Source organism: Pholcus phalangioides, unplaced genomic scaffold, assembly GCF_987345545.1.
Source record: "Pholcus phalangioides strain wild (caught in Gottingen) unplaced genomic scaffold, Ppha-v1.0 ptg000004l_1, whole genome shotgun sequence".
NCBI classification, from domain to species: Eukaryota; Metazoa; Arthropoda; class Arachnida; order Araneae; family Pholcidae; genus Pholcus; species Pholcus phalangioides.
Genome location: NW_028301597.1, coordinates 26,152,594 through 26,274,489, shown reverse-complemented (window position 1 = coordinate 26,274,489; position 121,896 = coordinate 26,152,594). Strand labels below are relative to the sequence as shown.

Genomic DNA, 121,896 nt, shown 5'->3' with positions numbered 1-121,896 from the left:
CAAAACAGAGCACTAGGTCAAAATGTGATATTTTATATATTTATTAATGCTTATAGATTTTTTTTTTTTTGGTGTGGAACGGCGTTTCTGAACCCGAAGATAGATAAATAGATAAACGCGAGAAATAGTTTGAGGGACGGCAGAAAATAGATAAACGCGAGAAATAGTTTGAGGGACGGCAGAAAATAGATAAATGCGAGAAATAATTTGGGAGACGGCAGAAAATAGATAAATGCGAGAAATAATTTGGGAGACGGCAGAAAATAGATAAATGCGAGAAATAGTTTGAGGGACGGCAGAAAATAGATAAATGCGAGAAATAATTTGGGAGACGGCAGAAAATAGATAAACGCGAGAAATAGTTTGAGGGACGGCAGAAAATAGATAAATGCGAGAAATAATTTGGGAGACGGCAGAAAATAGATAAACGCGAGAAATAGTTTGAGGGACGGCAGAAAATAGATAAATGCGAGAAATAATTTGGGAGACGGCAGAAAATAGATAAACGCGAGAAATAGTTTGAGGGACGGCAGAAAATAGATAAATGCGAGAAATAATTTGGGAGACGGCAGAAAATAGATAAACGCGAGAAATAGTTTGAGGGACGGCAGAAAATAGATAAATGCGAGAAATAATTTGGGAGACGGCAGAAAATAGATAAATGCGAGAAATAATTTGGGAGACGGCAGAAAATAGATAAACGCGAGAAATAATTTGGGAGACGGCAGAAAATAGATAAACGCGAGAAATAGTTTGAGGGACGGCAGAAAATAGATAAATGCGAGAAATAATTTGGGAGACGGCAGAAAATAGATAAATGCGAGAAATAATTTGGGAGACGGCAGAAAATAGATAAATGCGAGAAATAATTTGGGAGACGGCAGAAAATAGATAAACGCGAGAAATAGTTTGAGGGACGGCAGAAAATAGATAAATGCGAGAAATAATTTGGGAGACGGCAGAAAATAGATAAACGCGAGAAATAGTTTGAGGGACGGCAGAAAATAGATAAATGCGAGAAATAATTTGGGAGACGGCAGAAAATAGATAAATGCGAGAAATAATTTGGGAGACGGCAGAAAATAGATAAACGCGAGAAATAGTTTGAGGGACGGCAGAAAATAGATAAATGCGAGAAATAATTTGGGAGACGGCAGAAAATAGATAAATGCGAGAAATAATTTGGGAGACGGCAGAAAATAGATAAACGCGAGAAATAATTTGGGAGACGGCAGAAAATAGATAAACGCGAGAAATAATTTGGGAGACGGCAGAAAATAGATAAACGCGAGAAATAGTTTGAGGGACGGCAGAAAATAGATAAATGCGAGAAATAATTAGGGGGACGACAGAAAATAAATTAACGAAAGAAATAATTAAAGGACCGTCCTTAAGAAAATAAATGAATTAAAGAAAGGATTTAAGGACCGTCCTAAAGAAAATAAATGAATTAAAGCAGCAGTTCTCAACCTTCTTTGTATCGCGCGGAGCCCTTTTAAGTAAAAAAAATTCTATGGCGGAGCCCCGTAGGCCAATTTTTCTGATTCATCAAAGTTACTGATTTATTTTTACCATTTAAAAACATTTGTAATTATTATTTTTTAAATTTTACTGTTGTTTTATTTATTTTCCTCGAGCGGCCGCGGAGCCCCTGGAGAATGCACAAGGAGCCCCAAAAACTCCTAAGGGCTTCGCGGAGCACCGGTTTAGGACCGCTGAAATAAAGAAACGATTTAAAGATCTCAGAAAATCAATGAATGAAAGAAATAATTTGAGGGAGGCAGAAAATAAATTAACGAAAGAAATAATTGGCGGGAGGACAGAAAATAAGTAACTTAAAGAAACATTTATAAGGACCTCACAGGAAATCAATAAAGGAAATAATTTGAGGGACGGCAGAAAATTAATAAATGAAATAATTTGAGGGACGGCAGAAAATTAATAAATCAAAGGGAAATAATTTGAAGACACTGACAAACAAATGAATAAGTGGAGAAGGGACAATTTAGATACCTTTAGAAAATAAATAAATAGGAGAAATAATTTTCACATCTTTAGCGAAAATAAATAATTCGCAGGCATTCTAACGTTTACCGCCGCGCACATAGTGGAGCGAATAAGTACGAATTATAAGAATTTCGACTAGGAAGTCCGAATTACTTATTTTTAGACGGTATCATATACGGAGTGTCCAATAAGTTCGTAAGTATAGTATTTTTAGAGTTCATAAAAATAGAAGAAATTGATTCATTTGAATGCTATTTGCGAAAAAGTTTTGCTCAAGAGTTGGGATTTGTTTGTTTTTTTTTGGTACAGAAAAAAAGTTCAAATTTTTATCGCCAAAGGCACGAAAGAAAATTACTGGAAATATGCAAATCAGAGAGTCTTATAAAATGCAGGTTGGCGATTAGCAGCTCTTTCCTGTCACTGACACTAACACGAGGTTATCATGGGTGGTTGAAGCACTATTATTGGCTTAAGTTGTTTTACCTCAGGCACGAATCACCGGCTGAAGCTTTACGAATGTTTCAGAAACGGAAAATATTAAAGCAAAGGTTCAGAAACAATCAATCTTGCCAGACTGGTTTCCCTAGCCCCCTCTATCGACAAAAAATTTAATTAGTTGAATTAAATTTAGAAGTTAATCTCTTTCGTGAGAATAACTTTTCGCGAACCGCATTCAAATGTACCAATTCCTTCTATTTTTATGAATTTTTAAAATATTTACGAATTTAAGGCACATTCTGTATTTAATGCATCTAAAGTTATGTACTGACTATTAGGGGTCATTCAAGTATTACGTCAGCATCGAGGGGGGGAGGGGGTTTCGGATTTTCTGACTTTTGACGACAAGGGAGGGGGGGGGGGGTTTGAAGGTTGCTGAAGTCATCAACCACCCCATTTTGAAGATATGAAATATTCTAAGCTGCTGATGTCAGTGTTTTGCTGACAAGGGGGAGGAGGTCAAAAATGGCTGAAAATCTGCTTACGTAATACTTGAATGGCCCCTTATGAATTGATCGAAATGCTTCATGCACAGGCGCCAGCTTAGACTGAACACTGATCTATTGTACAACCAAGAACATGCGATATACCAGGGGTTCTTAATCCATTTCAGCCGCGACCCCAAATCAGCAACAAAACCAACTTCGCGACACATGAAAATGTTTGTTTTTCAAAATTAGTGAAACTAGTGACGCAATACGTGCATTTATAGTATGTATTTGTACGACCCATCTTGGAAGCTCCTGGGAATCAAGTTTGGGGTCTTCATCCATGGCTCAAGAATCGCTGGCTGTTAGTGGATTTGCACGAACAATCCCCCTGCAAATCGAGTTTGGGTCGTGATCCATAGCTCAAGAATCCGTAGCTGTAAATGACATTCGTACGACCCATCTCAGAAGACCCTGTGAATCAAGTTTCGGTCGTGACCTATAGAATCTCTGGCTGTGTGTGTGTGACTGAATTTGTACGACCAAGCCCCTGGGAATCAAGTTTCAGTAGTGACTCGAAGCTCAAGAGCCCCTGGCCGTTAGTGTATGGAAACGACTCATTTCGGAAGCCCCTGTGCCCAAGTTCAGGTCGCGACCCATAGGTTAAGAATCCTTGCGATATACTATGCCAAAAAATTGGAGAAATCCATTCATCTACGAACGAAAAATAAAGTTTCAATTGCATTGACTATAAAAATAATTTTGAACTCATCACGTTTAATGAATAATTAATTAGTCTCCGTTCGAAATTCCGTTCGTTGTATTTGTATTAATAACCTAGCTAAATTACACCGAAATGCACGTTAATAGGGAGAAACATTAATTACTCTTGTACGTTTGTTGAAAATGAATGGCCTCGTCGTTACTTGGGCACAACATTTCCGTTTTCCATATTCCGCTTCCTGTTTTTTTCCTCCCATATAAATACACACACACAAACGAATGTTAACTAATGGAACTATAAATACCTTGGTCTTTGTTGGTCACGGAACATTTCCTGAAAACTGTTGCTTGTCCTCGAAGAAAATAATACAAGCCTACATGAAAATTATCGAGTCCACAAACAATTTGAATGCACAAGTGCAATGAGGGCGTGTTTGTGAGTGGTATAAGTGATAATAATGGTGAAAGAGACATTTGTGACACGTCAAGTAGCGTGACAAAATCGTATCAAGTTGTAAAAGTTTCTGTGAAAAAAAAAAATCTATATTCTCCCCTTGTACAGTGCCTTTACGAGTGACCATGTGACCCGTAATTTACAGGACTTTTCGTTACTCGCCTTTTTTTTTAACAAAGCTTACTAGAATTCGTAATCCTGACTAAAATGGTGAATGAAGATAATTTGGATAACTAATTAGTTATATATGATGATAATTATAAAACTATAAGCTTCCATCGGAGATGCCTTTAGGGATGAGTGACAAGTGCGGCCGCACTGCGCCCCGCAATTGGAGAATCCTACTGCACTCTCAGTAATATAACTGAAGTGTGATAATATTTATGACATATGAACGAGCCGCTTTCCCACTTGAAAAAGTCCAGCAGGTATACCTTCAACGCGAAACTTGCAGAACATGAAAATTCATGCATCTGTCGTTTCCACTGCAAAAATCTGGAAGACAGATGGCCGAAGTTGTTCATCCTTTTTAAAGTCTTGCCACAGACCTACAACTGTACAACCATTCAATCAATGAACTTGACTCATAGTTAGAAAAATTAACTGCAGATGGCAGCACCACTATACACAACAAACTTCACGTCAGATTCACAACACCAACTCCGCATATTCCAGTTTGTTAGAAATTCCGCAGAGGAATGTGGCCGAGCTGCATGTGTGGTTTAGTAGTAGCTGTTCGCGAAACACGCGCAGCTCTATGACAACATAAATATGTTACATTATATATTATACATTCACTCACAACATATATTCCGGAACTCATCAATTCGTCAGAGAAATGTTTACGAAGTGCACGTACAGTTGTATAGTAGCAGAACACACACACACGCGCGCAGCTCTGTCTCATCCAATCCACAACTTTAGCGATAATTGATAATTTTATGGTGACAATCGGTGATGTCCTATATTTTCCCGTACTGATCAAACTCAATGGCCCGCATGTGTCTCGAAGAATTTATATAGTACTTTCACAGTCAACCTAATTCTATTTCTTTTTTAACTTTCTACACTTTGCATTTACTAGATGTAAAGTGAATTTTTACTTACATTTTCTACACTTTACATTTACTTTATCAATATAAGGGGTCCCTCTGAAATTTCTGGCCTAGGAGCAACGCTCAAAGATATGGAGTTGAAGCACGAATTATACCACGAGATATTTTTGGGGATCAATATTGTTGAAGGTTGCGATAGGTGTACCGATTACGGCCGTCTTAACAACATTATGAGCCCAGTTGTCTCGGGGGGTGAGCGATGTACTGGGACATCTATAGCTATAAGTGTCTACCTATTTACATTTTTATTCTAAATCAAAATTATGTATGAAGTTGATTTTCTGTGTTTCTCAACTTCGAGCCGATCTCCCCGTTAAAAAAAAGCGGCAACACAGTGAGCAATAGGCACAAATATTCACTTCACTTCTGAAATATAGATGGCAGAACTGAAAACTCAGACCCAACACTATACATGCTCTCAGACTGTAAGGTACACATATTCACACTTCTGGCACAACTCATTCGGTAGTAAATTGCCCGGAGTTGTGCTCGATTTGAAAGAAAGCACTAATTATATACTATCATAGTATATTAAATCTCGTTAGCCAACGCCCCCCCCCCCTTTTGTTCTCTTGAAACCCTGGACCGTGCCCGTCCGTTTCTCTGATATGAGCTGCCTGAAGTCTTAACTGTTCATCAAAAAAGCTATAAACATTCAGGAACATTTTTAACGGAGATGAAGAGAATTTTCGAAACCCCCCATCAAAGACAGATATTGCACACTGCTGCAGAAATCAGCACAGCGGCCCGTCCTTTCAATTTTTTCCGAGGAGGTGGGGCCCAAAGAATATATACTCAATATATATATTTCACCTTGTAACTTCCTTTCTTATTATTTAGAAATTCACAACTTTCATAGCCTTCGAGGTTAGTAGAAGTTGTAGGCAACTCACAACACGGAACTATAATTGAATCGTCAGGTTTAACAAAGGAATGAGTCCAACAATCAAGTTTTTGAGAAATTGAAAAAAAAAACTGCATAAATAGTAAGGATTTCATTCAATTAAACCACCAAATTTTTGGCTCCTATGTCTGCCTCCTGGGGGGGGGGGGGATAGGTCTTTGTTTCTCTTTCTTAACCACTCACGTGTAGAGCAAAGCTTGGAGATACTTCAGAGCAGTGTTTGTCAACCTGTGGATGCCTGCGACCCGGTTGATTGCTTCTTTGTGAGTGGAAAGCCCGGTAACACATGACCAATGGAAAATGAATAGGGGGGAGGGGAAATGAAACAGTGAATCACTCACGGCCCGGTGCTGGGTCGCGGCCAAGCAATTGAGAAGCACTGCTTCGAAGTACAAAAAGTAATTTTGTTATTTTCGGTCTTCATTCCCTCCTTAAACCTGCCGATTAAATTTCAGAACCTTCTACACATCGATATCTATCGTGGCACCATCTGTCCGCTGCAAATACATATAAAAATAAATCTTTCGTGGTGCCACTTAGCGGTCAGCAAATTTTTAGTCTCCATGTAACAACATCACCCGCGAAAAATGAAAATAGTTTTCTGTCATATTTTTTTTGCCAGATCCATATTTCGGCAACACTACAAAGTAGCGTCACCACTTTATTAAGACACTACATACAACTTATAAACAGACACGTGATAACAAAGAGAAATAATAATAATCAACTATTATGAAGTAGCATGCAAATACAATAATGAATGATGATTCCGTCAGAGAAAAAGGATGGTATGACGTCATGTAAAAGAGTTAGTTGTGATTGGACGGGAGAGATTTTTTTTTACATATTATTTTTCCCCTTTCGGTTATTTTCATAGGGCAGTGCCTTGTGCTGGAAATCAAATTAATTCTCTCTCGAACAAAAATAAGTTTGAATAATTAGGATCGAATTATCACAGGGTGAACACGTCACAATCAACAGCAACATCATATTACAAATACAATATTACAATGTTACTTCCATTAAGATTTTATCGATAATTAATGAGATGTTCAAGTCTTTAACAATAACGTCATAACAAAAAAAAAAAAACCTTATCGATTAACCAATCGATAAATCAATCAACCATCATTAATTGCACTTAAGGTTAGATGTGTTTTTTTTAGACGAACATCGACGACGACAACGACACTAAAAATAATAATAAAGACGAATGATAACGTTCATTTCAGTACTTCCAAAAAAAAAAAAAAAACATAACACTATATGTATATCGATGATGGATTTGTTCTAAGAAATATCGATCCTACAACAATAAGAATGAGAAGAAGAGTCAGAAAAAGATCCCGTGCCTTATTAAAGTATAAAATATAGAGTAAGAGTTAAGGCGCCATTTTGATCTCTGTCGTGGTATATAGTTTTTTTTCCTCATTCTTCTTTTTCCAAAAAATAAAAGAAAAAAAACAAAGATAAAAGTGTAAATATAAGGAAAGGGTTGAAAAGTGTGTGTGAAAAGAGTTCTGGCATTTTCTTTAGGGTTATTTCTTGTGATTTTTGTTTTCTTTTAGTAATAAGACTCTCTTTCAACCCATCCTCCGGGATTACGTCTTAAGATTAGCCGCCGGATCTCGTCGTAAACGAAGATCAGGATTGAGAAAGGAATAGCCGTGAACCACCAATTCACCCTGCAAAACACAAAAACATGGAATTAAGATAAGATAATTTTATTTAACCAGTTGAAACCCAGACACAAAATATTTCGGGGGCTAAGCTAGCTTGTGAACCCACAAAAGTAATAATTGATACATGTTTGGTTTGTCGGTATGAGAGGAAAAAAGAAAAAAGAAACCACATACATGTACAGTCGAATCCCGTTGTAACGAACGCCAAGAGACCGGAGGAATCACTTCGTTAAAATGAAATTTCGTTATAAAGGAATTCTAGGTTACCTAGTATTGTTTCTATGTAAACTTAATGGCATATATATCAAGTTTCGATGAGATACCTCCATCAGACCATTTTGGTGGGGGTATTCCATTGAAACTTGGTATATATACGATATAAGGAACCTGGGAAAAAGAAAATGCAATAAAAAAGAGCCAACTTTTCACCTGGTGGTCAGAAATTGAAATATTTTTATTGAGTAAATCTTTCTCCCATTGTCTCCTTAAGATATCTTGAAAATGTGGCTGTATTCGGATGAGTAGTTTCTGAGAAAAACTACTCAGAGTACGGGAACTTTAATTATAATCACCCTGTAGTTTAAACGTATTATTACTATTATTCTTTTCGATAAATAAATTTTGCAATTTCTTATAGGTGCGCACATGAAACACACGCACAGCACCTTTCTCTACAATACGGACCTGTCATCCCGATCTTCACTTTGTTTGCCCATTGCCGAACCTTCCCCCCCCCTCCTCCTCCTGCGTAAGCCTCTGATTGACTGAGATCGGTTTTCTACGGTTTTCCAATCTTTAAATAAGCAAATGACTGCCTTCTTATTATAAAAAAAAAAAAGCTCGTCTCAAAACATTAGGATAAATAAAGAACGGGATCTTGCGCACAACCGACAAAGATATCAATAAAATTTTTGCATCGAGGAATCCTTACTTGAGAGGATACATCCGGAGACCTTTATCCATACCAGGAGTGTAGGATAGGAAAGCTGCTAAAGCCGTCTCGAAGACCAGACCGAAGTTCAAGACGTGGTTCCTGTGTAAATAAATAATTAATATATATATAATGCGTATTTTTTAAAATTTTTATGCTACAATTTATAAAAAGATTTTTTTTCCCCGAAGAAAATACACTCGAACTGCTCTAAACGGATACTATTGTGGTTAAAAAGACTGAAGCGGATTTTCCCACTCATCCAGTCGTGCAAAAATCGGTGAGATAACTTCATTATCTCGTCCAAACCCCAATTATTCTGAAACTCTTTATAACGAGCATTGGGGTATATTCCGCACAAATTTACTTTTTAAACTGCCGCTGAAAATTTAAAAAATAGCGCATTAGAAAATTTTGATTTTATATATCCTGTTTTTTTCCCCTTGTCTTGTGCCATAAGCGATATGAAGAGGAGGTTATTCTATATATTTATTTACCCTATTAATAAAAATACACTACATCCTTTCGTCTAAGATTCACTCTGTACTGAATAATGCGAAGATTTCTAGAAAATCAACGAACATTTTCGTTTTCGATGTAAATTATAGCATCACAGCTCATTGCAAAATCGCGCAACAAACAAGCTTTTGTACATGGTATTCAAACACATGTAGAAGAAAGGAATGGAAACATTCTGTTAGTTCACTTTTTACAATTAGTCTACTTAATCGGAACAAGCCTAAGATCTGTTGTTACTTTGTTACTCCTCTGTCTTGGTATCGAAAGTGATGGAGGTGTGATGACTGTCCTGATCAAGCGTAACACATTGAACATTGAAGGACCGGACACACCCCGCTTCCCATCTCAAGGAGATATCGAAGCGTTCCCGAAAGATGGGTGCATCCGGAATTTTATTAAATACGTATATATATCTATATAAATTTGTATAACAGAATAACAAGTCCAATTACAGGAATTATTAAATCAACGGAATTATTATGATAAATCATGATCTAAGAATCGAAATCTAAATTGATATTATAGCGTCCTTGGCACGTCCGGACTCGACAATCAAATTCCGTTGGTGGCGGTCCGTCCGCGTTCGTTGGATGTCACAAGTTATAGTCGTGTAGGCTGTACAACGACGAATCGATGTCATGTTTGCGTCACATGTCTTGGTCCAAGTGTCCAAGTCAGCCCATGTTCGGACACCCAGGTGTTTCGGTAATACAACTAGTAACACAACTATTCCAACTAGCCAGATGCAGACTTTTTCACAACACATTCAGTGTACACCATACTCTACTTGGAAAAGGTTTTTTGCACTATACACTTACAGAGGTCCGTTGATATCCTTAATTTCGATTTCCCATAATATTAAATCCGTTTAAAGCATAAATATCTCAACGATATAAGTTGATGCCACTAATTAGAATAACGAATAATTTGATCATTCGGGTATTGTTATCACTTTTGTAAAGAACGGAACGGATCAATATCATAAAATGGGGAAAAAAATTCGTTAAAAGTTATCGACATCCAATAAGCAATCAAAGTTTTTTCCGTGGAAACTTTCTATGCGCATTCTGAAGCTGGGAAGTTTCAACAAACTTAATTTTTTTCCCCTGCAAGTTATAGTTATCAGGCAGCCAGCCTATGTACGAGGCTAAAAGGTGTTCTCTCTCTCTCCTCTCCCTTGTTGAAAAAACATTTCCGCATTTAGGTAATCAGTCCATTCCATGGTATTCGCTGTGTGTGGAACTGCTTTTACAATGGCCTTCCTGTAGTAAAGGCAAATGTATGACGGAAAAAAATGCGTTTTTCTTCAATTCTTTCAGTTGACCAGATTCAAAATTCTTTTCTCGAAAGACTTTCTCAAGGGATCTATAAAATGTATTGTGTACCTAAAAAAAAATATTGTAATTTGTGATATACGTTAGACCAGTGTTTCTCAATCTTTTTTTTTACCCGCGCCCCCCCCCCTTTGGACTATATTTTTTCTCGTGGCTCATCTATCTTACCCAGGGTCTTTGACCCTCATCCAGACGTGAGATCCTTTCTACGTAGTGAATTAATTTTTTTCAGTAAATTTACATTAAAAAAATTTTATAAATAAGATCGGTCTCCAGACCACTGGGCTAGAACTTATTAATCTCCCCTATAGTCCGAGTACAATTCAGGACAGTCTCAACATCATGGGCCCTTAAGCAAAGTGATGTTCTGGTAGTCCCTGATTAGTTGGAAATAACAGCCTAAATACTATTTTTCAAAATTTATTGTACTGTAAAAAATCTCATGAGGAGGGGGAACAGTTATGGATGTGAGACCCCCCCCCCCGGGCATGGACCCTCGCCAGAGTGGGACTGGCAAAGCTGAGGCTCCGATATGTGTACATCATTTTGTGTTTTTCACAGTATAAATATAGAGGGACTCATGAAAAGTCTAATCAAGTGGCCTACGAGAGACCTTGTCCTAGCGGTCCCTGCTGCAAAATGTAGAGCGTCAGGCCATGGATTATGAGTCCATGCCTTAAGATGGACCCTGGTTTTGTGGGTGGCTTTGTTGGATTCTGTAAGTAGTCACGCCCCCCCCCCCAATATTTCACTTAAAACATGCATGTTCAACCCATGGCTTGCGACCTCAAACGTAACTTTGTAAAAATGAACGAAGCAGCACATTTACAGATCATTTAAGTGGCCTGCGACACATTTACAAATCAATCAGTTGACCTGGAGCCTGTTCTAGATAATTTAATTGAGCCGCGATTCACATTCCCAAATCACTTGAGTGGCCCGTGGTACATTCACAGATCACTTATGTGGCCCACGACACGTTTTCAAACCAACGAAGTGTGGCCTGTACTCTTCAAAGGTTTGAGCACCCTTGACTTGAAAACTTTATTTCTTCACACCTAAATTTTTCTTCTCAGCCAAACGACCACCCAAACGACCTAACGTGGCCTCGCTTACCATTTCACCACTTCATTTTCTTCCGTGGTCTCCTTGAAATATCCCAGTTACACAAGGAAGCCATATGGCCCCCGGTTGAGAACCACTGCATTATAGTCAATTTCATTTTATCGCCTCACATGGCTAATTAACAAAAATGAAAAACATTTTGGTTGGGGGGGGGGGGTATTGTTTTAGAATGAAAAAAGAAAATTGACGACTGAAAATTTTGCAACCAATTATGTGGGACACAAAAACGGTTGTCCTGCTGTACCAATACCCATTTACCATACGTCCCGTTCAACGAAACTGGATGTATGCTTGCGAACGGGTATTTTCTCAGATATAGTTATCATTCGGTTATTGTTATCAGAAACTCCAAGGCCCGATGTGATCACATTACGCAGCGTGGTATGCACAATGCAATAAGTAACTATTTTGACAAAACATGTTATTATGGATAATATTTTCTAATGTAGTGCAACGTCGGAAGATTCGAGCAGCTCGTGATCGTTTCTGAGAGAATCTCCGTATATTCAGTTTTCGAGAACTCATCGGAAGTTTTCGGTGAGATATTCCTCGGTGATGATGCATCATAACATTTCCGTTAAGCTCATATCTTACCAACGTTTATATTGAACAGCGTCTAGAAGACGTTTGAGAAGAGTTTTGCATCTCGTGTGTACATCTTATATATTGTTTTGACTTGTTAATTACAACTTTGATCGATCGTCTCACCACCATGGATCCGGAGATTTTCGGAAGATTTATTCCAAGTCATTAATTCGTTGTCATGATTTATACAACATGCGTGTGAAGTCCCCGAATGTGCGTTAACTCGTCGGGCTTCGGACCCAAATGAATATAATGATTACACTCATGTGACTTTTTTTTTAGACGCTGGAATAGCTTTTTTGTTTGATGGATCTGCGTCTGGAAAACTCTGTGTCGATCATCAAAGAACAGCCTACGCATTAATAACGTTTTCTCTAATAATTTATGTGCAGTCGGGAATATTATCAATTCACGTAGAATTATCTAAAAAATGATTACATACATCAATTGATCGATAATAACACGCAGAGATATATACGTACTTCATTTTCTGATGTAAGATGGAATTCCTCCTTGTCTTGCAAATGATAAGATCGGCCCACTGCACAATCACGATCGAAACGAAGAACGCTGTGTGACAGGTGTATTCCAGTACCTTACGGTTGTGATACGTCTGTAATGATCATCAGTTCGAAATTAATGAATATTTCAGTATTTCAGCATGTTTAATATTCTGAAGAGATCACCCATTTCTCCCATAAAATATTGAAATTCAACTACAATTAGAAAGGTCCTTTTGTGAGAAAACATAATTAAAATTCATTGATATCACATTAGAAGGAGTCGATAATACACACCCATTCTTGGTTGTAAGAGTCTTGTAAGTCATTAACAGATTTCGAGTCCCATCTGGCTCGTAATCCGAACAGATCCTTCGGTAGGAATCCATTCTCGGCCATGATCACGAAATAAGTAAAGAAACCCGCAGCAGCTTGCATGAAGCCTATCTGACCATAGGCCATCGAAATCAACCTATTGAGTGGAGAGGGGAAAAAAAGAGTTCATACTCAATTAATTGTAAAATCGCACTAAGTACCAAAGACAAATACTATCTCATAAGTATCCTAATAGAAGAGGAAGAATAAGACTATAGATATGTTCTGTCGGGAGGGTGAAAATTTTGTAACGCCCGGCAGGTCCGGAACTACAGGGGGGGCAATTGCCCCGGGCGGTAAAATTTAGGGGGCGGTAATTTTAGGTGGGAGCAAAGAATACCGTTACAAAATGATCGAATTTTAAAGTTGGGGGGAGGCGGAAAAAATCCTTGTTACGTCCTGACGCCCAGCATATAGAAACAAAATTTTTTTCTACAATATGCCTCCCTCTCCCCACCTCAGTCAAGCGGACGAGAGTGAGTTTCAGGTGGGCAATGCTGGCTTGCGTCAGCATTCGCAAATTTTGCGATCAGTATCGGTACACGAAAAGCGTTACGACAGGATAAGTTTGCTAACTTGGCCAGCACTTGCTAAATCTCGAGAAGTGTCTTGCTTTTGCTTTTAGTAGAGGCAGTTCATTTAGTGCTTAGGCACAGGACATATTTTTCACCTTTTCTGGGAGGGGGGGGGGGCATGCTTCCTTAATATTTGACCGTTTTTATTTGATTCTTGAAACGTGAGTTGCGTTCCGGGCAGAACTGCTGTAGCAATTGCCGATCGGCCGAATTCTGCGGATAACCCCTAGGGGCAGGTCGAGATTTATTTTCATGCATCATAAGTAACCAATTCCAAATTGAAAACTGATATCATGTCCTGTATTAATCGTAATCTCAAGGAGAATACGCAAAATGAAACGGGCTAACGCCTTTCACTCACAGGAGGTTTAACGATGGGAAATATGTCAGTTCTTGTAATTACTAATCACGATGAATTAAGGTAATTAAGCTAATGAAAGACGGTTATGAGGATATTTACATATAAGCAGTTGACTAATATAAGTCAAGAAATAGTGGTTTACGATGAAGAAATGATAGGAAAAAAACTGCTGACACCAGCCGCATCGATTATTGTCATTCTATTTAGCCATGAAAAATTACTACTCGTCGTTACCCATGATACTGTTTGAAACCTAAGTCGTGACAGTTAATCTACAGGAAACCACCACGCGCAACGATAATCTCGATAATCTCGCTTGAATCGAGGAGTTGACAACTGCTGGTGTGTGAAAGATATACGTTTACGTTCCGTAGCGTAAGCAGGATTTCCTCTAGATACTAGGGGGGGGGGGGGAGGGGGAGGGTGGTGAGCCCCGAAATCCCCCTTTGCTTCCATACCCCCCCATTGTATACCTTGAAGAAAAATTTTTTTCAAAAGTTTACCATGTTTGGTATGAAAAGTTTATGGGAGTGGACATTTATCCCTCGAATTTAGTTGCTCAAACAAGACCACAACTGATTTCTGATGTAATTTGAAGCTTGAAAAAAAAGCCAGGGGAAGAAAGCATCGACTTATTTGTTTTTATGCAACTTTAAACTGACAACAATACTAATAACAAAATTATAATAACAAATAAATAAAATCAAAGTTCAATCCATCATCATTAACTTGTGTCAAAAGAAATCATAACCACCTTTCGTTGACGAGTTTGTCTGTCTTTGGATTTCTTGGCTGTCTCTTCATGATGTCACTTTCAGCTGCTTCGTAAGCCAATGAAATTGCGGGAACCTGAGAATTGATGCGGAAAATTAAAAATTGGAAATATTTTTTTTACTTTCTTAAAAACAAAAACAAAAAAAGTAAAAGAGAATTTAATAAAGAAAACTTGAGAAGTTTTCCTCTTTTAATTAGTTTTTTTTAATTATACATTGGAATAAAAAATAATGACCAAATACTATTATCTATATATATACCTGCCAAAGTAACCAAACTGAATAATGTAGATAGGAATTTATTCATGTAAAATTAAATGCCTGATTATTTTTCATCTTTAGTCTGTTACTTTGATAATAAATGATTGCATTAGAAATACAACATCCGTGATGTCACTTGGTATGTCAGGAACTATTGGTAAAAAATATTCTCGTCTCTTATAGTGCAGAGATAAATTTCAAATTCATTTGGTGAAAGTTTTTGTTGAATGCATAGGGGAAAATACAATTTTTTCAATGAATTTGTCAAGGAGATAACCAAATGTGAATGAAAGAGAAGAAAAGGGTGTAGCTGAAGAGTTCTCGTGAGAGAGAAATATAAAAATAAAATTTAAAAATATAAAATAGAAAAAAAAAGAATTTTTTAAAATATAAGAAAAAGAATTAAAAATTAGTAGTAATTTTCCAAGATAAACTATGACAATTAAAAGCTTTATGCTCCTCCAAGTCACACAATCTCTTTTATTTCAGGGTGTGTGATGTTCTGCCATTTATACATAATATTTTGCATTAATAACTTTATTCACATTGCTTTTTATCAATGAGCACATGTGAGATGTTCATTAGGAGACTGTATGAATTTTAATTACTATAAATAGTCCACTAAATTTGCAATGTTGCGAAGAAACACAGTGAAAACTAAAACATAATTTTGGAACTAAAATGTACCTACTTGAAAAAAACTCTGACAAGATCATAGACAAAGCACTGGAATTCAGCTGTATGGTAATGCATTTCTAATCCCTTGCACTCGAAAAACATCAGCTGTAATGCAATACTGCTAAGGGAATTCAAGTATTATGTCATCCTGGATGGGGGGGGGGGGAGATTCGGATTTGCTGACTTTTAATGACAGGGAATTGTTGGATAAATAATACAAAATATTCATTATGGAATCTTCACTAGGAATGCGAAAAGCTAGAAAAACCTTTCCCTTGTTTGTGGGACCTGAACTAACATTCCCCTCCCTATTGATAAGTCCTCAAAAGACTTCCTTCTCTAGTAGACCTCTCAGATTTCAACAGACGCCCCCATGTCGTGTCTCACTTATAGGAGGGGGAAGGGTCGGCTAAACGGTTTTGTGTACACTCAGTACATCACATGCGTTGTCCTTGAGTGATTTTTTGCACTTCCGTACATAAGCGGATACATGCTCTTTGAACGGAGGGGAGTATGGTTCACAGAGGGTGTGCATGGTGATCGAGGGAGAATGATCTACTTTCGCCCTGCCACCCCATGGCAAGTTCTTGAAGGGCGATCCCAATCAGAGGCGTACGCAGGATCGAAGGGGGACAAGAGACTTGGGGAGGGTCGCAATGCAATGAATTTCTTAAAGATAAATTTTAAGTTCTTAGACTTCAAACAACATTGAAATTAAAGAAATTGATTATAATAACATACAAAGGTATTTTCTTCAGATATTTTAAGTTTCACGCGTTTTTTTGCATCAAAACTAAATTTTTATCATCGCGGGGGGGGGGGGGGGGTCATAAAGGGCTCATGCATCCCCTCCCGTGAACGTCTCTGATCCCAATATGCGTTAGAAGGTGGGGGCAGAGCTGACGAAACTTTGCTGACAAGGGAGGAGGGAATCAGAGTTTTAGTGACTTTTGCTAAATTGGGGGGGGGGGGGGGAATCAAAAAAGTCTAAAAATCTGCTGACGTAATACTTGAATAGCCTCTAAAACTATGTAATACTGTTAAACTGTCAGTATTTCATGCTGGAGTCACAACAGTTTGCCCTACTTTATAAATGCATTATAAATTACTACAGTTATAAATGCATTATCCCCGCAAAATCTACTTGATCATCTTCCCTGACCAAAAACTTCGGAAGAAAGAAATACAATTCAAAATTTTAACCTTCCAAGTCTTCTTCCCTTAACAAAATTTCCCCCGTGTAACTTTTGTAGAATATTTCACATTTTCCCCGACCTTTCAGGTCGCTGGGAACAATGAAATGACAGAAAAAAACTCTCTGGAATAAACAATATTTCACGAATGAAGAGGTAATCTCACCATATCAGTTCCCAGATCGATGCACAAGATGGTGACGGTTCCAAGTGGCAAAGGCACATCGGCGAGAATAAAGAATAGGAAAGGCGTGATTTCTGGTATATTACTGGTCAATGTATAGGCGATAGATTTCTTCAAGTTATCAAAGATCAGTCGACCTACGAAAAGAATCGAATGAAAGTAAGTACAAGATTAATTATCAATCTTATTTCTGCTGTATCAAGTACAGAGTATTTTATTTACAGTTATATGCATATAATTTGCCAATCAAGGTACCTTCTTCAACACCCGTGACAATGGAAGCGAAATTGTCATCCAATAGGATCATATCAGCGGCTTGTTTGCTGACGTCACTACCAGCGATACCCATAGCGACACCTGTACGATATCAACAAATCAATAATGAGGAAAGAAATCAATTTTTATAAATACGAATATATATAATGACTAAACATCTAAACAAATATATTCTGAGACTAATTTTACGAAAAACGATTATCCAAAAAATACATTACATACCGATGTCAGCTTTCTTTAGAGCAGGGGAATCGTTGACACCGTCACCTGTGACGGCAACGATGGCTCCTTGCCTCTGGCAACCTTCCACGATGATGAGTTTCTGTTGAGGTGACGTCCTGGCGAATACGATTTCGGTGTGATAACGTAAGATTTCGTCAATTTCTTCAGAATCCATCTCTCGGAGTTGACCGCCGTGGATTACAGCTGCCTTGGCATCCCTGAAGTTAAAAAGCAAAAAAAAAATTAGTTAATAAAATTAAATTTATATTCACAAGTACAATCACAGCAATCAATCCAAGCCAATCAAGCAAAGAGACAATGGTTTGATGTCCTTGAACGTGAACGACCAAACCAATCATCGAATCAAATAAGAGTGAGCACCTTGGATCGACTTCTTCGAGTTCGCATCCTTTTCTCATTGCGATGTCCTCGACTGTCTCGTTGCCTTCGGAAATGATGCCGACAGATTTAGCGATGGCAGCTGCTGTGATTGGATGATCACCAGTCACCATTATAACCTTGGAAGAAAAAAAGGGTGGTTTAACACAATTATATAATCTATCCTTCTCCAATCAGATTTGACTCATTTGATCACTAATATTTAAAAAAAAGTTGGGAAAACCGTCATTACCTTGATTCCAGCACTCCTGCATTTGGCCACGGCATCCGGAACAGCTGCTCTTGGGGGATCAATCATAGCGATCAGCCCAACGAACCTAAGATTACTCAGTGGGAAATTCTGCTCCTCGGCGTCGAAAGGATAACCGTTAGGGAATTGGTCCTGCGGCAGACGCATGTCACAGAATCCTATAATTATCAATTTTAGAACAAAAATATAACATTAACACGACTCATCGATGTTGCAATCAAAACTAAACAATTTAAAACACGATCATGGCGAGAGAAAACATGAATTCGAATTAAACTCGCTTATTCTTTGATATTTGTTTTCATTGATAACTCATTAATGGGTTCAAACCTCAACTGGAGAGAACGTTGTCTTTCGAAACTGATTTAAATCTACTTCAAATTATACGCTTAAGTACAATACATAAAAAATTTAACATTTATTATGACATACCCGTGCACAAAGTTTTCATTTCACGCGCCACGTTTTGCCGAAGGTTATATCATTGAGACATAGATTGCCAAATACTATTCCAAAAAAAAAAGGAACTGATTACACTAATTTAAACACACTTGATATATCAAGGAATGAGACTTTCTACATTTTTATGCATAGATTAACTTTGGAAAGAAGGGTTTGTTGCCTCCGAGCCTGGTCCTGCGGACATGTGCACGAATACACGCTACTGCGCGTGTTATATGGAAGGAAAATTGTGTGTCTTTGTGCATTAACTAGTGCGCTTTACTAGTTGCCGTGCCCGGATCGGAAGAAACTCGATTCTCGGCAGAGACAACAAACCTTTCTTTCCGAAGTTCGTCTCGGCACCAATATCCAGAAAGTCTCTTTCCTTGATGTGTTGCGGGCTGAGAAAACCCACCTATCTATGCTTGATTGAACTGGTGTGGAGGTTTTCATGAACGTTAATCAAATATTTAGTTTGTGAATTTAATATCATATGTGAATGAAATTCAGACATTAACTCTCAAATACCTGACGGTTTGACAAAGTGGCAGCACTGTATCGTTCGGTATTTGTAGTAATGGCACATAACTTGATCCGTCTGTAACGCATGTCAGCTTGGTAGAAAATATTTTAGTAACGGTCGTCTGTGTGATGATCAAAATTACGTCTAGGAGAGAACGTGGGATGGATCAACTGCTATGAGAAGAAGGTGCTTCGACAAGGGGAATCTTCTGAAAAATACAAGCCCCGTGTACAGGCACGTGTTTAAAATGTCCAAGTCCGAAGCCTTATCTTCAGATAGACAGTTGTGATGACAGTATGAAAGTAGGTAGCATCCCGTCACGTTGTAACTCGCTTGGACGCATTTATCACACACCACTATATATTGCTTAAATTTTCTCTAGTTCTCTTCAGACGACACGTGTCTCAGACAGACTAACCACGTTCTACGCTGTTACTAGAATTTTTATGCCAAGCAGTAATTCCGCCTCTTTGTTAGCCCGACAGATATTTTTATTGCTAGCCTTGTTTATATTTCATTTAACTAAAAATTTAAAATGACACAGGGATATCTAGAAAAAAAGATAAGATAGAAGGAACCAAAAGCACAAAAAAATGGCATTCTTTACAATATAAATAATCAAACATTACATAAAAACAAAATGATAACAGTAATACGTCAGCTGGAAAATATGGCGATAAAAGTGTACCCCCGGAACAAAACAAAACTCAGTTCTTATCGATTTTTTTCCCTGCATGATATTAATTAAATCCCCCGATAGATTTTTATAGCAAGTATTTCATTATGTCTTCGAATCTGAACCTTACTCAAAACAATAATGGTATTATTAGTTTTTATTCCAAAGACTAACAAAAAAAAGCAGATGCTGAATCAATAAAGGAAAATCCGGGGTTTTAACAAGACGAAGTTAAAGCATGATTAATTTTATTAAAGAACTCAATGGGAAAAGAACATACACACACAATGGTGGAGGTTATAATCCGCGTTGAAATAAGAGGAAAATGTGGCGATAATCTGGTTAAGCAATGAGATTTCATTACCTTTCAGTGGATGAAACAAAAACAAAAATAATGAGAAAGAAAAGAGTAAAAACATTTAATCCTATCTCCGTAACATACGTTCATTAATTAAACGGGTAAATGCTGATTGAAGTTACTTGTAAAAAAAACCCCTGAAATAACGAGTTTAAGAAGGTTAAAAAATCCATCTTTAATGAACATTATTATTATTATTATTAATATTACCAATGACTCTTTCACCGAGTCCTCCAAGCTCGAGGTAAGCATTATTGAAGGCTTCTTTCATTTCGTCATCGAGGATCTTGTCTTTGCCATTGATAAATATAGTCGAGCACCTGTCGAGGATCCTTTCTGGAGCACCTTTCATACACAGTAAGTAGCTCGGGTCTTTCTGGTCATTCATCTCGTGTATAGTCACCTGCGAATTTTTTATCATTAACTTGACGACAAGAAAGCGTGGATTTTTTCATGAAATGGTTCGGAAAAAAAAATGTTTTTGGCTAGAAATTATAAAGGACTGACATACCGATGTGCCATTTCATCATGACCACTTCTTTTCAATAATTACAGTGCTTGGACGTGGAACACGGCGCATGCAATTTCGTATCACCGTATGTATTCCAGCCCACCAAGGTTCCTTAAACAAGTTTAATAAGCAAGTCGCGCACAGATATCTGTAAAGACTATTTTACCGCACAACAACTCCAGTCACACATCGCCGTATGGCAATTTCCAACTAGTGGAGAAATGAAGGCGCTATCTGTGGGGGGGGGGGGGGAGTCGCCCAAGAATCGATAGGTAAAGAACTTGTTTCTGATGTTCTTTTGGCTGGATTCGAACCCATGGACCTGGGCGGCTACCCTTATAGTGGAAGACGAGCACCTTACCACTGCGCCACTCAGGCGCTTATTATTCTGAAGACTAGTTCCATTATACAGAAAGAAGGAGATCGTCGACCACTAGGTGACAGCAGCAGACGAACGACAGAATCCGAATTGAACGGGATCATACGCGTCTTGCCTTATCTGCGCAGGCACAGTACGGTTGTTTACTTTTTTCGAGCGACTTGCTCCGTTTTTATTCTTCTTTGGTCTTGGCCTCTCACTTCTTTCCCGCGTGAACATGGAAGCTGGAAATTTGGTAATTTCCGTTCATGGACTGTGATGCTAAGTAGTAATATCTATTGTAAATAATATTATTTATTTATTCACAACAGGAAAACACCTTCTCCGAGTTTGTGTCTGATGTCTCATTTACCCCAGTAGCACAAAAATATCGTTAGGATATCGTACAGATACCGGTCCGACGTCGGAACGTCGAATGAATACCGAACGATATAGTAAAAATGTATTCACTCAAACACCGAAATATCTTTTTTCCGTGAAATAGTTTTACTCTAATTTTTACAGTATTTCGTTTCAAAGGAGAATATTTTGTACGATAATTGGTGCCTTTAGAAATTCTCTATGTCGAACTACGTCGACAAATGTATGCCATTTCTACGTCGAACGATATCGGTAACGACGTCAAATGGTATCGAAATCTTTACGTCGATCATGTGCTACTGGGGTTAAGTATGGACTTGATAAATACAGGTGCTTGGATCTCAAAAGATCTTCAGCTTTTCAACATTTCTTCAAGACTATTAACGAACACACTCGTCTGCACGGAGAGCAGTCACGAATTCAGTAGCGTATAAAGGTCGCTTTCTGCGAACAACATCGGAGGCCCCAAGTCGTCTGCCTCAATGTCGGTTGTTGTCGCTCGCGTTGCTTGCCGCGTGTATTCGCTTTGAGTGGACGACCGGCCTAAGTATGTTTTCGGTCGCACCTTGGATAAAACAAACAACCGATTTAAACAGACTTTCATTAAAAAAAACCAAAATAATGCCCGGCAACTTGGAGCTCCCATTTCGCAAATAGCGGTAGTGTGTTATTCATCTACCGTCACTGTAAAGCTGATTTTACACACCAGCGGAGCTGCGCAGAATTTTACTGGTGTTTTAGGCTGTGGCTATGCAAAATCGACCATTAAAATCCCCCGCGCCTTACTAGCCACACCTCAAACACAGGTTTTTCACTGCAGAATTCTGTGCAATTCCACTGGTGTGGATGTGGCTTTAGAATCTATCAAAGGTGGTGGACCACTGAAAAGACAATGAACCAAAGTCCAGCATTGATGCCAGAGGAAAACAGCGACTATTACTCATTATTCACAGCTATTACAAGGCCGCAGTACGCCGAAAAATCACCCGCTGCTAAAGCAGTGATGACTAGAATACAACAAAACCTGTCGCGGTATGGTCCAGAGTCCTACCGTATTACATGGGTGGTCATGATGTATTCATTGACTTATCGGTGTATATATTCTGAGATAGAACTTACGTGGTATTTGTTGGTGGAATTGAACGGAATTTCGCAAACTTTCGGGTTCTTCCTCCTGAATCCAATAACGTCACCGACTGCCAGCTCCATACATTTTAAGATGGCAGATTCCGAAGCATCGCCTGTGCAGTCTCTGTGATAGCGAAAAGAATCAGTTACCTTGGTAAGAGAAAATAGGTCATCAAATATTTAAGAAAGAGTTCTCATTCGAAATTTAATTTTACCTCTTCAGTATGTGTACGTTTTCCTGTCCAGCTTTGAACTCGGCACGGCTACACAAGCACCCGACGCAAGACAGTGCGTGCCATCCCGGTGACGTTTTGTCGTACTGTACACCTATTCACGAAAAGTACAAACAAAATTTAAGCGTGGTCATATTTTTTTATTTACTGACTTATTAAAAAATGATCTAGACTTGAGTGATGGTGGTTACTGCAACAAAATGAGAATGTCACTCACCAGATTGGTCCTCGGTGGTGTCCGCTTCGATGATCTGGTTGTCAAACCACATGTGAGCAACTGTCATCCGGTTTTGGGTGAGTGTTCCAGTTTTATCCGAGCATATGGTGGATGTCGAACCGAGCGTTTCGACGGCTTCCAGATTCTTGACTAAGCAATTTTTGGACGCCATACGCTTTGCGGTCAACGTCAAGCATACCTGGCGGATAGAAGATTTTATACAGAATCAGCAGATCTCAGAGGATATGCTTATACAGTATAGTATTATGGTATCAGATGAAGTTCATTGCAGTAAATTTTTTCCATATAATCTATGTTCTTATAATTAATATTATAAGAACTTTGATTATTTTCTATAATTAATAAGTTCTATAATTAATATTAGCTGTCTGGTCTAAAACTAAGCAATGCGACAGAACTCTAAGAGCACTCATCGACTATTTCTGGAAAAACATAAGCTTGTGATCAGCATTACTGTCTCGGTACTTATGGAAAACACTAACCGATATGGTTAGAAATACGTATATATAAAACCATACTCTTCAAGATAATAACTTGAATGGTCTCTCTTCCCTAGAGATGAAGAGATGTATGATATTTTCCAGCACGGTATAGGATATGTCATTACCGTACTGAAAACGTCTGATAGTGGTTGAAAGAGCGTTGAAGGAAACTCTCAAGACATTTTTTACCCAACTCATTTGGAATATATGGGATCAACTCAAAGTCAGGTATCCTTCATTTTAATCTATATATATCGCACCGCACACACTCCAGAATTGTGCTCAGACACGTGGGCGAACAAGGCTATGACTCAGAGCCGCAATTCAATCAGGAAGCTCCCAATAAATAATTTTCATTAATGCGCACATCAGTGTTTCTTAACCTTTTCTTTCGCCCATGGCTTCTCCAGTGAACCATATTTGTCTCTCATGGGTCCCCTTCTCTTATTCAAAGCCTTGCTGCCGCACCATGAAGGAACGCGACCCTTATTATTGAATCGATTTTTTTGGGTAAATTGATATTGAAGAAAAAATTCATCAGTAGGGTCAACCCCTGATTCATCATTTTTGTATATGGTTCTATGCAGTGCCGTCTCACCTCCACGGGTCCTCGGTCGAAAAAGTTCTGCAGCCCTTTACTGTAGCTGGAAACAACAGCTTACGTATTTATTTACTCTCACAAATCATGGTACCAGATCTCATCATGTAGGACCCGGTTCTATGCAGGGTCAGGAGGCGGCTTATAACCCCCCCCCCCCAACTTGCCGAGAGTACAAATTTACACACTTATTCTACAAAAAATTGCATCAAATCGCATTCTCGTGGGCCCTAATTCGCACTCAAGGTCTACAGGATATGCCCGAGTGGGCGTCTGCGTTAAGGCGTCCCTGGCTCTATAGACAGTTCCACTTCATTCTGAAAATAGTCACACTTTTTCCGTCATATTTCACTTGAGGCTTCATTTCTTCATATCTAAATTATTTTTTTTTTTTCCCGCAACGCTTTGTGGCCCCCTCTTTAGCATCGTGTGATTGTCTTCATTCAACTTGATTTTCACCAGTGGCTCCCTTGGGGTGTCTCAGGGCCACAAGGGGGCTATATGGCCGCAGGTTGGGAAACACCGATGTACGTACCGTAATTTCACATAACTATGGCCCAAAATAACACCATTTTCTAGTTTAATCATCGTAACTTCTGTATTCAAGCTATTCAAAAATTCTATTTCGTTGATATTGCCTGCAGAAAGATCAAGCATTAATGTTAATTAATTAATAAACACTTTTTTTATTCCTTATGTAGCCCAAATATGGATTTTTTAAAAATTAAATTTTGGACCATAGTTGTGTTATGAAGTTCTAACTATAGTCCATCATACATTTCGTATTATAAATCGATTACGAACTATAGTTGAGACTATATCATATATCCATCTTTCTTGCTAGAAGATGAAGAAGGGATTTTTCTAAATTCGACCCCTAAGGGGGTCAAAAAGCGGGGTTCATGGAGAAATCACACCGAGCCAAAACCACCAAAGCTCATCATGGACTTTGGTTAGAAGTTTCGTTTCATGACTATGAGAGGGTTTCTTGAAATTTGACAGCCAAGGGGGTCATAGGTGGGGGGATCGTAATGATTTGGTCAGTATTTTCATATTGTAAAAATTCAGTGCCTTTGGGGGAGTTCAAAAGGTTATATGGGGCAATAATCACTGAGCCGAAATCTCTGAAGTCATAAATATGAAAATTTAGTCAATATTGTATTTTATAATGTAAATACCCACTAAGACGGGATTCCTGAAAATTCATCCCCCAACGGGGTCACGAGGGGTTGAAATGTTAAATGGGGAAATCATCGACGAGTAATTTTCAGATTACCAAATCAGATTTGGTAATCTGTGGTCAGCGTGTGGTCCATAAAAATGGTTAGACCATAGTTGAGAGCAAAAAAGTACAATTTTCTATTATTTTTCCTATAATTATCTTTATACGCATGTAACAGTAAAAATGTTTATTAAACATATGTAAATACTAAATTACCTGTAATACAGAACATCAATAGCGGAGAACCGCTTGTTGTAGTAAATCGTAGCCCAGAAAGTTTGCAGCTGACCAGATGACGTGGGAAACATAACTCCCAACTTTAACAGCTGATTCGCGGGAAAGTATCGGAGAGAGGGCGTCCTAACCACATCTCCATATTACACTATCTATGCTCTTTGCTATAGTAATTAAATAGTTCACAAGATGTTGTTAGCATTTCGATTATCGATGTTTTAGTGAGCACTGGTGTTTGAACCATAGTTGTGGGCTAAGATCATAGTTGTGTGAAATAACGGTATATACAAGACTTTTAGGTTGGGCCTCCGGGTCCCCTAACTCAATAAGAAGGCCCCCCTGAATGCTAAGCTTCAGATAACTCTCACAAACTTCCATAATTTCACTGCGTCATCTCAAGGCCGTCTAGCTGCTGTCTTCACTGCACGATACCGTTATTTTGAATATCAGACGGTAATCCTGCTAATGTGACTCGACTGTTTATATTCAAAATCACAGGCAGAGAAACGCCTTCAAATATAGGGTAAATATATCTTCCAATTACAATTTTTATATGTATAGCTCTTCATTACCAAATTGATGCCACGTGTTACAGCTAACAATAACATCGCATCTAATATGAAGCTATACGACGCTTGAAGATTCAGTTCCCATGTTACTAAAGAGATCTTTTATTATGTTTTCACAGTGGAAAATATAATGAAACTTCTCTTTAATATTCAAGGCAAGTGAGTTAAAAAAATTTGAATCTTTCTCGCATATCTGCATTCATGTTACGCTACCAGCCATCAAGAAATAAATGATCTTCAGCACGGATTCCGTTAAGAAATACGTTTTAAGTTGGGAACGGTAATGAATAGCAAGCAGTAAAATGTAAGAGTCGGGCAAAAAGTAATCTTGCAAGTATCATAAAAATTCAGAATTCACCGGCGGGAAAAATGGATCGAGTCTTATGCAAATGCATGTACGTATGTATGAAAGAATGTAGTTGGAAAAGAATCACAGTTGATTTTATGAACAAAAGGATACGAACCCTCGTTTTAATGAAAAAAGTATAATGGTCTGGAAAATGGTTAAATTCAAGCTTTTTTGGTTTTATATAGTTTCCCGATTTAAAGGATGCACCCCCCCCCCCCCTCCCCACGTCGAAAGAAATTCTTGCCAAAGCGACGGTTCCCAACGAAATGCTTTAGAACATCATACGCGTTGTTAAAATCCTGAAGTATCTTCGGGAATTTTCTGAAAAGCATTATTTATATAAAGATTTCGCTCGTGACATACTGTGCATTTTGACAGGAAGGAAAACTTTTATTCATGAAATTTAAAGGGAACAATTTTTCTATTGATACTTACGGTAACTGTGGCTAGAAGTCCCTCGGGTACATTAGCGACAATAATTCCGATGAGGAAGATGACAGCATCCAACCAATTATATCCGAGACTGAAAGCGATGATGAAGAAAGCGACTCCCAAAAAGACTGCGACACCAGTGATGAGATGAATGAAATGTTCGATTTCCCTAGCGATTGGTGTGTCACCAACTTCCAGACCAGATGCCAAATTAGCGATCCTGCCCATGATAGTCCTATCGCCAGTGTTAACGACTATGCCCTTTGCTGTGCCTGTAAATACATAACGCGATAAGTCAGTAAAAGTAGTATTGCGAGCAGCATTAAAAAAATTATTTCTCAGGTCATCCCCAAAAGTCAAGGAACTATCGATTTATACAATAGTTAGATTTTCCATTCGGAATATAATTAAATAACCACTGATAAGGTCAGTGACATCGAGCTCTCTGAACGAGACAATCCCCCCCCCCCCACGATATATTAGTTTTTTATTTAGTTACAAAAAAAAAAATTATGCAATTCGACAACATTAAATGTTCATTCGCAATGATACAATCAGGTTTTTTTTTACAATCTTAAACTTCATAAAAAAAAACCACTTTTTTTTCAAAAGAACTGATAAACTTTAGAAATTCCAGATTCTTAACTTGAAAATGCAGTTAATTAATCAACCGATGTCATAAAGGCGGGGTACAGTCATCCACATACGGTAATTTAGAATTCCCTAACATTTGGTTATATGCTTATGCAAATACATGAGTTACATGGTGAATGAGCTTATAAATATACATATAAATGAATAAGTTGAATACAGTATACACAGTATGTTATTCGGTCGAATAATTTGTTCGAGATCGCAAGAAAAAAAATGTAATGTTGGATGATAAATCTTGATTCTGTTTAACTGAACTATGTGTACTTTCGTTTTATCTTTTATGAAGTCAATTTTATTAAGGTAATAGCTTTAAATGCACATTTAAAGGGCAAAGCTATGATTTCACGTAAGACAGTTCTGAAGAAAGCGTATAAAACACTACGAAAATGACTCTATTTCTAAATCCACCAAATAAATATACAGACTTTTTTCCAAATATTTCACATCTTCCTGACTTTTTTCATTCTTTTTACTTCCCCTGATTTTTCCTGACCGCTTTTTATTTCCTCGACATTCCAGGTCACTGGGAACCCGGGATAAATCAACACCTCCCCCCCCCCCCCCCACACTCTGTAAGTGGTGTTAAACAAACACGAAATAGACATCATATTTGACGGGGTTAAAGTCAGAGTTGTGTAAGTAACATTTCCGGCAATTCTGACTCAGTTCAGAATCTAGAAGTGCTAAACTAATGAACTAAGTCTCACCTTCAATAGTTCTCCACCAGATTATAAAGTCACAACAATTTTAACATGTGACTCTATGAAAACAATTCTCGTAAAACCTTCTTCTCAAAATGAGGATTGACTACTTGACTTAGACTACTCTAACTTTAACTCACTCATTTTACCTTCAACTTATACATTCAATCCTAAAATTTTTAAACGCTTTCTGTTTCAAAAATATTTTTTGAAGCTTCCAAAAAAATTTTTTTTTTGAGGGGGAGTATTTAATTATGTATAATTTCTTTCGAGATGTTGATTTGACTTCAACAGTTGTTTTATCATTAGTAAACTCACCCTCAACGCAGTTCGTAGAAAAGAAAGCCAAGTTTCTAGTTTCGAGTGGATTCGGGTTGGAACATTCGGGTGATCTTGTTTGAGGTTCAGATTCTCCCGTCAGCGACGAGTTGTCGACTTTGCATCCTTGGGAGATAATGATCCTCATATCGGCCGGTATCCTGTCGCCGCCTTTTACTTCAACGATATCACCAACGACCACATCTTCAGCAGGTAGAGTATGCTTCTGACCATCTCGAAGAACTACTGCGTACTTGAAAACACAATATCAAAAGATTCGCACGAAATTTTTTTTACACATTTGGAAGTTACAAGTTTATCAATTACAAAAAAAAAAAAAAAAAACAAGGCAATGTATGACGTAACACGTCATCTTCACTTACTTGTGGCACCATATTTTTGAAAGATTCCATGATTTTCGAACTTTTTGCTTCTTGGTAATAAGAGAAACATCCTGTGACTATAACGACTACGGACAGCACAATACCCAGATACAGCTGCAATTCAGAGACAATGCATAATGATTATAAATTTGCAATACAGGGAGGGTAGGGTCGAAAGTCCATGTTACATTTCATAAATCAATATAAAATCAACCAACTGGCATATGTGAGTGTAGGTTGATGCAAAATGATTGTCAGGATCAATAATTTTTTTTAAACACAAGAAGATTCCAAGTTTCAAATCTACATGGCACTGTACCACGAAAAATGTAAACGCGGCAAAAATTTGACACAAACAGTTCGGGGTACATAGAGTTTGATACCGTTCTTTCTCCTAACTAACACAATTCAATATTCATCATTTGTGCTCAAGCCACATCTAAATGATTCATGAATTCATTTCAGGCATTTGCTTATATAGATAGCGATGGACCTTTCGATTACGCGTGTGATTCGCGTCTTCATGGATTCTTATTAATCAAAAGTATAACATAACACATATGGGTTTAGAACTGTCATCACAGAGAGAGAGAAATCTTGATTTCATACTTGAAAATTATTGCGATTATTTTTATATTTAAAAAATATATAATTTTATTAAGAAGAGTTCTTCCTAATCCCATAATTTTTTTCTCATGAACCCTCATTGATATTTTATCGTGTAAACGCGGCTGCCTTACTAATGCTATCGAGTCTGAATAAAACTAGACAGCATTTCGACGCTATACGATAATATTTGTCGTGAAAATTACATCATAGATTTCTTTCTTCCCATTCTCGTCCACGTCAAGTGAAGCTGCCGCATACATTGCATTGCTGTGTCTCCAAGGTACCGAGAACTTGTACAAATCTCTTCGGCTGGAAGTATTTTGTGAGGAGTTGGAGCGCACACACATTTCTAAGCCTTGTTCATCGTGACCAAATTTGATGAGAAGTCGGCCGCCATTAGCCTCTGGGGAGGTATCGTCACCGACGTCGATTCCACCAGTACTTATTTAATCCCGATTCATAGATAACCATAGGAACAGAAAATTAGGTCTGGGGATTGATAGATTCGTACATTCGGGATATAATAGATTCACTCGTCCCTCTGTTCAGTATCAATCAACTTGGAAGATGGGAGCACGCCACATTTCCCTTCTGTTGTAGTTAATTATTCGCTTCTTCTCGTGTGCATGTGTTAGGCTCGCAAATGAAGATTTAGTAGAGACAGAGAGTTTGATGCAATCAGAATCGCTATACCTCTATCTATCCGAGTTGTAACGAATTATTTCTTCTTGAAAACGCAATCGAACAAAAAAAATTACGAAATGTCTCGAGGTATCTAAATATTTTTATCATACATTTAAGATCGAATTTATTATTTAAGTTTGAATATTTGAATGGAAAAAAAAATTTTACGTTTGCTCTTTTCTTGTCTTGCTTTTACGTTAATAAATTAATTGAGAAACTTTTATGTTGAAATGAAACATATAAAAATATCATACTTCACAGTTTCAAGTACTTATGAATATACTTATGTAAAAACAATAGTTACTAACATTGTCGTCGGGAGCTTCTTCAAAAGTCGATGCTTGGATGGAATAGGCGATGAAGCAAAGAACGGCACCGATCCAAAGCAGAAGTGCGAATCCTCCAAAAAGATTCTTGCAAAACTTCACCCACTCGGGTGTTTTCTTCGGAGGCGTCAGTGCGTTTGGACCATCTCTTAGGAAAATTTCTTTGGCTTTGGCAACTGTAAGACCCTGATAATCGACAACACAATAATATCAAAACATGATAATTCTATACGTGTGGAGTTCATGTGCACGGAGGAATCCAATGAAACCGCAAATGATAAATACAAGTTATTTTCAAGTAAACCTTTTAGGTAACATTGCATCTTTTCACAGAAAAAAAAAAATTCAAATCTCGACAATTCATCATGTTTTTGAATGAAAAACAAGTAAGCCAATATTTTAGTTTCTCATTTTTCAAAAATGGTGTGCGTATACGAAGGTGTACCAAGAAAATTAAAAGATTGATCCATTGCATGGACCCCCCTCCCCCATATCTTGACATCTAACCAAACGAACCTTTTCTGTCTCATAGCCCCCAAATTGCATGAAAAAAGTTTTTTCCTTCGCTGCACCAAAATATGATCTCATGTTGTATTTGCAGATTTTATCGCCTCTCTAATCTGTCCCATCGACGGGAATTTCGAACTACCTAGAACGACGGAAGCGGTCGTTTTGAGCACAATAGGAAAAATTCAACATAAATTATTTTTTTGCTCCGATTTTTTTTCCCTGAAACTGTATATATTCAATTTATTCATTATACTGTATTTTTATGATAAACACTTTTCTCTGTCATATTTTTTATTTCTTTTTGGAATTTGGGATAAAATGACTTGGAAAATGATAAACACTAAACTTGTGTTTTGATTGTGATTCTTCGAGTTCTTACAATTCGTTGCTTAATTTTCAGTTGGTAGTCCATTGAAAAGGTTTGAAGTATAATAGCGTCGAGAAATTTGCCAAGAAATTGCTATGCGGAATAAAAAAATCGCGAATAGCCACGAAATCCCGAGCAATGAAATGAGCATAGGTGAGACAGCTTTTCGATGTATCACACTGTACACAGAACGAATTAATTTTCTGAAAACATCAACGGCACCCATAGCAGAGCAATAAAACTCCTATTTTTTCCTAAAACTTCTGAATTTCTGACAGAAATTGTTTGTGATTTCAAATATGTACGGTAGGTTTCTCAAGACCTAGACATTCTGTGCTCACCAACTGTAGATAATGAAAGACAGATTGCGACATTCGCCACCAACCATCAATGAGATGAGCTCATTAATGTTGTAACTCGACAGAGTTTTTCTGTTTTTCTGGGATTTGATAAAATTTTTTTCTCCGATTTGCTGACTTTTGATGACAGGGGGGTTTGGATAATGCTTACGTCAGCAACCACCCTTTATGAAAATATGAGTCAGGATTCAGAGGGGCAGAGCTGATGACGAAATTTTGCTGACAAGGGAGGGGGAGGAGGGGGTCAAAAATGGCTAAAAATTTGCTTACGTAATACTTGAACGGCCCCAAAGCATTCAAGACCCATAAACGGCCGTATTCACACAGAGTTGAAACTACAAGCGCAGGTGAAAGGATTGGAGATAAAAACGGATTGGTTTAAATTCGGGATTTTTTAACCAATCCGTGTCGATCACTAATCCCTTTAACTTGCGATTGCGGTGAATACGACAGAGTTTAACACTAAATGAATCGGATAACGATCGCGACGAAATTCTTCAAAAATGTACCTGTGAATGGTACAAAATGCGTACTGGAACAAAGTAAACACCATGATAGAACACGTGTCCCTACACAATGCTTGTCTTTTTTTTTTCATAAGAAAAGTTTTCATTTTAGGAAGTTTTGTAACCACATTAATTGACCGTCGTTTTAGGTAGAACTTCATTTTATCTCTAAACTAAAAATCGTGGAAAGTTTATAATTCCAGGAGTTTAAATGCTTAAACAAGATGAGAAAAATCATGAAATTTCAAAAATTTGAGATCAAACGTTCAGGTGTAATCGCGGCGGATGTCAATGTCACAATATCTTTGCGGTCAGAATGACCGCACCCGTTGTTTTAGTGTTAACCATGGGAAGAGGGCGGGTCTTCTAAGTTTTTCGAGTCGAGAGATCATGACATAGCACATGGGGTCTTTGATTACGTTAACTTTGAGTACATACATAATGTGTCCCCAAAACAAGACAGCAGTCCTTCCAGAGGGGGCCAGAAATGCTAAATACTTTACATTGACATCCGCCGCCATCGATAGATAGATCAAGGGGATCTGTGGCAAATTTGTGCATTTTATATGTAGAATAAGGACATTAAGAGAATGGGTCATACTGATTACATGTATACCGAAGTATACTCTTGACGATGACCCCATAGTGATATTTATTCTTCAGAGGTCATCATATTGGAATGTGAAGACACACGTGATCAAAAACACGCGTGTTGTGCATAAAAAAAAAAAATTAAGATATTACCAGACATATCAATAATCGACGATCCTAACGATCCTGGGTCTGCTCCTCAATCATATTTAAACACATGTCATCCTTATCAGACGCGGGACCAACCTTCGCGGTAACACAATAACTATCATTAATTCTGTATATAGTACTTTTTTATTTGCATTCATATTTTCGTAGTTTAAAGCGCAGGCACCTATACATATTGTACTTTTATTTTAACAAATATTAATTTTTTTTTTTCGTTTCTATTATCTCGAATGCGAGAGGTCGCCCCCATTCCCTAAGCGCCTGGTTCCAGCCACGCGTCACTTATTTCTTAAGGCAGCTCTGATTGTACTCATAGGTATGCTGTACCCATTTGTTTCCTTCCCCCCCCCCCCCCCGATAAAACTATTCTCGCAATTTTTTTCTTGATACATTTACGTATTAAATATCACCGGAGCTATAAATACAGCGTAAACATTCTACATAAAAGTATTTAAATAGTTCAAAAAAAAAAAAGAAAAAGAAAAGCCAGCATTTTTTTAACCGACATTTTAGTGAAATCTCGCAGATGTAGAAATATTTCAGTCTTCCGTTATTTTTCCCGTTCTTATCCATATCGGATTCTTTTTCTCAGGGGAATGACGGTAAAAAACGGAAATTCTCACAAGTATGTAAGTAAAGCTGGTTTTTTTTTTTGCGGGAAAATAAATAAAAAGGAAAAAGCGTGACCTAATTTCTGAAGATGGTACTTGATATAAGAAGAAAGAGTTAAAAAGAAAATAAGAACAGAAATGTTCTTTTGCTTTCTAAGGAAATCTTCTTCCAAAATAACAAAAATATATATTCGTATATATCAGTGGTGGTAGTAGTAATAATAATAATAAAAGAAGAGGAGAAGGAAAGAGTGAATTTTACGTCATTTACACACGAGTTGAGTATGTGATATGGCGCTGTGCCAAAGGAGAAGAAGCTGTTCCGGGAATCGCCTTATTCTCCCAAAGGCTGGCGCTAGCTGTACTGTAGCCCCCTCTACTTTTATTTCCTTTTTAAATTTTTTGTTTGCTCCCTTCTTGTGTTTAATGTAACGATTTCCTACAAGCTGTTTGGTTGGTGGAAGATTTGACCTTCCTTGTATAACCTCATCAGCATCTTCGCGAAATCTTAACCACCACAAGGAACACAAAAACGTTTGTATTTGTTCGAAATTGGGTTGGATTTTCTTTCCACTCGTTTCTGAATGGACCATCTCGCGCAGCACTCCTGGAATAATTTTTTTCTCAAATTCTGTAGTCAACCAAAACGGTATACTATACTCATACCGTTGCTATTCTTAGGCTAGATAGGTAGTCTAGCAATAGTCTACTGTTACGTAGTTAGTTCATGCACGTTTCCGATCTTTCTCTGGTTCAAGTTTAAATTATAGTTCTCAGACCAATTGGCCGAGTGAGAGTATTGAATGGCAATAGTGCGAGAAAAAATATATCTATCGGTAACTTGAATATCATTTTTCACTCAAAAGAAATTTGCATAATTTTTCGACAACCTGTCTTCACGCCAAAAATGTACGATCTCCGTGGTACAAAGAATAAAAACTCATCGGGATATCTATTTGTTGATAAATAATAATCAAAAGCTTTCAATATCCTTCATTTTGGACCAGACTAGCAGTGTTTAATCCGCTGCTCAGAACAACTACAGTATTAATGCGATCCAACAAAAAATTTCATTTTATTTTAACATAACTATTTTTCTGATATTTAATTTTGTTTCGGATAGATCTCAAGTGTTTTCCCACCAAGGAGAGAAGCAAACACTTTGGCTCATATTTTTAGGCTAAGAATGGTCATTTTTATTTCAAAGCGGTCTTCTTTCTCGTCTCCGTAGTGCCCCTCCCCCTTTATCTCTAAAATAGGTATAGGTTCGACATAGCTAGTCTGTACGTGTCCAATCTTTCTGGTTCACAAGTTTAAATTATAGATCTCAGACCAACTGGCCGTGTGAGAGTATTGAATGGCTATAGCGCGGCGAAAAAATACATCCATTGATATAACTTGAGTATCAACTTATATACTCACTTGAAGAAATTTTTATAATTTTTCGACAAAATATAGATCTTGAGAGTTAAAAAAGTAACTTTTCCACTCAATATTATCACTCATTGTTGCGAAACATTACTTACTTTTTCAGGATCGGTCATAAGCCTTGCGTATAGTTGATCTAGTGGAATGGTGTGTTCGTCCTAGAGATAAGTATATTGATGTGAGAAATTACTAATTTTATAAGTCATCAAAAAAAAAAAATAATAATAATAAGAAGAAAACGGTAAATGTCTATAACAGCAAGGATGTTCACTGGATGCCCCGAGGAAATGATTTTACGAATTTTATCGATGATGCAGAAAAGTTAATAATAACTCTCAACCGCTGGCAGTTGAATTATTTACGAAAGATTTATTTTCTGCCCAGTAAATGTCAAGTAAATATTTTTTAATTTCAAAATTTCGAAAAAAAATGTATTAAAAAATATGTGTGAAAGAGTATTTTTATGTGTATTTGGCCAAAATTCAGATACTGTATTCATATAGAAATATGAAACTATTATTTCACCAAGGGACTTGAGCAAACATCAAGGAACAAAAACATTACCCGGGTTTATTTTAGGGATAAACCGTTAGTAAGCGGTTAAGAAGGATTTAAAACTAAAGCGGTTATTTATAATCAAAAGTAATGAACCATCATGAAATGCTGAACCAAAAACTTAATTAAAAAAAGGGGGGATTTACAAAATTTATGGGTTTAGAGTCCAGGAGACGTCTGAAGAAAAAATGGAGGACACACAGGAAAAAAAAAAACATTAATATTCATTAGATTTATTTCTAAAATGTCTCTTGGAACCTCTTGGGAAAATCTCATTTTCGGGGACACGTAAAATCTCGTTATTATAGTTTTTTTTCTCCCAAATGAAGGATGGAGGGTGAGGGGAAAACACTTGGTAATCGATATTCGCCGCGAACTAATTCGATTCTTCGATAAAAACCGAATAAATCGACACGAAAAGAAATTATTATACACTCATTATAAAATTTATAAAAAAAAATATGAAATACATTTTTACTGATTTTCATAAAAAAAAAAATCGGATTATTTTGGTACGCGTGATTTTTTTTTTAAAAGATGTAAAGCAGTGATTCCCAACGTGGGAGTTAACGCCCCTGGAGGGGGCGATGGAATGTTTCAGGGGATGGTAGAAGCTACGGGTATAACATAGGATTCTATGGGTTAGATTGCGTTGGGGGGGGGGGGGCGATGGAAGAAAAAAAATTTTGAAGAAGGGTTGGGGAGATATGATGTAAAGTTTCACAGAGAGAGAGACTCCTTCTCTCCCTTTTCTTTTTATATCTTAAATTCATTACCTGATAAATTAACATAATGTCCAATTCTCGAGAATCGAATTTAATACTACAGTTACGTTAATTTCCCTTGAAGTAAAAAGTTTTACCTGATACACTCTTCATATCATGGCCTAATCTATACATGATGATTACCCGTGTATCAAAAATAGAGTTTAACGATCAGGGACAAGATATCCCGTCCCTGTGTAACTGGAAGAAATACATTCGAGTTCTTTATCCCTTCCTTCGGGACTCACAATGCGAAATAAAAAAATTGCCATTTTTTTCTCTACCTCAGCATTACTATTTATCCTTTCTCCCTCTCTACGGTTTCCAGATTTAAAAAAAAGTATAGTATGATACACGGTAGCTGGGAGAGGGAGAAGGAACAGAAACCTTTCTATATATATTTCTCTCTCATCTTCTTTCCTTTATTTCCCATGTGTAAGCAATGATACCAGTTTTTGAGATTTATTTCTGATAATTCAGCTGCGCGTCACCCTTATCTATTGCTAAAAGCCTGTACGTAAAGGGGGGTTGATATTGAAATATGGAAAGTGTTCTTACCATGGACACCTCTTGCTTGAGGTCATCCAAATCGGGTTTGCCCTTCTTGGCTGCTTTACCATTACGTGACGCCATGTTTGGTTCTTTACCTTTGGTTCTCTTGAAATTCGATGAAAAAGTTGGTTTGATTTCTTAGATTGGACCAGCTTTAAAGCCGCCAACTTTATCCCGTTTCACAAGCTGCGGCGGCCGACGTCGGGTTCAGAGAGAAGACAACCTGGAAAATGAAAGAGAGATAATGATAAAATCTCATTTATGTGTGCGTAGTTTCCAATGAATCATCTCCAAGAGGGTTTACCTTCGACGAGGTGCCCCCCCCCTCCCACCAAAAAAAAGTAAGCTAATATGTCAAGGAAAAATTCCATGGGATATATGTATATTCTGCGGGAATAAGATTAGAATTTTAAATTCGTTTGCAGCACTTCTAACTCGAGGAACTTTAGTGGCACCCTTAAACCAATGTTTCTCAAAGAGGACGATATCGCCCCTTGGGAGAGGGGGAGGGATTGGAATCTATGGGTTCGTTTTTTCTGGGGAAGGGGTCTAAATAGAAGCTTGGAAAACTCCTCTTTCTTGAAATGAAATAAGGAATAATAAAGATTACAATAGCCTATTACTAAATAGATTTAGCATCCCCATGCATCTCTTGGAAAGTGGTAACACCTACTTCTACGACATATATGCTCAACTCGCGAGCCAAACGTGATCCTCGGAGTCATCTGATATGGTCCACGACCTCAAACCTACATTTGTAAAAATGGCGAGCGGCACATTACCAGATCACTCAAGTGACCAGCAATGCAATTCCACAATGTCCACGAAACATTCCCGGATCACTCAAGTGTTCCGCGCTACGTTCCCGAAGTAGCAAGTGGTACGCGGCACATTCCCAGATCACTCAAGTGACCCACAGCACATTTGCAGATCATTTAATGTGACCTGTGGCACACTTTCACTTCAATTAAGTGACCCGTAGCAAATTTTCAGATCACTCAAGTGACCTGGGGTACATCTCGCGAGCAGCGGGTTGAAGATGCCTGCTCTAAGAAAACCATTCTCAAGTAGAACCGTGACACTGATATCATTTTGTACAGTAGCGAGAACTTTTTTTTTTCTCGATTGGGGAATTGTTTTCTTAACCCAAATTTCCTTTCGGCTCTTTCTATCAGTATTGGTCATTTTCTTTCTTTTATATTGACTTCTTTTTTCATTCCCGATGTATTATTGGTGTCCATTGTGGTTTTCAGGCTTCTGGGAGAGTGAAAATAATAATGACACTTGCGTTTCTCAATGAATGCTATAAATTAGAAATTCAGCTTTGGCCATAAGAATTTTTCTTTTTTAATTTCATTTCTCTGCGCTGTACAGTTACAGTTAATTTTAGTGTTTCAAACTTGAAGACTGTTCTATTGCTTTCTGTGATTATCCAAGTGAATTTCTAAACATGTCGAAAACATCAAGTGATGTGGCAGGTACAAGCTGAAAATGGAAACAACGCTTTTAGGTATATTGAGGAAAGTTGAAACACCCAGAACGTGGGACACCAGTGCGAATGTTGTGTACAGAATATAGAATCGGAAAAAATCTACCGTTTATGATCTTCAGAAACAAGAATTTTTTTTTTTTCCAGATCCCAGCAATGCCTATAAAAAATGGAAAAAGAATATTTTTTTTTCTTAAGGATAACTAGTAACCAAAGCGGCTTGAGTAACCAAAGCGGATCTTTATACAGCTTTGCTAGTAACGGTGAAATTATGGTTTTAAATCAAATTATCTGTTACTCTGCGCACATATAAAGGGTGGACGAAAAAGTCCGTAGAAACTTTCAAAATGAATAAAAACCGGAAAAATAACAAATAAAAACGGTTTGCAGGGTTAGCATCGCTAGGTCACGGGAATTTTTTCAAGACAGGGAAAAAATGACTTAAAAAAAGCAGCGGTTAGGTGGCGCTGCTACGAGCGACCTCGGTGGAAATACGCAAATGAGACGGTTATAAGAACTTGCGCTCCTAATCCACAATCAGTTCAGCGCTATGAACCGTGTATGTGGACCTGCTGCACTCTGCCGTTGCTGGATTTGTGACTCGTCTGCAATGTGATAACCCCTGGGGTGGTGGTCATGTGGAACACATACTGCTGAAATAAACGATTTGGAGGCATTCTGGTTGGGTATCTTTTCGTTGACTTATTTACGTCAGCGCCACCTATCGGCTGTTTTGAGACTTTTTTTCTGTCTTAAATTTTTCGTGATCTAGCGATGCTAACCCTGCAAACCGTTTTTTATTTCGGTCATTTTTCCGATTTTTATGAATTTTTAAAGTTTCTACGGACTTTTTGCTTACCCTGTACATTGCTTTATTAATTTTTCTTTTGTGAAGAAAATTGTGAATCAAAGTTCTCGAAGAAGCACGCTTTAATATGAAAACTTGGGAAATAAAAGTTGATCCATAATTGGGAAGATTCCTTGATCCGGAACCACCTAGAGCTCAAGGAGTCCGGATTAGAGAGGTTCTACTGTATTTTTTTGACCTCTTGACAGAAAATCAGATATTCAATGGTTTTCGTTCATACATGAATAACTGCCGTATATCCAAAAACACATTCCAGCCAAAATTGGAAGTTATACGGCAGAGCACTTATTGAATTACAGAGCACACATAACACGTGCGCGCGCACACACACACACATAACACAATGACAGGTCTTCTTTCCCCCAACATTCAGTTACAACTCACGTATTCACAGATAAAACGGTGTAAAATCACGGTAGATCGAAATTGTAGGTGCTCAGGAAAGGGTGATAAAGGATAAAAGCATCAAAATACAGTAAGTAGGGTCTTTCACATCAAATATATATTTATTGGATCGTTCACATTTTCCTTAGTTTTACTGTACCTTAAAAATTATTTCATTTTTTTTTCGGTTTACTGATGTGACTTCATTATACTATAAAGACTCGACCTTATTAAGTAAGCTCTGCCTTTTATCTTTCAAACTGACAGAAAGTAGATGTAGCATTACAATGAATGCGTTTTTCTAATGGTGTGTGCTGATCAAAACATCTAATGGTGTGTTCGGAAGAAGATGGGAGACCTTGGAATATAATTAAGGTTCAGAAAACTAGAACCAACGATATATTGATGCTTTAACCTTTTCAACCAACGAGAGACGCTCGTCTCTTAGTTGAATAAATGAATGCGTGTGATTATTTTGAGACTGATGACCACATCACGAAAACGTCAAGATAGAAAAAAAATGGACCCGACGTCGCCGAAACGCGTAAAAAAATCGCTGAACGTATGTCGTCGCTTGAAATTGAAACGTTTCCAGAAAACGCTGTGACGGCATTTGGAAAAAAAAAAAATCATATAGGCCCACACACATTTGCGCATAGAGATGAGTCATTACATTGCCCATATCTAGTGTTTGGAAATAGTTTTCCCACGGACGAAACTTATGACAGTAACAATTAATCTCTTGATATGTTTGTCTGAAATCGATTTCATGTGCACAGGCCATTTCCAGCAAATGCGTGTCTTAACTGCCGATTAAATAAAGAATTAAAAAAGAAAATATTTGCTTTGTGTAACCGTTTTTTTTTTCTCTCGTCATTATAGATCATTTGAGAAACTATCGTCTTAAGAAAACACGTGCATTGCCGGTTCTTCTATCTTATCCGTGGCCAAGTTCTTAATATAAACATACACACAGAGAGATTACTTCACCTCACGCACACACACACGCAACAATAAATAGGATGACGTAAATTGGCATTGGATTGACGCAAGTTGACGCGATAATACCATGCTAATAAAATTCAAGTAGCATCTTTTCTTGGTTCTATTTCCAACTTTTACGGTCATTTCCGATGTATGCGTAATATGTAAATACGAGCACAATACTGCAATAGTATTAATATGAAATCAACAATCTTAACGCGGTATTTTTTTCTTTTGTGTAAAAAAAAAATTATGGAATACTACTTCAAGTAGTTTAACATCTAATTGAATAGCACTCCCGAAAGCCAGCCACCATATATATATATATATATATATATATATATATATATATATATATATATATATATATATATATATATATATATATATATATATACATATACCATATATTTCTGTGTGTATATGTTACGGTAAATGTGATAAATGCTGTTATTATGCATACATACCAAGAATTTTGGTAATTTTGACAAATTTCCCTAACTTTATCACTTTTACCGGCGATTATTCATAATACCCAAGTGTCGCGTGTCGTTGGTGAGCATGACTAATCGTACTATATGATATACTATACATGGCAATTCATTCATTCTGGGTACGATCGTAAATTTTGTTATCATTATATCGGGTCCGACTATATCCATCACACATACTAGAATCATCTGAAATTTTTTCATATTCACCATTTACAGTCAAAAACACCCTCTTTATGCATAAATCCGTTCTTATTCGTAGAATTACGGATAATTATTATTTTTTAACTGGGCCGCATAGTCGAAAGTCTACTGTACACTAATTACGTAATCACAAATAAAGGCGATAAATTTCAAGAATTTATCAAATTTACCAACGACGCTTGGGTATTATGTACAATCTTCGGTAAAAGTGATAAATTTATCAAACTTACCAAGACGATTGGTAAGTATACATAATAAGCGGTTATTATATATATATATATATATATATATATATATATATATATATATATATATATATATATATATATATATATATATATATATATATATATATATATATATATATATATATATATATATATATATATATAATAACTGATTTATCACATTTACCACAACATACACACACATATTTTTCATCATAATATATGTATCTTACGTAGCCTATATAAAATGTTAGTTTCATGGGGGGTTTTTTACAACTAATTTTTCTCGAATTTTATTTTCTATTTTTCTTTTATCAAACATGTATATCAGTTTTTTAAATTGTTTATAATCATAACCTTCCCCTCCACCCCAGTATTGGCAACTATTGCCTCTCTGGAGACATTGATCTAATAAAGGAAATGAAAATGATTATAATTTTTTTGTTTTTTCACAAGCAAAATTTTATTGGAGACCCGTGAAGATTCTGACCAGAGGGCCCTGTTGCTAGATGTGGGGGAGGGGTCATGACTGGAGTACTGGGGAGGGAGGAATAGGATTTTTTTTGCAGTAAAAGAGAGGCGAAAAATGGAAACCCAATACAATCAGTATTCAATCTTCCTCTCTGTCAAAAGATTTAAAAAGTGAAAAAAAAAAATATCGTGAAAAATGCCCTAACAGTGAAAAAGAGCAGAAAAATGCAAAAGATGCAAAAAATTCAAATGCCGTCAACATCCGGGCCCTGGTCATAACTGATCACTGGTATCAGAATCACAATACACGTTATGCCATTCGCTATTGGAGGAAAACATGATTGATCTAGAAAGATTATGATGTTGAAATAAACGCACAAACAAATGTTAGTGCATTACGAAACTTGGGCGCGCGCGTAATGTTATTTACAAACGTCTATATACACCCGAGAGTAATCCTCAATATCATTTACGGAAACTACGAGATACGTCAAACTGCTTTATACAAGATAGCGATTGATCCGATCTGGACTTGAGAATCCACTCGAATAAATATATAAGTACTGCTTATAACATAGATAATAAGGGCAATCGAAAGATTACGCTATGTGATCAAGGTTTTCACTAGTCAAATTATGGACGAATAATGTTAGAATAATTATTGAATTATATTTATACCAAAAGAGTGCATATAATTCAAAAATTATAATAATTTTTGAATTATATTATTTTTGTCGACTTCAATAAATTGAATTAGTTATTTGGTATTTAAATACAGTACCAAATTATATTGTACAATATTATGTTATTTATTCCGGGACAACATAGAAATTGGCCGAGCAGGTGCTTCAAATCAGGTACAGGTGTTCCGGTCAAACTGGATGCTTGGTGTCACCCCGAGGGACTTCAAAATTTTATCTGGAACAGTAAAAAAGCGTGGGTAGTGGCACGTTTACACAGTATTGAAGTACACAAAAAGAGCGGACAATGATTAAATCGAAAATTTCTCATGTAATTTGACCGTTGACACGATGATGGTAATGCAAATATTTCGTCACGTGTGCGTTAAATATTTATACCTTCAAAAGAAATCTATACATAAATGATTTTCATTTGCTCCAGACATGAAAAGCATAAACTGGAAAGAAAAGAAAAATGCATTGTTGAATCCGATTCCTGTGTATTACCATGATGAAACCAGTCGTAGGATATATAGAGAGGGAATCGGAAATGAACGCCATGCGTACGCATAAATTAACAGACATAGAGAAACAGTCACACTTCTTCTCGGGATCTCCACGCATAAAATGCATCCAATTACCACTCGAGTCTGGTGGAATTCATAAAATAAAGAATAACCCTCATAGAAAGAAACATGAGATGCAGAAGAGTATGTGGCAGGGAGAGAAACACGCGCATACACACCCAAAAGAGAAAAAAAAAGGTTATCTATTATAGACGAATGTAGAAGCACATTCCCAATGTCTGCAAAAGAAAAAAAAATATTCATTACATTCAATCGATAGTATGGGTAAGATAACTGCACACCTTTCGGAAATGAAAAACCATCGAAATCGTCCGAGACTTTACCCACGGATATGTCTAGCGAAACCCATTCAAGGAAATGGCCTTACTGTGATACCGGAATGGTGTCTCCGTGAAATAAAATTCAATGTGCTAATGAATTTCGTAACCGCATGAAGTTTTGTCGATTTCGTTTTTCATTTCTTGTCCTCTACAAATTGGATTTTTTTTTTTACATATAATAATCTATACACAGGGTATCTTTAATCAAAGTTAGCGTGTTCTGAGCTGTCTACAGCCTTACTACAAATCAGAAAGATATGAAACTTTGACATCTTGTCTTGATGAAGGGAGGAAAAAGAAATCTAGAGTAAGAAAAAAATCATTTCCGACATTCAATACTTTTTGTTTTTTCCAAACCGAGCACAACTCAGGTCTATCGCCATAGGCAATTTACTACCTAGTGAGTTGTGCCGGAAGTGTGTGTGTGTGTGTACCTATCAGTCTGAGTGCGTATCTAGTGTTGTGTATGATTTTTCAGTGCTGCCATTTTGTCTCAGAAATGAGTGATGTGTAGTGACTGAATATTTGTACTGTTTGTAGGACTGCAGCTCTCTGTGGCGAGACTTTTTAACGGGGAGATCGGCTCGCATTTGCGCCTCGGAGTTGGGAACCACAGAAAACCAACTTCAGCCAACCACCACTGTGGCGACGGTGGGGCTCGAACCCGGGTCCCCGCGCGACATTCAATACTGTACGGGATATTCTCTATGGAAATTGTTCTAGAAGATTTTTTTTTTCAGAATCGGCAATAAATTGTAGGTCCCGGTCTAATTAGCCCTCGTGTGCAGAAAATGACAGTGGTGCGACAAACATGACCAAAAAAAAAAAAAAAAAATAGATCACATTTCCATTAAGAAGTTCCTAAAGTAAGTGATAGTTAAGGCAATAAACAGTTAACACGTCAACTTTAATTACACATACTTTCCAGATCAACACTGTATTCAGACGAAAATCAATTATCAAAAATTGATCGCTTTCATAACCTCTTATAACCGGATTACACTATAAAAGTGTTACAAAAGTTCATTTATAAAATTGAAAAATACAACCAATAATCCTATTGGTTGCTCAAATGTAAAAGATGCGCTTATTGGTTGTATTTTTCGAGCTTTATAAATGAACTTTTGTAACACTTTTATAGTGTAATCCTTTTGGCCTATATGAACTCATACTTTCCCTTTTTGTTCAAAAAAATTTCCCCAGGTGATAATATTCAATTATCATCCTGTACAGATAGTTGCATACAAAAATTATTTATTACGTTATGACGGTTTGTTTCACATCAAAATTGCTGCATATACAGCTAGTATAATCATCCCATACTGACGGTGGAGTCATCGACATCTTGTAAACGCTTGGAATCGACTTAAAACAGTAGGTTTGTAAGGGCCACCCCCCCCCCCCCCGTCTTAAAAGAAAACAACACAAGAGAAACTAAAAGGATGTGTCATTTCTGAAGATATCTCCCGATGAAAAAGGCAAAAGATTACAGCTTACAGAGGACCCGTTCTGTACCAGAAGAGAAAAATTGTTTTATATGCTAACTTAATCCATTTCTATTGATTTAAAATGATCTTTGAAGGCTAGAGAAGTAATCGGAAATTCTCTAAAATAAGCTCTTCGTGCCTATCTAAAACGTGGTGTGCCCCCCCCCAAAGGTCAATCCTGAGTACGCCCCTGCTTGAGGATGATGCTCATACAAGGACGATGCCAAAATGAGATATGCGCGTGCAGACTAAATTGGCTTGATTAGTAGAAGTACCCTCATAAACAAAAGGTGTCCCGCTGTTTATGTAAGTTCGAAGACAGCCCTGAAAAAGGGACACAAAATCACTTAACATCATCCTCACCCTGCCACTCGTGAATAACAAGGCGGAACAATTAGAATACTCAATTCTTATGTCGTATACCGAACTCACGACGTTATGGATCGACACCGCAATCAAACAAGCTGCTTTCAAGAATCAGCATGGCTGACTCGAGTACGGTGGTCTTCTCTCGCTCGCTCCCCTCACCTTTCTACTGGTGATGATGATGGTCACACCCCGTCTTCACGTTTCAAAAAAATGAAGACGGTCTTAACCCTTTATTTGGCATTGTTGCTTTCATATATACACTTCCGAAACCTTTTGATCCCAGTAAATTTTGTATACATGAGTGATGCCAAAATCATGCATTAATGGAAACGGAAATTAATGTAAGAAGTAACACTCTCTAGAACTTATTAAAAGTGATAATTCGGCATTTATTATAAATTTAAAATTGATGAAAAATTACAGCAAAAAAATGGGAATAAAATAATTCAGTAATCAAAAACAAACTTGCATCATTTTGCAACTTTTTCAAAAATTCGCGGGAGTTCCAAGAACATTAAACGCCCCTTTAACGTGTAAATGATGCGATATTTAGGAATCAAAAGTTTTCATGTCTCATTTCAGCTAGCACAGGCTAGTTTGGAAAATATTTGTTGGATTTAACATTTCACAACCTAAGGTTTTACTTGTATAGCGCGAGATTCTCACGCAGTTTTTCTTCGCATACTTCAATGTTTACCAATATTTGCCTGGTTAAAGGAAAAATACAACTTTCAACGCAGCTTATCAACTTTGAAAGAAAAACGGTAGTAAATTGCCATATTTGCTATAGATCGGGATTTCGCTCATCCAAGAAATTTTTTTTTTTGTTTGTGCATACACTAGTGGGAATAATACGGAATGCAACTAGTACATATGAAACAGAAGACCAGGAAGACAATATTGATATCTGATTGCAAATGTGGAAGACACCAAAAGGGAGTTGAAAAATAAAGAGAAGAGAAAGAGACGATCTGGTGGATCTTTTGATGTTTCGTAATCTATAAATTGTGGTATCAATGGCTACACGTTTTCTCTTTTTCTATAAAACAAATTCCCGACTTATCTCCAAGGAGATAAAAGTGAGAAAAGATACATAAATATATATATACACGGTCTTTTGACCTTTCCCTACCACTTATGTAGCAAACTGTGTCCTTGATAATATTTCCCGTCTATTTAATCTCTGTGGAGACCTACATCTCCTGACACTTGGTTAATGTTTTGAAACGAACAGCAAAAATGTCCTCATACGTTATGTTTTAAATGTATAATATTTTTTCTTCCAAGCGAATGAATAAAATGGTAATTAGTTTTCCGGAAGAAACGATTTCGAATTCTTCTAAGGGATTAACGATAAAAAAAGGGCATTCATAAAAATTGCACATCCATTAAAAATAACAAAATATAAATTTCATTTTTTCGAAATTATTTTTCTGGAAAAATCAAATATTTTATGGTTTCAAGAGATCTTTTTTTTCCCCAACGGATATTGGCTTCTTCCTCATTGATTTTAATCCTTGAGTTATCATTGGTTGCCATTGTAGCCGTGACTGTATACGATGATCACGGTATGTCCGAGTTTTTTGAAGCTATTCAAGTCAAAATTTCTTGATGCGAGTTTGCCAAAGGCAACGCTGTTACGAAAGAGTGACAACTTCCACAATAACCACATCGAAGTCCTTAACGAGAATCCATTCATTAATCCCTTTTTCAAACCTTATTTAAGGACGAAAAATACATTTTATTTGCGAAATTCGAATCACTTTACGGTTACCGAGGCAAGGTAATTTTAACGATTTCCTTAACCACTTTACGATCAAGGAAGTAATATTGCGTCCAAACACCCGTGGAAAAAATTCAAACAAGCTCTCCCTGTTTGTTTTCTTTCCTCTCTCCTCATCATCGCGAGGCTTTGTTGTAACCCTACGAAAAGTTGTTCGTTTTACCTTCCTTTTATTTCTATATAATTATTAGTGATTTTTCCCCCTCATATGATGTATCCTTCTAATATAAACATATATGAGGGAAAGAGAACAGGTAGCTTGAGGGTTAAAACAGAGAAATGTACCTCGTAAATCTATATATATACACTATGTTATCTCTATCCTTTCTCTTATCTATACTTATCTATTATACTGTTTTCTTTTCATTTGTTTTTTTTCTTTTTTCCCCTTCACCTACTTTCCCTTTTTCCAACGTGCGGTTAGGTTAGGACAAGGTTACAATATTTATCACCCAATCGTCAAATAGAGATCATCAAAAATTCTTGCCAAAACCTTGTAAACGAAGCGGTTAAGCTTCTCGACAATATTTTTTTGACTCCAACATCTAGTATCTTAATAACCAATTTCAAGGCGAGAATGCGGACCTCTTCCCCTGTTTAGGTGAAGAGGCTATAACAAGTCCCGTTACTTTTTTTTTGCGCGTTCTAGCTTCTATAGTCCGTTTCAGGTTAACTTTGCAGTGAAGAGGAAGCTACGAGGGAACCTCATCACTCATTGCTATGGCAACAAAAGCCTCTTAACCAATGTATCGATGCGCGGCCTCGGTAAGGTATGGACGATTTCTAGGATACCGCGAAAATGTCGTTGTGGTTGCTATAGATTTTTGGATAGTGGTAACCAATATTTTTTTCTAATTTAAAAATTTCAAACGAAGAAACATCGGTTCAAAACGATATTTTTCCTTTTTTTTCACAAAATCATTAAAAAAAATTGCAATATTCTGTATAAATGGTCATCATAAAGCTCCGATTTATGGGAACTTTATTTTGCGGCGAAGGAGTACACTCTCTACCTTTCTCTCCACTGCAAAGTTAACCTGAAACGAACTATAGTGTGGCGACCGGCCTTAAAAGAATCTCCCCACAAAGAGCAATCAGGAATGCAACATTTAAAATTCATGCATAATACCACAGGTAAAGCAATCTGCTTAGATGATGTTTCCAAATTCGTAAGATAGATGGCATCCAACACATGATATATAGTATTTCTCGAAAACAAACATATCGTTAGGTACACAACAGACAACCCAGCACATTCGACACGCACCAATTCGTTAAAAGACTCTAAGAGAAATTTTATGAACTCATCTGCTTATATGAAATGCATGTTAAATACTTTTTGACATACAATAGCGCCATCTGTTGAAAAAACATAACTATTCCGATTTTTTTTATTATGGAAAAAATAAAATCCTAGATGTTTCTATGCATATCTGTGAAAAGCGAATCTTTCTATTGTACATATTCAAAAAGTTATTGAGTTTTCAAAAGTCTTGTGACTTTTGGATCACCCTGTGTGTGTATATATATATATATACATAAAATACAAAGCAAAGACAATATAACGAAAATAAAGCATCCAACTGTGCAGCTCTTCGGGAACTATTCGGCCCGTCTTCGAGCTGAATAAAAAATGAAATTTCTGCGTTCAATAAGTAACAAGCATGCTTTGTAAATATATTTCAGATTTTCTTCAATGAATGTTTCAAACTTTGATATGGAATTCGCCAATAAAAAAATTTCTTCCTAGGGAGCTGTCTATTTATTGTCATGTTATATAATTCTTCTCAGAATTCATAACAAACGGTTGGTCCCCCGCAGACTGGTCTCATCCCATAATTTATACTTTTTTGAATGAGGTATATCTTTCTTTTTGGCATTGAAATAAATGAACATGTATCTATCTGAGGTTCCATCGTCGTTATTAATGAGAAATTTTAAGTGAAAATTATCCTTTTATGCACATAGATTAGACTTAGATCAAGTACTAAAATAAATTTCTGATTTAAGTTTGTATTGTTATAGTTCATTATTTTAAATTTCATTCGATTGTAAGTGCAAATTAAAAATTTGATGTTATCGTGGTAACTTCTCCATGTACTGTTATAACAGAAGTTACTCTTGATTGGATCCATGCACGGAAAACTGTTTTTAGAATTTGTTTTAATAAAGATTCTTCTTATATGAACAGTAAAAGACATCGACATCTTCGGCAGATTTTAATACTAGGGTTTGAGAAAGCCAAAAGATAACTTAGTCGGGACCAGCTTTGAAAACATTGATGAAGGCAAAACAATGTTAGTTTTGCAACGATTTTAAAGTCCCATCATATCGAATTAATCTTATAAGTAATTTTGATCAATTAAATTATAACACTCTCTGAAAATCCACAGTCCTTTCCTCTCTCATCTAAAGTGTTTTCTTCATTAGGACCTTACGCATACATACCCATATGCAACACACACGTTTTCGGTATAAAATTACAATATTTAAATCTGGAATAAATTTAAAGCTCTTAGGAAAAATGCAAATTCGTGAAAATTTCTTGACACACGACCCTCCTACTATTTCGTTCAAGCTCCTTGAATAACAAGGGCAAGAGAAAAGCTCTCTCTCGCTCTCTCTCTTGTTTTATATAACACCATCGTCTAGTTGTAAGAGAGGAATTTATAATTTCCTATCGGGCATGTTTTGTTCGGAACATGGCCTCCAGCATGTTTAATACAAAATGTTCTCGTTGTTAGACAATATATATAGTTCTGCTATACGCGTATTATTCCTCGGAGTACCATACCATTATAATAATATTGATTTTCCCCAAGAGGTAAATATCACTTTAACAAAACACGTAGTGAGAAAGTCTTAAAAATTCTAATATTAACGAGTTGTGGCAATATGTGCATAAATTTACGATATTTTTCTTAAGTTATTTTAAGTTAGGTTTTTTCTTAAAGTTTATTTATTTAAACAAATTATTTTTTTATAGTTTTTTTAATTCAGAAAAAATTTATGAAATCTGTTATGAGAAAAATCTCTCTCTCGTGTTTCTAGATATTCCTTTCCTCTAATAATTACAAGATTTTTTTATTTTTATTCGATGGCATATTGATAATCTCAGATGCTGAGGAATAACTGGATCATTGGATTTATAGATACCGTAAACGCGAGCTACTTCGGCCCTAGAACCCCTTTTTTTGGCCCAAAACGATAAAATAATAAAACGCAATCTTATATAGGGCCTACTGTAGAAAAAAAAAATTCGAAACTAGTTGTGGTAGTTTTTGCTAAGTAGCAGTAGTAAGCAAGGCAACTGAGTGCATCGGGTATAGCCGTAGACTAAAGATATAAATTCTAACTCTGTGGGTATAGCCGACTAGGCAGCAACAGTGTATGTATGCTGTGATTGCACGTGTTTTTTTCACCTCTCGAACTTTCAACTGTAGGGGTTGTAATCTAGCTTTGTCAAGTAGGGCAGGTTCCTGATTAGAAACACAAATTAATATTTTTAGCTGTAGTATGATTAAAATTTCGTTTGATCCTTCATTCTTTCCGAAAACATTAATTTGAAATTTAACTCTGGTAACTTCAAAAATACACCCAACTTTAGCTAAAATGTTGGGCCAAAGTAGGTCATATTTTTGCAACCATTGGTAATTTTTTTGTGAGTGCATTAAACCACTTCATTTACAAACGATTGGAAAGAAATTCGGATAATCTGTTTGACGAATCGGTGATAAATATGGTAACTTTACACTAACAGCATGTTAGAAAAAGAAAAGAGAAGGAAGGAAAGAAAAAATAGAAAGTAAGAAAAAAAACAAATGAAAGGAAAAAAGTATAATAGATAAGATAAGAAAGATATATACTTCTCTATTATACTATACTCCCGCTCTTTCTCTCATCTGTAATAGTTAAGAGTGTAGGTACGAAGTAGATTTCTCTTTCACCCTCACCTACCTGTTCTCTTTTGCTCTTACATAAGTAGAAAGATACATCACCAATCTTTTTTTCCTCGTAGGGTTGCAACAAAGCTTCGAGGTGATAATGAGAGAGGAAAGAAAACAGAGAACTTTCTTGAATTTATTCCACTGGCGTTTGGATGTAATATTACGTCCATGATCGTAAAGTTATTAAAAACATAACTATACATTGAATAACTATGTTCTTTTTTTTTTTTAATGTCCATCCTATTTCAAGTTTTCGTTCCCAGACTGGAAAGATGGCATATATAAATACAGGCATTACCCTGGAATTCGAAGTTATGCAGACTACAGCAATGACCACCTTCAAAACTCGTTAGATGCAATTAGATCTGTTGGAATAAACCGAAGGTAAGCTGCAGATAACTTTAAAATACCTCGAAGCACCATTACAAACAAACTTATGTACTTTATGAAAACCACGTCCTCCCAAGGTTTTAGTGCCGATGAAGAACTAGTATTTGCTAGTCACATTGACAAAATGAGTGATTATTGATTCCCAATAATTAAGCCTCCAAAGCCTGTTAAAAGAAGTATTTTTTGATCAATTTGTAAAACAAGATTGTTAAGTGAGAATTTAAAACGAAAAAAAAACAAAAAAAACATGTAAATATTCTATTTTTATGATCAATACAAGGTGAAATAAATTTTCTTTATTTCATTAAAGGGTTCTTAATAAAACTTCAAAGAATCCAGGTTCAAGAAATACTCTAGCTTTTTTCATTGAATGCTTTAAGATAGGAAAAAGTGAGGTGAGCCAAAGTTACTCGCATACAAGGGTATCATTGGCTCAAAATGTTTTCATTTTTTTAATTATATTAAGTAAAAAAATCTGTTTTTTATTTACATAATATAAGATAGCCTATCGATGTAAAAAAAAACAAAAAAAAACGTTACCAGAACGTCAAAGTAGCAATAATGCTGGGTTTATTGTAAAGTGAAGTTTATTATAAAGTGAAATATATTGAAAGTTATAAAACGTTGGTCAAAGTAGCCTACGTTTACTGTATTGATTTTCACTTCAAGGGAGGCAACGAATGAAAATCAAGTAGAAGGGCAGCACGACGGGGAGTTAAGGGGGGGGGGAGCTACAGGAAGCTGCGAAAAAAATAAAGCATTTAAATGAAATATGGTAGGAAAAGGTGTGACTACTTTCAGAATCCAGCAGAACTGTCCATAGAACCAGGATTCATATTAAAGCATGGGCATAGCCAGAAGGATCTTAAGACGGCGCTACATAGAAATATGACAAGAGAAATCTTTCTGAACTCTAGCTTCGGGGAAGTGGGGGTCAAGAGGCCGAATTTATTTGTAAAAGTTTTGTTCACTATAAATTTACTTAAAAAATTGATCCGATAAGCAGAAAAGGGTCTATCTTCTGGATGAGGATGGAATCATGGATAAGACAAGGGCCACGAGGAGAATGTAAGGAGCCATGGGCAAAAAAATTTTCAGAGACATTGTTATACAACATGTATACTCCGCATATTCAAGTGTCTTTACAACGTGAATGTTTTTTCAAGGATTCCAAAAGAGCAAAAAGATCGAGAAACAGTGGTGTAAAGGAAAGGATCTTCAAAGATCAATGAAAAGATATCAGCAGTGGACCAATTTCTGAATTAATTTCTCACTTGAATTAATAACAAATTTTCATAGCATCTATCAAAAAAAAACAAAAAAAAACAAAAAAACAGAAAGACACTACATTTCAACGGGACTTTATGGAATATCTAAAAAAAGAACAGAGAGATATAGGATCCATATATTTTCTTCTTCGCGTATATTTTAATGGCTGTGTTTGATTATTAGGTGAACTTGAGAATTTCTAGATATTCTTGAGTTCAGGAGCGTCTAGAAATATGCAAAATCCTCCCATACACATACCAAGGCTAAATTTGGAAATTTCGCCAAAAGGAAAATAAAACGTGCTCTTTATCCCATAGAGATTCACAATTCGAATGAGGTTAATTTCGTTCTCTCGGTCTTGGCCAACTTCCTATCAACTCGAATTCCCTCTTTCATACTCAACGAGCTGCCATTAGAGACTCTTGTGCAAAAACAGTTTTGGGAAGGAGGACCTAATGCAACCATCAAGATGTGTTGAAAGCTTCTTATATAACATCCAAATGAAAACAAATTTTTCGTGATTGCCGCGGTGACTTGGTTTGATGAAGATGAAACTGGAAATGATCAAGATGTTGATCTTGATTATACGTAGGTGATGGTTTTTACTGGATGCACACACAAACTCTCAAATCTCTGTGTATTTCCGCATTTTCTTTTCATGTCTTCGAATAGTTTCATCGGTATATTTCTTCGTTCAACAAAGTGTCATTCCACATTATCACGGATGAACTGAGCGTTTGTTATTTCACCTGTACATGCTGCTCTCGTAAATCTCCGCGTGTTTTCGCGACTACGAGCCGCCAGTGTCTTCGAAAAGAGTCGTACATCTTCTTCCTCTGTCTCCTTTCCCTTAATCCTAAGATATTTCACCAAAAATAAAAAATTCGTGAGAGATGATTGAATTGTACGACGTCAAACTCCTTGAATGAATCATTAAGCAGGATTCGAAGCTCCGACCCGGGCAGTAATAAAATTTTCCAGCCGACTCGTTATAATGTGCACAAGTAACGTCACAGCTGGTCGCAGTTCATAAATCAATTTCTTAATAAATGCCAGATTCGCGGATGATCGATTAATGTGTTCGTGTTCTTCTTCCTCCTCATCGAGCCAATTTCCAGTATGTGTTGTGTTCACCTAAATATCATGAATACCATGATGACAACGACGGATGACCTCTCGTAATTATTATTTTATTTTTCGTCAAAGCAATCCACGTCATCTAATTTACATACCCAATGAGGTTACATTCATGTTCAAGAACTCGAAAATTCCATGTCAATGACCATCAATTATACGATTTAGAATATCCAAGTCGGCTTTGTGGATTCACGCAGTAAATTTGCATGATAATCATATCACTCCGAAGTAACTGCTTATATTACGTCGATCAATATCCAGGGCCGCTTTTTCATGTAAAAAGGTGCATATAAAAATTCCTTAAGTTTTTTATCGACATAACCAAAAAGTTACACAACTAAGGTCCCATATCGTTGATCCTCATAATTATTCCAACCGGTATTCACAGAGTCGCCCTTAGGGGTGTGCTACAGGTGCGGTCGCACCGGGCCCCGCGGTTTTGGGCGGCAATAGAAGTGGAAAAATATACATATATCAAATACGGCACACTTTTCTTTGTAGTAAACAAGGTGTCTGAACTTCAACTGATTAGATTCTGGAATTTTCATCAATTTTGGAATTATTTCTTTCATCAATTTTGGAATTATTTCTTTCATCAATTTTGGAATTATTTCTTTCATCAATTTTGGAATTATTTCTTTCACCAATTTTGGAATTATTTCTTTCATCAATTTTGGAATTATTTCTTTCATCAATTTTGGAATTATTTCTTTCATCAATTATTTTTTATTAATTCTAAATTTCCATCACTTCTGGATTACCATCAAAACTGGAATTACTTCTGTCATTAATGCCGAATTTTGATCAATTGTTTATGGATCAAAATTTGACCCGAACTTTATTTGGATTTTCATTTGTGCTAGAATTATATCTTTCAATTATTTCTCATTTTTAATTCATAAATTCTAAATTCTCATTAGTTCTCAGATCATTAGGCCTTAATTTTTTAACCAGTTTTGAAAAATTATTTGTTTCACTGATTTAAGATTTCATTCAGTTCTGAATTTTCATTAATTTTTGTGTTAAATTACATATAATTGTGCCTATATTTTTTAAGTAGATATTTTCAGCATTCCTGTATATTCTGTGATAATGCATGAATCGCTTTGGATGCTTGATTCCTCTCCCCAACAAAATATATAAAATCGGGGTCAAGGAGCCCCGAAATTATTTACACACCAGGCCCCCGTGTCTGATAAGGGCAGTCCTGGGGTACTCAGAACCTTTTGCGAACGAGCCTCAAACTGTACAATGTCTTCGCGGTAACAATCGGGTTATTGGACGCAAAGCATTTTCACGGGTGGCTCCCGCAAATTTTCCGCATTCATGAAGGATTAATTACAAACGGGGTTATCCAGAAAGTGAAAGAGGTGATAATTTGTTGGCGTACAGTGAATGACAGCAGCATCTTGCACCATCTCATTCTTCACCTCTTCTATTCCCTGGACTACCGCCTTCGTGGGAAATCCACCTTAAATGAGACAGACTTGCGGCAGGGAACGTCAGAATTCTCTAGTCCAATGCCGCTGATTTTTAACGCCTGGACATTGCATAAAGAGCACGTTTGCAAAAGGTACCTAATGCCAATGAGGGATTACTTTAAAGCATAATGGTACGTGACAATTGCTGTATATGACCTTTCTATTGGTGACGATCACGAAACAGTAAGAACTATTTTGGTTAACTTATATAGATTGGGAAAAAAATTCAAAATAAATCGTATTTGTGAAATTTTTTTTTCACGGGACACATTCTAAACAAAAATTGAGATGACTAGTCCCATAACAAATAATACAGATACAGACATAGGAGATATATGTATATGTCGTAAGGAGAAGGTACTCGGTTGGTTGCTACAACATAACACACAAAAATCAGTCCAACGACCATCACCGAAGCTATAAATGGTGGATCCAAACATAGCCTCGAGCACAGCTGCAACTCGTTCTGCCAGGAAGACGTTATTTAGATAACGGTAGCTGGTCTCGTCTATGTATGATATGTGTGTGTTAGAAGCAAAAAGGAAAGAAATAAAAACAAAATTCAATGAATGTACCACAACACACTTTTATCAGTTACAAAATGGAAAAGATAAAACAAGAAGAAAAAAACGAATCTTTCTGGAAATCATTCAAAAGCGAAAGGTATCCATCCTATCTTCACAATGAAGGAGAAGGGTTAATGAGTATTATAAAACTGTAGTTTGGTGTTGTTTTTATTATTGTTGTATCTCTCCTCACTCTTAGGATGTATGTCAAACACAATGAACATTCATTTCCACGAAAGTAAAAGAATACCGTACTCAACATTACGTACTACCGAGGTAGGCATTAAATGCACATTCCGTCATGGGAATCGTTTTAACGCAAAAATAATACCTTTAGCACACATTTTGTGATAATGCAATTTCTACCTTGCGTTTTCATGTAACATAATAATTACATATTGAACAATCGAGATTATCACGCATCCGACCATCTCATCAATAATCGGTTAAAAATGCTGGCTAGAAGGATATAAGCATTGCGGAAACTTTTCCTCGTCGTAATCGAAAAATATTGTACGTAATTTATCAACACTGCGTTTCTATAAATACAACTGGAACTGCTTCAGGTGTTGAAAGCGAACTATAGTGATACGGGCCCGGAAACCATACACTAAAAAACTGTTTGGAAAGAAGACAGGCGTGCTAAAAGATTGAGCATTTTGCCCTCGGGTATCGAGTCTACGCCAGTCCACAAAACAGCGTGGAATGATCGAGAAAAATAAAACAAACGCACATTGTGTGCTTTCTGTACGGATTTTAAATAACTCAAAAAAAAAAAACCACTCACTTGTGCACTAAAAATATTTAAAAAATAATTTTCAACCTGTTGGACATACATATAACCCCTTATAATTATTTTTTTCTGAGCTATTCGAGTTATGTAATTCAGCGGACCGTGGAGGATATCCTTCCCGTCCTCGAAACATTTTGCCCATTCATGTAGTCATTACATAACTGAAGGGTTCGGCCGAACAACGGTCTATGTTACATCGGGTTTTTGTGACTGAATAACGACCCATATAGCTTACATTACATGTTCCTCAAGTAAGATCTTGTCAGTGTTATCCGAAAATATAATTTTGGGGAGTAATTTTACACTCCTCTATAAAATTTTAAGAGGTATTTTAGTGAATCGAGGGGTATTTCTTTATTCAGTGCGAAATAACAACATTAAGAAAAATTATCTAAATTCGAAAGAGTATTTTCACTCCTCAACGAAATTTGGAGTTAAATTGAATTTTGATGCGTAAATCACGTATCTAGATACGTATTGGCAAACACTGGTTCCTGCAGAAACCAACACATGTCGTTGTTATGCCTGCCACTTTACATAACTGTAATCGTGAGTTCTATGTCACCATTGTATTCATCGTTTCTTCAGTGTTCCATCGTTTCTACCGTCTCCCAGACGGAATAACGGTCCATGGAACTTTCAGGCAAAAAATGTTTCCCTAATTCAGCGATAACTTTTATTGCGTCTTGTTTGAAAAAATGACGTAGAACGTTGTTCGGCCGAACCCTTGTGAATTTCAGATTTAACCAATAAAACATCGTCTTTATATTGGTTTTCATTTGCCTTAGACTAGGGCTGGACAAATCGCAAGAAAATCTAGCACCAAAAAGTTTTCACCCATCCAAAATAATGCTTCTTTTAAATTTTTCAGGGCATAATGACCCTCTTTCATATTGGCAGACATGCTGCTATAAATTACAAACATTTTGTGCTGATTTCAGCCTGCAATTTAGTAACTACAAAAAGAAAATTTTATGCACCAATACCAATTTTTTAGTCGCCATGGCTACCTGACACCTGGAATTTATCAAGCCCTGCCTTAGACGCCAAAGGTCATCTCATTTTCCACCGTTCCGTGAAGTAGTTGAACTGTTTTCACCGGTCTGCAGGTGTAGAAAGGTTTAAGACCAATGATCTAATTCACACACCAAACGTGATTCTGATTACATTCATGTTCACGAGTATTTTTTTTCATTTCTTTTAAAAATTTAAAATTATTAATTTGGGTGAATTAAAGGGTAAGCTGTTTCAAATAATTGGCATCGATTCACCCAGTAAGACAAACATAAAAAAATCAGAGTACATTTCACTTAGTTTCATAAACTGTTAGAGTCGTGAGACTTAAATTCCAATTAGTTAATGTATAAAATACGTACCTCGAAAAATATAAATTACCTCAATTATTTTATATACGGTTTCTAGCATAAAAATCAGCTTTGTGAATTCACGTACATTAAATTTGCACGATAATCATATCAATCTGTGGTGGTAGCAAAAGAACACACACAGACACCCTTGACAATATTTTCTATGTGACAGTCAGCGATTATGTGGTAAACATTTTACGGTCGTATAATACTGTACTATGATTTCCGAATTGAGATCAAAACTCTCATACGTATTATTTGACATTAATTAACTTAATTCAGGGAATCCAATCTTTCTACGTTCACAGCACCCTTGTCAATGAGATTAGAATTTTAAATCTCTAGTTGTACTCTTGCCAGGGACGCCTTAATAAAACCATAAACTCCCAGGCAAAAAGATGCTCACCGAATTAGACTGAAACGACAGCCACTCCAGTTAAGAATCTCTTGTATGCTCTTGAAATTAAAATTTAAAAAAAACCAAAAACTTCACCTAAACAAAATAAGGCCCTTTATGTGACTTCTGCGTTAAGACTGCCCTGGCCCACCCTACTTTATCTTGAAGTACTTTAGCGGCACCTAAATATTGTCGAATCCCGTTACAGAGCCCCCCCCCCCCCCCACACACACCCCGACGTCGAGCTAAACCAGCTTATACCAGAAATTTGTAATCAACAAATCTTCCATTTCTAGGCTTTACACGTGTTAAACGGTGATTCGATACAACGCCAAACTCTATACAGCGCCAGGATTCCGCGAAATAAATGTTAGCGTTAAATCGGGGTTCGAGCGGAGAAAAGTTGGGTTGAGAATGACCCATTTTTATCCCCCAAAACATCTCCCGACAACCCTTGACTGATGCTGGGGCACCCAAGAGTGCCGCGAAACGCCGTCTGGCGAAACACTCGGTCTTTTTAAAACCCTAAATCGGAAGCCGCTTCCAGTATAAACTCTAGCGCGCATTGGCTAAATTTACAGAAAATAAATACACAACACAGCCTAAAACTAGTCTTTATATTTTTAGCTAGAAGTCCAAACTGTATTACACGCAAAGAATGCGTGTGTATGTATAGAAATATTTTCGAGTCAGAAGTGGTTTTCCATTTTACGCAGAAGTGGGTTTTTATTTATTTTTTGGAGAATTACGACACTTTGTGTGAGCAATCGTTTTTATTTATTTATTTACTTTTAAACCGAATTTCTGTTGTTCCCACACCATACGTACAACACGATCGATTGCATGTGTCAACGTATTGCAGACACGTGAAACGAACAGACAAAACGCAATCAACGCAAATACGATTCGTTTTCCTCTTGTCGATTTTTTTTTTTTTCGCTTTTCTTTCGGAAAACAAAAACTGAATTCCTGAAGCTAAAACAATCGAACAATAAAAATTGCATAAGATTTTTTCATGGACGAAAAAGATCGATCTTCTTTTTGATTCACTTTAACTATTCCCAACAAGTAATCGATTGAAACTACGTTTCTGCACTTTCTGTTTATTTGTCCTCACTTGCATATGATTGCTACAGGCTGTCCCAAATTGTTTGCACAGCGGATATCTCTGTAACCGTTGAATTTAGAAGCACGCTTTCAGTTACAAAGATTTTTCAAAGATTTTGGCGTGCGGTTACTCAAAATATCTGAAATTTCCGAAAGGGTCATATACATGAATTAATATAAAAATCCACTTTTTAGGTTTACCCTGTGTGCTAAAACTTTCAATTAGTGGAATGTGAACGCAGCTATGAGAAGTCATTCATTCAAAAAAAATGCATATTTTCAAATGCAATATAATTGAGATATTTGGTTTCGAAGTCTCAGCATTTACCGCCAATGATACGGGGGTGTGGTTCACAAAGTGCGAAACGTAAATTGAATTCGAAATTGTAAAAACTCTGTAATTGTCGAAATAATTGTAAAAACTCTGTAATTGTCGAAATAATTGTCAGAAAATGTAATTGCTACTTATTGTGAATAAAAAATAAATAAAATGGTTGAGTTGTGTACAGCCCCTAAGAAATCATTTAATTTTAATACCTAGATTTTTTATTGCATTTAAAAATATGAATTTTTTTTTTTGAAAATTATTTTTCAGAACGGGATCTACATTTAAATAATTGGACTTTTATTTTTTGATCTACATTTCACACGGGGACTTTATGAAAAGTTCATTTCTTTATTTTTCTTATGTGTACGACCCCTCAAACAAATTTTGAGATTTTAAGTAACTACTCGTTATTTAAAACTTTTGTATTTGAAAGTATGTTTCTAAAGTCAACGTTTGCAGAGAGATATCTGCTATGAAAGCAATTTAGGTCAGCCCGTATATAGAAAGGTTTTGTTTTTTTAATTTATTCTGTTTTACCCATAATTCTCTAGGATTTGTTTTCTACTGAATCCAAAAAAAAACTTATATCTTTTATACAGTGAATAAGTTTCAAGAAATTCTCAAAAATTATAATAGAAGATGGCCTGTCACTGGAATAACTTGAAAAAGATAAAGAATTCGACAAAAATACTGGAAAAGGATAGAAAAGTTTATATTAATGCTTTTCCATAAAATAATGCTTTTCCTGGGCATTGGTCATTATATGTGTGTTTCCAATAACATACATGTATAAATATTCTCATATATATTTATATAATTTTCCAGCGATATTTTGAAATACTGAAAATTTTCAAAGAATAAAATAATTCAGACTATTTTTTCATCAAGTCTCAATCTTTCAAAGAAATTGAGTACATAAAAGAGTCCGAAACGAACTGTGGAAAATATTACTATCGTCTCCATATTCATCACATAATATTACTAAATAATCACATTCCCGCATGTACCGGTTCGTTGGGGGGTTCCGGGGGGGGGGGTGCATGTGTGGTGTAGCAGTAGTAGGTAGGGACTCCAAAAAATGGCTCGGGGATCCATGATGTTCTTAAGTCAGCCACCACGTTGGGCAATTTGCCTGTTGTGGCGTTGTATTTGTATTTGTATTTGTATCAGAAAAATGTTAGAAGAAACATATCACCCCTCCCCCCTTCTTCATGCTGGAAGCACGAATGTGAAAATTTGCACTTTTTTTTTATCAGCTGTGGATATCTTATTCGACTAAGTTTTACTTTAAACGCGCGAATGTGTATCCCTATTAAACACATGTTACAAAATATTTTGGGAAAATAACTTTCATAGAGTAACATGGGTAGAATAAACATATATTCAAACGTCAAGTCCCACGTACTTTTTTTTCCTCCCAAGGATATTGCACATTCGTGCTTCTAGCATGAGGTAGGAACGATATATAAAACGAAAGAAGCGATAAAAACTAAAATTTAGTTTATATATAATCTTCACAATCCTTCCTTTTTCCTGTTATCTGCCAATGGGCATGAATATTGTGGATTTAATGCAAATCGTCATTGCGTGAGTTTCATTTATTTTTCTTCTAGTTCGTTTGGTTTCACATCTTGCTTCTAGTGTTTACTCAGAGGGGAAGGGAGGTGAATCATAACTTTTCAATTTATATTTTTTAGAAGAAATTGTCTCACAAACCTATAAAGGACCTAGAAATTCTTCAAACGCGGCTTCCTCAGATTGAATTTTCTGAGTTTGTCCCTAGAATGAAAACAACTAATGTTCCAAAACCTATAAACGCTAGAATTTTGGAGTAATGTTCATACGGCAAGAACGAACTGAACCTCCGTTGACATTCGACTGATTTTCTGTTCACGAATTTAAAGGATCGCTAAAAAAATTTAAACATTTCAACTCAAAATAATTCCTACTGGTCAGAGATTGCTTACTAAAGCACAAATTATTGCACTCTATAAAATTAATTTTATTTGCTTATTTATCCTATAACTACCGAGAGTGAAAGCCATAAAATTTCTGAAAAATTATTTTTTTTAATGTCTTTTAAAAATTTAAAATTATCAATGTGGATGAATCAAAGTGTAAGATGTTTCAAATAGTTGGCATCGATTCACCGTGTAAGACAAATATTCAAAAAATCAGAATATATTTCACTTAGTTTCAGCAACTGTTAGTCATGAGACCCTCTTAAATTCTATTTCCTAATGTTAATGCATGAAATACATACCTCTCAATCGATTGAAGTTACGGTAGATCTGCGATCAGGAAATTTCCCCCTATGCTTCTACAGAGATTACAACTGACTCTGACTGATTCTTCCTACTGGAAAAGACACTAGCTCTGAATTACGTCAGAAGTTCACAGTTACGCAGCACAAATTCACGGGGGAGAATCCTCCCCCCCCCCTTCTTTATCGATATCAACCTCGTTTGCATGCTCATTGCATAAATGCACATGCAACCAAGATGCCCAACTAATAATAAAACAACACCGAGAACAGATGAACAATCCATACACACGTCTGGTGCAATATCCTTTTTTTTCTCTCTTACTCGGTCTCTCTCTCTTATTCTTCTGATCTTTGTACCAGGTGGCACCTGTACCAATACAGCACTATCAAGGACATATACGCATCTTAAAAGAGCAATATTTCAAGGATCGGTTATGTGACTTGCACAGAGCAAACGTTTTCTTATCTGCTATCATAAGCAATATCACAATGCTAAAGGATCACAAGTACAAAGATGTTAGATTTTATTTATTCATAAGCTCATTATATCGATTGCATGTCCATGAATTTCAAGAGGAATGCTAATCTCAAGGGCACGTATAAATCTGGTTTAAACTTTATGGGATATATCAACGAACAACTGAGGCTAACTCGCGTAGACTTGAATATAATATAACAAGAGTTACGTGTGATATACTGATAAATCAATTGCATATTTATTTTATATTCGACAACCTCTTTGACCTTGAAAAATTTAAGATAAATATCCGATTTATATTGTGGTGTTTTATCATTTTACAAATCTTCATATTATTCTTCTTCGGTTACGTATTGATCGGCTTGTGATCCAGATCCTTGATCAGTATTTCCTTTTTCTGTCCCATTAATTGGCTATTTTTAGAAATTTATAAAGACATTTTAGTAAATCGTTGTCGTAAAATAAACGTAAATATTGTATAAAGAATAATTATCACCCTTTTCAGACTCAAGTATTAATTTTTTTAGAATTTTCAAAATGTTTTTGCCTTCTCGATTCTCAAAAAATGCATTAAAACAAATGTTTCAGCAAATGTTTTTTCTTTTCAAATTTTCAACTTTTTATTTATTGCTTTTTTTATTGTGAGGAAATACTTCACTTCGTTCAATTTTTTTTGTGCCAAGATGATGCAGGATATATTAATATCTTTTTCACAATTTTTTTATAGAATTTTATTGCTAAATTTTATGTAATAAATCACACTTTTTCTGGAGGTATATTCTCCTGGAAGCCGTCTTAAAAAAAACCAAAACCCTGAAATTTTTACTTAAAGTGCTGCCCTCTGCTGAAAGCCCCCCCCCCCCCCCACAAAGTTCATATTCACACAATATTTCTACATCAAAACTCTCACAAAATCCTTCAAGTGTGGGCTTGAGAAAAGATGAGGGCGAAAGAAAAAATTTTACAACGAGTAAAAACGACCCTACACATTTGCAGCACCAGGGCGTGCCGTAATTAGGCAGATGCAACCAGTGCACCCGCACAGGGCCCACTTGGAAGGGGGGCCCCAAGAAGGGGCCTATAAATACAAATTCTTGCACAGGGCTCAGGTGCCAGTTACGACACTGGCACGAGGATCTGAAAGGGTTACACATAAACGAGTCTCTTGCATGTCAACACCGTCAAGAAAATCACACTGAACACTTTTAGCATTTGATATTATTGAAACAGCAGGGACTCGAAATCTTTAACGGGTCTTCATTCACCTTGGAATGTTTGGAAAAAAAAATCATCGTTGCTATACGAATTTTAAATTTTGTATTCTATTGTATAATCAAATTTTTCAGATATTTAAGATTCTATATTGAAATCATTATTTTTTTATCTAGAATTTTACATTATAATTTTATACTCTTTTCTGAAAAAAAAAAATAATGAAATAGCTTACATGTTCGAGAAAATTCTATTAAAAGTACAAAACAAAATTTAAGTCATTGGTTTGCAAACAATATGATCAATATATGATATAAATAGCTTACACTATCAAAAATATAATAAGTATTCAAAATCACGGACTTTATGGTTATCAATAAAATTCATAATTATGAATCATTGATATTTATTTTTGAACAATTTGCATAGTTTAATAAAGTAAAACATGCAAGGAACAACAAAAACGCTGTTTTTAATAAAGCAAGGAAAAAAATATTTAATATTTAAATTAGAAAATAAATTTTATTTTCATGTTTCTCGCATTCAAAAAAAAAAAAACCAGTATTAAGGAGATAATTATTCAGAAAATTTTGTAAAAACAAAGTTAAAATATGATAATTATCGAATAATTTCCTATTCAAATATTTATATATACAGTGAACAAAATTAATTAACACATTTAATGAAGATTAAATCTCTTTTTTTGAAGAAAAAAAATACTATCATTGAAGCAACCTCATACATTACGCTTACAACTTTCTCGTTCCAGATAAGAAAATAATGCTATTATTTAGTACACAGTGAATAATGGTCCACATTAGACTCACCGGTTGTTGAAATCCTAAAATATCTGAGAAGTTTTTTTTTTTTAATTGCAATGAAAAGCAGCTTGTATGATGAGCTGCCGCCGGAAACCTGCACTACCAGCAATAACGGCAGCACTAGCACGTGTGCGTATGAGAGACAAGAGAGAAAGGAAAGAGACTTATGCCGGAACCAACACACTTTCTCTCCAATCAGAAAAAAAATCCACCGAAAAAAAAAGAAAACAAAGGGAAGTGGCGAAAAGCTGCTCCACACACACATACACATCAACTCTCATTAGAAAAAGTTCTACGCTGTATCAGAGTTTGTAGAGCCCATCAATCTTATCGATATCTTCTTATAAACTTGCAAAAACTGATAACCCCCTGAAGGCACTTCATTTAACTACAGTTATAGACGCGTATAGTGTATAGTCATAACAACAATGTCTGGAATGTAAGTTACACTCCTACATTCACACGATAAATACCTTGAAATTTCCTGAAATGTTATTTTGATGAGGAATAAGTAATAATAAAAAATATTAAAAAATTGCTTTTTCAAGGTCAAGAAAATCAATAGGAAACTCCTCTGTGTAGTTTTTTTTTTTTTTTTTTTGAAGATAAGATATATTATGTGTACAAAACGGTTACACGTACACATTTATTTTTAGATGGTTTAAATTAAATACATAACGCGCATACATAAGTACATAAAAGTAAATACATAAAAATATTTACAAAGAAGGAATGTAGATATTTTTCTCTTCCGTTTAAGGAAATCATTTTTTGATGATTATTATTTTTTTCGAGAAATCGTGACTATGAGATAATACTTATAAGATTCATTACACAAATTTGTAAAAGGTAGGCATAGGTTATTTATTTTGTTCTAATTGAAAAATTTGGTCGTATAAGAAGTTGATGATTGTGAAATATTTTTTTAAAATTAATTTAAATGCATTGGTTATCATAAACTATTATGTTTTAATTTTTTGTTTTAATGTGATTGAGAATCGGTACTTCATATTTGATGAATAGAAAATTACTTGGAAATAATATTGAAGTGGCGTGTTTAGATATAGTACAGAGACAAATGTAATAGATAAATTTTTGGTATAGCCAAAGTTAACAACGTATAAGAGGGTTTTTCCTCAGCACAATCCATCAAGGAATTAGGCATTTTCTGGATATTGTTCCAGATAATGTCTCTCGCAAGCACTCGAGATGGCAAAGCACGTATGCTTTGGCAAAGGCATATGCACAAGCAACAATTTTGACGAAACACGCTAAAAACAGAGAGAGCGACCGACAAATAAAATCGTCTGATGATATCGTCTCCTAAATAAAATTCAATTCAGTTCTGGCTTGGCGGCGCTACTATATAGAGAGCGAAAAAGGTTCAAGAGAGTTCTGCCATCTTCTCAGATCCCCCTAACACGCTAAGTTTGTCGTTAATTTGGCGAGATTTACGGAGAAATGCGCTACCGACTACTTATAGGTGAAAGATGGCATAATAAATATTAAATAATGACTATTTACATAATTTTTGTAACAATAGTATTTGCTGAAGTTAGGGGAGGCAATACCAATGCCTCTAACTCAGCGCCTCACACGCAATGCGTGAAATAAGGAAGGCCGATTCGCGTGTCTCCTATGGTATATGGTAGTGCACTTGCCCAGTTTGCAAGAAGACGAGGGTTCGATTCAAGGCGGATAACAAGTGACTTTCTTTCCAAGTTCAGCTCGGCATAATATCCAGAGAGAGAGATAAAGAAGGTCAAATTCTTTAACAATGTATATATTTCATTAAGTAGTTGAAGGATATCGAATAGTTTCCATTACTGTACGTAAATTTGGAATGTTTATCTATCATACAAAACTTTGACACTATTATTAATCACTCAATAGTAATGATTAGGGCTAGGATATGCCTATGTGACTTTGCATTTTGTTTTCACTTCACGTTTATTTATTTTTTTGCATATTTCACTATTTTTACGTGATAGAACATATTTTAATGATTTCAAGGCATTGTTTTGCATACTTCTGCATTTTCAATGAGAAGTAATTTTTTCTCCTTGCCATTCTATTTTCTACTGAAAGACTTATACAAAGTCGAGATTAAAAAAAAGGGAGGATCTCAGTATTCTCAGAACATCTTTACATTGGTCTCAGTGACAATACCAATTTCTTCTCTTTTTTTCTTCAAGCTAGATACAGAATTTTACGAAGGTTTCCTAGTGATCTCTTAAGTTCTCCTTCCACTGTTCTTTTTCCCCTCAAGAATAACATGGCAGTAAATTTATTTAGCATTTTTGCTGATTAGATTTATTTATCATTTATGTTATGTGTTCAAGAAGTTCTGCCATCTGTCTTCGAATTCAAAAGCAATAATTTTGTACTAACCAACAAAACCGTGAACTGATTACGTCCAACATGGAAAAATATTTAATTCGTATCAAGCGAAAATTGTATTGAGCAAGTTTGCCTTGAGCAGGTTCAACTATACGCTGATTTTAGAATTAAGTTCATAGATAAATTTGTATTTTTAAAGGGTTTTTCCTCTATGGGATATGAGTCGTGCCGGAAGTGTGCCACGTGTAAACAGCCTTTGTGAATATCAATGTTGTGCGTGAACTTTTAGTGCTGCCGTCTAGCCGTATATTTTTAAAGCTATGAGTGAAGTATAATGGTTGAATAATCTTGCCGTTGTAGGTCCGTTGCTCCCCATAGCAAGACCTTTTAAAGCGGAGATCGGCTCGCATTCACTCCTCGAAGTTGGGAACCACAGAAAACCGACATCAGTCGACCACCACTGTGCCGCCGATGGAGTTCGAACCCGAGTATTTACGATGCAAGTCCGTCATTATGACCACACAGCGGCGTACTACTCGACTATGTTTACATTGATAACTACAACTTTCAAAAAACGATTATAATACAGTGTTATTGTCAACATTGGTTTAAAAAAAGTGACCATTTCCGATCAAAAGTTTCAACTGTTGATGATATATCATCAAGGTCGGAATTGCTAGACACTGAATATTGGTGTTCTACTTAAATTCTTATCAGACAATGCTAGACAGTAAATATTGTAGTTTTACTTGAATAATGTAAAAAAAAATTGTATTAGAGAGATAATTGTCTCAAATGTGTAATTTTATTTACGAGGACTATAAATTTATTATCAAGAGCCATAAAAAAAATAACAACATGTATGCGTCAACATTATATAATTAATATATCATTTTAGGAAAGATTCAATAGTATAAAAGTGAGGATAAATTAAAGTAAAATTTCTCAGATCCTTGCGATATTTTCATTTAGACGTCTCACTATAAATGGAATTTTTATTTCATATTTATAGTATGTAGTTATAATTTATGGCTTTAATAGTAAGTATTAAGAACTTCTAAAAAAAAATTCCCTCAACATATTAGAATAATCTAAAATGTCTTGTTTTTTCTCAAAAATAAATCTTGTGATAAATTACTCGGATATATATATATTACTGGACAAGAATATATTTACGCAAAACCACGGAGGCATAAAATCCCTAACAATATTGAAGACGTTATTTCCAAAATATATTTATCCAGATATTTATGGCTTTTAAAGACAATGGTGAAGGAATCCCGCACGCAGAAAACTCATGAAATATTCATAATTATAGAATTTCTAAATGCTTGGCGTTCTCTCATTTTTTTTTTCTTTTCGGAAATTATGTAAATAAATATGACCATTAATTATTATTCAATAGAATTCATTAAAATACGAAAATTTAATGAAATTTATAGAATAACATTACTTTTTGGAGCATCTAGTTTCTATACCAAATATTCCTGTATGTACAGCGCAATCCCAGTATTCAGAACACAACGCACACATTCGAAACAAATCCTAAAATAAATCTTAGTTCAAGACATTTTCACAAGTTCGCATTGATCCTCTACCAAGGGGATTCCCCATTTTTCACTTAAGAAAGAATACTGATGCCGTGTCCGAGTGTGTCTCAAGAGATATCCCATATCTTCCTTATAGCACTCTCATTCAATTTTATCTGGAACTAAATCTACCTTCTTCCACAAACATTAGTATGAAAATAAAACTCTTCAGGGTAATAATAATATAATGGCAATACGAAAACTTTCTTCTACAACAGGTAAAAGAAACCAGCACAAGATATCGCTATCTTTAAAATGAATGCTATAACTTCTGATAAATGATAAATTTCAAGAGCTTCTCTTTATAATAAGAATAAATAAGTCCTCTGTAGACAAAGTTCACGCCATTTTTGAGTAAACTCCGTTTATCTTGATCATTGGCGGGAAGGAGAGACGCTTTATTACAGAGAGTATGTTAATTTGAGACCATTTCCGGAGTTTAGTCTCTCTCTTTTGATTTGGGTATCTCCAAAATCGAGTCCTTCTACTAAACTAAATATTCTGTAAATTTTTCAAGTATATATCTTTCCAAAAGCATTAAACTAGAAATATCGTGAGAAAAATATCAAAGAAGTAGGAACAAAAAAAACTATCCCCTTTCCTCAATGCTTTGGAATAAGTGCGGTCTGCATTAATGACCCTGTTATAATGCACATTACATAAACAGAAGAAAACCTCGTTTACTTGATAAGGTCTGTAGAAGAGTCTGGAATATAAAAAAAAAAGAAGCTTTTTTTTGTGTTGGTGGAGGTCAACTGGACAGCCATTACCAATGGCAGGGGTCGAGAGCGAAGAAGAGGAACCATTGATAAGCTCGCATCAATCATTATGTTTTTTGTTTTTTTTTGCTGTTGTTTTCGCCTTTAGAGCTTATCATATGATAAAAAAAAAAGTAATGAAAATTAATACTGTTAATTTCTGTTATACACACTCGACTTTTAGCACTCAAAAATATCGCTCCGGGATTTGGGCCCGTGATTTATCCCGAAGCTGAAATTTGATCCTCGTGATCCGACATTAGACATTCATTCATTTGCCCCACTTCTTTCTCCCAATGTGGAAGGTAGACGGCAGCGTCATCTGAACTGAATGCGTAATATATATAACATAGGAAACACACATACGTTTAATGTGGAAGGCCCCTCGTGTTGCAACTTTGTTAAAATGGGTGTTTAACAGTTTCCAACAGTGTTGAACAACATATCAACAGCCAGGAATTAGTGGCAACAACATATATAGGTCATATTCCTAACTAATTGAGGACTCGATTAATTAAAGCCGAACGGGTAGGTATTCGATTTGTGATAATTAATTAATTCATCTGAGGCTGAATCAATCAAGAAACAAAAGCAAGGATATGGCCTATCCGGTGGTCTTGTAAACCATTCCAATCCTAGTAAGATCATGAATAATTGAACAGAATGACAAAATTTATACCCAAATAAAATTGCATTGAAAATAGGACAATGATTTCCAGGAAATATAAGTATCAGTATAAGTATAGAGTGCCACCAATTGAGAGATGAAATACAATAGGATGGCGATTAGTAGGAATGGCCGACTCAAAGCGAATTTTGAAGTCGGTTTTAAAGTGGAAATACAGTTTTATCTTTTTGTTGAGCATACGTAACAATTAAAAGTAACGTTTAATCATAATTTTGATACAAAGCAGATTTCTTCACGTATGGTAAGCACCACAGATTGCACAGGAGACAAGCAATGGTTCTTCCTCTACTCTATACATAATATTATTAGACCAGTCCTTTTTTTTCCCGCGTCAGAGACAAAAACGCAGAGGAAGATAAAGGAAGATAAAAGTAGAATAAGTTTATGAAGAAAATGATGGCAACTGTTTGATGTTCCCGCCTTGTACAATTTGAAAGGTCGAATGACAGCCACAACCTCTCGTAAGGCTAAAAAAAAATAGAAATGGTTCTATTTTCAGAAACTCACTAAAGGTACGTAAAGGCCATTGGAAAGACTTCACAACTCAAAAAAAAATGTGGTTTTTTTTTTTACTCTGGTTTGGCAATTGCCCAACTCGGTCTGGAAGATCCCTTTCCCAACACTATAGTTTCTCTATCTCTCTCTCAAATACCGTCTTCAAATGTACAAAAGAAAATAATAGAAAAGCTCCATTTTCGTTCTCATATCCTCGAAATCCTCTTCACGAAATCCATGAAATGGAAACTTTGGTTTTTTTCCCCAGCGATTCTCACACTCACACCACTCTTTGGGAAGTTCACGTCCTGGATTTTTTTATTTTCAGTCTGAGAATAAGGCCGAGAGAAAGATACACACGCGGAACAAAAAAGATCGATCACAGATTACAGAGAAGAATAGGGGGTGGGGAGAAGAAGATCCATTATTATATTCCATGGGATATGAAACCTCGTAATTAAAGGCGTTTAGCATGTACGATTTACGGGTGGGAAAGGTTTCACGAAACTTAGTTGCTAATTGAAAATGAAAGGGATGTACATAGCTGTTTATAAATCACCAATGTTCAATCCTCTTCCTTGGTCTGTCTCTAGATAAGTGATGAAATCTCTTCTTTTATTTTATCTTTTTCCCCCTTTCATCGTTCGCTGTGGGAAATGATGCCCGTACATGGTCGGGATAGTGGTAAAAATAAAGTACTATATGGGTCGTTTACAAAACAAGAAAATGAATTGAGAAGTATAGAAGAATTTTAAGATTTTTCCTCCTTTAATCTGTTTTAATGATATCCCCAAATGGCGTACCGTGGCATTTTAGAGCCGTAAGAGCAACCACCAGTGAGGTTGACCAGTTTGACCTCCACCAATGGAAGCCAAATTACACATGAAAATTGGGACAATTATTTCTAGTCAGCAAGCATGTTGCGGAACTTCAGAGAGCCGCTAATTCGTCACGTAATATTGTTATATACTGTAGCACATCTTATAGGGCAGACACCTTCAACCCGTTGCTCGCGAACACCACGGTGCTCCGGGGCACTTGATCAACGTTCCAATTAAACACTTTGTACAAATGGCATTCAAGGATTCACATCATCCTGATTTCATACATTCACATGTCAAGCTTGCTGTAAGTACGCTCTTCTTTTGATGATGGGTACAGGCAGTGCTCACGGCTTAGAAACGGTTGAAGACCTCTGTTACAGAGTTATCGTTGACTTCGTGTGAATTTTTAACAGATTTTTGAAGGTTTATTTTCTATCATTTTATAATCTTCGATTAGTGACTTTCTTTTATTCAAACGTAGCACAACTTCGGACTATTGCCATGGGCAATTTAATACCGAATGAGTTGTGCCAGAAGTGTGCATGTGTACCTAACAGTTCAACTATTATACGTATACGCACAGTAAAACCTGTTTAAGTTGAACACCTATGGTTCCATTAAAATATGCCCAACTTAGAGAGGCGTTCAAGATATAGAGGTTTGTGGACATTCTGTGTTATAGGATTAAGCCTGGTTCCATTCAAAACCCGTCCAATCTGGGAAAGTGCCCAAGATACAGATACATCCAAACTAACAGGTTTTATTTAGTTGAATGATTGAAAAATCAATGATCATTTAAATACCTTCTTAGTTTACTCAGGAAAACTACAGTCAAAACTCGATTTTACGGAACGACACGTTTTTACGAAATAGTCCTCTTGTCTTGAACAATATGCCAATTTCTTTGAACGTCTTTACCATTTACGAACTTGCGATTTCCCAAGCTATTGTCCAAGTCCGTTCTGGTTCACAAAAACGAGCGTCATTTGTATCGTGCCAACGACAATAAAAAAAAAAAAGAATCGTCTAGCATTACGATACTTTAGTGATTCCCAAAAGTGACATGAGATACTTTGACGAGAAAGCTGTATCGAGAACATAGTAATAAGGCTGTGATTCCCAATCAATACGACATGGAACTTTATAGTGTCATCAAAATGTCTCGAAATCATGCGGGGAGGGGGGGGGGGTGACGAGAGATTATCGAAATCTTTATCCCATTCTTTAGGGTGTGGCGAACGTAGAAAGAATAAGTGAATCCCTGCTCTATTTCCTATTTACTGGGATTTTATATGTTTTGTGCAATCTTCGGAAACACATCAACAGATTTCCCATGATTAAAATAAATTTTGTGATCAGTCTCACCCCCGACTGATTTCTATCGTTTAAAGAAAAAAAAAAGTTAAATTAAAAAATTGATTTGATCAGAAGTAGGGTCCGAGTGGACATCTAATCATTGGATATGACATCATTCGGACACTTTATCATAACAAATTCATGATAAAGTGCATTCTTATGAACAAAAATTGAGGTCATTCAAGAACTTGATAGTGTATAATAAAATGGGCATAATGGTTTCTTATGACAAAATTAATGGCAAATTATCAGCTGGGACATTGTTCTTGGCTCGTATCCTATGCTATTTCGAGATACTTCAAACTTGATGACCCGTTAACATGGAAAAACATCGGGGAAATGATCCAAATATCATATTTTTTCTAAAGGTTTATCTCGATCCAGATGAACAGATTATTCAACATTTTGATGACCACCCTTGTTCTGGGGAGCAAAACGTGCTCTGCAGTACGTAAAATCTGTTTTGGACACCAATATCGTGATGGTAGTAAATTAATGGGAGGTCTATAAATGTACACGTATGTATATTGATTAGTTTTTATTTTGTTACCAAGTTTACTCTACTTACCCCCAGGAGTGAAAATATATCCGTTAAATCCAACTGATGTTGTAATTTGTACATAAAACAACGATATTCACAAGCATAGAATCGAGACACGTCGGTCGAACTTATGTGCAGTCTTTAATTATGTGATACATACGTGTTAACGGTTATTCCTTCCAGAACAGTTTCGTCAACGTGACAAGGGAGAAGTAATGAATCGAAGTAGAAGGTCCAAGAAGGAGATAGAAATTAAAAATATAATTTGATGTGTGTATGTGTATATCAGGAATGCTTTTCAACAAGGAACACAGTTATTGGAAAGGTTTTCGCGAGTTATAACAGAGCGTTGCGAGAGTTTTTTTTTTTAGGAAGAAGCGGACCGGAGTTATGTCCGCCTGTCGTCTATTTCCGACTGCTCCACTCTGAAGTCTAAATATACACACGCTTTTCCATTGCCTTCGTCTGAAGGAGGGATGTTGGGATTAGTGAGGTGGAGATGCTCCACATGCCACGGGATGAGTTTGGAAGAATCACGTGACCATCGAACACACACACACACCAAGAGAGCTTCCTCCTCTTCCATCCCAGATCATTGCCAAGAACTTTTCTGAGCCCTTGAGGTTCGTGACTTCCAACTTACCCATCCTATTACGAATCATTACACAATGATACAAGGTTCCGGCAATAGGTGGGAACTTTTTAGAATAATGAATTATAAGTGTTAGTGAAAATTCTCTGATGGGCTGCCTCCCGATAAGGTTGATTTTTTTTTTTTTCTGATCTGGAATCTGCGCCCCCCCCCCATTACGGGCCACCTTTCCGGAAAGCCAGTTGACTGAGAAGTGTGAAGGGCGGCTCTCTTAGAACTCTCTCTCCGATCAAACCAATGAATTCGACGAATCGACCCAATCGATTTCCAAAGGGATTCAGTGATTCAAACGACACAATGTCATTATGAGCTGAAGCATCGGAATGTTATGCTTCTTTCTCACTGTATGTGACTCAATTTTATAATTTCTTATCCATCAACTTATGTGCGTTCGCTAATCATCGTGATAATTTTTGCTATTCAGATCGGAGCTATCATATCGGGTCGATTCTTTATTCACCCGGTATATCTCTGATATTTTCCTCCTACACATAGTTCACCTTTATTGAGGGTCCAGTTCTCCGAAGGACTGTTTTTTATAGAAATTGCCAAAGAAAAACACGCACGGAGACTGCAGATCAATAGCCGATTCAAATAGCACAGAGCGAAGATGAAAAGAAAATTCAACTGCCTCTACGGTAGGATTTTGGTGTGTACTACACACCAAAATCCTTGGTTTGATTTTTAGGTGTACGTTTTGCATTGGAAGGCAACATCAATATTTTCGGAAGGTTACGCGGGCCACATTTAATGGGAGGGGTTAATCACCGAAGTTGATCACAGCCTCCCCCCCCCCCCCGCCTTCCCCCTTTTGGTGACAACACAATGAGTTGTTACGGCAAAATTTGAATTTATTTTTCAAAAAATAAAAATAAATTATAATTATCAATAATCAATTAATGAAGTCATTAAATAATTATTAATTAATTTGACGAATTTAGAGCTCGGTCGCTCTGAGAGTTTTGTACAATAATGCCCAAGGCTATATATCAGTCTGATGTTAAAATTAAAAAAACAACAACTTTCATCTTGAAATAGCAAATTTTTCCCAAGGAAAGTGGAATGCAGATTTCATTTGTCACTAATAGTGTCTTGGCGGTGGAGGGAGGGACACGGGTTGAAGACCCCCCTCCCCCTACTCCACGGGAAATCGAACCCACGTCCTTTCATATGCCGGATGAGGAGCGTCCTAGACTACTACGCTATAGACAACTTAGTTTTTTTTTCCTTACATCTTGTATGCACTCAACGGCACCGTGCATGGACAGTCCGATCTAATTCAGCCAACCGCTTACATACACTGACATTAGCTTATATTCTACACTCACAGATTACAAAGTGGTTGACGCTCGAAATAGGTTATACAAGGTGCGTTCGGTGTGCCACATGAACTTAGATTAAAATCATAAAAAAATCAAGATATATAGATGCAGCAAAAAGTAATTTGTTCTTTCACAAAGCATCTCTTTCTTCAGATGATATGCAATAGTCTCATAGTTCAATCTACTGCTCAAAGCGCGTAGAGAAGGCTTTTTTTGGAAGTTGTTCCAGTTGAAGCCTACACAACTAGAAGTAATAATTCTCCCATGGAGTTTCCCCTTCAGCGTCGGAAACAGCCAACCAATCGCATGGTGCAACCGGACTGCAAGCGGATTGTAGCATGAATTTAATATTTGCATTCACAAATAATGTATCAGTTTTGGAAGGTTTGTAACAACGCAAACTATAAAGCGTCGTGAACTGATAGAAATTTAAATTGTGCAGGGAGGGTCCACTGGGCAGCTTCCAGAAAAAGCCTTCTCTACTTGCTTTGAAAAGTGGATTGAACGACAAAACCATTGCAATACCGCCTGAGGGCAAGGCCGTCTGAACAGCATCATGGGGTCCCCGGGCCAAGTGATTTTTCTGAGGCCCTTCTGAGACGGCACTGTCTGAGGGCTTCCCTTATTTATATTCCTTACTTTTTTATGATTTTACTCCAAGTTCTTATGGGACCCACCTTACATAATTGATATCACACGTCACGTGAAAAGAAATGATAAATGATTCTTCCTCAATTATGCACTTGCTGTAACGATTTCGTAAGCACGTTGATTCTGATCAAATGTGAGAGAGGCCATGTGAGTAAAAGGGATCCGTGAGTTTCAATGACTGGGCCAACATCATACTTTGCTATGAAACGAAGATAAATACGCTATATGCCTGCCGAATCTAGAACGATGCCTGTTGCTTTGGATGTTATCCAAAAAAGCCTTGTTTTTCCTCTGTATCTTTCTCCTAATCCTTTCGGAAAGCATGGGAAAATGAAATTTATAAATGAAAAAAAATCACTTGGGACGAGAAAAAGAAGCAGAAACACAAAACAAAAAAAATCGATGGTTCTTATACTGTATTTTGGCGTCCTTGGGATCAAGAGAGACGAGTTCATTTTCCGCATCTCATAAGGGTGCTTTTGCAGCAGCAGCTCCTTCCTGCTAATTTGAGGGTGGAGGAAAGAAAATAAAATAAAAACCATCTTGCCGTGTGGGTGTGTGTGGCAGCGCCATCTGTAGTCCTAAAATAACTCAACAACTTCAAACGCGATTTACGTTCACTTTTACAATTTCCTACTGGCTTAAAAAAAATTTATCAATTTTTTTTTTTAGATCTTCAAATAGATCTAGATACTTTTATGAAAATTTTGTGTGATCAATTCTAAAAATAACAACGTAATATACAAAATAGATATAAATGACTAACAAAATAAATTTAATGCTAGTAATTTTAAAAAGTAATTAAAGTCATGGACACCGGAGCCTAGGGGCTGAGGCTATTTGAGCCCTCCCCAATAAATTTTGTGAGGGAGGGGAAAGGCTGAACCCTTCCCCAATGATTAATGAACTTACAATGCAATGCACCTTTACTCTCCTGCCATGGCCCCCCACAAGGGGTGGGCTGACAAGGCTCCAGCCCTGGGGCCCGGGACGATTTTCACCATTTTTTTTTCTTTTTCACGCCATAAATCCATCATAAAGGGGCCCGTGAAAGTAGTCGGGGGGGGGGGGGCCCGCAAAAGATCCCAGCCTAGGGGCCCTGCTCTAAGATGTGGGGGCCATGTCTCCTGCGTATGCGCTTGAGTACCGTATATACGGGACAACAAGCAACTTTCAGTCCTCCCCACCCCCAAAATGTTTGGTTTCTTCATGTCAGCGCCTCTATTTGAAGTTACATTTTTACAACAAAAAAAAAAAAAATCAAAAATAAAACACTTTGTAGTTGAAAAGTTACATTTCCATAAAAAAACTTTAGTTCTTATTCTACGAGACAGATTAATAACTTGTATATTAATTATAGTTATAATGACAGATTATAACCTGACAGATTGCTTGCCCTGTACTATCGGGTTCTTGGGGAAGGAAGAAGGACATGTTTCCCCCCCCCCATCCTGGAGTAGGGCCCTTGGGCTGGGATCTTACTCGAACTCCTAAGCCGGACTTTCCACGAGCCATTCAATGGTAAATTTATAATGTGAAAAAACAAAAAAAATGAGGAGGACCGTGCCGGGCCAGGACTAGAGACCTGTCAGCCCCACCCTTGTGCGGCCCATGAAGAAGGGGGAGGGGGCAAACGGGGCACGTACATAGGGCTAACGAATTTTCAGAGCCCAAAAACTGGCTGATTTTTATATTTTAGGAACAACCCACGTACCCCCCCCCCCGCCCCCCGAATAAGCCTATGCCTCAAAGAAGAATGCATATAAGGGTGCCCCAAAAAAATTCATATTTGCCCACAGCCTGAACTTATGAGGAACCACAATCACTATTGGCAAGTCGGTGCAGCAGCATTTCACCTCAGAAAGGCATTTTTTTATACAGAATACCATCAAGTGATCGTCAAAAAATTGAAGATTAAAAAAAAAAAAAAACGGAAAATAAGAAAATGTTATTGCGATTATAGCAGGGCCCATCATGAGCAGTGCCGTCTTAACGCATGGGCCCTACAGGGTACGACCCGGGGACCTCGAGGAAAAGAAGGGGCCTCACAAAAATGGAATGTGGTTGAAATTTTCGAGAATTTGCCTGGTAGGGTCTCAGAAAAATAACTTGGCCCGGGAGCCCATGATGCTCTTAAGACGGCCCTGATCATGAAGCAAACAGCATCATGACGCCCCTAGGCGAATAGACATCCTTCAGCAGGGCTGAAACCGAGCGGCTACCCAGGCGGGTTTGGTGACATGCGGAGGGGGGCACTGAATTCGACTTTTTCCATTTTATAAGAACCTGAACATCGCGGAGGGGATGGCGCCGAAATTATAGCTTGCACTGCCTGACCCAGTATCTACAGTTGGAGCCTAGCCCTATCATCTGGAGGCACCCCTAATCAGACCTGATGTACTGGTTACAACAATTTTTCAATTCCTGCAATTTGTATTAAACGAGTAATTGTGTGTGTGTGTGCGCGTGCGTGTTAAACGTGTCGCGGTCCACTGAAGTGATCTGGAAATGTGCCACGGGACACTCAAGTGATATGGAAATGTACCACAGGTCGACACTCATTTTGGGAAATTGTAACCAAATCTCATTATCACGAGGCCCTCCCTACACTTGACTCTATCCGGGCTGTCCCCTACTGTAACCCTGGATTTCGGGAATTTGATCACAAACATATGGTATATAGTGTGTGTGTCCCTACATCTTGGAGCAGGGGTCCCTAGGCGGGGAACTTCGGTGGGGGCTTTCCTCTATAGCGAATTTATAGCGTGAAAAAACTAGAAATGGTGAGAATCGTCTCGGGCTCAACGGCTGAAGCCCACCCTGGGGGGGGGGGGGGGGTGGGCTAGGGCATTCGGTATAGCCATAGTTTCGCTACACAGTGAAAAAACTCGTTGAAACCATTCGTCTCAATGTATCTACCGAATGCAATATGTTATGCATTATTATTGAGGTCGAGTTGTGGATGTGGATGAGGCACAAATTATTTGAGTGCGAAGGATGAGGGTGACCATAAACACGTGAAACATTAAGTGACCATAAATACGAACCCGCTCCTGCCCAGTGCTGTCCTCTTGATGCATGGGTCCCCCCCCCCCCGGGGCTGGGCGTGGATCAAGAGCGATGTATCGGGAGGGGCGATTGTGTGGGTTCGTTGGATTTTCCCGTACTTTATGAGACAGACCACATTTTCCAATATTATTCGGCTCTTGGGAGGGGTGATGGTATCGCCCCCCCCCCCGCCCATAATCCACCTCCTACCCAGAAAGCCTCATGAAGATGAAATCTTTTCACAATTATCGACAATAAGTTGTTCCTGTGTCGGTGATGTGGGTGCTCGAACACCCACAGAAATTTGTGGAACTGGTCCGAGCACCTCAAGAATCGATTCAGAAATCAAAATTTCCTACATTAAACTTAAGACGAGCACCCGCAGGTTCAAAACACTTCCGACGCCCCAGTATTTCTAGTCAGGTGGGGGGACGCACGCATCAGAAAAATCACTTTGGCCTCAGAACCACAACTAAGAGAGGTCAGTGCCGAGCCGTCCTCAATAGCATTATGAGCCTCCGGACCAAATTATCTTTCTGAGGCCCTAACTGGCATATTCTCGAAAATTTCGGTTCTCATTTTTTTGAGGGCTCCCCGAGCAGTGTCTGGTGGGCCCACACGTTAACACGGCACTGGAGAATGGGAGTCTGGTGCCCGGATGCTGTATTAGGAAGGGCATTGAGTTTACTCTTTTCACGTTCAACATTACGGGGAGGAGAAGGCAGCAAAATGGATGCTGGCCTCGGACGAGAGAGTAAATTTTCTTCCTAGTTGCGGCCCCGTATGGCTCCTTCAGCGATTAGACTGACAGCGCTCTACCCATCGCCTCCCCCACAAAGGGGGCTGACGGGACTCCAGCCCTGGGATCCGGGACAATTACCATCATTATTTTTTTTTTTCATACCATAAATTCACTAAGAGCCAGTGAAAAGTCCGGTTTGAGGGCCCACCAAAGATTTCAGCCTGGGGGACCTCCTCCAGGATGTTGGGGCCCATGGCTGTAGCCCTGGGGGCTCGGGACGATTTCCATCTCTTTTTTTTCACGCTACAAAATTCACTATAGAGAGGTCCGCCGAAGATCCTCACCTGGGGGGGGGGACTATTCCAGGATGCCGGACCGTGGGGCAGTGCCATCTTAACGCATGGGCACACCCGGGAGCCTCAAAGGAAGAGGGGCCTCACAAAAATGAGATTTGGTTGAAATTTTCTAGAATTTACCAGCCCTGTCTCAGATACCTTCTACTAAATTCAGCCATTTTAATTCCAGATTTAAAAGATGCATTTCTTAGCGCCCTCTATGGAAGCATTTCTCCGTAAATAAAGATGGAATGGAGGGTTTATAAAAACTACGTTTTACTTACCGTAAAATTCAGGTCAACCCCTGTAGTGTACGTAAACATCGTAAACATTGGAGAGGAAGTCGTTTGTTGATAGCGGCGTTAATTTTCATTGTGGTTATATTTCGCCTAGACGACAAAAAATTGAAGGAAAAAAAAATAATCAGCGTTCAAGGGTGTCTAAAGACGAACAAAAATAAAAGATGGGTCAACGCCTCAGCAGTTGTCTCCGCCGACATCGTAGGAAGCTAGTGATAATGACTGGTGTGGTGGGTGGCGTCGTGATCTTGAACGGTTACATGCGAAAGAAATTCATGAACTGGCAAACGCAGAAGTCGATCGAGTGTTTCGAACAGCTGAAGAAGCAGAGCCACTTCGATTCCACTTTACAGACCTGCGATTCCGCTATCAACAGTTTCTTGTACAAAATCCGCGAGAGGGTCTCGGAGAAGCTCGACGTCGCGGCTGTAATCGAGGAGCTGAGGAACAAGCCGCCGAACAAGCTGGAGCTGTGGAACGAACTCAAAGTCATGGTCTTCACCCAGATGGTGACCGAGGTCTACGCGCATTGTTTACTCGTAGTGTTAATGAGAGTTCAGATCTGTATCTTCGGTGGGTATGTCTACTCGAATTGCCACAACAAGGTGCCACAGATCAAGCAAGGGAACCAAGAGAAATACATGTCCACGATATCTAATTTCTTCACCTACGGCATCAACCAGCTAACTTTCCCGATCGAGGATTCCGTCAGGAAAGTTCTCAGAGACATCAGCTTGGCAGACTCTTTGAGGCTGAGGGATTTCGATAAGATTTTCCAGAATATTTATTATGATATATCGAGAGGTTGTGATAAAGTTATTCATGGTATCTCCCAGTATGCTGTGTTTCCCGATTTCGAGAATGAGGAAGGGACCACGTATGATCCCATTCTGCAATGTATAGTGAATGAAACGAAAGACATCTTGGAATGTGAAGACTTCAACAGGGTGTTATCGTATTGTGTGGAGCATGGTATGTCTACGATGTTAGATCGGGTCTCTGAATGTTTCATGAGTCTCAGCAGCGATTGTGATCCGAAGCAATGTCAAGGTGCATCGAGTGATGTTTCAATAAATCGTTTCAAGAATCCGAATGATGTATCTGCACCGCTTGCGAAAATCATCCCAGCACTATACAATGTTATTAATAACCACAAACCCAGTGAAAATGACTCGCTTAACCGTGCCTTATTACAAAATGAATCTTTGAAAGCATTTTCAGCTAATTTGTACGAGGCTTTCAGCCACGAGGACTTTCGATAATGTTATTCATACTTATTTTCAACACAGTCTCTATTATAAAGTATTTTTATTATTATTTACATTGATTACATATTACCACGAAACCCTGATTAAGTAGGGAGAATGGGTCTGGAGTTACTTCAAATGTCAAGGAACTCCGTGAGTAGACATGATTGTCAATTCGCTAAATTAATGATGATTGCCCCAGTGATCCAGGCTATATAACCAGGGCAGCAACTATATACTTTGACAACCAGGGTGAGCATGCATTTTGGTGTCCCGTTGAATGTGGAAAGGCATAGTTAAAGGATGAATTGGCACTTGCCCTGCTTGCTATGCCCCCTCCCCTCTCCCCCAGTTATGGTCCTGGTTCCATCTAGTAGTAGGCAACCTACATGAGCCGCTGTGATGTCATGTGGCAGCATGCCTGATCGCGAGGATCCAGACTCAAACCCTGTTTGCAGCAATCACAGTGCTGCCAGCAGCTGAACTTCAGCTGCAGTTTTCCAACTTTGAGGTTCGAATATGAGCAAGACTCCCATTTGAAAAATCAACACAAAGTGGGCAGACCTTCAACATACCTACATAACATAAAAATTCATGCATTTGTAATTTTCACTTCAAAATATGGGATAAAAAGACGGCACAAGTATTACTCAGAAGTGGCATTGTGGTAAAATGCTTGTCTACTGCAGTGAAAACTACTTTTGACCCTTGAAGAACAGGCGCACCCAGCTTCACATCTCAGTAAGATATTGAAGCGTTCCCAGAGAATGGGTGTGTCAATAAATTTATTTTTTCACATAATCAACACTCACCAACATGCTGATAAAAAAAACAATGATCATATATACATTCGCAGAAATACAAAATAAAAACAAAATCTATCCCGTGTGAAGGCTACTGTCAGGTCTGCGAATTCAAGCCTGGGGGAAAAACATAGATAAGTTCTTTCCCTACTGAACCTTAGGTGACCACCGATAGATGGTGCTTCAATTTGCTGTCGCTGGAAGTCCCCTCTGTTGAAGACGAGGACAGAATTGTAACATGACTTTCTCTAGTGAGAAAGATTGCTGGCCCAACTCAATTGGTAGTAAATTACTGTATGGCGATATATGACCAGAGTTGGTATACTGTAAAATAGTAATAGTAGTATAATGCAGAATCAATCATAAATATGTTGTCACAGACAACACATTCCTGTAGGTAACAGTCAAGTAAGAGGTTCACACTTCCTGAGAGGAGTTTTTTGTCTAGTGGGTGAAAATGGGTGCTGTCTATTATTAAAATAGCTCCCTCTAACAAACTTTGTCCTTCAAATATTTTATAGCATATACAAACTTCATGTGAAATCCCTCCTTGAAAACGATAGAATTCATCCATGTGATTTCTGGTTAATAGCCTATAGGTAACATGCAATGATTTAACAACTGACATACATAAGTGGAAATACAGGATCTTCAAATGACAGAATCACTCAGGGTGTGGCTTTTGTGGTAGGAATAATATCCTTAATGGGGAGAAAGCCACTCCACCCCATTCCCCATTTTTGTATTTGTCCATGCCGACATGTTTTGTGTGATAAAGTGCTTTAATTTTTTGAAGCTCAATTAATCGAGGCTCTGAAATTCAGGATTTGTTTTTACAGTCCAAATAGCTTCCACGAAAAAATCCATGGTTTCTAAATGCATCCTTTTTAAGCAACGGCGCTTGGTATATTGACTTAGGAAGAATGGTTTTATGCTTAGCTGGTAGGGAAATCGTATACTACGAATGCTCAGCTTACGGCTAGGTGATTCTGTTTACTTTTGAGTGTCCCCTCGTATATAATGGTTTTATCCCAAAAAATATGATTCTGGATCTGTGCCTGGATGAGGGGGAGGGGAATAGCACACTGACTGAGCCAGAAAACAGTCTGAAGTATTTTTGACTAATTGCAGCAAAAGTCTTCAGATACGCACATAAATTGAGGATTCACTTTTGAGAGTGTACCGAATCAATTACTCCTGAAAATATCATCTCCGCCACTCATGCAGGCTGAACATTTATTTACTCATTCCACGATGGCCAAACAGCCAAAAATCATTTCTTCATAATACATACATTTTTTCATAATTTCAACGATAGCTGCAAAAGCTTGATATTTTTCTTCAGACATGTACATCCCACAGGGCATAGCTAACAGCAGGAACTGCAAATTACTGGTGAACCATTGATTCTAGAGGCATGCGTCCAATTAGAAAGCAGGATACTTCTAATTTAAAATGTGTTTTACCTGCATTTTTTATCCTGTTTTTTCTCAACTTTCCTCTGTTTTTCGCATTCAAATACTATGTTTAGAAACTTGGAATTTTTTTTTTTGGCTTCAGGTTAGAAAGAGACTGTCAACAACTTTCTAATTAGGTTTTTGACAGGACTGTCATTTCAACTTTTCCGGGGGGGGGGGGGGGCAAAGAACATGTACTCAATGTATGTATACAGTCGAATCCTATTTTAACGAATACAGTTATAGCGAAAATCTCGTTTTAATGAACACTCTTCTAATCCACTAAATATGTTTATGTAGGAGAAATGCAAATACCTTGAATTCCTTTATAACAAAATTTCGTTATAACGAAGTAATTTCTCTGGTCTCTTAGTTTGTTATAACGGGATTTGCCTGTATATATATTTGTGTGTATATACATATACCATTTTTAGTGTATTTTCAAAAGCTGCGGAGCCGTTGCCCCCCAAATGACACGCCTGGTTCTTGAGCACACATTGTGCATATAAAGTGTAAAAAGTTAATTTTTAATTTTATTAACTACACAACATCTTACAATATGAATGCGATATCTGTGGTCTTCACGTTGTTTGGATACCTTTTCTAGTTGGAGGTATGCCTCTGGAATCAACCGTTCACCAATAATTTGTGGTTCGTGCTGTTAGCTATGCACTCTGTATTTTTGGGCTATGATGCATCCTCATTTGCTTATTTATTTTGCCTCTCAGAATATGCATATCATACGCATGTATTATTTGTTCATTGCTGAAACGTTTCATTTTTGTGTTATTAACACTTACAATGGCAATCCCAAGATATCTGGTCAAACTTGATCTTCTTTATTTTGGTAATCCCGAAATATCTCAGGTTATTAAAATGCTTTCCGAGTCAGCTTTTGTCCACAGTCTGATAACAGAAGGGAAGCGAGACAATAGTCTTTCTATTCCCTTCAAGGTAGTATAGTATTATTGCGGAAAGCAGAAACAACAGAAAACTATCTTTTTTTTTTTCATCTTCCTTGTTTATTATTATTTTGTGTTGGAGGGAAAGCATTTATCAGCTTGCACACACACACAATCGGGGGAAAAACTCTTTTTGAAAATAGGTGGCAATTTCTGGAAGGTTTAGTGATTTCCGCTGTAGCAGTTATAATGCGGATCAGGAAAATTTTAAAAACCGCTTAAAGGGTTAATGCCTGTAAATATTTATTATGCATTTTAATGAACACTTTGAAAAAAAAATTGAAAAAACTTAATCATTGATTTATCAAATGATTTAAATACTATTTACCATGGTGGTGGTGGTATTTTATTGGTCAAAATCTAGTTTTTGTGTGAATGTTTATTTTTTTACCATAAATGCTAACAATGGTTTTGAAAAAATGATATTTGAATACAGTAATACTTCAACTTGCGTCATCTTCTCAAAAATTAGATTTTTCTCCCCTCAATTAGATGCACTTTAAGCAAATCTTGAAAGCTATTGTGTTTTGGGAAACTTCTTAAAAAGGACATGACTACATAAGTCGGGTATCGCTGTATTGTTATTTTCCCTAAGCATATATACAATAGACATTCAGTACAATAACAGTTTCAGTTCTTTATTCTGAACTACAGAAACTTATCTCAATATATCACACAGGGTTGGACAAATCCCAGGTTGCCATAGAAAATTGGTATTGGCGCCTAAAATTTTCTGAATGTGATTGCTAAATTGGAGTCTAAGGGTGGCAATTTTTTCTAATTTCATTATGCTTCATCTTAACATGGGAAAAGTAAAGAAAATTTGTTCAGGACGTTTTTTTTGAGCAAAATATCTGTACATGGTTCCTAAGAAATTATGCTGATGTCTAAATGTTTTTCTTCTTTATTTTTCAAGCCTTGATATAACCCATACTGTCTCTTTCAACTGTTTCAGAGTCTCGTTGTTATTAATTAAAATTACAGTGAAACCTCCCATATCCAGCACAACCAGATTAGTTTTTTTACATTGGCATATTTGAAGATACAGTAAACTCTCGATAATCCAGAACATATCTCGCAGAGTGTGTCGGATTTCCCCAAAATCGCAGGATTACAGAAAGTTAGCTCAAAAAACTTCTGTGCATAAACATATAATGACAGGGGCATACACAGGATCAACCTTTGGAGGGGGGCACAAAAGGCATAGGCGGAGATAGACTTAAAAGTCTGGGGGGGGGGGCCACGATGATCATGTCAATTCATATATATACACACACACACACATACATTTGATCTATCGACTCCACCTGTGACGCTGGGGGGGGGGGGGCAACCCAGTATCTCTGCCCATTTGCTTAGGAAAGCACGAAACTTTTCTCCAATTTTTGGTTGGCATGGGTGTGGCACAAGCTCCTGAGCACAACCACCTCATGTTCGCCTCTGTATAGGGACATGCTTTCTTCTTTTATGCTAGAAGAAAGCCTGCCTAAAAACACCAGATTAGCACATGGCGGCATTATCAAAAGTCTACTGTTCTTGCAAACTAAGAACGAGGTCCAGGACCAAAGAGAAACTTTTAATAATTTGAGTTATTTTTGTTGAATTCAAGTGAAAATGTATAAATAAACCAAGCTCATCTCAATAATGTTAAACTCTTCTTAACCTTCTTTCAGCAAGTGCATGTATGTAGGGGAAACGTGGATTAAAAGAGAACATGTATCTCCTTTCAATGTGTGCCATCTGGAATGCTAACTTCCAAACACTATTATTCCAACACTTTTACGGCTTTGCAGAGACATATAATCATGTCTGAAATAGATTCATCCCATCTTTATTTTTTATAAAGGCAATGGCAGGTTCAATAGCGGATGTACCATGCACCAATATCTGAAGATTCCCGTGAAACCCAACATTACAGTTTCTTTAATTTAAGGGGGGGGGGGACTAGTATCTTATTCTGCCAGATTTCTGAGCCCAGTGCCTCAACCAACCTTAATAACTCCCCTGGATAAAGGAGGATCTACCGTGATGTTGAAGATATGCAGTGAGAGAGAGAGAGAGGTCTCTCTGTATGTTATTTCTAGAAACCAATAATAAAAAATTATGTTAAAAACAATATTTGATGACTCAATAAGTAAATCCAATTCGCCAACTATGCTAACAAGATTTTTAAAAACTGAAATTTTTATGGAGAGATTTTAGAAATAATAGACTCGAGATCTGACTGTAGCTAAAGTTTATCTATAGCTATGTAGCCGGCAATTCCTGGCCCCCCTGGCTGTGCATAAACTTCATAAATTGACTGTAACGTACTGAATTTTAAGAACAATGATTTCTTTACATTTGATTCACAAGGCTAACTAAAGTAAAAGTTATGTTTGAAATTGCTGTAAAGTATTTTCAGACACAAATGTGGGAAGGGAGGGGGATTCTCGCTTCAGATATTCTTTTTTTGCCTCTGAGAGTTCAGCCCCCAAATTCAAGGATTATGTGAGTGTTGAAGATAGGTCTGAACTCTCTGGTTAAAAAAAGCGAGATAAAACAATCCCAACATTTGTTAGTACTGAGTTTGGAAGAGTTTTTGATTGATAATTTAGATTTGTTTTTAAATTTAGAATTAATTCATATGTTTGTTTAGTATAAAAATGCATGTCACATCACATCTTAGTTTCAATTTAATGCACAACATTTGAAAAAAGAAACTTAAAATTTTATATGTTTTTTTCACTTACTTGACTGTTGAATTTTGGCTACCATAATGTCTGTACAGAAATCTACAAAGAAAAAATGTATCCTTAAAAAAAAAGATTATTTACTGTTAATTTCGAATTTCCAAAAATAGATCTTATAAATATAAGATTGTTTGCAATAAATGTGTTTTGTTTGAAATTTTTGTCGGAGCTAAAATTGAATATGAAACTTGACTCGACTTATGAATAATACTTGACACTATATGATAAATAAATTATTAAATTGATCAACTTGCCAAAATTTGGATTTCATTGGTCCTTTGCGTATAACTTGCAATCTTGGTTGGGTCTATTACTGGGATCATTATTTCGAGCATTTATTTCCCTAACCCTTGACTGTGCAAACACATTTTAATAAAATAATCTTCAACCCAAATATTTTAATAGAAATGTATAAATATTCTTTGCCGAAAGATACTCATGATGAAATCGATCCTCACTGGGAAAAATTGGTTCTTTGTTAATCATTATCAAATGAAACATTTGGTTCTATATGACGATTCCAGTTAGTGCAGTTTCCCAACTTGTGGTACATGTATTTTCAGGGGTGAGTGAAAAACGAATCAACATGGCGTTCACCAGTAATGAGTAAACTCGTTTTTGTACTCTTACTCAGCCAGTGTGATGAGTTAGCTTTTCCTCAAAATACGAGACTAGAATGTTTTAAGAAAACTAGCATTAGAACTAATGTCTAAAAAGTGAACAATTCCAGGGCCTGTTTCTTGCATGGGCAAAGGGGGCACATGCACCCACAATTTAGCTGCCTTTTTTTTATATTAGGCTCAGCCCACGTGCCCTTCCCTTTTATGCCTTACATAAGGGGAATACTTTGAAAAAAAAAATTTCAAAGGGCCCGAGCTTATAAGAGTAAGCCCAAGCAAATTCATTGAACAAAAACAATTTTAAATCGAACAATCTTTCCATCAAACCAAACTGTCATTATGTGCCATTTCCGGAAATGATGCTATCAAGCAAAACATATAACTATTACCAAAAGGGTTATGTAGATTCAGTTGATGTCTGGAGCGCCATCTATTAAAGGAAACAAGTTAATTTTTGTGAGATTTCTTTAAAACTTACGTGCTATCATCTTTAATTGAAACAGTTCTCTGAGAAATGGGTGTCTCTTCCTCTCTCTTGGTTTTCATATTATATTTTTAAATATCTAACGGTCTTATGCACGTGGTGAAGTGCGTCAAGGGTTCAGATGGTGCTGCCATCTATCACCAAAACCACAAGTGAGAAACTATAACCTATACACGTCTGGGTAGAAATTGCAACTGGAAAATTCCTTTTCATGTCCAGCCGATCGGAATTTGCTCTGAACTTGCAGTCTGGTTAAATCGGTAGTGATAGCAGATGACTGAATAATAGTCACAGAAAACGACATAATTGAAATCGGGCCTGGTCGTTTAAACTCGGATAGTTTTGATGAGGGGAAAAAAACGCAAAAATCATTAATTGAAAAATATTTGAGTTTCTATATAACCCACACATACATTCTGAAGCAGTTTTTATTTAAAACCTATTGCATATTGCTTCATTTCATCAAATATGTTTGTTTAAGCAAATGAGATAACTTACCAGATTCTTGAAAATCAGCGTTTTCTATGAATCACGAACTGTTTCTTATTTCCTAAAATGTAAAAACGCTTTCTGAGAACTTCTCTGATTGGCTCACTTGTTGGAGTCACATGTCATGTTGAAGTTTGGTTTTTATTTTGCGGCAATACATCGCTACACCAATCAGTGATATCCGCTTTGATATCGGGTCGCATATATAGGAACGAGCCACCCGATTGGTCGAAACAAATCGGCATCCCGCCTTCTATTGTCCGTTTAGGCGGGAATTTGCGCCATTTCGATCTGAGACTCTGTACGGTGAAGTAGTGCTACTCGCGAGTCCTTTGTTACGTTATTTTTGAGTTGATATTTCGTGTGGTAGATCTTAATCGGTGAAAAATGTCGGGCAGAGGCAAGGGAGGAAAGGCCAAAAGCAAGGCAAAGACCAGGTCCAGCCGTGCCGGTCTTCAATTTCCAGTCGGTCGTATCCACAGACTGCTCCGCAAGGGAAACTACGCCGAGCGAGTCGGTGCTGGAGCTCCAGTCTACTTAGCTGCCGTGTTGGAATATCTAGCCGCCGAAGTGTTGGAATTGGCCGGCAACGCTGCCAGGGACAACAAGAAGACCCGTATCATCCCACGTCATCTCCAGCTGGCCATCCGCAACGACGAGGAATTGAACAAACTGCTCTCCGGAGTGACCATCGCCCAGGGAGGTGTCCTTCCCAACATCCAGGCCGTGCTCCTGCCAAAGAAGACTGGTCAACCTGGAACCGGCGGCGGTGGAAAGGCTGGCAAGAAAGGTGGACCCAGCCAGGAGTTCTAATAAAAAAAGGTTGAACTGTAGACTATATATATTTTTTCTTATTTTTTTTTTTTTTTTTACGTTTAAAATATTACGAATAAGGACATTTGAGTATGTCACTGTATGTGAAATGACCAGCGATACTGCCGCCATGTGTATTTCGTTTCTTTCCGCCCAATTTTCTCTTTATTTGAAAAGTATTCATGATGTTCGCGTACGTGAAGCATGTTCATTTTTTTTTCAGATTATGGTGGGAGGAAACCTGTTTTTTTTTCTTTTTAAAGATCATGTAATATTTTCCTGTAATAAATCCCATTGTTTCATCACGTTTAATGTGCATTTTCAGGTGTATTCTATTTCAATGTGTAGGTGAGATAAGTATGTTTTGGTGAGAGAAAAAAATTCCAGTTTATACATGTTATTTGGGGTGGTTTTAGGAAAGTGGAGAGCATATATATTATATGGTGTATGAAAAGGTCGAACATTTATAGTAAAATGAACAGTAATGAAGTATTTGCTTATATGCAAGATTTTTATATAGGTAAATAAGGGAAATGAAGTGACTTTTCTCTTTCAGTTTTATTTTGCTGATAATTTCAATGTAATTTGATAAGTTTTCTTATCTAAATGAGCCTATAGTATTACAATTTTCCTAAGTTCAATGGATTTAATGATCACTGGATTTGCTAGGGCATGAGTGTAGGTATACTTGAGCATGTATTTGTTGAATAATTCATGAGGAGTATTGAAAACGGGCTATACCCTTTGACTTTTATTTTTTTTCTTTTATTATCCAAGCAAGTGAGTTTCATAATTTTCTTATGCAAGTTACAGCTAGTAAAATTGAGGTTAAAGAAAGGTTGTCATTAACAAATTAAAACTTGATGTATAATTGGATTGGAACCAGCATTTCAAAACTAAATTTTAACTATCTCTAATCTATAAAAATTAAGTTCTTGAAAATCTAACACATTTAGTTTCTTGAAATGTAGATTTTTTTTAGTTTTTCTAACCTTGGTTTTAAAAATAAACCCTCCCTAAACCTAAAAGTTGAAGTAAAAATCTTTTAATTTTATCTGGCTAATGAAGCTGTTTAAATATGTAATATTAAGGCTAATATAAATATAAGCCTGCGACAAGAATAAAGCTGCTGCAGAACAATGTGGAAAACATTGGGGAATATTTATTAAAACATTTGCTCAAGAATGTATTTGTCTGAATGACTGTCATGGTGTAAACGTTTGAGACCCACGACTCCCAAAGTAGACTTGGTTGTTGCATTGTATTGCAGAAGAATTTCAAAAAAAGTGTAAAAAATACTATTAAAATTTTTGCTGTAGAGTATTTTCAGTCGGCTGTTGGGAGAATAATGCAAAAAATTCTTTTAGTCCTCAATCTTGAAATAGAAAAAATTTCGCAGTTGCGTTATATTTTTAAACAACAGTAATGTTTCGGGTAGTCTCCAGGAAAAATATTACTTACTGTAAGGGTCAATTTGTGACCTTGTTGCAGAGAGCAATAAATATGTCCTAATTGTTAGTGAGATGAGTATTTGGAAGCTAAGTGTATCGATTGTACTTATTTAAATTTTTCTCAAATTAAAAATTTACCTATTATATTTTACTGCGTGCTGTCAGAGGTTAATCAAAGAGGTTATGTGAAGGTGAATTTCTGGAATAATGATTGTTTTGTTTCCTATTATAAAGTAGAAGTGCTTATAAATTACACATCTAAAGTTCATTACTGAAGGACGTATCTAGAGAGGATTCGTATATTAAGCTACTGAAAGAGGCAAAGAACATATATAGACAGCAAAACTACGAATGCGCCTCTGCTTATCTCCCATTCTCTAGTCTCATCTTGACTATTTTCTACCGTTCTCTGATCCAAGTACACCTGTGTCTAAAGCTCTAGTCATTCGCGTGCTTGCATGTTGTTTAGATCACTCGAGGTTAATTTATTGAGGGCTATATAAATTCAACTGCCTTTTTCTCATTTTACTAATTTTGTATGACTGAAGTAATTGTGAATAATGCTGAGGTATTTGGCCACAAATATATCCGTGTAAATCTAAGTACATCGGATTTTAGAGATGTATTAATTGGAATTTTGTCCCATAAATTGATAATTTGCTGTTATTTTCTGTGGTGTAAAATCCTTTTTTTTATGGAAGGTTTTTGTCTGGGTGAATTTCTGGCATAGGGATAATATAAAACAAAGTATCTTATTGTAATGAGGTGGGAGTCTGCATAGTTATTGAAAGGGACAAAACGTTTAAAGAGGGGAAAATTATTCGTGAATTTTATGTATTGTTAATGGGAGTAAGTGATTATTGACATTTTTACATCAGCTATATATATAGGCAGTACAGTAAAAAAATTGTATTTACAGTGTTGTCCAGAAACCTATTTATAAGTAAAAAAACTTGACAATTTGAAGAGGTAACTTTTATAATCAAATAATAAACTTGATAATATAATTTATGTAGTATAAAAATTACATTATATATAATGTTTTGAAATTCAAAATGGTGTGTGCAAAGGGTTATGACTATCAGGTTATCAAGCAAATGAAAACTGTCTTGAGGTTAATATTAGGTTTATGGGGAACATGAAAGATACAAGAATGGGATAGAAATTTGTCGCATATGAAAATTAGAAAAAAATCCAATAGATATCTCTGTATATACAGAATGAAATTAAACTTGCGTAATAATTGACCACACTAATCAAGCGCAGCTGTGTCTTTTAATGTTTGATAACACATCTAATTTAACTGCCTTATCTGTGCCAAGATTTCTAAAATAAAATTTGAAAATATTCGTTCAATTGATTCGTAACTTGTGATTCGTAACTTGTGATAGAATTCGTAACAATTCTATCACATTCACATGTGATAGAATTGTATATATATAGCTTGAATTTATTCGGTGAAATAGCTTCTAGCCTCATATGAGCAAAACAATTTTTTGGGGAAGTCTCTTATCATGTAGGCATAATCAGTGTGTGAAATTGTGTTCTGTTAGTCATGTGTAGGTGCTACATAGTGGCCTCATTTTCTTCGGATATTTTCCTTTATAATTAGTTTCTGAAAATTGTGTAATATAGAGTTCATTTGAAAAGTTAAAAATAGAACAATTTGCATTAAATAAACACTACACAATTGATATTTATTCACGTTATATTGGTATCTAATAAAAAATATTTGTTTAGTTTTGCAATAACTGACTATGCATGTTGTGGTACCTTCAATATAATATATTTTTTAAAGATAAATGGTTTTTTTTTGGACAGATTCGGCAGGGTTTTGAACAAGCACTGTCCTAGATATACAGTACCTGCTTCATAATCGTACATGAAAAATAAGATGTGAAGTAAAAATAACATTTACAACAAACAGAAAAATTGAAAACAGTGTTCATTTAAACAGTTATAGGAGTATTAATTCACCATCAGATTTCCAGTTTAAAACCATAAATTTGATGAAACAATCAACTTAGAAAAAACTAAATGACACCTTTTTGATCGTTAGTTTTTTTCATTTTCTGCAAGTATTTTTATTTTTTTGTGTTAGGATCATGGGAAAAAAACCAAAGGTTCCGCATAACATTTTGAAACTTGAAGGGTTTGGACAGTTTTTCCCCCATGTGTCCTGTCCAAAACCTCAACCCTGTAGGGAGAAAAATTGATTTTAAGTAATTATATATAAAGTGCAATGTTATTGAAATTTGATTATCATGATACTGACAATGCCATATAATTACCAGTTTTTAATATTTCAATAGTTTGCATAAATAAAATTCATTTTTTTTAATTACTAATTAAGTTTTATAAAAAATATAGATATAGGCATTTTATAAACCACACGTTATCAGCTTTTTTTTAAAATTAGTATTCTATTAGTAAAGTTTATATTTGGCCCAAACTTTAGCAGGATATTCCTTATTCTGCTATTCATCCCATCCTTATGGGTTACATTCATATATTTGGATTTTGAAATGGTATCTGTGCTGTCTTAAGGCATGCAGGGGCTTGTGTTGGTCATGGAAAAATATTTCAGCACCAACCTAATTTCTTAGAAGCCAAGCATGGTATTTTGCTTAACCCTAGAATATTAACTGTGCCAGAAACGTAGAGGCAGTTGTTTTTTATAGTTGGTATTCTATAGGGTTACAGAAAACGGTTTTCCAACGTCAAGAGATGTAGCTAATATCAGAAATTTTGTCACCCTATGTCCGAATAGCAACCATTTAAAAAAAAATTTAGGTACCGATACATATTTTTTGTAGTTGCTATGGTGACCTGAGATTTGTCCAGTCCTGGTGTGTTAAAAAAAGTACTTCTGGAGTGGAAGGGACAGCCCTGGATACCAACGCAATCAAAAACAGTTTATCCCATCCTGCTGAACTATAAAATTGCTTGGTTAAGTTTTATTCTTGGCTTGATAAACTCCAGGCTACCGTGGAAAAAAATTTTTTTTTTTAAACGTTGAAATTAAAGGTATCTGCTGAAGAAAGTTATATACCGTGATCATTACTATTGGTTGCATTTTTCAAGTTTTATAAACGAACTTTTAGACTGTAATCCCGGCCTAAGACGTAGAGTTAGTATTCTGAGGTTCAAATATAAGAATAACATAAGTCATTCAGGCCGCTAATGAAAATAAAGCCAATTAGAGGGTGTGCTTAAATCTTATAGTATTGACAAGAAAGTTATTTGAATAAGATTCTGACAATATAAGATGTGAAGGTTTGTAACAGCTGGCTAATATGGGAAGATGAATTTAGGGATGAAAAAATTCAGCTGCCCTTACAAGGAATCAAGCCATCCTCTCACTTGCCAGGGTGAGTGTAAAAGACGAACACAAGGAGAGTTTCCTATACACGTCTTAGCATCAGCCAGCTGTTAAAAAAAACTTTGTATGGAGACATCATCCTCTGATCGATTTTAGATCTTTTATTCCTAGGCTGTGTGAATAAGTTTGAGAAATGCTTCTCTCAAAATGGCAGTGCAAAAAATAGAATCTATTTTTTGTGAATGCGGCAGATATCCCTTAAACTTATTCATTGCAAAATACAGTGAAACCTATCTGAAATGGACGTAGTATGTGATAGGAAACCTGTCTTGAGAGTAAAAAAATAGTCCCTTCATTGATTAATACTTTTATAATACGGAACCCGGCTAAAATGAAATATTTCTCTTGACGTTCTATTTTGTATAGGTTTCGCGGTATAACGTAAATTTTAAAAAATATATACAAAGAATATCTATTTTACTGCACACCATCTCTGGTCATATATCGCTATACAGCAATTTCCAGCCAATGGAGTTGGGCGGGAAATTAAGGCATAGACTACAGGCTCAGTAGGTAAATTTTGCTTGTTCTTTGTCCAGATTTAAACTGGACCATGATGTAACCTTCATAGTGGAAGACGAGCATCTTACTACTAGGGCTGCTGCAAACAAAAAATCTAGATTCGAACCCATAACCACAGGCAAAATAGTGGTTGGTGGAAGGCAGGCACTCTCTAAAGCAGCGGTTCTCAACCGGTGTTCCGCAGAGCCCTTGGGGCTCCTTGTGCATTCTCCAAGGGCTCCGCGGCCGCTTGTGGAAAATAGATAAAAACAGTAAAATTTAAGAAATAATTGTAATATTTTTAAATAGTAAAAATAAATCAGTAACTTTGATGAATAATTAAATAATGGGGCTCCGCCATAGAATTTTTTGTAAAAAAGGGCTCAGCGAGTCAAATAGGGTTGAGAACCGCTGCTCTAAAGTAATGTATGTCGCAGAACAGTCTGAGAATTTTTAGAAAAAAGTAGAAACCACTTTTATGGAATTTTTACTGCAGAACATTTGGTCGGAGAGGGCTTGTTTCAGAGCAATGCAAAACATTGTTTTATGGCTACCTGTTCTCGACCATCTCATGAAATATAGCAAATAGAATATATAGTGAAACCTGTTTATAACGGATTATTTCAGTCTGTTGACGTTTCGTATAGGTTTTACTGCATATTGCTTACGTCATTTTAACAACTTCATGTTGAAAGGAAAAAATTCAGATCATGACAGGATGATTGAGCAGGTTACTACGCTGATCATCTGGGGATGTCTTCCAAGGGTTAAGGGAAAACTTTACGTGTATAAAATGCTTGAATATTGCAGGGGTTCCCAAACTTTTTCTATTGTGGCACCAGCTTTAGAAACCCGTCAAGAAACCTTTGTCAGTGTGAAATTCAACAGCGATGGCAGTGCACAGTTTCAGAACGTCTGCTTTAATGGAAATTATAGGATTGTCTATCATCTCTTTTCGTCTGACAGATGATTCACCCTTTCTAATAAAGAAACAAAAGCATTCAGTTTTCCAAAGTTTAATTGCAAACTCAAATAGCAGCTGTATATACAATATGAGAGGGAGGAAACAAGCGCTGATGAAAACTATGGGTCAGAATACTCGGACAAAACACAAACACTCTCACTATAGGAAATCTAACTGAACCACGGCTTTGACACACAGGTGTGGGTCTCTCACCCCCACAGATCTTCAGTACGGCCAAACTTGAATACAAGAGTTCTGAAAAACAAATATCAAGTGAGTATTTGAATTAACTGCACTTGGTTCAGAATTTTCATTAAAAAAATTTAAAGTGAAAGTCTTGTTTACCCTAAGAATATGAAAGTATTCTGCAAGAAAACGGCAACCCCGGGCCATTGAGGGTCCTTATCTGAATAAGAGAAATAAAATATTGTGAGTTAAAATAACATAAATCAGTACTGAAACTTGTTCTTGGATACTTACTTTCATATTCAACATGGGATGCACAACCTTTTCAAGTAGCAAGAGGTCACTGCCATTAATTCGTATGTAAATCATGAATGTTCTATACACTGATATAACGAATATTCCTCTTTTTCTCAATTACACTTTCTGCAGACTGAAGGTTGTGCACCCATGATAAGCATTCATGCATTACAAAGAATAACAAGCAAAAAAAAGACCATGTCTTGATAAATCCAAGGTCCCGTGGCGCCTAAAACATTCTGTACATAATTGTTTGATTGGAGGCTATATTGCTCCGGATAATTTCTTGCAAGTCCTTGAAATGAGAAGAGGAACAATTTGCAGGATGGCGCAGATTTATTTTACAGAAAACAGTGATTTACATGACAAATAGAGTTTTCGCATTGAGGATAAAGTCCAACAACTCTGACCCACTCTTGCGATCACATCACCTTTTATGGGTATGGTCGAAGCTTCGAGAAAAAACGATTTCAGAAAACTTTGTTTCAGTTTCCAAATTGGCGGTGCCACCAGATAGACAGAAAACCAATGTTCCAGATGTTTCACTCCACACCTTCGGATTTTTCGTTTGGAAACAGGACATTGCTAAGCTTAAATTTTAAGGGGGTTCTCAACTAAATGTACTATCAATAATTTTCATAACAATATGGATGACATTAAATTCTCTGCTCTCATGACAGTCTTTTTTTACATAGCAAAAGTATATAAAATCCTGGAAAAGCTAAAAAAACCCCATTAAAATGATTGTTGGGGCCCTTAAGAAATTTTTTTGGTGCCTAAAAATTTTTTAATTTGTCAAGCTCTAGTCTTGAACAAATCACAAATATCTGGGTGCCACAAAAACCCGAAGAAAAAGGCTGCTTTTGATTTTTCAGGACACAATGACCTTTCACACTGGCAGATATGGCAGCCTGTAATTTAATATGCCAATATATATTTTTTAGTCACCCTGGTCTACCATGTTTGAAATGTTATACACTTGACAAACTGTACAAAATCAAATTACAGTGAAACCTCACTACAATATTCATTATAATGATAAATCCCTCTACAACAATATTTTTTCAAGTCCTGTTTGCAAATCCTGACCAAAAAATGCCTATACTCAAATATAAACTGCTGCCTCCAATATTATGATAAACCCTCTACAATATATTTTCAAATCACTGCCCATGGGGCCCATAATGCTCTTAAGATGGCCCTGTCAAAGACACAAACTTAAAAATGTCTTGGTATTCTTCAAAATCGAAATTATTTGATGCTACACATATTCTTAGACGTACTTATGGGGGGGGGGGGGGGTGTCTAAGTGCGCTATACCCCAGAGCGGCAAACTTAGTTCAGAAAATTAGAGTAGGAAGGGAAAAGAGTAGCAAAAACAGGTGAGTTAGCCACCAAAGAAGTGACACAGAGAGTGTGAAAGCATGTAAGTGACCTTGAGATTGAGGTGCCAGGTCAGTTATGATTGAAAGAGTGAGTGCCACGGCAGAGACTGAGCATGGGAGTGACCTAGAGAGCAAGGGACCATGTCAATGAGCAACCAAAAGAATGACTAAGACAATATGAAACATATGAGTGATGAAAAGAGTGACTTAAAGACGGGCATATTTACATGGTGGGCCAGGGTGGCAAACTTTGAATAGCTTACATGCAGCAAAACAAAATCTGCACCTGGTCGCAATGGAGTAAAAAAATAGTGTTTTTTTTTTTTTAATTAAATCTGTCACAAAAACTAGGGTAACCAGACTTGAAAACAGTAAGAAGGATGCCTGTGCACACCCTTAATAATGCCACTTTTTCCAATTTTTACAAAAGATGGTGCCACTTCTTATACTGACCAATAAATCCATTCACACAACAATTTTTTCCAACTAAAATGAAACTGCTAACAAAAACAAATAATTCTGAAAATGTTGACAGCTATTGGTCGATGCATGTGAGAAAAACCCCATAAAAACACTTGTATTAATGAAGAGATATGTTTCAGAGTTGGGGGGGGGGGGGGATTAAAAATTTTCCTCAAGAGGAAAAAATGAAAATAATTCCAAAAACCGGAAAAGGAGGACAAAAGGGTAAATTTCCCAAAACATAGGAAGACGCTTAAAATTACGTTAAAAAATAGAATGCCTGGTAACCCTAGTCAAAACAAATGGAAATCTGGATCACTGCCATCATAAATGGATGAAATTATGATCATATATGAGTTGTCCAGTTGTGAAGCTCGTTAAGTGCTATTCATATTTTTTCACAGAAAATGAAAAAAAACATTTTGGAGTGTGTATTTTTCAAGCTGACCGCTTGTTAAAATGCTGGCATTATGCCGTAAAAATTTTAAATTTCCAGCAGTCAGCTCAAAAAATACGCTCTACAAAACTTTCTTTTTCACTTTCTGTAAAAAAATTGTGATCACACTTGATGAGTTCTGCAACCAAACGACTTTTATCATTCTTATGAAAAGCTAAGTAACTAAAAAGTTAATATGAAAAATAAATGTTAAAACAAAAACTAATCAAACAGCATCATAGCTTCAATTGAAGGACCAGAATCATTTTGTTTTTTTCAATTTAGAGTTAATCACCAAAATCCCAAGTTAATGAGAGAGAGAGTGAGAAAACAAGTTCTGACTTTCTACTGTGTACATATCTTTGAAAAACAATACCTCAGATCCTTCAGAATTTCTTGCTACTGTGAAACACAAGTCTCTATCATTTATGTGTGATTTGGACCAGAGTACAGTCACACTAGAAGCCTGCAAAACACAGCTCCTTACACAATGTATGTGAGACACTACACTAGAACAGCTTCCTTAGAATATGGAGTGGGCTGTTGTTGGGTTGGCCAGACTGAAACAGCAGATCTCACTTGAGGAAAACGCTAGGACCACCCAATAAAAATATATTAACCTAACGTACAGGCTTTTGGCAACAAATTTGGTGTATCTCTATTTAGAGTATTGGGGAATATTCAAAAAAAAAAAAAATGGTCTCATTGGCATGCTAGAAATAGGGGGCTTACAAAAAATTCACCACCAAGAAAATTTACTGACCAACAATTCATGGATGGAAAATTCAGACAACAGTTTCACAGAGTGGTTGGTGTTGATGAGTGAGCAACCTAAAAACAGAGTTAGTGACCTTGTGAGTGAGTGTCATGATAAGCGGTGGTAGGCTGAGATCTGGCGAGTGACCTAGTCAGTAAGTGAATGACCTGGTGATTGCTACAGAGTGAGCAACCTAGTCAGGGAGTAACAGAGTAAGTGGCCTAGTTAATGAGTAAGCCAGTGAGAGTGAATGACATAGCATAGCTGCCAACTTTTGAAAATGAAAATTCGGGAGATTTTCGCGCAAACCCGTATTTTATGCTTAAACCACTCCCTAATAAATACAATAGGGATTTTTCCAAATAAAATAGGGCTTTTCCAAACATAAAAGTTAAAGTGTAGGGAATGAAATCCCTACTCAAAAACTGAAGTCAAATTAAAATAGGGATTTTACACACATGGAAGTTGAAACTCTTGGGAATAAAATTCCTATGCGAAAAACAAGTGAAATTGGAGGCCAAAACTTCAAAATGATCTAAATAAATAAATATTGTGTTCAATCACAACGCTGTCAACAAACATTTTGCGTGATGAAAAGCGTCAATTTTTGAAGAACACTGACTTTTTGTGACACTTGCTTGATTTTTTTTTCCATTTCACGAGTGATGATGGCAGTCTTTCCATGACCGATGTTTATGTCCGAAACACAACTTGTACAAAAAGGAAAAGTCGGCCCTCTTCTGGAATGTTTGATGAAAGGAAATTCATCGGAATAAGTACCTTTAAAATTGATTAAATATGTTTTTGCTTATCAGTATTCATGTTTTGTTATATCGCACGTACGTAACTTCAACAAAAGAAATTTTCACCATATGCGCGTCACTATAATCTTCAATTATTATCCAGGACTATTGGCTGCTAAGCCATTTCCCTGCGCGATAAGACAAACAATTTTCTTGTTACCATCAGAGGGTTTGTAAAACTTCCCTAAAAACTTTTCGGGAGGTCGAGCGATGAAGCTAAAATTCGGGAGACTTGGCAGCTATGACATAGTGAGGAAACGAGTGACAGAGTGAGCGCCGTACTCTGGTGGCCCAGTGGTAGGGCCCGCCCTTACTTTAGCGAGCATAAACAGAGTGAGCGCCAGGTGATTGAGTGTATAACAGAGTGAGCAACCTAGTAAGTTGATGGTCAAATGAGTGATCTAGTGAGAGAATGGCAAAGTGTGCGACCTAGTGAGTGAGTAACCTAGGGAATAAATGAGTGACCTAGAGATCAAGTGAGTGACTGGCCTACTGAGAGTGATTGAGTTAGTGAATGAGCAAATGATATAATGAGCAACCTAGTGAGTGAGCGATAGAATGAGCTACCAAGTGATTGAGTGAGTGATAGAATGAGCTACCAAGTGATTGACTGAGTGACCTTGGGAGAGCTAGCTCAAGTGACAGGCCGGTTTCGCTCATTGATTCACTCACCCATTCACTTGCTCACACAATCATTTATTCACTCATTCAATCACTGATGTCAGTGAATTTTCCCACAGCAATGAATTGTTGGTCTGTAAATTTTCTGGACAGGAGGGGGCAAAATAAAAGAATGCAGTGTAGATTTCTCTTTCACCCTCCCTATGTGTCTGGAATGGGATCCACCATACTGAGTATAATTACTAGTGGAATTAATGGAAGCCAGAGAAGACAGCAAGTTTATAATAGTTTTTAAAATGATCATATTTATAACATTCATAAATTTTTTCTGACGTGCCAAAACTAAATGCAGTGAAACTAGTTTAAAACCACACACCTCCATTGAACAGGATCAAAAGATAGTCTCATAAAGGATCAATGCTTTCATGTGCACTTTTGTAAAATGGGAACCTATTTGAAACTGAATTTTATTTCAGTCTTACTGTCCTATTTTATCTAAGTTCCTCTATAATACACGAACTCTTGCTTTGGATAAATATTGAATACCATTTTCCCCATCAAAAAACCTTACACACAACAGGGCAGCATAAATCTCCAAACAATTATAGGCCCAATTCCCTGCTTTATATGCTAGTGTGATGAATGTGGTTGAAAAAAAGAAAAATACATGCTCTAGCAATCGATTTGTCCACAGCATTATAAGCACATCAATATTGGTATCTCAGTGAATATAGATTACTTCCTAAATTGTAATTAGAGTTTTCATGCAAACAGCAGGAAATACACAATACAAATATTAAAAATAAAATAAAAATAATTGTTTATTCAAACTTACGAGAGATGACATAGCCTCCAAACAATATCCAGCACGAAGCAATCAGAGCTCCGAAGCCTAAGACAAAGCCTAGAAACAGCCATACTCTGGCACCTGCAATAAAGCAATACAAAGCCATAATAAAACAAAGGCTAAAAAAAGACTCATAAATACATGTTTTAGCTAATTTATATGCACACTAACGCCTATGTTTTGGGTGACCAACTTTCAGGCATGAAAATGTATGTGCATGTTAGGTCACCATAGAGATGTGAGGTAAGAATATTCTCCGGGATGAAAATATTGGAGAATAATCGAGAATATTCATTTTTCTTTTAAAAAATGTAAAATTTTTTTACTAATTTTGTTTATATTGTGAAAAAATCAGTTTCCACTCCCTGAAACATTTACAAGAAAACAATTTTTGGTATAACCACCCTCAATAGCAACTTTGAGAATATTCTCCAGGTCATGATGAGAGGTTTTAAAAGTTTGGTTATAAAGATTTTAGAAACCTTTAGATTAAAACCTAAAAAATTATTTTTAAATTAGATAAATTTTCAGAAGTAAGTTCACAACAAAAGAAATTAAATCAAAGTTGATTGATAAAGGAAGCTATTCTTATAAAATCACTTTCATTATAAGAAGATACAGAACTGTTGTTTTTTTTCAATGCACATACACCTAAATTCTGTATCACTCACATTTCTTTAAAAGTTGTGCAATGCAGCCCTGTTGGTTTAATTTTCTTGCTTTCAAACTTTAATATTGTTTTCTACATACTTCAATGTTCCCATCTTCTTGACAGGAAGTTAATTATTCTCAAGTTATTTATTGAGATTAGCCTATTTATTATAATACATGTTATGACATATATTCTTGATAATTCTCTCTGGAAAGATTTCGGTAACTGAAGAATATTCTCATCTAGGAGAATATTCGAGAATATTCTCTGGAATCACTATTATTAATAACTTCAGAATAATTCTTATTATTTTCTATAAGAATATTCCCAATTAATTTATGAAAGTAGTCCTTCCAGAGAATATTCTCAAGGATATTATACGTAACTATATTATAAATAACAGGAGAATATTCTCATCAAGAACTTATAAGAATATTCTCAAGTTATTTATAATAGTAGTCCTACCAGAGAATATTCTCCGAAAGATTATTCTTGAGAATTTTACATCTCTAGGTCACCACACATTTTAGCAAAATTGTCTCTATGTGAATACATTAGAACTTGGATAATTTGAATATAAATACAGTTATCCAATTGGTTAAACTGTTATCAGAAACACTATACTACTATGAATATTTGGATCTCTTTAAGGTCAACTCCAAAATTTACTTGAGACTTCATAATTGAATTTCTAAGATTTGCAAATTAAATGAGCAACTTTTACTTATAATTAAGGATACGCGTAAATTTTGTGTTTAGGAAATAGAAGCGATAAATACAAAATTTACAAAATAAATATGATAAATGCAAAAAAAAAATTTATTCTATTTTTTTTCTGCAAAAGTGCAATAATTTCAAAGTTTTAAAAGCAAAAATTGATCATAATATCGCTCGGTACTTGCGCCTTGCATCCTATTATGTGCTCAAAAGCCAATATTCTCTTGCATAAACTAGATCATCTTGTTGCATGTGATTGTTTTGCAAAATATGTGTCTGGTTCAGGTAATCTTCCTTCAGTTTTAAAATGAAGTTCTAAGTTACAAAATGCGAGTTCAGTTCACTTTTGCTTCCGAGTTCTGTAAGAAAATTATGGAGCGAATCGGAAATTCAGAACGATAAAAACTATCCATTTGCACAAGTTTTGTGGACTAAGTTAATAGTTTTTAAATCTTTTGAGAGCCTAAGTAAAGACATTTTTGAAAAAAGACAGAAAATTTTGACAAATGAGAATGGTGAATTAAAGAAGGGCACAATATTATGCAAAAGCCAGCAGCAGATAATCATTCAAATAAAAAATTGACTCTACGCATGACATCCAACACAATTAATGAAGCCTACTAGCAAAAAAATATCTTGGCCATCTGAAGCTGCGACAGCACCTATATCATCTCTACGGTTTGGTGGTTGTTTCACCCATTCATTTTAAATTCTCCATTCCTTTTTCCATTCTTGTCCATTCTTTTTTTAAAGGGATTTGTTTACATTTCACTGTTCAATGCCAGTGTCATAATTTTTGACAAATGAACCACCTCCATTTCTAGCTCTTTGCAGGCCGCTGTGGTAGTTGGATGGTCATAGTGACACACTCACATTGCAAGGTCCCAGGTTCAAACCCTACAGGTACCACAATGATGGTTGGCTGAAGTCGGTTTTCTGTTGTTCCAACTTCGAGAAACAAATGCGAACTGATCTCCCAGTTAAAAAGTCTCACCGCAGAGAGCAAAGGCCCTACAAACGGTACAAATATTCAATCATTACACTTCACTTCTGAAATATAGACAGCAGCATTGAAAAATCAGGCACAACACTAGATACACACTCAGACTGTTAGGTACACACATTTATACTTCTGGCACAACTCACTAGGTATTAAATTGCCTATGGCGATAGACCGGAATTGTATTCATTTTGAAAGAAAGAACAAAAGTTAAGTAGTAGCAGAAGCAAACTAAAAATATGAAGGGGAAAATGTTGGACAACTTTTCAAGGCCAGCTATTAATTTAAATTAAAAACATGCCATAACTAAAAAACAGCCATAGTTATAGTTGAAAAACAGATTCTGTCGTTTTTAATGATCAAATGCAACATTTTTTATTTAAAGTTTTTTTTTGTTTTTTTAATTTCAATTTTTTTATTTGCAAAATTGACGTATGTCTACTAATAATGCATGAATCAAAGAAATAAGTAGAGAGTATCTTTTGAAAAAAGATCTGTAAGTTTCTACCTCTTTGTCCCAAACAGCCAGTTGTATAAGAGTCCCCACGGACTTGTCCATTAGAAACTGCGTTTATCCTGGAGAGATATATATATAAATATAAAATCAATTTTTAGCTAAAATACAAGAGAGTAAAATCAAAACAATTTTTGAAAGTGTAGATAAAAAAAAATAATTGAAAGTTGGTTAAAAAGACATTTTTTTGAGAGCCAAAAAAATCTTGAGTAAAAGACATCTGTTCAAATTGAATCAAATTTTCAAAAAAGAATGCAAATAATTTCGTTGATTTTTACTTTGAAATGTGCTATGAAAATAATCTATATATATATAATTGATTTTCTATCTGTCTCTGTGTGTTTGTGTTTTCTATACAAATCTGCAATTTTAGATCTATCATTGCCAAATTTTGCATATATACCAAACGGGCCCTGGATTAACGATAGGCTACTTTAAAAGCTTGTCAGAGATGGGAAAATGCCCGAAACGAGCTAAAAACTGTCGGGCAATAATGGTTCCTGGGCCTCAACAATCACTTTTGGAATGTTTACTTATGCTGTAGTTCCCTAAAAATGTGTTTTAGAGATAAATGTATGTATATATATATATATATATATATATATATACATTTACTTCTTTAAGATGCCAGTATTATGTATAATAGGTTATTCCTTTATTGGTTATAGGTTATTCCTGTTTCTCTATTTAATCCTCCCAGTAATTTAAGAAAACCATGGCAGCGCCGGGCATTATATACAGATTGATTTAATGACATTTTTTATCAGTTATTTTTATGTACACGAATAGTTGTGGAATGAATCTCTCATCCGAATTTCCATTATTTCCCAGCAGGAAAAGTTTTTCGATACATGAGTGATTCGGATAACGAGTATGTTTATGGAACAAATTATGCTCGTATATTAATAATAATCATCTTGACAAATCACAAATCGGGATGCCTCTATTTGATATGCCCTTTGAAAAATATTCTACAATGTAAATATTAATAAGATAAAAAATCATTTTTTAGAGATTTGTTTCTAACAATGTTTCAGTAGATCTCCTAGTGAAACTTGACAAATTGTGAACATGCCCAGGGGTTGTGCTATATTAAGGCTAAATTACATTAGGCGATTTTACCAGCTACTTGCTTGCGGTTTTACTCGCTCTGCTGGAGTGAGTAAAGTGAGGTGAGCTACTTTTCTCGCTACTTGTCATTGTTTTTGCTATCTTCGAAATGCAATATGGGTGTGGCAACTTAGCTTTCTACTCACTTTGGCTGGCAACAAAAGAGAAAGACCACAATATAATAAAAAGGAGGAAAAAATGAGATACTCACGCATCTAGGGATTGATTTTACTAGTTATGTGGAATTGAAACTGGCAGGGTTAGTTTAAACTGGTTTGCTTGCCAGCTACTTTACTTGCTAGAGAATAGCTAGTAAACTCTCCAAATGTATAATTGAGCCTTTACACAGTGAAACACCCATATAATGATATTCAAGGGACTAGAGAAACATATTGTTACAGATGGAATATATTAATGACAGAGAATACCATTATACAGGGTGCATAGGTAACAGAGCGAATGGCATATCTTGGAGACATACTTCAAATTTTAGGAAAAGTATCCAAATCATGGGTAGTATTCAGATATATCATTCACGTGTTGCAAGGGGATGTAGTTATTAAAATAAAAATAAAAAAGCAACTTTTTATATCGTCCCTATGTGCCTAAGAACAAAGTTAGAAAGTTGTTGCCCTGTTACTTCTGATGCCAAAAAAAAAAAATCATGCTGATAAGTGCAATATCCACTGAGATATTCAAATTTGAAAAAAAAGAGGGAAGTTGGGTAAAAAACCCATTTATCCACATTTAATAGAGTTTTTTTTCCCCAAATTTTCTCCAATTTTTGAATTCAAATATCTAAGAGAATATTGTATTTAGAAACGTGAAATTTTTTTTCTTAGCCTCAGGAAAGACGAGGCAACAACTTTCTAATAGGGGTTTTAAGCACCGGGTGCCTGTACAGAAAGTTATTTTTTTATTTTAATAACTATACAATACCTTGCAACATAAATGACATATCTGAATACTATGCGTGATTTAAATACTTCTTCTAAATGGAAAGTATGCCACTGGGATCAATGCTTTGCCAGTGAAATGCCATACGCCTGTTACTTGTTAGAAAAATTATTGTTATTGAGCAGGGCTAGCCAGTCTGCAGCACACCATGACATAAGGAGTGACATGCGTAGGGTTAGCACAATAATTGAAGTTTTTTCACTTTTTCAATTGAAGAAATTATTTTCGATTCTCGAACAATCTTTTCCTCATGAATGTCTTGCAGGCAAAATGTCTTGTGCCTCAAACTTATAATGTATGACAGGTCTTCTGAACAATGATTGTGTGATAACTTAATTAATGCATTTTAGTTTCATTCTTTCTTTAGGAACGAAGAAGAATGTTTGTATTTTTCTGAAATGAGCTCTCAACTGACAAAATATTATGTGGTAAAAATTCTTTCTCATAATAGTGTTTTCTACACAGAAGAGTTATTTTCTCAAAATTCTTATCAAAGATTGTTCTGCAATGTTTGTGAATTTTTCCACACATTCTGCTTTGGGGTCCAACTATAGGCACCAACTTGAAGACCACCTTATGTTTGCCAACTATTATTCATATGAGAAGAAAAGAATTCATTTCAGTGACTGGATATATGACTCAAAACTATCAAAATTTTCTTCCAAAAGAAAGTGGCAAATCGAGCATTCTTACAAAAGCATTTGGGGAGGGGGTACGTGTTCTATAAAAATGGGACACATAGATTTTCTCATTATAAATTTGGGCACAACTTAAAAAAAAGGTTGCCAACCCTGTTATAAAGAGCATCCTTAAATAGGATTTTTCACATTATATTCATTATTAGATTTTTCTAGTAAAAATTTTGATACCTTGAGCACACTGGGTACAAACTCAAACCTAATGAATCCTGAAAAACACTGGAAACTGCTACAAAACATGCACAAATTGTAATGACAAATACATATAAAAGTAGAACCTTTATTAGCCATGACACATGGCAGGAACAAGGTCAGCAGTCACATATCCCTTTCACTGTTGCAGCCATGAGAGTTGCAATATCAATGGGAGGAAAAGAAATACTAACGATTAGAAGACTCAAAAACGGAGAATCAAGCAAGAGAATCGCCGGGAAATGGATGGTTAGAGATAAGAAAGAATGCCTAAGTAAAATTTGAAAGGTTTTACGCAAACAAGACTGAAAAATAAAATTTTTCGTAATAAGGCAGTTTTGGTTTGGTTCTGACAGCAATGTGTCCAAGAATTTTCTATCACTAGATTCGATATGCAAGAAAAGGCAATGATCTTCAATAAAAACCATGATCCCATGATTCGTTTGAAAATGAGTCATTCACGTTGGCTTAACAAATTTTAGAAGCAGCATGGGATATTTTCTGGAAAAATGCTATCATCTGGCAAAATAAGCACACCTGTGATTGACAGGCAGTAATTTTTTATATTTTCAGACATCCTATGCTGATTTAAATCACTTGATTTTTTTTCTTTTTAATCACTGCTTTAAATCACAAAATTTAAATTTTGTTTTTACTTTGTATTAACTTCAATGATATTGAAGTAAAAGTAACCTCGTAAGGTATTTATGTTATTGATATGATGTGTGGTAAAGTGTGTGATTAAAAGTACAGAAGATCTGGCAAATATAGAGACTTGAATCTAATTCCTAGATACAGTGCAGAAAAATAGCTGTTCTCTTTCTAGATTTTGTGCATGGAAAAATATAGTGTGGTAATGGGTTCGATACAGAAAAATATAGGGAGCTAAACTTACAGATATAACTACACTAAGTATTTTCAATGCATTACAATAGGGTTACCCTGATAATAAAACAAAAAAAACCTGGAAATTTATTTTTTGTATGAAGCCTTGAATTCTATTCCATAATTGCTTACTTACAACAGTGGTGGATTAAAGTTGGTTGAGGCCCCGGGCGTGAAAGAAAATACTGGGCAGTTTTGAATTAGACAAAGGTGTAAAGTTTGGGTTTTCTGGGGCCCTTCAGAAGTCGGAGCGCCCAGTGCGCCACCATTAAATCCACCTCTGATACAATAATAATAGATATTGCACAAACATAAATATTATTGGACTTGAGATTTTTCAATAAAAAATGAGAAAGGTCTAGAGTTTGCTTGTTTTTTTTTAAATCCGCGAAAGAATACAAATGTTTTAAATTATAAGCAACATCATTCAAGTCAGAAACGCGTAATAATAAATGTTAACAATTTAAAATGTTATATTCATTATTGTATAATTTAACAGTAATAAATGTTAATAGAAACAATCTCGTCAATAGACTATGATGTTGAATGACCTTTTAGTTGTGCATCGAGTGAATCGAAAAAACCTGCACTGTATGTGATACCAAGTTGACTCCAGACATTCATTTTTATTAAGAGGAGAGCTCTCATTAATAAAAGCACTTTTCTGTTCAGAGAAAAGGGTTGCATGAATTAATTCGGGCTCAATGGCTTTGCATGTTACACAGATTTTTGGTATTCATATTTTTTGCCTGTAGTTTATTGATTAATGTTTAATTAAATTTGAGTAGTTTAAGGAGAAAAAAGCAGTTAGGTGATTTGAAAATATGCATTCAATTAATTTAAATAAAAAAATTTGATTTAAATTTTAAAAAATTCGGTTTTTTTTTTTTACTGTTTTCAGGGATTGCCTTTATCAAATTTCTTGATATCTGAGGTGCTCCGAACCCACTTCTCTCATTGAATTGAGGTTTCGCTGTATTCCTCTCCATTCCTCATCAGACAAAAATGAAACAGTAACAAATATCATGGCATTTCTAGGACAAAATATGATTTACTTTTATCCAATTCAACTCACATGAACAGTGCTATCGTTCCCATCACACCGCAAACATGATAAGCGTGATTGAATTGATCAGATGAAGGATATCGTGCGGCGACATCAATAATGATCCACCAACCTGTGAAAAACTATTGTAAAAAAAAAAAATCAAAATCTAGTAAAATTATAGGCGTACTGACGAAGAAAAAAAAACCACCAGTGAATTTACAATTATTTGCAACAAAACAATATAAAATGATGGTTTAGTTATGATTCAATTACATAAAAATCACTACTACTACTTCAGCATACATGTGCCTCATTTTGAAATTTCCTCTGTGAAATTTCTAACGATTCGGTACATGTTGAATAAATGTGTGTGTGTGTGCACGCATCTCAAGTGTACGTGCAACATAATATATTTATATTGTCAGAGTCAAGCATGCTTCATGTTCTGATATTGCTACCATCATTGATACGAAGGTTCTTCAACAGCTGACTGATGCAAGGATGAGTTTAGGAAAACAGAAAATTAAATTGCCCTTGTAGGGAATCGAACCCATGTCCTCTGACTTGCCGGGTGCGTGCTCTAGACTACTAGATTTACAACGGTAGCAAATATCTTAATCTTTCCTTAGAGCTTGTGTGCACTGAATGTGAGAGGACATGGGTTCAATTCCCCGCAAGGGCAGTTGGTTTTTCTCTTTCCTAAACTCATCTTTGCATCAGCCAGCTGTTACAGCACCTTCGTGCAAAAAGCGGAGAGTGACATCGTCCTCTGCCCACCATTGATGATGCAACTAGCCATCTTAGTTTTAATCCTGCAATTACATTTTATTAAACCCAGAAAGTTTTTTTTTTTTTTTTGCCCTGACTTGAAAATAGTGAGTCCGAGTTTTTATTCATATTCCAGAGAATTGCTGTTTGCATCGCCTGGGAGACGGAGTGGCGGGAGGGGGGTCGGTTCCACATGCACACTGTTATAGAATACATTACATTCAAAAGTCACCAATAATATCACATTCGAAGTGAGATGCCAGAGACTGAGGACATCCTCAGATTTTTCCCCGCCATAACCCATGTTCTTTTGAATAACCATCTTATATCCCTCATGGTGACAGAGTGAGGAGTAATGGTCAGTTTGTTGCTATTGGTATCTTTTTGTATTACATTTTGAGTTTTTAATTTTGCGATTTTTCCTTATCAAACATTTTTTAAAATTTCAAACTATGCCATTACTGCTCTCTAAACACAGCGTCTCACTTACGCCCATGTGCACAAAAAAGGTAGCACTGGGGAACAAACAATCATGTAAGATTTCTATGGCAGTTGAGTGGTTAATGAAATATGCGGTTGATAAAAGGTTGCCAAAAATACGAAATACTGTACTGATTTGTTTACTACTATTTAACTACACCTTACATGCTTACATTAACTACTATTTACATGCACCTCATGCACATTCCTCTATGGAATTTCTGACGAATCGGCACATGCCAGAGAGAATGTATTTTCTGAATGTATGTGTGTCCCTAACATATTTATGTCGTCTAACTGCACTTGTTTCGTGTTCATGCTGCCATATGTCTCCCATTTTTTGAAGTAAAGATGGGAATGCTTGAGTTTTACGTTATGTCATTACCGTGTAGTAGGTCTGCTTGCTTCCTGCGAAAAGAATTTTTCAAATGGTGGACTGGGACGAGATACCGATTTCGCTGTCAGGGTTGTCAATTTTGGTGCAAAAAAGCTGCGCTTATGAAAAATTACCCTCCTGTCATGCTTTGAGACATTTTCCTCACAAAATAAAAAAAAACTCGCCAACTCATCGCCAAAAAGGGATAATACTATAACTGGTCTACACATTTTTAAATATAAAAAATAACACAAAATAATTTTGTGCCATTACAAAGATTATAGGCCTACTATAGCTGTGTTCTCAAGCCGTTTATTAGCTAGTAGTAAACAAATGTTTGTGGATGCAATGTAATCAAATATCACAAAGTACGTGAATATATTAACAAATCGATAGGTATAAAAACAAATCGGGAGGGAAGAGAAGGTAAATAAACAAACATCAACAAAGCGTGGCATTTATAGCACAAAGATTGGTAAGATATTGCCGAAAATAGATATGATATAAATAAGATATGAAAGGCAATATATTCTGAATACGAGAGGGAAACCTAACCAATGTCCCAGCAGCGATAGATGCTATCGAGTTCCGCTTCTCTCCGAGATCCAACCATTCCGGTCGATTGAAATGAATATTATCGAAACAACCCGCCATTTATCTCTGTTTATTGTTTAATAATAATCACTTGGAGAGATAAAGACAATTTCTCTTCCTCTTTATTTTTCAAACACTTTTCAAGTAGCTATTGTGATTTTTTTTATCAATTCTTACAAGTGCGCCCCAGAAAAAAAATGACAACAAATTCAAGTTCAAGTTACGCAATATTCTGGGAGCAAACTACTACAGACAAAGCTGCATTGACTACAGACGATCAATAAACAAACACATCAACATTACCAAAATTTTATTTATTTATCGTGTTTTCTGCTCCAAAATACAATTTTAACACTATAAAGTCTGGATTATGTCTTAAATATCTCGCAAAAGTAATTTATGAGTAAGCTGACCATATTTTATCGGAAGAAATACGGGAAATTGAGATTCCAAATACGGGGCATTGCCAATTATTGCCAAAAGTAAACAAAGTTGCCAAATATGGGAGAAATGACTAAAAAAAATCAAAATGAAGGGAAATAAAGCATTACTGCGAATTGCAATGGATTCAAATGAATTCCACGAAATAAAACGTTCACCAAGACAAATGTGAGAGATTAATATTCTTATTTACAATTGTAATTATCATAATATAATTTATGAGTGGTAAAATAATTTCATTCTTTGACTTCGATAAAGAATAAAAATTCAAGTAAGCTTCGTGTAAAAACTGGGTCACTTTTGCTAAAAAGTCGGGACGCCCCGAAAAGGAGAAAAAAAACGGTACTGTCCCGGTAAATGCGGGACGTATGGTCACTCTATTTATGAGTGATGATAGAGAATTCAGGATGGGTCTTGTGAGGTTGAGAATAACGTGACCAAATTTTCATAAGATAAAACCGGGACATCCAGTCAATTATCGTTAAATATTGCCAAATGCGATTAATTCTCGCCAATTGTCAACTGACTATCCGGAAATCTCACCTTGATTTACATCAAATATAGTCTGTTTCTGATCTGTGGTCAGGGCCGTCTTAAGAGCATCGTGAGCCCTCGGACCAAGTGATATTTCTGTGGCTCTACTTGGCCAATTCTCAAAAAATTCAACTACTTCTCGTTTTTCCGAGGCCCCTCTTCTCTTGTTCTCTTGAGGCCCTGGGCCGGGCCCATGCGTTAAGGCGGCACTGCCTGTGGTGCGATAAAATTTTATGGAGCTGTACCACGACCTCATATATAACCTTATCTACGTGTAGCTGGGTTATCTAGGTGGTCGTGGCTGTACCCAGTGAGGTATTCAAAGAAGGGGGTATGTTGGGGGTTGACTACCAACCCCCTACCCCCCGCCATTCAAGCCGACATTGTGGTGCATTTGTGCAGTGAAAAACTGAAAAAAGTCTTTTTGGGGAAAAAAAAGAAAAGTTGAATTCCAAGTTCTTCTGTGGTTCCCAACTTCGAAACGCGAATGCGAGCCGATCTCCCCTTTAAAAAGTCTCGCCACAGACAACAACAGATCTACAAACGGGTACAATTGTAATTCAAACACTACACTTCACTCACTTCACTTCTGAAATATAGATGGCAGTACTAAAAATCATCAGACAACACAATTTGCGCAACCTCTTACAATCATTTTCTAACTCTAAGAATCATTTTGGGATGCCGAAGAACAAAAAGAATGAATATCTAAGAACATTGGAAATCCCACATAATCTTGAATAACTTCTGAAATACGGCAGATAGAATCGTGAAAGTAACGTAGTGGTAGGTATAGCAATATGAACGAGTACGCGCCAAATGATAAAAAAGTTTAGAACACCACCTGGTGGAAAATTAAGGAACTTTTTGAGTTATCTCGAAATCCAAGCAAGATAGACAAAAAAATTGGACAATAGCTGGTTGTTTAATTTTTTCTAGAAAGTCATTTATTGCTTAGTGAAAAACATGCTTGGTTGTGAATAATGTATATAAAGACATTGGAAAATTAGTGTACCTAATGCATAGCATGTACCCCAAGCGCGTTCTCACTACTCGGTATTTTTCTGATAACGCATCAAGTCTTTGTAAGTTATTGTTATGTTAAGTTTTAAGTGCAGTATCATGTAAAAGGTGTGGCTGCTCTCTGGGAAGATATGGGTCCTAGGAAATCACCAATCATCTACCAAAAAAAAGAAATCTTAAAAAGCCGCAAAGCAAATGATTACATACGGCGATTTCACACCAAGCAAGCTTACTGGGTCTAATTTTCTACATTGTATCATAAGTAAGCCCTACTATTCACTAAAACCTTTTTACATTTTTTTTGCCAAATCAACAGGAACCTTTATGGCAAGGGATGTGGAGATGCAAAAGCCACTACTCATGGGCTAAACGCCATTTCGAATACTATATTAATTAAAGAGCTCCAAAATGCTTGCAGGAAGTAGTTGGTAAGAAATGTGAAATTTCTCTGAAAATAAACGCACAAAAAAATAAAGAGAAGGAATTAAAGGTAGAAAGAAATTAGCTTCACACAGGGTGAAAAAATAAAAATATGTAGACAACGTAGATACTGTTTACCCAAAATATTGTGAAATTAACGATGTATGAGTTTCGGAAATGTAAAAATCTGGTAACAGTTTCTACAGGCTTCTTACCATAATAATTTTTTTTTCTCCATCATCATCACTACCACGTTCTCGGGGTGCGGTAGCCCGGTCGATAAGATGCTCGCCAAAAGTACCAGAGGATGTTTAGAGGTGTCGCGAGTTCGATACCCGTTTCGTCCTTGTCAAAAAACTTTCCTGGCACAGGGGTACAACCAAAAACGGTGACTTGACCGCAGCAAAAAATTATGGCCGCAGGGAGTCCCCCATCGAGGGGTTAGCGCACCAAACTCTCGATGAGTATAAAAACCAAGCCTGCCGTTTGGAGTCGTCAATAAATTGTAGATTCCGGTCTAATTAGCCCTCGTGTGCAGAAAATGACCGTGGTGCGGCGAAAATGATCAATGATCACGTTTTCTTCCGTGATTGGTTTCGCAATTTTTCTTTCCTCTTCTTACGTGACCGATCAGTTTGACTACGTGTCTTGACGAGCAAGCAGCCTCCCCTATATGAAGTCATTTTTTGTTTTTCGCGTGGTTCCGAGACGCGTATAGTGGTATTTCACAATATTTTGGGTACATATCTTTAACCTTCTGCGTGCTCCTATCATCCAAGGATGATGAGCGTAGCATTTCTTTCTTTAAAACCGAGCACATGTCAGATCTATCGCCATCTATGGGAAATGACAAATGGTAACAACGAATTACATTTGTACCGTTTGTAGGTCTTTTACTCTTTGTGGCGAGACTTGTTAAAGGGGCAATCGGCTCGCATTTGCGCCTCAAAGTTGGGAATCACAGAAAACCAACTTCAGCTGACCACCACTGTGATGACGGTGGGGTTCGAAACTGGGACCTTGAGATGCAAGTCTGTCACTATGACCACGATGAGTGTAGTGGCGTGCTCCATCATCTGAGAATGATCTCGACTTCCCCCCCCCCCCCCTACAGAAATTTTATAACACGAAGTTCTTAAAATGACGTATAGATGGCATGCGCATATATATATATATATATAGGCCTATATTATTAACGGGATGACTGAACGTTGTTGAATGATGGAGAGTGCCTGACTACCTGCCCCCATCACTCTTCCGTACGTGATTGTGGGTTTCGAACCGAGAGAGAAAATTTTTGTATCTATTTGTATCACACTTTTTCCCCCGTTTGTATTATACAATGAAACCTATATAAACGGAACGTCAAGAGACTGAAATAATATTCCATTTTAGACAGGTCTCCATTTTACAAAGGTGCACACACGCACACACAAAAACATTAATCAATGAAGGGACTATTTTTTGATTCCGTCGAAGCAGGTCTCCGTCTCATAAAGTGTCCATCTTTAGGTTTCACTGCACAGTGATACTTCGGGTTATAAAGTTTTCGGCTAACGAATGCCATTCCGAAACGTCTAATCTTAGACGAGGTATCGCTAATGAGATCATAGATGTTTAGTTGAAGAATATGCACTATACATATGCAGGCTATCTTTGTTGTTTAAATTCAGGATTTCGCCCATTCAGGCCCACCCCCGCCATATTGCAGAAATCAAGGTCAGCAAACACTTCAATAGCATTTAATCATGATAAATATTGAGTTTGAATTGAAAAGTTGGAGATTAATGGAAAAATAGTAATAACTAGGTTATTGTGACCATGTGACGATCATTTTATCATATGCGTATTATATATATCATCATGATGCATAGGGTCTATTATGACGTTAGACGAGGTATCGCTGTATGAGAGAGTGTGAGTACCATCTATCTTTCACAAAAGACAACTAAAAAAAAAGGGACAATTTTTTCACTCAGTCGTTTTCAGATAATTTTTGTGACTATTCCGCGTTGCTTAATCAAAGGTAGTCTGTGTTCGGAGAAGCATCAACAAATAATGTTTCACGAGAATAAATGTATTTCGCATTTGCTTCGTGCTTCATTCGAATAGATCGAGGTTTAAAGAAAAGCGGCCTGTCATTCAAGCCTCAATATCTTCACGGAGCACCAAGAAATCGTTGGCCGAGCACAGTTTGGGAACCACTGCGATAGACCGTTGTGTATGGTTATTAGGGGGCCATCGTTATATGGTATCAAGTTTCAGTTAATTTTTCCAGTAAATTTAAGTGTAAATTATTCTAACACAGATCTTCCATTCACACATTTAAAAAAAATTGAGAGGAAACGCACTTTTTTTTCCGAGAAGTAATTTTATATGGGATTGTTTTTTTTTCTTTTCCTTCTTCTCTTCTACATGATCGGTCCCTTATCCCGTAAATGCCGATCTGCATCCCTCAGCAATCCACATCGATGGTTCATCTTCAAGGGGGACATACTTGCCCCGCACTGCAACGTTGTTGCGCAACATGAAGATTGCTGGACCTACTGGCTGGAAATACAATAAACCAATGCGTCTATCATATGTAAATAAATATGACATGATTGCAAATTTTTTTTTATGAGATCTTCGATAATGAAATTTGGTACTGCAGTAGAGAACCTCTCGGTAACAGACACCCATGAGGCGGAAAATTTTGGCCGCTAACGAGGGAATATCCATTAATGGGTAGTAAAATACACTGATGAGTTTCGTCGAGGGGTATTTGATAATAGTGTCCGCTAACGGGGGTGTTCTCATTCTCCTTACCAGATAGATCATGGCCCATCGCTCTGTTTCAAAGAAGAAATAGCAGGGCCGAAACTAGGTGCTTGGTCAGCCGGGGTAAGCATTTTGGCACCCCAGATGCGGATTAAGGTCACTCTGAGTACCTGGGCACAGAAGAAACTATTGGGCCCTCTTTAAAAAGTTTAAAGTTGGGATTTTTCTTGGTCCAGGGTGCACGCCCAGTGATCCATTAAACCCACCTCCAAATTAAATCAACATCTGTGGCGCCCCCATGTAATGTTAGAGATGTTAAAGGGTGAAATTTGTGTCCCCTCTTGTCCGACACCTAAACCACTAGTGTGCCCCCCCCCCCTCCCCAGTTGTGGCCCAGGATGGGTAATGTCCGGTATGTAAGATCCCACTCTATGATTTTGAAGAGTAAGTACTATATATAAAATTAATAGGCAGGTACTCTTTTCATCTACGCAGGAGTCCCGGGGCATCGCTTTGCCAGGAAACTATGGTGCTAATGGCACCATAATGACAGTTCTGGGGAGGTTCCTAGGCAGTAGATGGTTTTTCCACGTAGAGAAATCTAGTCTTGAACTGGGACTGATAGTGTCATGAATTAACCGGGTATACGTAATTTTATCTCAGAGGCGCCAAAGTGCAGAAAAAATGGGGGGGGGGGGGAATGGAAGTTGCTAGTTGCCCGTATATACAGGATTGGAGCCCTATACAATGGGGGGAGTGTTGCTCTGAGAAGGTGGAGAGGGGAGCTCAAACGGCCTCGGGCCCCATAGGTTCCGGTGCCTATGTTTTACCTGATTTTTTTCGAATTCCCCAATGAACGTAGCGTAATTCCCGGTGATGAATGTCCTTCCGCCGAGGTTGCCATCCGACCAGTAACTCTGATAAGCGGTGCCCGTTTTTGCGCTGCAGTACGTGCCAGCTCCCTGAAGCTTATCCATCCTCCATTCACCTTTGTATGAGTCGCCGTTTGGGTAGGTGTAACGTCCGTAGCCATGCTTCTTGTTTTGCCAGAATTGGCCTGCATGTTGGGTCAAAGAAGAAGAGGGAAAAAGGTACTCATTAGGAACTCGGTATATATACTCTTCGTTCGATCTCCAAAAACTCACGCACAAACCATATATTGAGCTTAATTTGACGTCTCAACGAACTCGGACGTTTAGTACGTCTTCCAACAACCCCGCATTAGATGGCTATGATTACTCGCCTTCGTAAACAGATCCGTCAGGATAAATGAAAGCTCCATTTCCGTGCTTCATCCCTCTCTGCCAAGATCCCGTGTAGCGAGCTCCATTCGCAAAATAGTAAGTTCCGAACCCGTGACGTTGTCCACCATGCCGTTCTCCTTCGTAGAATCCTTGGGGTTGCTTCTCGTCATTTACCTTGAGATTAGAGTGCACCGAAAAGACATGACGATCATAAAATAAGTACATATGTTATCGAACAGAAATTATATTGGTTTGGCAACCCGGGCTGCAAGAGACCCTAGGGCAAATGGGTACTAACCTTTCCAGATCCAATTAAATTACCTCTGTAAAATCGGATAAGGACCATGCTCTGTTCCGTTAGGAATGTACTAAGCCCATTAAAATTAAATTACCTGGGGATTCTCCCATTCCCCTAAAGCTTGGGGCCCTGGGCATTATCATGGTTGCCTCTGTGCATAAGTGGATACAGTGGTGGGAGAAGGGGCGATCGCTCCCCTGTTCAATGAAAAAGTTGTATAATTGACATATATGCAAGAGGGTTGAGGTGGACATTTGTCCCCCGTTCACTATTCCCCCCCGTTCGAGGAGTCTGTATCCTGTAGAAGTCTCTTACGACGATTTCGGTTCATTCCTAAATTCCTATCCCGAATTACTATCCTACTGTCCTTGATCAGAATCATTTTTTTTTTGTCCTCAGCTATAAGGATGGAAAGTTCCAATTTGCTTACGTAACGGTCCTAACTTGGGACCAAGCACTTTGCAAGGATGAGGAAGTGCTACACTCTCTGATTCAGCTAATAAGATCGTGATGAACTTATGTTCAGTAGCGTAAGCAGAAATTTTTCGGGGAGGACGGGGGTGGGGGGGGGGTAGCTTTTTTTTTCTTCCAAAGGAAGGGATTCGTTTTTATTTAAAAATATACCTAATCTCGATTCGTGTATATGCCTATTATCATGTCTTATTAAGGTCGTAGCCGGTTGTCCAACTCTGAAAATGGGAGATATTAACTAACGTGGCTGACTACTTTATTTTTTTTTCTTTCAAAGGACATTAATGTATGGGCAATTTACTACCCAGTGAGTTGTGCCGGGAGTGCAAGTGTACCTAACAGTCTGAGTGCGTATAGTGTTGTGTCTGATTTTTCAGTGCTGCCATCTATATTTCAGAAGTGAAGTGCATTGATTGAATTACATTTGTACCGTATATAGGTCTGTTGCTCTCTGCGATGAGACTTTTTAAATGGAAAATCATCTCGCATTCGCGCTTTGAAATTGGGAACAACAGAAAAACCAAACACCACTGTGGCGACGGTGGAGTTCGAACTCGGGACCTCGCGATGCGAGTCCGTCACTGTGACCACTCGACCACCACAGCGGCGTGCCTGACGACTAACGTACTGTGCTATCTGTTCGGTTCATCCACCTAACCCAAAATACCAGCTGTAGCCCCCCCCCCCCTCCCCACGGGAAAAAATCTCTGACTAAGACCCTATGCATCATGATGATATATATAATACGCATATGATAAAATGATCGTCACATGGTCACAATAACCTAGTTATTACTATTTTTCCATTAATCTCCAACTTTTCAATTCAAGCTCAATATTTATCATGATTAAATGCTATTGAAGTGTTTGCTGACCTTGATTTCTGCAATATGGCGGGGGTGGGCCAGAATGGGCGAAATCCTGAATTTAAACAGCAAAGATAGCCTGCATATGTATAGTGCATATTCTTCAACTAAACATCTATGATCTCATTAATGCTGATATGCCTTCCTTTTTTTTTCAAATCGAGCACAACTCCGATCTATCGCCATGGGCAATTTATTACCCAATAATGAGCTCTGTGCCGGAAGTGTGTGGGTGCCTAACTGAATGAGTGCGTATGTATCGAGTGAATTAACTATGTGTGAATTTTTAAAGCTACCATCTATATTTCAAATTCTGAGTGAAGTGTAACGCCTGAACATTTGTACCGTTAGAAATACAAATATCGCCGTGGCGAGACTCTTTAACTGGGAGATCGGCTCCCATTTTTGTCTCGAAGTAGGAGACCACAGAAAACCAACTACAACAACCACTGCGCCGCCGGTGGGGTGGCTCGAACCCTTTTCCTCGCGATGCGAGTTCATCACCATGACCACACGACCGCACAGCGACGCCTGATTTTCCTACGGCCCCGTCAAAATCAAGCCCTAGGTATTAGTGGTGTCTACGATCGTGTGTTGAGCTACCGACGTCATCAGGTAAATGCTTAAAATAATTTTAGTTCAACCGGATGAAACCAAAACAAAAACAAAAGAGTTTCTTTTCTCACCTTCTCTTCATGTTTTGGTTCCGACTTGTGATGGTCAGATTTCTCAGAGATGCTTCTCTTCTTCGAATTTTTCTTTGCCATGACTCAACTTCATCAAAATAATCATGCAAATGAATGTTATAAGACAAATAATGATAAAAAAGAAATAGACTTCGCATAGACTTTGCCCTACAAACTTTTAACATTTCAATTTAACATTTAAATAATTCAGTTAGTCATAAGTAGGGCCCGAATGTTGATGGCATTTGTATTCTTTTGCATTTTTCAGTACTTTTACAATTTTAAGGCTTTTTTTTTCAGGTTTGAGGACATTTTTTGGCATTTTTAGGATATTTTTTACTTTGGAGTTTTTTTTTTTCAAAACAAAAAGAGTAAGCTAAAATATTTTTAAACCAAAAAAGAAAAAAAAAAACGCATTGCCTTCATCTTTTAATAGGTATCTTCCATTATAGATGACAAAGTTTAAAATAACTTCCAGATAAATTTAGTATGTACATAGTGAAAATTCCAAGAGCTGGCCACACGTAACACAAAACAATAAATTAAACTGAATTTCAAGAAATTCTGATTCTATATGGGATGTTGAAATAGAGGAATTTTCATTGTATAAAAGAGGACTGATATATGTAGTACATTTGCATGTACTATAGAGCGAAAATTTTGAAATTTGCAAATTGATGTTTGAATGATATTTTGATCCGTAAGTAAGTTTCATGCAATAAAATTTCATAAGCTTTGTTTTGTCCTGCG

General features: G+C 36.7%; 4 protein-coding genes across 7 annotated transcripts; 2 read left to right on the top strand and 2 right to left on the bottom strand.

Annotated features, from left to right (window-relative positions):
- Nucleotides 1-6,782: 6,782 nt before the first annotated feature.
- LOC149087002 (sodium/potassium-transporting ATPase subunit alpha-like) lies at nt 6,783-89,125 on the bottom strand. 4 transcript variants are annotated; one of them, XM_089231218.1, is made up of 22 exons: nt 89,014-89,125; nt 87,916-87,957; nt 37,178-37,394; nt 35,399-35,458; nt 30,743-30,946; nt 29,142-29,255; nt 28,759-29,011; nt 27,089-27,357; nt 23,179-23,377; nt 22,944-23,055; nt 22,720-22,852; nt 20,561-20,753; nt 18,335-18,510; nt 18,085-18,221; nt 17,704-17,921; nt 17,461-17,562; nt 17,188-17,342; nt 14,871-14,965; nt 13,103-13,277; nt 12,788-12,918; nt 8,743-8,844; nt 6,783-7,814 (listed from the first exon to the last, which is right to left on the bottom strand). In XM_089231218.1, the coding sequence occupies exons 3-22, from the start codon at nt 37,250-37,252 to the stop codon at nt 7,694-7,696; spliced, it is 3,024 nt and encodes a 1,007-aa protein (XP_089087344.1). In that variant the 5' UTR covers nt 37,253-37,394; nt 87,916-87,957; nt 89,014-89,125; the 3' UTR covers nt 6,783-7,693. The 4 variants fall into 4 exon arrangements, with proteins under 4 accessions (XP_089087344.1, XP_089087343.1, XP_089087342.1 ...); XM_089231217.1 differs by lacking the exons at nt 87,916-87,957; nt 89,014-89,125 and adding exons at nt 62,561-62,655; nt 65,081-65,215; XM_089231216.1 differs by lacking the exons at nt 87,916-87,957; nt 89,014-89,125 and adding an exon at nt 73,693-74,099.
- On the top strand, nt 80,739-82,084 carry Pex3 (peroxisomal biogenesis factor 3). Its single transcript, XM_089231220.1, has one exon. It carries the CDS (start codon nt 80,879-80,881, stop codon nt 81,974-81,976), a length of 1,098 nt encoding a protein of 365 aa, XP_089087346.1. The 5' UTR covers nt 80,739-80,878; the 3' UTR covers nt 81,977-82,084.
- Nucleotides 89,126-89,743: 618 nt separating the features above from the next.
- Nucleotides 89,744-90,626, top strand: LOC149087001 (histone H2A-like). The gene has a single exon (XM_089231214.1). The coding sequence runs from the start codon at nt 89,896-89,898 to the stop codon at nt 90,319-90,321; it is 426 nt and encodes a 141-aa protein (XP_089087340.1). The 5' UTR covers nt 89,744-89,895; the 3' UTR covers nt 90,322-90,626.
- A 6,029-nt stretch (nt 90,627-96,655) lies between these two features.
- Nucleotides 96,656-112,620, bottom strand: LOC149087000 (transmembrane protein 50A). The gene is made up of 6 exons (XM_089231213.1): nt 112,366-112,620; nt 110,214-110,326; nt 105,291-105,358; nt 102,402-102,494; nt 96,965-97,025; nt 96,656-96,874 (listed from the first exon to the last, which is right to left on the bottom strand). The coding sequence occupies exons 1-6, from the start codon at nt 112,462-112,464 to the stop codon at nt 96,829-96,831; spliced, it is 480 nt and encodes a 159-aa protein (XP_089087339.1). The 5' UTR covers nt 112,465-112,620; the 3' UTR covers nt 96,656-96,828.
- Between the last annotated feature and the right edge of the window lie 9,276 nt (nt 112,621-121,896).

Bases quoted from the DNA above. Each gene is read 5' to 3' on its own strand.
- LOC149087001 (XM_089231214.1), top strand. From the start codon at position 89,896: ATGTCGGGCAGAGGCAAGGGAGGAAAGGCCAAAAGCAAGGCAAAGACC.
- LOC149087000 (XM_089231213.1), bottom strand. From the start codon at position 112,464: ATGGCGGGTTGTTTCGATAATATTCATTTCAATCGACCGGAATGGTTG. The intron at 110,327-112,365 runs GTTAGGTTTCCC...TTTTTACAATAG, and splicing joins CTATCGCTGCTGGGACATTG to TTTTTCACAGGTTGGTGGAT. The intron at 105,359-110,213 runs GTGAGTTGAATT...ATATCTCTCCAG, and splicing joins GGAACGATAGCACTGTTCAT to GATAAACGCAGTTTCTAATG.
- LOC149087002 (XM_089231218.1), bottom strand. From the start codon at position 37,252: ATGGCGTCACGTAATGGTAAAGCAGCCAAGAAGGGCAAACCCGATTTG. The intron at 30,947-35,398 runs GTAAGTAATGTT...GTCGATTATCAG, and splicing joins TTATGACCGATCCTGAAAAA to GGTCTTACAGTTGCCAAAGC. The intron at 23,056-23,178 runs GTGAGTGACATT...TTTCGTGAATAG, and splicing joins CACCACCGAGGACCAATCTG to GTGTACAGTACGACAAAACG.
- Pex3 (XM_089231220.1), top strand. From the start codon at position 80,879: ATGGGTCAACGCCTCAGCAGTTGTCTCCGCCGACATCGTAGGAAGCTA.